The sequence below is a fragment of the Pleurodeles waltl genome, chromosome 7 (genome assembly GCF_031143425.1).
Source record: "Pleurodeles waltl isolate 20211129_DDA chromosome 7, aPleWal1.hap1.20221129, whole genome shotgun sequence".
Lineage (NCBI taxonomy): Eukaryota > Metazoa > Chordata > Amphibia > Caudata > Salamandridae > Pleurodeles > Pleurodeles waltl.
This window is the reverse complement of record NC_090446.1, coordinates 205,276,375-205,420,553: the sequence shown is the minus strand read 5'-3', so window position 1 is coordinate 205,420,553 and position 144,179 is coordinate 205,276,375. Positions and strand designations below refer to the sequence as shown.

General features: G+C 45.6%; 1 protein-coding gene across 1 annotated transcript; it reads right to left on the bottom strand.

Annotated features, from left to right (window-relative positions):
* Positions 1 to 43,953: 43,953 nt before the first annotated feature.
* ANKRD60 (ankyrin repeat domain 60) lies at positions 43,954 to 115,454 on the bottom strand. Its single transcript, XM_069243583.1, has 4 exons — positions 115,119 to 115,454; positions 82,407 to 82,537; positions 67,332 to 67,497; positions 43,954 to 48,152 (listed from the first exon to the last, which is right to left on the bottom strand). Exons 1-4 carry the CDS (start codon positions 115,372 to 115,374, stop codon positions 47,707 to 47,709), a joined length of 999 nt encoding a protein of 332 aa, XP_069099684.1. The 5' UTR covers positions 115,375 to 115,454; the 3' UTR covers positions 43,954 to 47,706.
* Positions 115,455 to 144,179: the final 28,725 nt, after the last annotated feature.

Below are 144,179 nucleotides of genomic sequence, written 5' to 3'. Positions count from 1 at the left end.
ATCTGAATAATCCTGATTGCCAGTATCCTGAATCCAGAACCAGAATCCAGATATCCTTGAGGCCAGCAGTGCCCGCAGTAAAGAAATCAGAATATGTAGAAGTCCTGATATTTTTCTCCTTCTCTCTCATCCCAATCCCTTTTCCCCTTAGATACTCCTAGGGTTATAGTGTGTCCTACATTGCTACCCACTTAGTTCTCATTGGGATTCAAAAATTATCGTCGCACCTTTGGAGCCACCTGGAGTTCAGGCGAGTTGCTCGCAACATTGAGTCACTTCTTCCTTCAATATCTAAACTCCCCCCAGGTATAAGTTCCTGTCATCAAGAAACTTTGGTTTGTTTCACTGGTGCTAATTCCATGACTCCATTCCTCATTGAAGGATGTGCATGGAGTGCACAGAATCTGCCCACTTGGCCTGCATAGGCATTGCCTAATAAGATGTAATCACTTGACTTCTGGTGTGCTGCACATTTCACAACTGAAATTTTCACAGGTAACTGTAATAATGCTTTCAACAATTGGTCAACTTTGTCACCGTTTTGGATATGTGATCCAGACGAGGTCATAAAACCTCTCTGGGACCACAACTGGCCTAAATCATGAACAACACCAAAACCATTCTGACTATCACCGAAAATGGTTACTTTAAGCTGTTCAGAAGCACAGCATGCTCTAGTAAGAGCCACTAATTCAGTTGCTTAGGCAGAAAAGACTCCTTGAAGCCAAGAAGCTTCTGTCACTCTTGAGACTCTGCAAACTGCATAACCAACTCTCCGAGTTCCATCATCGTCTCTTAAACAGAAGCCATCAATGAAAATGACATAGACATTTTTGTCTAAGAGCGTATCTTGAATATCAGGTCTTGGTTTGGTGAACAGTTCAGTCATATTGAGACAGTCATGTTCCACTTCTTCTTCATGATCATTAACATTTTCAAAAGTACTGGGTAAAAGCATTGCAGGGTTCAACACTGTACAACGTTTGATATTAACATTTGACAAGCCAAGAATCAACTGTTCATAATGCATTAAACAGGCATTGGTTAGGTACTGAGTTTTTGCCCTGGTCAAAAGTACATCAACAGATTGGGGCGCAAAAACATTCGGGGGGTGGCCCATGACAATGCTTTTGCACTGTCCTATGCTGACATTAACAGTAGCAACTGACTTTAAACAGCTGAGCAAAGCAGCAGCTACAGGGTCCAGTATGGCGGAAAAATAATCCACTGGTCTGTTGACCCCTCTGTGAACTGTGTCAAAACAGGAAGTGCACAACCATCTCTTTCATCACAAAACAAAGAAAAACATTTGCTATAATAAGGCAATCCCAGAGCTGGGACTCACCACAGGATTTCTCTCAGCTCAGAGAAGGCTTTCATGCATGTATCATCAAATGGTACTGGATCAGACACATTCTTGTGCGTCAGTTTCAACAACGGTTTGGACAACAGTGAAAAACTTGGGATCCACTTGCGGCAGTAGACAACCATTCCCAGGAACATTCTAACATATCTTTGTGTAACATGTGGATTTATTTGCATGATTGCTGAGATTCTCACTTGGGACACCTTCCTTGCAGCTTTCTCTATGTGGTGACCTATGCATCACACCTCTTTTTGGCAATACTGTAGTTTTTCAGGGGAAACGTTATGGCTGCTCTCTCCTTGGTGCTTCAACAGGGCAATGGTATCTCTTCTACAGGCTTCAAGAAAATTTGATACAACCATCAAATCGTCAATATACTGAACTGGAACTGAATGAAATGTCATGTTAAGGGACTCTAAATTATTTTTCAAAATCCGATTAAAAATAGATGATGACTCCGTATATCCTTGAGGCATACGGCACCATGAATAAATACAGCTTCCAAATTTAAAAGCAAAAGGGAATTGGTTATCTTCATGAAGTGAAATGAAAAGATTGCATGACACAGGTCAATAACAGAAAACTGTTCCGCTTCACAAGGAACCTGGAACAAAATCATGCAGCATTCGGTACCACTGGACAACATGGAACAGCATTCTTGTTCACCTTTCTCAAATCCTGGACTATGCGGTATTTTCCTTTGGGTTTCCGCAGTCCCAAAATAGGGGAATTACAGGGATTTCCCATGATTTCTTTCAGGACACTTTGTTCACCAAAAGTTTCAATTATAGAGGGAATTCCAGTAATTACTTCTGGAGCCATATTTTAGGGCAGTAGCGTTGGAAACTCTTCATTTGGCTTCACTATGATTTTAACTGTCTGAATTCCTCTTATGAGTCCAATATCTTTACCTGAAAAATCTTAAACATTGACCATAACTATCTCCTGCAACTCCTCGGGCAAATCTTTAACTGTCATCATTGGGAACAATGAAATGAGAGGGTACATATGATCAATTGTGCTAGATGTTTCATCATCACTATTTGTCTGAATTGCTATTCCCTTGTGGGTGCAGCTAATGGAACAATTTAGCTTACACAATAGGACACATCCTAAAAACTCAAAGGACTTGAATCGCAAAACCACAAATTGGTGCCATCCTCAAATGACCCTATTTTAACTGGGATATGTTCTATAATGGGATTAATTAACTGCAGATTTGCTACTCCTACCACCTGAACCTTTCTTCCTGACGGACACATTTGGTACTTATTCGGTTCTGACGGTGGAATGTATTGCTATAGTGTCAACCAGAAATGAAACATTGTGTCCCATACATTGATAAATATATACAGACCACGTTGATCTACCTCTAAAGATGTGGCTAACATGCATTCCGCTTCATCAGAACTGTCACGGTTATATGTTTCTGAAACTTCCTCATCACTAAAATCAGTTAATGGGTATTGTGTTACCAACTGATTCACATTTGTGTTTTCTCTCTGATTCATGTTTTGCTGAGGAACCATCACTTTCTGCTGTTGCATAGTAGCTTGAGGAACCTGCGTTTGCAGAGGGACTTGAATCTCATGGGAGACGTGCATCTGTTGTAATCCTGTCAGAACAGTCACATTTTGAATTCAGGGCCTTTTAATTCTCTGATATTGAATTTGCTCACTGTCTACAGTCTGAGCAACACCACCATACTGCACCAAATTATTCACATTACTGCACGGACACTCCCACTTCAAGCGTTCAAAACTGCCACACGAATGACATGGATTCAGTTTCTTCATTGACTGAACATCAACCACATTACCACTCTGATCTATCTGAACACCACATCCTCTACCTCTAAACTGAGAAACGCTGTTAACCCCCTGTCACACACCTTGCATCCCACTAGGGTTCACCATCATTTGCGGACTCTGTGTTCCTGTCTGAGCTGATTTAATTTTCACCATCCATTTCTCCTGCAACGTTTTCTGCTTCAATTGGAATTCATCGCTACAGTACCTAGCATGCTGCCGTACTTCATCAATCGGTTTATTCTGCCAACAAATCAATTGCTGCTGAATCATGTTGCTAATCTCCGGTTTCAATCCTTGCACAAATCTAAACACAAAATGCCTCATTTCTTTCGGCCCAACTATTTTAGACCCACTATGCTATTTCAGAGCATGCAGCAATCTTTCATAAAAAGCTTGAATGGACTCCTTTGTTTCCTGTGCTATCCTGTCAATCTTTTGCCAATGAACATCCTTTTGGGAAACAAAGGGCAGATATACAAGAAACTGGTGCAGTGTGGTGCTGCGCCAAAATTAGCAGCACCGCACCAGTTTTGAAACACAGGGATGAGCTATTTTTACAAGAATACGGTGCACCCCTGCATTTTCCCCCTGCACCAGCGCTAAATTAAGCTGCCTGTGCCAATGCAGGCATCCTTGCACCATAGTGCAAGGGTGTCTGTGTTGAGGGGTACATTTGTTTATGTGCAGGAAAGTGCCCTCTCCTGCACATAAACAATCATCAAGGCAATTTGCTTCTTTTATGTGTGCTGCAGAATGCAGCACACATAGAAAAAGCAAAAAGCAAGGAGGAATAAAAGTATTCCTCCTCGTTGTGCCATGCTAAAGCCAACCCTGGGGTGGTGTTAACTTTTGGTGCTGCCTCAGATGTACGCCTTCTTGTAAATCTGGGGCAGCCTCAAAAGCAATGGGTGTTGCGGTTAAAAGGAGGAGTAAAGCCACAAGAAGTGGTGTTACACTTTCTTGTAAATATGGAGAAGTGGTAAGTGCCACCGGAGAATCGCAAAAAGTGACGCTCCAGTGGCGCTAGGGCCTCGTAAATCTGGCTATGGTTTTTCAGAAACTCAATCACTTTTTAATACCCTTCCATCACCTCTTAAGACAGCACACCTGTTACTGGATCTCTCTGCGGCTCACAAGTTGGCCAATCAACACTCAGCTTGCACTCGAACCACAAACTGACTAGAGCCACAATGTCAAATAATGTATTAAATTCCTCCCACTGACATTTTGAAAGTTTCACAAATTTCTCTACTTATACCACTCCACTGTTTTTTCCCCTCAATCTTGAGTAATCATTTGTGAATGACAATGGAAGTCATTACGAGTTTGGCAGTCCCAGGACCGCTATATTGGCAGCAGTGGTCTTCCCAACAGAACACAGCCAAACAAATGCCAGTACTGCCAGTGCGGACATGCCGCCACGGAGGGCGGTAGGCACCTTCAGGGTACAGGGACCATGTTCCCACCAAACATATTACAAGGCTGCACACCGCCAAGGTTTCCGCCGCGGTCGCACTGCCACGAAAGCCCTAGCGGAAACCAACTCTAAAAAAGGAAACACCCACCTTCTGGAACACAGACCTGACTGGTGCCACCATGGAACATGAAATAGAAGTCCTCCCACTGCTCCTGCTCGCACAATGACTTCGGAACCAGCGATGAAGACAACTGTGAGTACACACACCTACCTGACACTGTAGGGAAAGCTCACACGCACACACAACAAACACATCCGGGATGGCTTGCGACAGTGACACACACATGTAAGCACACACCCATACGTGCACACACCAATACGCACATACACACACCTTACATACACACACGCACACCCATACTGTACACACCAAGGCCCATACTACACACACCACAGTCAACACACACATGCCGTACAGAGACCAACCCCCAGACACAAAGAACCAGCACTAACACAATCACCCACAACAGCACCGATACACACAACATCACACCTGCAACTACACAAATGCTTCAACAAGCAATGTCATTGCACACCTCCACATGACAACACAATCAATCAATCATTCAGGGATTTATGGAGCGCACTACTCACCAGGTAAGGTCTCAAGGCGCTAGGTGGGGGGAGAGCTACTGGTCGAAAAGCCAAGTCATACTAACAACAACACATAACAACACCAGACAACCAATATAAACAATCACACTGCCATACAATGAAGTATACGTCACAACACGCTAAACCTACACACAAACTTATGATATAGCCATCACCAAACACATGGGTGCACACACCACACAACAACCACACAAGGGCACACAACACCACCATAACACATCTCTAGACACACACAACACAATTTTGCAACATACATGCATGTGGCAAACATATCTTACACACATTACACATCAATGACAGCGGTACAAATGGCAGGGCCATACCCAGGCACAACAGCTGGCACAACCAACACACACACGCCCCACACACATAATCCAAAGCCCACAAACACCGTACAGCCACGTTGACAGAAAGGCAGGACAAGTATGTCAACATCAAATCCAACAACATGTTGGGCCAGATGTATTAGGTAAGAAACATATGTCAAAACAAACATATTTACAAGTAAAAGGCCAATGGCCAGTCCAAAGTGCCAAAGGCACAAATGCCACCCTAGAGTGCCCCAACCTGATGCCTGACTGCAAAATGACCTTCAGAGGGTCGGGGAATCAAGGGGACAGGCAGGCACCTCAGGGATTGGTTAAGGGCAGCAGGGGGGGTTTGGGCTTGGGTTTGGGAGGGTGGTCTTTGGGCTTGGGTTTGGGAGGGGGTCCTTGGGCCTGGGCTTGGGACCAGTAGACTTCTTGGCAGGGGGAGGGGCATGGGCACTCGCAGGGTGGCAGGGGAAGATTGGGAGGTGGAAGGGAGGGACGAAGAACGCTTGGGGTATCACGGGGTTGGAGATGAATAGGGAACAAGGGTAACTCGGAGAAGAAATGCTTCTTAGACACATGGGGCTGTCATGGCAAAAGGGTTTGGGAGTGGAGGGAAAGGGAGTGGTTGTAAGATGTATCCGTGTGGATGTCTTGGGTGCAAGTGTGTGCGTGGAATGCTTGTGGGTGCTGGGTGTCTGTTGAGTGAGTGAGTGCGGACGTTTAGGTGTCTTGGGTGGAGGGGGGAGTAGGTGCAAGGAGAAGCCATGCTTGATGGGTGACAGTCTATTGGGGTGGTGTCTGCAGGTACGGTACATGTGCTGTATGTGGCGGTGTTGGTGGTTGTGGTGGGTGTGGATGTGGTGACTGGGATGGATGTCAGCAGGTCTGATATTGTGGTGACTGTGGGTAAGACGGGTGTTTTTGGCTGGATCTGTGAATGATGGTGGTGGCTGCAGGTGTGTCTGGTGTAGTGTCTGTAAAAGAGGGCGTGGTGGGGGTGTCAATGTAGGTAGTGGATGTTGGTGTGTCTGCAGGTGGGTATTGTTTGTGTGCCGTGGGGGGTCTTGTGGTTTTTGTGCCCTTGTCTGTTGAGGTGGATGCATGCCTGTGTGTTTGTGTGCTTTGGATGGGTTTGGGAAGAGGTGTTTGGGATTGGGTAGAGGTAGGTGGAGGGGGACTGTAGACAAAGGGAGACTGGCTGCCATCAGTGAGGAGGCCAGAGTCTGAAAGGATATCTGGGTGTCAGCCAGGTGGACTGTGAATTCCCTCCACAAACGCAATGCTCTGTTGGACCTGAACTGCCAATCCCTGGATGGCATTCACGATGGTGGACTGACCCACAGAGATGGACCTCAGGAGGTCAATACCCTCCTCACCAAGGGCAGAAGGGCTGATTGGGCAGGGGCAGAGGTACCTACGGCAAGGGAGATGCCTACCCTCCTTAGTGAGCGGGCATGGGCAACTGGGTGGGGAGCTACAGGAAGGGAAGTACAAATAAGATGGGTGGTGGACAAAGATGGTGCTGGGGTGGTCCCAGAATGGTCCACCGCCACCAGGGAGTGTTCACTGGAGAGGATTCTGAAGAGGAGGTGTTAGATCCGGGCTCCCCTGTGGCACTCCCCTCACCCTCCGTCCCACTGGGTCCCTCTCTGTTGCTGGTTGCAGCTTCCTGGGACCCATGGGCTGCGGCTTCCCCACTCTCCTGTGCCCCTTCTCCTTCACCTTACGATGTCAATGCACAAAAATAGAGAGGGAGGGACAGCAAGAGAGAGATCGGACGAAAGTGGGTTAACATATAGCTCTCATACACACTGATTAGCAAGTCCAACTCATTCGACAAAACCCTTCTGGCCACTACAGTTACAACACCTGGTCAGACCATGCCCTGTGTAACATATCCATTACATTGAAAACAACTCCACTCACAGACCACACAGCACCTGCCTGTCACATTACATGCCGGACCAAACACTCTGTACAGTGATGCCAATATAGAAATCAACACTGATCTTGCCATTATAAGTCAGACACCAAAATAGTTGACAACGTATATGTAAAATATGAGTCTGTGTTGTAGCCATTTGAATAGTCTGACCCAATCATAGAGCCAGATCAGCAGACAGCAAACACATATATTACAACTGATCTTACTCCTAGTTGCATCTACAAAGGCTCATATATCACATTTAACACATCCATACTCAATCACTGAGTGCAGTGTTACAAACAGACGTACTTCAGGAATACACATATTACATCATGGTCCACTTACCATGCCACAACACATGCAGTTACACCTGTTAGATGGTGCACCATGACAACTTCACCCTCACACACCATTCCAGAAATGACAATACCTGTCACAGAGCCCAGAAAACATACATCTCAGATGGTTAATGTCAGGATGTATTAGGCACACATGGACCAACACTACTTCCTGTACATCACTTACCCAACCCATTATTACATGAGCCAGCCCGGGGAGACTCAATGCAACAATAGATTCACTTCTACATGCCATGTATTATGGAATAGCCAATCTCACCTAATCTGCCACTTCAGCTTGGCCAAGGCAAGCAGAAAAGTCCCAGCTCACCAGATGAGCCCCCAACTTACCATCAGGACATGATGTAGGCAGTAACCCTCCAATGTACCATATCTATAGCTAGGGCATTGTCATACATCCCATATACACACCATGGTGACATATACGAGATTTGTCTAAGGCACTTACCTCCTCTGGTACCATACCATTGGTTTAACGGTTACATCCCCACAAGTATAGCAACTAGGAATGCATGATATCTGCAACCAGACCTCATCAATTGTACATGTATCAGTATCCCAGTTTGCCTAACTTCACATACCCTACAGTCAGCAGATCACCTACATGTGGCAATACAGCTATAAAATCAATAATCCAGTCCCATGAAGGCCATATCTGTTGTGGAACTGTAATGGCAGCCCCACATTCAGTCACTGCCATTATCAGTACATGATCTATTTAGTCCCTATGATAAAACTAGAGTCACACAGTAGCATATACAGGTATGGTACACAGATGGGAGTAGACTGACACCTCAGAGCAACAAATGCAGATGGATGGAGCTAGTCATACTCAATGCTTAGGGTGATCTAATGCTCACATCCATTGCATAGGCAGGATGGTCTCACACATGTGCCTATGTCATTAGACCATCTCCACATTCCGGACATGGAGAGGTCTAGGAATGGGAGTTGTACATCCACTGACAGTAAACCATGCCGACACATCTACTATTTATACTCAGCCAGGGTGCATAATGCCCATTTCCAATAAACACAGGATGTCATTACAACAATGTCACTTTGCCTGCAGTGAGGCACCTAGGGCCATATGTACAAACACATTTTCCCATAGACACAGAATGGGTAAAACCCTTTGATACATCTGGCCCCTAATCCCTATTAAGCCCAGCCAAGTGCCAGGATACAGTTAGTACTCACCTCCTTGTGGCTGTTGTGCTGCCCTCAAACACCCAGCCACCTCTGGGTAGGACTCTGCCAAAATGCAAGCCATTAGGGGGGTCAGGGTCCAATGGGCAGCCCTCCCTTGTTGGGAGGACATCCCCAGCTGGGCCTCTCGGTCTTCTGGGCCCAGCACCTCAGGTCCTCCCACCGCTTTCTGTAATGGGTGCTCCACCGGCTGTGTATCCCCAGGGACGCTAGATCCCTTTCTTCTGATAGGCCTTCACCTGCATGGATGACACAGACAGAAGGAGAAAGTCAGGTACACATGCCTCATTCCAACAGCATTAGACAATACACATCTGACTCACCAAATGCCCACACATGCCCTTCCTCTCAGCTCACACGCCTCAACTCCATCCCCCTGCATGCACCAAAACACATACCCCTATCACACATGACTATGGCACTGGGCTCACCTGTTCCTCTGGTGCCCCATACAGCTGTCCATACAGGGGTAGGACTCCATCCACAAGCTTCACCAGCTCTTCTGGGGTGATGGCTGGAGCCCTATCACCTTCAGGACAGCTCCCAGAGACAGTACACAGCAGCTCACGTCATGGAGTTCTTGCCTGCAAGAGTGTCAGGAGTCAAGTGAGCAAGGCTGCAGAAAATGGTGGTCACAGCCGCTGCATACAGGACCATCACCGCCGGCGGTGATCGTAATTGGCCCCTGTCACCAATAGGCAGCAATGTTAACCAATGAGAAGTTGCATGACGGTTGCGACCACCTACCACCATGAAGACATATGCTGGCAGACTTAGGTCACTTTCAACTGTCCTGTGCAGCAGGCCAGGCGGCTGCCATTTTATGCACATGTCATGCCTTGCTGTCCCTAAATAAGCGCTTCATGCACACTTATGTCCAAACTGTGGGGTAGGCCCATGTTGTACCATCACAGTTTAGATAATACATGTGACATGAATGTAACAGTGATGCTTCTGCATGCCCATAATGGTATGTGTCAGCAGTGCGACGCATGTATACAGTGTTAGGTGTGTGTGATGATAACATGTTCTGCTTACATATGCAAAGTACTTATCACTTAGTACATTTTGTACTCTCTATCCTGGATACCCTGCCAAGAGGAGATTGAAACATGCACCAGTGTACCTGCCACTAGTTGACCTTGCGACCATGGAGGACAAGCATAACATCCAGACCTATTGTCTGAATCGTCAGACCATCATGGATCTATGTGCCCAATTGGAGCCTGATCTATTGCCTGCTATACGCAATCCCTATGCCATTCCTCCCACAGTACAAGCCTTGTCAGTGCTACACTTTCTTGCTACTGGGTCTTTTCAGACTACAGTGGGCTTGCCAGCAGGGATGTCATAGCCCATGTTCAGTCTTGTGTTGAAGGATGTACTGTGTGCTTTATTGAAACACCTGGACAGCTACATCAGGTTTCCCCAACATGCAGTTTTGGCCTATGTGAAGGCAGACTTCTATGATATGGGACACATCCCTTATGTGATAGGGGCCATAGATGGCACACGTATAGCCTTGGTCCCTCCCAGTGCCAATGAACAGGTGTATAGGAACAGGAAGAACTACCACTTGATCAATGTTCAGGTGGTGTGTCTGGCAGACCAGTACATCGTACAGGTGACAGCCAGGTTTTCTGGATCTGTGCATGACTCCTACATTCTGAGGAATAGCAATGTCCCACCCATGATGGCACGACTTCACACAGAGAGGGCTTGGCCCATTGGTATGTATGCAATTGGGTGTGTGTCTCAGTTATGGAACCTGTCATCACATTCTTCCCTGTGGCTGTACCTGTATTGTAGCTGTTCCTACCTTTATGCATACAGGTAGCTCTGGCTATTCTAACCTTCCCTGGCTGTTGACACCAGTAAGGTACCCTGCATGGAATGAGAACTCAGTTTCTGTGAGGCCCACAGCAGGATGAGCCATGTAATTGAAAGGACATTTGGCCTTCTGAAAGACAGGTACAGGTGGAGATGCCCTCCTCTACACTCCTCGAAAGGTATGCTAGATCATAGTTGACTGGTGCATGCTCCACAGTCTTGCCCTGAGACGTTAGATACCATTGGTAGCTGATGATGATGAGCAGCTGGAGCACTGGCTGGTGATGCAGACATGGAAAGTGATGAGGAGGCAGATGAGGATGGTGCAGCTGACTCTAGGACTGAGCTCATCAATCAGTACTTCCAGTAACATACAGGTATGCTGACTGTATTTGCAAGTAATGTATATCCACATTGATGGTGACAATGGTCCTTCTGATTAGAATCACCAGTGGTGTTGTAATGTTTTCATATCCTTATGTGTGTTTTGAGGGGGGAGGGGTGACTGCTTGTATGTAAGGTGCAGACTTTACATGTATCTGGTCTTACATGCACTACAGGTTGCTAGTTTCACATCTCCTATGGACAGACCTGTGTTGATCTATGTGTCCTGCATTCTCCTGTTCTCAAGAAATTCCACCGACTATGTTAGGTCAATCAATGCCTCTGGTACCTATGGCTTGAGGCATTCATGCTCATTAGCCTTTGGTACCGGTTTACAGAATGGAGTTTTGCACATGACAGATGGCAGCTACTATGTAATGTGATGTGTTTCCTGTGACTGGGGATGTAGAAATGTTATCTGTAGTGCCCTGTTTAGGTGGCAATCTACACTCGGCTGGACAACTATGTACTGCATATGTGCTTTGTGTTGCACCATGCCTTCTATGCTGATGTAATTTGCTGTCATGGTCTCTTTTGCAGGTTGGATGAGTGTTTATACTGTAATGTGTGCCTATAATAGTGACTACCTTATATCTGCTCTGGGACATATCTGTTGTGCTGTGCTTCCAGCAGAGGATGCATCCCTCTGTTGTCCATTACACTGCCTGTTGGTTCAGGGGGGCATACCCACATAACATTTTGCATACAAAACATCTGTATTTGTTCAAATAAGACACATGCTGTTGCTGTGATGAATAGTGTTTATTGGGTATACAGGGGAAATGTGAAAATAAAATATATGGTGCATACAGTGACACACAGATGATACGTAGGTGGAATCATCAGAGTAGGTGGCAAAGCTGTAGGTAGCACAGGTCCTGTGTCCAAGGGCAATGGGAAAATGGAGCCATGTAATTGAAAAGTCAACAGGGTCTCAGTGGCACAGAAGGGTGAGAAATCAGTAGAGTTTCACTTCCTGGCAGTGGGTTTGGTCTTGGCCAGATATCTGGATGGACGTCCACGTTTGCGGGGGTCCATCAGCTTCAGAGGGAAGGGTGCCAGAGACATGGGGTTCCCCTGGCAGGGCCTCCATTCCACTAGCTGCGGCAGATGTTGAAGGCTTTGAAGTGATGTGCCTAGTGGAAGGCGACTGCTGGTGGGTGGAGGAAGCACACAGGGTGGTGGTGATGTCCCTGAGCACCCCTGCAATGGAGGCCATGGTGGTATTGTGAGCCTGCCACTGCTGCATGTCCTTCTGATGGTATTCCCTCTGTAGCCTTTGGTTTTCCTCCAAAATTGTAATGATCTGGCCCATCCTGTCCTGGGATTGTTGGTATGCTCCCAGGATTTGGGAGTTGGTTTGCTGGTCAGTTGATTTGGGCATGGTGATGCAGGGAGTGGTAGACTGACCAGGCTTCCTAGATGGGCCAGGTAAGTCTTCAATGTCCAGACATCCAGAGGCATTGTCCTCATTGGGGCCTTTATCCTGATGAGGTATGGCTGTCTCTGGTATCCTCCCCATGGTGGCACGGGTACCTTTGGATGGAGTGAGAGATAGTTTAATGGTGGACATGTGATTGTTATCTCTTTGTCTGAAGCATATAGTGGCTTGACATGATTCCCAGCAATGGCAATGACAGATGCAGCACTTCAAACATTGTTTGTGGATAGTGGATTGTGACATGCGTACCATGCTCCATTGAGGTAGGTGTCAATCAGGCTAGGAAACATTTGCTGGGTGGGTGGGTTCAGGTCCTGTGTGATGGTTTACATGACAGGTGTGCCATGCAAGCTCATGGCAAATCAGGCTTGCTAGCAGTGAGTGGGGTTGGCTGTACATTGTAGTATGGGGTCCAAGTGGGAAGAGGGTATGTTTGTATGCATGGTAGCTTGTCCTGTCTGTGTATTTGGTGAATGGGGTATTACTTCTTACTTTCAAGACCATGATCAGTCAATTTGAGGGTTGTTGATCTGGATTAGTGGCCATTAGGTTTGGTAACAGTGCTGTGGCTGTGTTTAACCTTGTTTGCCATTGTGTAGTGCCCTTGCGTTGCTCTCATTGCCATGTAGTGGTCCTCAGTCGAAGCATACAGTGTAGCTTGTACAATAGTCATATTTGCAAGAGATGTGCTGTGAAGTGCACATTGCAGGTTTTGTTGTTGCTAGGCTGGTGCATTGTGGGAGTCGTAGTGATTGTTAACAGTGCACTTGCTAGGGACTGTGTGGGCATTGGGGCTGGGTGGTGGTGTATCATGCAGGAGAGGGGAACGAGGTGATTAGGTGGGGGGTTTAATGGGAGATAGAGTGATTTGGGAGTGTTTGGGTGGGTTGGAAGCATGCTGGACAGGATGAATGTGTGCCAGGTGAGAGGTAGTTACTTACCAGAGTCCAGTCCTCTGGGTATTCTGGTCAGGCCCTCTGGGTGCAAAATCTCCAAGAGCTTCTACTCCCACGATGTGAACTCTGGGGGAGGAGGTGGGGGCCCACCGCCAGTCTTCTGCATGGCAATCTGGTGGTGTGAATGCACCTTCCTCCTAAGGTTGTTTCCTGATGTCCTCCCTTAAGCGTGGATGGTTGCCTACTGAGTTTACCCTGTTGACAATTCTCTGCCATAACTCCATTTTCCTGGCAATGGAGGTTTGCTGGACCTGTGCTCCAAACAGTTGTGGCCCTACCCTGACAATTTCATCGACCATGATCCTCAAACCATTGTCTGTGAAGCGTGGGTGGTTTTGTTGGGACATGGTGGTGGTTGTGTTGTGGGTGTGGGGTGGGCGTTGTGTGTGCAAGGGTGCAGTGTCGGATTCTTTGTGGGGTGGGGGTGTTTAGTTGTATGTGAAGGTCAGTTGTGGTGTTCATGTGTATTCAGTATGTGTGTATTGTGTTGTTCATGCAGTTGTATGGTGTGTGCTGAGTGAGATGTGTGCCTATTGTGTAAAGGTGGTATCTGTCAATTTTTGCCTGTTCTTGGTGTATGCGATTGTCATTTTAGTTGAAAGGATTGTGGGTTGTGTGGGGGTGTGTTATATAGTGCAGTGAGTAGGTGGGTCTGCTGTGTGTATGTTTGTCAGGTGTGGGGTATTCGAACTGGCCAATGTGGTGTTGTGGTCTGTCTGAAGTTGGTTTGTGAGCACAGCGGTTCGCACCGCCAATTGTTTTCCGCCAACGTAGAACCACTATGGTGATTTGTGTCTCGTAATCTGGTGGGTGGAATTGTGTTGAGCTATGGGTGCCTTTTGGTGGAACCATCTCTTTCCCACCCACCTGTGTCCTGGCAGTGTCACATTTGTGGCTGTTCAGTGGTGGTCTGATTACCGCCAAAATGGCGGTCTTTTGGCAGCCGCCACCGTGGTGGTCTTTCAAAAAGACCGCCAAAGTCGTAATGAGACCCAATAGGACACTTCTGCTCCACAGGGCATGTACATAACCTACACCTGGAATATCACACATTGATAGCATTTTTACACTCTCATCAGCTTAATTTGCTCCAGCTGGAGGCAAATTCTGTTTGCCTTTCGTTTAGTCTCTGTTCTTTGCCCATCCTCCTTCCGCTTATCTAATGCTCTCTATATTAAAATTTTCATAATTAATTCTTTAATGTGCATTCTCACACCAGATGATCTCGTGTTTGCAATGTCTTTGTAACTAAATTCTAATCTGTAACTTCATCTTAAAGGCTTTGTTTTTCTAAATCAACATAATATTTTTTAGCAGGTTGTCCTAATTTATCATAAGTCAGTCCTGCATGCGGTGAAACATCTTTGCACATGAAATGCAATTCATTATCTTTGTATGTGTCCAATCGTTCTAGCTCAAGTGTTTCCTCAATCAATTTATTTCATTTAAAATTAATCTGGACTCATTCAATGCCCTCTCTCTTTCTGGGGTCTCTTTTGTTCTGACACTGTTGTTTCCTGTACCCATTGCTCCCTCTGACTCAAACTGTCTAACCATTTATTTAACTGTTGTGCTGAAAAACCTCGCAAACCCATATTACTCCTCTGTGCCATATTTTGTGGGGTTTTGCAATTTATACTGGCAATCTAGTCTGGTGTGGGCATGTGTGGAATTGGGGTTACCTGCAGACATTTCACATCTACTATAGATCCTGCTTGATTTAACATCTATTTAGAATGTTCCGTTAGTATAGGGGTTAAAGTTGGAACAAACAAAGTTAATTTCTCCATTTCTGAATTAGATGAGTATACCGATTTATGCATTTCACATGGTGACACCCGTGCAGATATGGGATTAGGAGTCTGGAGGTTAATTCCAGAATTACCTGAAGCATACAATGGAACAACTGGACCTATGGTTACAGGGACCGTCAGTGCATCAGGTCCTGTCAAATTTGTCTGACTTTGAGGAATTGACATTCCATCACTTGGACCTGTTAATACTGTACTGAAAGTCTTCCTGATTGATTCCGGGTAATACTTATACCCATAGTTATACTTTTTTTAGCGCCGCATTAGAGTCATTTTTTGGCACAAAAGCGGCGCAAACTTACAAAATACAATGGTATTTTGTAAATTTGCACCACTTTTGCGTCAAAAAGAGGCGCAAATGTGGCGCTAAAAAAGTATAAATATGGGCCTTAGTGTTGGCTGTACTAGAACATACATGGGCATAGTCTGGTTCTGATTAAAACTTTGCACGGGTGCTGTCACATTAGGTGTAGCTTCCATCTGAATCATTTTTGTACTTGGCACTACCTAATTCACAACTGGGCTGGTAACATGCTGTGCTGTACTAACAACAGGAACTGGGCGATAAATTGTGGGCACATATGTCACTGAACTGGCAGGTGTTCTTGGGGCTACCTGAACTGAGCTTTGTGAAACTGGAGCTGTCGGCTCACTTGGGGCTACATTCTGCAATGCTCCCTCAACTGAATGATATGGCGGGACAATTCATTAAAAGCTGATTTATAAAATTGTGTTCTGAGTCACTTTCATGTATAGCTGTCTTTTTACCATTATCTGTGTTGTCCCTGCTCTGTCTTTTTTGTCTGCTTCTTTTTTGTACTCCAATCACTTTCTTCTGTAATTACCAGAAACATTCTCACCCCATCTAATATCTCTATTCTCCACATTTTCTGTTTTTCATCCCATCTTGCTTCTGCTAGTATCTTCTCTGCTCTCCTCATTCTATTCCCAAATTTTTCTGTTTCTTTTTGCCTAGCAACAAGTTCCTAAATAGCAAGAGCTTCAAATTGTGCGGGTCTTGGAGGAGGCTTTACTTCACATAATACTCTCCACAATTTTTATAAAATCCTCAAATTAAAGGTTCCATAACATGAAAAAGCCAATGAACCTTCTTTCTCTGCGATTTTACACTGCAGTTTAATCCAAATGCATGCTATAACTCCTCTGGCCACTTCATATGTTGGTGTTCCCTAGTGGGCTGCCTGTTCACCCCCCCTAACTAGAATAAACATCTCCTCTCAGTGCACGTCATATAGCTTTGAAAACATTCATTTTTGCACTAATTTTCAATCAATAATACGAATTTCAACAAAACCAGGAAGTAAATTAAATCCCACAATTCTTTTCGCAAGCTGTCCTCACTAATAGCAACACAGTATTGTCCACTAAAACATGCACAGCTTTCTCACTAACCAACCTATCCCAGTGCGGTACAACTGACTTCACACTCACTTCACTCAGCAATTTCAATCGCGTCGCAATTGCCGCTTACACAATTACTCACACATACACTAAATGCAAAATATTGCAAGCACTAAAAATAAAAAACCTGTCTGCTCACTACAGGTAGAATCTCAAATACTTTGAAGCTGTACCGGCTACACTTCCGACTGTGTCTTCCACAATTACACAAGTAAGACTTCACCAACAAATCTCACCCTGGTTGATACGGATCTTCCACGTGCACTCAGGAATCATCTATTACCAACCAACAACTCACACTCACTCAAAGAAAACTGCTGTAAATGGCGCCTCATGACCAATACCACACTGCAAACAATAAATTAACCAGGGGTCTTCATACACTTGTGCGCTAAACCTGGGGACTTAGGCCTCGATGAACCTGTCAACAACAACCGCAGAATTTTTTTTAGCACAAAGCACCACAATCACTTCAAGAAGGAAGACTCCACAAACACCTCACAACATCACACTTCACCGCAACCTATAAGCAAAAAGCACCACAAGCGCAAATCCCTACTTATACTACACTGTACACTTGTAACACAAGGCTGGAATTGCATCAACCTCTCAAACTAGCCACAGAACAACTTACAGTGTGAACACTCTTTTGGAACATGCTATCAATTCTTGCACTTTTAACACTAATCAGAATACATGGTTCCCCTCCTCATGGAACAGAACCTTTACTCTGCTACCAGATTTAATGCGTTTTTCTAATCCTTCACAGGATTCAAAAACACTTTCCTGAGGTCGAGGGATCTTTGGACCAAGTGAAGAGTGTGGTTAACCATAAACAATCAATTAAAACCCAACAATAACTTTAAACGCCATAACCAATGTGGCCACAGAAGAAAACGCCAATCAATAAAATGTTCAAAGCTTTATAGCCTGAAAGCCAAAGTCATGTAAATAGTGTGCTAAATCAAATTGTACAGGTAAATAAAAACCATTGGTTGACCAAGTCTACTAAACAAATGTAATCTACTCAACATCAACACCATTAAACATTCAAGAATACAAATGCATATTAATAAAGACACAATTTGAGAAACAGAAACATTCTTAAAATCAGACTGAGAATACATTAGTCAAATCAAATGACAAAGATTTAGAAATCAGGGTTTGGACATAGGCTGTCCCTACTTCTAGCCAAATTAGGAAAAGCATGAATGACAGCGGGCTAACACATGCAAGCAAAAGTAAAAAAAACAAGTAAGACACTAATAATTTGGAAAATCATCTATACCCAGCTAAGTTAAACTAACTCGAAAAATAAAATAGGCAAATGTTAGCATGCTGACTTCTACTAAAAAAATGCAGGTCACGGGAAAATTACATTTGCAATAGAATATACCTCTCCTATGGTCAGCTTTCAATTTAGTTTTGTCAGCAAAGCATGTAGATCATCATCAAAGTCAGTTAGAAGCATCTTCAGGGAAAGTGCAAAACATGGACTGCAAAGGGAAACAATCAGGAAACACCCAAAGAGCAAACGACAGAACAAAACTCTAAGGGGGACTGACTGAAAACGTACAAAGTCCCTCCCTAATTAGAAATACTCCAAACATATTGATTGATCAGTTCGATGAGTCCACATCGTGCAAGAGGGGCAATGTCCAATTAGAATTTGAGCAAAAATCGGATTTGCAACAAGAAAGAGAATTATCAGGTTTGGTACTAAGTCATCCCCTCTTTCTGTGTGAACCCAATAGCCAATAACAATTGTGTACATCACTTGATACATTGCGCATTCATCTCAGGGTGTAAGACGATTTCAACAGTAATCGTGAGAAATTTTCAGTTTAACAGTTTCAACTGCTTTAGCTTTCAGTCCACAGGCCTAAATGTTCCAGAATCAAGGTAATCGGGAAGCAAGTCTTGTACAGTTTACAATGGGGCCCCTTACTATTAATGAGAAACAACCTAATGGAAAAAAATCATGTTAGAGGAAAATAAATCATTCAGCACTTTTACATGACTGCAAAAACAAAGTCTTCTGGCATAGTTATGCTAACACAAAAATACAATGCATTAATATTGGTATTAATAAAACACACATACTATGCAAACTTATAAATTCAGCATTAATAATATATCATCAGAATATGCCAAAATGTTTCATTAATAATTGAAATATTTGTTAAAGCATCACATTAAGTATGAGAGAAAGGTGTATTTATGCTTCTGTGCACATAACCTTATACTAATAAATCATATTAAACATTATAAATCAAATTTGTTTCAGTACAAGCAATTAGTCTAATGTATAAAATATACCTCATCATTAATTGAATCTTGTTAGCGCATTGTTAGTTCTGGTTGGCACATTGTGTCAGCCACAAATAAAACGTGAGCACTTTTAAAATATGTGTCAGTGCAACTTCCTCTACCTTAAGCTTTGTTGACATGTGGGTAAGCAAAAGCATTAATACATTTTTACACTCCAACATAACTGAGAAGGTACATCATCTTTCTGAAGTTCTTAAGCAATCTAGTTAGTATAAATGCTTCTATATACATGTAGGTAGTCTTTTCTGAAGTGTTCATAATCACAACATGCTTGGCAATGCTAATAGAGATAGTTTCAGATCTCTGATTTTCAATCACAGTTCTCATATTCAGTTTGTGGTGTAATCTCAGCAGGATATGTGTAGTCTCCAAGGATATTGGTGCCAATCCATTTTGAGCCTCAGCTTGGACTGTACCATGTCACACTTGGTTTCTCAGGATTCTACTCACCTGGTATTTGTTCATTATTCTGTGTAAATAACGAGAGGCTCTATGTGATACTGTTGCTGGTAGCTGCCTCTGCCTGAGTAGACCTACTGACACGTTGCTGTGCTCTAGTCCATATTACTGGGGGAAAGTGCTATTGGACCCATGAACTTATTCCAAACAAAATATCTGACTCCCATGTGAGCTGCAACTCTCTCATAAAGGTGTGGGGTCTACAGAACTGCAGTTAAAGCATGAAGAGTGAATGGTCTTTTTTGTTTATTGCCCCTTCTCATTAATATGTTGATGCATTCTGCCTTTCTGGGTCATGAACATGGCAGTGCTAGAACGTGGGTGGCGGCGCGGGCCAAATAATTTGCTCCTGTTTGTTAAGGAGTTACCGTAAGTAGATGTATTTACTGCTCTTCCGTGAGTATCTCCATGCTAATGCATGCTGATGGAATACACACGTCAACAGGTGTTCTCGGCCTATGGGCAGAGACTACAATGACCTCTTTTTGCACCTCAAACTTTCCACCTCATCGGTGCAATTTAGGAAAAGTAGTAAATTGTACTTTTTCATAATTAACCTACCATCCTAGACTTCATACCTTCCCTCCGTCATCTCACTGTTTTTTATTTAATTGTAGGCATGCATTTTCCTGAACTGTCATTGTAAACAAACATCCATGTCATACTGATTATTCTCACACATTGGCTATACCTTTTGTCTGTATCTGCTGCTCTGACCTGTTTGCTGTTCTTTATTAACTCCCCCAAAATAAAATACATCATAACTATTAATGTTCACATATTTCTATGCAGCGTTTTTTTGCTTTCCTTTATTTTAATAAAATGTTGGCCTTTTGACTCCATTAATATGTGTAGTCTCAAATAAATATCGAAACTGGATTACTCTGATGTAGTTGAACGTGTTCTCGGTTGTGGCAAGTGCCCTTAACACCAAGGTAACACCTTCTGGGAGGTTAACAAAAGGCACCGTTGACCCCCCTTGGGCAGAGTACAATTATTTGCCCACAACAAAAGGCAAAGTCTATGTGTAAACATGTAGGCTGAGTCTGCAAAAGTGTTGGCTTTTGATTGGTCAGCATGATATGAACTGACCATAGAGGTCACCTAAAATTGATCAGGAACCAGACTAAAACCACTATAAAGCTAGAGAGTGTGGCCAGTGGGTACAATCAATATTGGAAAATCTGCAAACAATTACTGACCTCATCTCAAAAGAAAAGAACATTTTTCAGGTACACTGGAAAGATTAGCCTTCTTTAGTTGTTACGTTGCAAGTGTTCACACAAGCGACCGGTGAAGTGGGAAAAAAAACACCAAATAGCAACTAATGTGGCCATTTCGACAACCAATGATCTTAGGGTATTCTAGCAGCAGAAAAAGTGTGGGAACAAGACAAGGCCACCGGATCATGGCATATACAAGCCAAGATCCAATCATGACCAAAGATCGGCAATTGGACAGACTCAAACCACTTCAGATTTCGATGTAAAGGAACATGTTAGGGTAGTTAAGTCTGAGATTTGGGAGCTACATAGACTTAAAGTTAGCTTACTGCCAAAAGGCAATCTGTCTTGTCTAACAGCTGATAGCATAGGAATTAGACCTCTTCCTTTTAAACTATTTCTAACCACTTCCTCAGCTAATTCTTTCTTGTTAAAAAAGATAAAAAACAGCCTTTTGATTCAACTAAAATTGATGAAGTCACCCCCATTTATTAACATTAAACAGTTGTGATGTAGTAGTATGGATGCCTAGGTTAAGGTGGACAGCTCCAGTCGGAATGTAGATAGGAGAAAGAGTAAAGTTTATTCTGAAATTGGCCAGGACTATTTTGCAGTTCAAGTGCAAGTTAACCCTGTAAAAGTAAAAGGGCCTCAGTTACAACATTTTGACGCAGGGTAGTGCCGCAAGGCATCTTGCTGTGGTGTCCTGCGTCAAAAGGAAAGGGAAGGAATGCCTCTGTTAATGACATATGACACATTCCTGTCCTTTCTGCCTGCACAGGGGCACAAATTGGTACCTAGCACCAGCGCAAGCACTCTTGCACCATGGTGCAAGGGTGTCTGCGTTGTTGGCAAGATTGTTTTTGTGCAGGAAGGGACCCCTTTCAAAAAATGGAGGCGTTTTCCTCTTTCTTTGTGTGCAGCATTCTGCACACACATAGGAAGAGGAAAAAACAAGGAGAAATAAAGTTATTTCTCCTCATTACACTTTTTGATACGATCCCAGGGTTACAGATTCTTGTAAATCTGGAAATCTGCCAAAACCCATGAGTGTTGCGTGGGAAAACCTACTGCAACGCCATTGAACGCCTCCTTGATGAAGTGTAAGGCAAGGCAGTGCTTTGAGCTGCCTTGCCTTACTCTGTACAATGAGTCCATGCAGAGCCATGCAGGGTGCCTTTGTGTCGCCTCATAGTCATGATTGAGAGGCCTGCACCACCGGAGCGTCTAAAAAAGTGACGCTCCGGCCTTGAAAGCCTCTTGTAAATGAGGTCCTCAGTTCCTATTAAAAAATTTCAAAAACTTCAATTATTCATTGATATAATTGATAACATGGACAGAGTCCTGTTGCTTCGACTGATGCTGTGAATAATTTTCTTACAAGGAAAAGGGTTTTTGTTTACCATATTTATAGCGGACCAGTGACAGATATATATACATACATTAATCTTAACATGGAGAAAATAAATTGGATGTTGCTGTACATTAATCTTAATATGAAGAAATAAAATTGAAAGTCAGAATAATAGGCCACAATGTAAAATGAATTATCTACATCTAATTTCCAGAGATGTTTTCCAAGCTCCTGTTTTTGTTCGACAGGGTCAGGGCAGTAGTATCCTCTCCATGCTTCTTCTCGTTAAAGTCTGTGCTCTAAATTGTGTTCCAACTCATATCTGAACACCGAAATTGGATCACAATACAAAGTTTATTCTCTCATTTTAATAGCTTCCTCTTCACCACTTGATCACCTTCAAGCTCTACAGCATGACTTACAAGGCACTTTTATTTAGTCAACTTTTTATCAGGACATAGACTTCTGGCCTCCCTCTTCCATTTTTGCTGAGGTGGGTTTTGCTGTCTTTAGGACTCTGTACACTTTACCACTGCTAAAGTGCATGTGCTCGCTCCTTAAAATATGGTAAGAGTGTGGCTTATAGTGTCAAGATGGTGGTTGCACTCTAAAAGTGCTCCAGACCCCTCGGTCATCCGCTGTCAACCAAGAGCCATTAGGATACCCCTTTCCCCACAAAAAAGCCTCACAATGCCTCAGAGCCTGCCCTAGCAGTGCCCGTTCACGAATATGTGTCAGTGTCCCATCTGTCTTCCAGGCTGTGAAGATCCCAACTCCCTCCCAAAATGGCGCTTGTGCAAGATAACCACTAATGCACTGCTGGGCCTCAGTGTGCAGCGTGACCTGAGGCCCTTCCATTCCGCGTTGACTGGGGCCACCGCCTGAGGATCCCAACCACTGCCTGCCCGGGGAATCACTCCCTGCCTTCCTGAGTTCTCTAAGGGTCCCCACTCGGAGGCCTGCATATACTACAGATGAGGCCCCTGAGGCCCATACAACGGTGGGGGAAAGCAGCAGGACTGGTTGACGGGAGACCGAGCTTCCTGTGGGCCTTGTTCATGGCTGGGAGCCTGCCCCCTCCTCCTCCGGAGATTGTCTGATGTAAGGTGAAGGCTCTGTACCCAAGGGGCGGGGTCCTGCTGATTCCCTTGTCCATGCGTCCTCAAGTCAGCCTCCTGGATACCGGATTGCTTGGACGACAGTGCCCCACCCAGGCGGACTGCATCTGCTGACGAGAACCGCGGGTGATTGCCCGCCTACTGGATGCTGCCCTGAAGATACAGGATCACTACCAGGACTGCAGGTACTTCGGCGCATGCAGCAGGCCCCCTGAGGCTCATACAGACACTGGGCCTGTGGGGGCAGACTTGAGGGGATGCCTTTCTGCTGTCATTTAGTCTTCTGGTAGCTCCCAATCTCATCCTCTCCTTTGCTGCAGTGGCAGTGAGACCTAGATGTCTTGTGGCCCCATGGCCCAGAGGCTGAAGCTAGCTACCCAAAGGACTGCAACTTGCTTGCCAAAAGGCAGTGGTCCAACGTGCCCAGTCTTCTGCACCTAAAACGGTGCACAGCCCACCCGCCTGCTTCTCCTGATCTACACTGCAGTGCACCCCGGTTAGCTCGACGAAAGATAAACAGGTGCTCTCTCCCTACCTATCGACTCCAATGGAACACTGTGTGGCTTGACTACTTGGACAGGGGTTTGGGGTCTCAGGTGCAGAGGACCCAATGCGGTCTTTGTCGCTCCTCTTTGGGAGTATGAGTTCAGACCCTGCCCACAGTAGTTGGAGAAACTGTCACAATGGAGACCTTCACACCCTTCTGTCACTGGCTGCCCGACCCAATGTCTCCCAGTGCCCTGCCTTACGCCCAGCAAGAACATTGGAGAGACACCACCATTAGCTGCATAGCTCCTATCCCTATCATGGTGTCTACCATTGTCAGTAGAATTGGAGTTGCCAGCCGCCTGGGACCTGGTTCGATATCTGAAGATCCTGCTTACCTCCTTAGGTGACGAATATGTCTAATTGTGGCTAGGTCTGTGCTGGCAGGGTGTGCATTCCTCTATGGCCCGCATTTCTATAGCAAGCTGGCTTGGCCCCCTCTGAAAGTTCGCTAAAACACCTTGTCTCCTCACCAACATGGGCAAGGACAGACCCACCTACCCAGCAGCCTCCCAGATCCAAATGGACCAATACACAACAGGCCACGGACACACCCAGTGCGGCACTGCAGCTAAACCCCTGTCATTGGAGGGTGACCTGGCCACAATCCTCCAAGCCATCCACACCTCCCAAGCGCCGTGGAAACCAAGATTGGAGAGGTGCAGGTTGATGTAGCTCTTCTACGTCAAGACCTGCGCAGATCTACAAATAGGATCACCGAAACAGAAATCCGTCTGTCCACAGTGGAAGATGATATCACCAACTTGATATCCTAGGTCTTGCGCCTCCTGTCGCACATGGCAGAACTCCGCCATGCAGAAGATGCTGAAAATCGCTCCAAGTGAAAGAACCTGCACTTTGTGGGAATACCTGAGGGAATGGAAACCCTGCAAAATGCAGAATTCCTCCAAACCTGGAATAAATCATGGATGCCACCGGATCAGCTTTCCCCCTGGTTTGTAATCAAACAAGCACACAGAGCTGTGATCCCTAGGCTGCTTCCGGGGTTGCCACGTAGACCCATAATCACCAACATCCTCACCTTTAAAGAAAGGGACGCAATCTCGAGGGAGGCCTGTTCTTGCCCAGATTTTAGCTGCTGCGATGCTAAGGCGCTCATCTTTCCTGACTACACCAGAGAGGTGCAACTGCAGCGATATTCGTATGCAGTGGTCAAGCAGAATCTCTGGACACTTGGCCTCTCCTACAGGTTTCTATCCTGGGCCGGCTTAGAGTTGTCTTTGCAAACAAGTCCCACTTCTTTGACAGCCCGGATGGCTCAGCGAGGAGCGACTCCTCCACAGGTCAGGTGGCTCCCCCTTCTAGAAACCCGGTTCTCCAAACCGGTCTTGACAGTCACAGCTCCAAAGCCAAAAAGAAATCGCACCTGCTCCCGTAGAGGATGTGGCGCAAAAAGATGGAACTCACTTTTTTTCGTCCTCTCATCTGCAGGATCCGCCGCCGTCCACAACGCATTCATCCCTACCTACCACCACAAATGACTCAGGAGTCAAGATGACCTCCGAGCTGAGGCCTACACGCCTCCCACTGAGCAGATGGGGGACACCAACCTGTCGCAGAGCCCCAAGATATAACCTATCAGCTTCCTGACTCCCAACAATGACAAGACTATGTACCTTGTCACTCACTGTAAGTTTCATTTCCTGATGGCTGCCTTTGATCCTATGCAATGGAGGGGTTCACCATTCCGTTCGCGGTTCCAAGTTGTGCTGTACCTTAGTTAATAGTTTGTAGGCGACAGATGGTTCTGGGGTGGAAGTATGGAGTGTGGAGGTTGTTGGGGGGTTGGGATTGCATAAAGTTATGTTTTTTTTATTGGGGGGGGTCTGACTTTTTGTACTTTTGTTTTACACCAAACTCAGACACACCTATGTTGCAACACCTACAGTATAACCCGGATACATGGTTATTCAACACACATACAAAATGAATGCCCTGGTGGCCTTCCCTGCAGGGTCAGGTACCTCTTGTACTCTTTGCTCAAGCAACATGTACCTACACAAAATGGGGTCCTTAAGGTTGTTGCCTTAGAACTTTAATGGGCTACTGGACCTTGTGAAGCATACCACGGTCCTGAGATATGCGCACCAATTTCTCCCAGATTACCTTATGCTTCAGAAGACCCACCTGATGAGGAACCATTGTCCGTTCCTGGTACGCCAGGGCTACAATAGAGTCTTCAACTCTGGCTATGGCAGAGGTATCTGAGGAGTGGCAATCCAACTATGTCCCTTCCTGGCATGTCGCTCCTTCCCTATGCCTGTCACTCACAAAATGAGGGACCTTCAGAGTCATTTTATCGCCCTTACTGGGACGAACCATCAACTTTGTTTGTATATATGTGTCTTTTACAGCTCTGGATGCCCTTATCGGGGACCTCTCCAAAGTCCTGCTGTCCCTTCTTGAGGGGCTGACAGTGGTTGGAGATGACTTCAATGCAGTTCCTGTACAGCCCTTCCCCCATCTCTCGCTGGGCCGGTGCTTGTCGTCGGTCAGACTGGACCTCCATTCTCAGTCTTTGTGTTACTATCCGGGGCTATAACAGGGGTCAAATTCAAGAAATGGAACAAGGTCGCTCCCAACATATCACTCAGTTGTAGATCCAGCGCTTAGAGATAAGCCTTATTGCTGTCCCCCCAAGGAGAAGTGCCCCGACAATTGGACCTAGTAGGTGAGGAGATCCGTCTCCTGTCACTAGAGGCTATGAAATAATTGTGACAAGCCTTGACGGTCAGGGTTTACGGGTGGGGAGACAAGAACAATAAGCTGTTGTATTGGCTGACCTCCCAACCACAGGCAAACATAATCATACCCGAAATCACAGACATGCATGGTCATACCTATCGCACCCTTTGGGATATTGCACAAACATTTGCTGATTACTACAGCTGCTTAAATGCGGCACCTATCAAACTTGAGCCTTAGCACATTCATGCATCCTTACCAATGCGGTTTTATGCAGGCCCGGAGCACGCGGCACTGCCTCAGGTGACTTCATGTTGCCTTGGCTCATCGTCACCTGCTTCCCCCCCACTTAGCCTTTCTTCTCATCAAAAGACACAATGGGCTGGTTCTACCTGGAACGTGTGCTGCTCAGGGCTGGCTTTGTACCACTGTTTTTGCGGATCCGTCTATGCGCCCTATGCTAATCCCTCTGTGGGTCCAACACTAACGGCGTGATCTCCAAAGTATTCCCTATCAAGCAGCGTACACGTCAGGGCTGTATTCTATCTCCCCTCCTTTTCAGATTAGCGATCATGAGGCCTTCTCCACTGTAATGCCCAGGTGTGGGGGTGGAAATGGGATGATGGACATGAGGACCGAATTGCGCTTTACACAGATGATGTCCTCTACCTGGCAAACTCTGGAATGAGTGACCCCCAATGACTTCAGATCCTTCAGTTGTTAAGGGAAGCCTTGGTTCTACACCTTAACCTGGCTAAGTCAGTTCAGGTGCCGCTGGCCCCTGCTCTGGACTGTGTCGCTTGGCAGACTGATACCCCGTGTGCTGCCTCAGTTTCTGCTATCTAAGTGTCTGGGTAGCACGCTATCCTGATCCCTTAACCTCGGACCCCTAGCATGGTAAACCAGAGATTAACTCAATAAATAGCAGTCTCTTCCGATGAACATGATAGGTAGAATTGCCCTTTGTAAATTGATGGTTCTGCTACGGTTCCTCTACATTTTCCAGAATCTCTTACCTCGTCACTGATTCCGAGATCTAGACAAATCAGCATCCTCCTTCCTCTGGCACAACTCTAGTTTCCGCCTAGCCCTAACCACTGCCAATGCATACTTTATGATGGAGGTCCAGGGATGACCAATCTTTACCTCTACCACCTAGCCTCACTCTTGGTGGTCAACAACTGGTTTCGTGGGAGATGGCCTGAACAACCTCCCAGTTGGAGCTAACGTCCCTGGGGTTCCCCCAGATTATGGCTTTGCTTTACGGATCCCTGACTCCTACTGCTACCCCTGTGGTGTTTAGAGTGGTCTTCCTCACCCGGAGGCCTGTGCTCTGACATACTAAATGGGAGACTTAACTCACGCACCAAACCCCCTTATGGCATAGCACATGGCTGTGTGCTGTGGCAGCGCTGGAGGGTTTTGGGAGATTGGGATAGCACAACTGGGCGACATGGTCCAGAACCCACATACACTCCATCCAGGACCTTCAAGACAACTATGCACTCACCTCCTCACAATTTTATAAATACTTGGAATTGCAGCACACTCTTCAGACCCATATGACATGCACCATCTCTCTCCCTGAATACAGCGCCCTAGAGGCCCAGCTTCTAATGGACAAATTGGGCAGGGGAGTCATCTCTCAAATCTAAGGCACCCTAATTATCAATGCTCCCGGCTTACTAGATCACCTTAGGACCCGTTGGGAGGGATGGTTGGGACCCCATGAAGATGACAATTGGTGAGATGCTATGATGGTACCTCAAGTCATCACGATTTCTTCTAGGTTGCGCCTGGTCCAGACCTACTATCTCTACTGTGCCTACCTCATGCAAACCAGGCTACATCGTGCAGACGTCCTCCCTGATTCTGCCTGTCCCTGCTGTTTGCATGCCCCTGACTCCTAACAAATGGTATGGCTGTGCTCTGTGATTTAGAGATACTGGTCTGCTATGGTAAGAGAGTTGACAGATGTGCTAGGTCGAGAGGTGCTCCTTTCGCCTTTGATGCTGCTGCTTGGAGTCCTGAAGGGCTCCGGGGGCTCGAGAGCAGACCGGGAGCTCTTGGGAATGGCTACCATGGGTGCTAAGCATAACATTGCAGCCTGATGGAAAAATCCTACTCCTCCCAAGTGGTTGCAAGGGTGGTGGAGTGTAGACTGGTGTGCCCAGCAAGACAAGCCCAGGGATGTCGTTTGAAGTATGAACGCATATGGGGGGGAAATGGCTTGCTCAGATGGAATGAGCCTCATACCTCACTGTATTTTGTATCTATGTCTCTTCTCTGGGTAGTTGCCCTACAGGATCTTACACATCTGTTCTGTGTTTTACCTGCTATGTACGCTGCTATATCATCTGAGTATAGTATTGTGCTAAAACTAAAAAGAAATTGTTTATAAAACATAATATGGTAATATTGGCTTATTCCCAATCAGCATATTGAATTTACCTACAAGTCCTGAGCGAAGTGGTACTACATATACACAGGAATTGTAAATTAAATGCCACTAGTGGGCCTGCAGCACGTATTGTGCCAGCTTCTTAAGTAGCTACTTAAACAAGTCTCAAGCCTGCTACTGCTGCTTATGTTTGCAGTTTTAAACTGCTGTGGCAAAATAAACCTTTTCCAGGCTCAAATCTTCCCTTTTGATACATATTAGTCACCACTAGGATAGGCCCTAAAAAGCCCACGGGCAGGGTGCAATGTTTTATAAAAGTAGGACATGTAATTTTAAGTTTTACATGTTCTGGGAGCGAAAAACTCTTACATTTGTTTTCGACTACTTTAAGGCCTGCTACTTCCATAGGATAACATTGGAGTTACCTTATTACACTTAATATGCTATAACTTCCAAATGGGGTCAGATAAACAGTTCCTGTTTGGGTGGTGTAATTGGAATTGTAATGACAAATCCTCTTTTATGGTGAAGTAGAAGGTTTGGTTACAATCTTGAAAATGGCACTTTTAGAAAGTTCCAAAATAACAGCTGAAGGACAGAATGCTAAACAATGTCAAACACTCACCTCCAGTCAGAGATCTGGGCCTAAATCCATCATTTTATGCCCACCATGCCACCCCAGTTTGGACCCAGCCCTATGCAACTCAGTCTTGACCCTGCTCCCCATGGAAACAATCCAGTCTGAACTGCCAGGCCAGGTCCTCCCTGGACTAGAAACAAGCATCCTGGGGCCAGTTTTGGGGTATCCGCCCTCATCAGCCAGGCCAGCTTGAATCCAGTGCCACAGTGAGCCCAGGACCCACGTTCGGTGCTGGACTAAGAAGGTATCTCTTTCAGCTGGACTGACCTTATTTCTGGTAGTTTGAGATATATATATATATATATATATATATAGCTATTGGGGGATACATTATCATATATATATATATATATATATATATATATATATATGATAATGTATCCCCCAATAGCTATTGCAAGTCACCGAGGACATCTATGACCATGTACAGAAGTTTAAAATCAGTATGTGTACAAGCAACGTTTCTTCCAGCACTTCCTCCTGGGACATGTGAGTACACTGCAAGACCTCATGTCTGTCTGATCCGGTGTACAGCAGGAAGGTGAAACTGAGATTGGCAGCAGTAGATACCGCCTCAGGAGCAACAGTGGAGGTTTTGCTCAATGTCTGCCTCTCTCTGTTGACAGGGTACCTGTCTGTGCAGACTCTCCATGTTGAAAGGCTGCATAAGATAAATGGGTGGCATGGAAACCTCTCATCTGCCTTGCATGCCTGTTCGGCTGTGACCAGCAGCGGCTCCTTATCGGATGCCTCAGGGCACAGCCCCCGGTCTCCTGAAGAGTTTCTGCACATTTTTTAATTTAGCAGTTGATCATTAAAACACAAGTTTCATGTTTTCATGAACAGTGCTGGTATGCCCTCTCTCCTCTTTTCTAGGATCCTAATGACAGGAGAAGGAAGAGGGGCTAAAAAGGCTGAGGTGTAATCCATCTACAGAGTGTTGTTTCAAAATAAAACACTCTGTGGATGGATTTCTCGATTGTGCATGTATGAGAGAAATTGTTCAACTACAGTCCCCTCAAACAGGCACAATCCATTTTATTTAGCAGACGTATTGGGCATGCCTCAGGCTGCACAGTACATCTGCTAAAATTGTACACAAGTGCATACCTGAAGCCAGTGAAAAGTAGCCGGGATGGGATCACCGGTACATCCCATCTTCTTATATGGCTTTGTGTCCAGTTCTAGTATATCTGCTAAAATTGCACACAAGTGCATACCTGAAGCCAATGAAAAGTAGCAGGGCTGGGATCACCAGCACCATCCCATCTTCTTATATGGCTGTGCTTCCAGTCCTATCAAGAAGCTGGCAGAGGGATTGAGGAGGATCTTCCCCTTTTCAAACCAGCCCTTGCAGCTCCTCTTGGCTCCTAGTTAGGAATCCTTGCTTGCTGGTTCCAATGATCCGCACCAGATTCCTGATCTGCTGCTGCCATGGAGCCTCCGAGTAGCCAGATTACTAAGCAAGGTAAGTAAATAAAATGTTATTTCTTTGTGCTTGTGTGTATGCATTGTGAGTGATTGAAAGTGAATGGGGTTGAGTAAAGGTGTGAGTGTGTTTCGTGAACATCTGAGTTTGAAAGTGTGTATGAATAAGTGAAAGTGAGAACGAGGGGGTGAGTGAAGGAGCGTGAGTGTGTTAGAACGAGTGATTGGAGGTTGTGAGAGATAGTGGAAGTGAGTCAGGGGTGTAGCTATCAATGGTGCAGCAGGTGCAGTTGTACCAGAGTCAGTGAGTGTGTGTATGTGTATTAGTAAGTGAGAATGAGAATTGATGAGTATAAGTAAGTTGGTCTGTGAATCACAGTGCGTGAGAGAGAGAGTATGAGTGAGAAAGAGTAAGTGAGAGAATGTGAGTTAGAATGACTGAGTAGAAAAGAGTAAATGTGACAGGGAATGAGTATGATTGAGGCAAATTTTGAAAAAAGATAGGTTGAACTCCTGGCCACTATTACACCCTACCACTTTCAAAGATCACTAGCCACCACTGGCTGGGACTTTACCAGACAATTGTAATACATAATTAAAGATGGATAGTGATATTTGCGTATGCATTCTGGTGTCAGAGCATGCTTGTAATAGGAAAGTAATCGTAAAATGGTAATACGGTCATAGTGTCTACCCCAAATTTAATCCCTATAGATTTCGTGATCTGGATGTGTAGACTATATTTGCTTTCGAACACCTTTCAGATATCAGCATTACCACATCTGATCCTCCTTGTAAGGTGATCATAATGCCCAAGACACTATGGGGGTCATTACGACCCTGGCGGAACAAGTCCGCCAGGGCCGTGGGACGCGGTGGCACCGCAGACAGGCTGGCGGTGCCCCGCGGGGCATTCTGACCGCGGCGGCTCAGCCGCGGTCAGAGAAGGGAAACCGGCGGTCTCCCGCCGGTTTCCCGCTGCCCCAAAGGAATCCTCCAAGCCGGCGCAGCATGCTGCGCCGGCATGGGGATTCCGACTCCCCCTCCCGCCATCCAGTTCCTGGCGGTTCTCCCGCCGGGAACCGGATGGCGGGAGGGGGAGTCGCGGGGCCCCTGGGGGCCCCTGCCGTGCCCATGCCTATGGCATGGGCACGGCAGGGGCCCCCGTAAGAGGGCCCCTAAAAGTATTTCAGTGTCTGCAAAGCAGACACTGAAATACGCGACGGGTGCAACTGCACCCGTCGCACCTTCCCACTCCGCCGGCTCTATTACGAGCCGGCGTCATCGTGGGAAGGGAGTTTTCCCCTGGGCTGGCGGGCGGTCTTGTGAAGACCGCCCGCCAGCCCAGGGGAAAACTCGGAATACCCTCCGCGGTCTTACGACCGCGGAGCGGTATTTCGGAGGGGGGAAGCCTGGCGGGCGGCCTCCGCCGCCCGCCAGGCTCGGAATGAGGGCCTATCTCCCCTGACATCTGTGACTCCTTTTATTGCACGCTACACCATACCCTATATTCTATCTATGACACAGCAAATGAAATCCAGGAAAGCAGCCAACTCCAAGTAGGACACTAAGGCTCTCATTATGAGTTTGGCAGGCGGCAGAGGCTGCCCGCCAAACTCATACTGCCACCTGACTGCCAGTGCGGCCAGAACACCACCAGCCCTATTACAAGTTCACTGCAGGGCCGGCAGGCAAAAACAGCGTTTCCACTCGCCAGTCCTGTGGTGAACAGGGCCTTAGCAATGTGGCGGCTCAGCGGGTGCAGCAGCACCCATCACGCTTTCCACTGCCCGTAATTCGGGCAGTGGAAAGCGTGGCGGGGCTGTCCATGGGGGCCCCAGCACTGCCCATGTCAACAGTCATGCAAAGGATGGTGGATTTGGGGAGTCGTAATCCCCAGGGAGCGCTGCATGCAGCGCTACCCTGAAGGAATACTACTGGCGAGACCGCCAGGCTATCAACTGGTGGCAACCTGGCAGTGTCGGTGGTCGGACCGTGGCGGCTCTGCCACGGTCTTAATGTGGCGGTCGGACTACCACGACTACAGCAGTCTGGCTGCAACCACGATTCTGGCGGTCTTAGGACCGCCAGACTCGTAATGAGGTCCTAAATGTTTTATACATGTACTATTAATATGTTGTAAATCAGTCTTATCTGTTGCACTCACACATCTATATCCTTTTATCTCACCCTTGAAGACCTTTTTCCAAAACATGCACCCTGAAGCCAAAGCAAGACTGATTCGTAGTTTTTTGTTTTATCGTTTAATTTTACTACCACTCTTGTCTGCAACCTGCTTTCAAAACAAACAGTCTAATTGTGACATGCTCTGAAGCATCATACAGTTTTTGATCCACACATATACATATTTAATGTTAACTCAATCCTTCCAGCCTTACTTCTTCGACATCTACATCTCTGTACATCACTCTGAGAGATGGAGACAGGCAGTCAGAAAGCAATAGAACCCCTTCTACAACTATATTAGTTCAACCATTTTTTGCCATGCTGTACAAAAGTGCGAATGCTGTACAGCATGGCTGAAAGTTAAAAAAAAACAGAACCTTCAAGACCGATTTGACTCTGTCCATTTTTTTTTATGAGGCAGGTCTGAGGGTAAATCAATGTGAATGGGGCAAAAGGGTTAGAGGGAGCAAGCAACAATGTGGAACAGGATGGAAGGGGGGGAGACAACAACACAACAAAGCACTGCAGCTTAAGTTAAAAAAAACAACCTAATAATACAGTTAAAAATGCAATATAATGCTGCCAGTGCTGTCCACATCATAGTGCTTTTTTTGTAATGGTGGTTGGGATTGAGTCAACACAGAGGGCCGGAGGGGCAAGCAAGAGCGAAAGAAGGGTGGCTCAGCAGCAAGGACATACCTTTACAGGGGTATTTGGGGTGTGACAACTCCCAAATAAACAAATGGTTTCATTGTTGGATCTGGGAACCCTGAGTCGGTTCCAGTTTATCTCTGTCAGTTTTTCTTGTCATCCTCATTTCACTATGAGGTATTAAATTGTTCTTTGTGTGGGCCAGGAACGTAAATATATTTAGGTCTAGATTTACATAGAATTTGGTAGGAGTTGCATCATTATTTTAATGCAGTACCGATGTAAGATCCTTTTTGGCAATTTGCATACCCACAAAAAATGTGTGTGGCTTTGTAAGAAAAGGTAGTGCAGCACATTGTGCTGCCTTGTGTTACTTGCATCAGGTAGGCATTGCATGGGTGGTGCATGGACTTTCTCATGTATCCACCTATGGATTTTGATTCAAACCCTTATTTACAAAGCGTTGTAGACATGGGTTTGCACCAAAATGGTGAACTTGACTGAGGATTTATAACCAGGAGAAATATCTTTATTATCTTAGTTATTTCCTCATTATTTCCCTTTGCATGTTTGCTGCATTATGCAGCACACATGCAAAGAGGAAAGATTATAAGACTGACACCCTTGCACTATGGGGTGAGGGTGCCTACATTGGTGTTAAGACACCCAAAGTGCACCAGCCCATAGATAGGGCAGAATTGTGCCATTTTTTGCAAAGATGTGTGGCAGTTCTGCCCTCTTCAGAACACAATGCAGCAACCTTGCTTGTAGCGCTGCTGCACTGTTGCACAGCATCTCCCTAAATATGCCCCTTAGTGACTGTTTTAACAAAAAATGGCAAATCTGTGCCCATAGAAGTACTACTTGGATGGATCCAAAATTACTACATTTTAGAATTCACAAACATTGGCAGTAGTACGCTTGGAACGCTACCTATCAGGTTTAAAGGCATACTACTGACAATCACACACACAAAGCTGATGGGACAAATGCTTACAAATAGTTTAGCTACTTTGCATTCTCTAGTGGAAGCTTTCAAATCACTGTTTTTCGCCCATTTTGCCACTTTAGACAGAGGGACTGGTTTAGGATTTAACAGATGAAGTTAAGGCAGACAGGGTGGTGGAGGACTTTACTGCCTTTATTCTGCCGTCCAAATTTAGAGATACCTACCAGCTCAATGGACAGCTCGCAGGAACCGCCGTCATGGCAGTTCCTGTAAGTGTAGTCAAAGTTTAATGGGTGTCTTTGCCAAACATGACAGCTGGCTGTCAAATATTTTCAAAGTTTTTTATTTTTCAAGAACAAACTCCCAAATTTAGAGTTTGTTTTTAAAAAAAAAAACGAATGATCCCCCACACCAGGTATCCCCCATGAGGTGGTACTAAATTTCTTATTTTGTAACAAAAAAGTGGAAAAAAAGCCATCTGAACGTCCATTTTAAATAGGGCGGGCAGTCTGATGGCTTACTGCCGATGACATCTACTTTGTCGGCTGTCAGAGAAAGTTTTACAATGACAAAGTAAATTTTGCTCCTTCAGCATGAAGTTTGGGGTCTTCTCAACACAATATCTGTCAGGCGGACTGTGAGTATTGCGGACAGGGTTCTCAGTCGCCGCTGCAACAGAGTACCTGTTCATCAAACTCTAAATCAGCCCCACCCCAACCTTGTTCACTTCACACATTCACCCTGTGGTCCACTGCTTTTTTAATTGGACAATGTGAGATTCCCACCCTTCTAATCACGCTAAGCTACTCCTCTGTTCTTTGCCGATAACAGAATTAAGGAAATTGTAACTTTTGAAAACTCTTTATTTAAAAATCGGTAATAATTATCTCTTCCCTGTTGAAAGATAGTAACACAAGAACAGCAAGAATACAACTCCATGCTACAGCACCACTTTGAATAAAATAAACTCTTTATTTAAAAAATAGGTCATAATTATCTTTTCCCTGTTGAAAGTTAGTAACACAAGAACAGCAAGAATACAACTGCATGCTTCAGCACCACTTAGAATAAAACAAACTGCAGTGTTAAAAGCAGGTCACGTCGTAGGATAAACAATAAAATTGGAGCACCGCCCTGCAGGAGACAGGAAACAGCCAAGACCACCACAACATGATAAAAGGTCACATTCATTACATGAAAAAAAAGTCTCAAGTCAAAAGAAATCTGGTGGGGAGGTAAGTCGCTTGCAGGTGGAGTATTAAACAGAATGGACTGTTGAGAGCTGCGAGATTATTGAAGAGATGTGCTTGACTGTGTGAATGAAGTTACTGAGAGGTCGATACCCTGTACCCCTCTGGTGTGTTTGCTGGATGGCTTTCCCTGCCCGCATAAGCATACATTTTCTACACGATTTGTTGACTTACCCTTGGAGTTAGCAAGGAGGGAAATTACTATGCCCCAGAAAGCAGCTTCCACTCCTCAACTACATAACTGCTTTGGTACAATGGGCGGAATGTGAGGGCAGAGTACTGTTTCAGGAAGTGAGGAGAGGGTGTTGCACTATTGAGAAGGCCAGGGCTTGAGAAGCCATGTTGGTTGGCCTGAAGGGGTCCGCTGCTGACTCCCCTGACAGTTTCATATCACTTGCTGTAAGTGCTGGGGCTGGGGAAGTTAGAACGCTATGTCTCGAGTTAGGAGGTGATATGGCTAGTAAACCTGATGGAACTGTGTTGCATGGTGTGTTACCACTTTTAGGTGTTAACTGGTCAATTAAGGAAATCGGGGATGGTTAGGATGCGGGAGCAAGGGTGGTGGGGAGAAGGGTGGCTGGCAATATGGTTGGGAATTTTTTATGTTATAAACGAAGACGCAGTTGGCCTGACTTGTATTGAGACTTGCCTGAATGTTGGTTAACTCAACGAGTGGTAATTGATCTGTTTTACTGAGGATGAATAAATACAATAAGAATTCGCTTTAAAAAAAGTAATAAATCAAATAATATCTATAGGCCAACACTGTATTTCACATCTTTTTTAAGCTTGTGACATTAACTCTAAATCAATTTTTTTACATTAAAGAATTAGCTTCTAAACAGTGCTACTAATTTGAACTCTGAAAAAATCCTGGCAATTTTTTTACCGATGATCAAATGTGTACTAAATGTATACGGAAGTGTGTGGCATTACCTAAGGATTTAAACAAACCATGTCCGTGAAAAGTACACTAAGTCCAGAAGTTTAGTGTCAAAAGATTATTTCCACTGTAAACAACATGTAACAACTCACAATATATATATATATATATATATATATATATATATATATATATATATATATACTTTTTGTAGTTTTATATATAGTGCAAACTCGACTTGAAGGTATTGGAGCGCTTTGCTTGAGCACTACTTACATTACACAAGATGTACAGCACAGAGCTGAAAAACTGTCATGTTATTCCAGTTTTTAAAGAAAGGCAACTTTGCTTTTGGGGTTAAAAAACAGGAATAGCACAATGCTAGATTCAGTGACGTAGAGGTTAAATGAATCAACCACACATAAAGAGCAGTGCTGGGACGAACAATCTGTAAATCTTGCAGAAATACTGAGAAGAGGATGTAAATGAAGGCACCAGTTCTCCACGCATGCTGGTCTCAGCTCCATGACTTTCCCAGTAGATAATGGATTCAAGGATAGAGGGCAAAAGGCTATCTGAAGTTTATGTATTTTTCTCTGAACCCATAGGGCATGGTTGCAAGGCATGCTTTGTGGTCACTGAGGGAGGGAAGCTAGGCAACTTTGGCAGTCCAGAAATTACTGTGTGCTTATGTACTAGTCACATTGTCAAAAGCCACACTTAGACCTGTGTCACCCTATTTCTCCAGTGTCTCTCACTACTAAAGTTCCTAAAAGTGACAAGAACTCTTGGCTTTCTTCCATCTTAAACTCAGTTTACTTCTTGATTCTTCTAAAGTGGGTTTATTGCCCTGTTGTGGCACTTCATCTATCCTGAATGTCATGGTGGATGCTCTGCGTATGACTCTACATAAGGGATTAAACTTGGCCTTCATCTTTGTGGATCTGTCCTTGGCCCAGATCACTGTCTCACATCCCATCTTGCTAGGCCATCATGTGAAGTCTGGAGTGGGAGGCAATGCATTAGCTTAGCTGATCTCTTTTGGTCACACTGCTAGCAGCCAGTTATCTCCCCTCCTTTTCAACCCAGGGTCAGAGTGATAACTTTGGACTTCTTCAATGCCAACTGCCCAGATAATGTGACAATAGAAATAATTTCCTACTCTTAGATTTGATCCAAAGATTCTAGCACAGTTCGTAAACATTTGTTGTATGTTACCAAAGAAAGAGATGGTTCCCCATGAACAGCTACGAAAGGGAAGAAGCAATACGTTTTGCTAGATCCTTTCTGTGGTCAAAATGTCCTCCAGTGTACTAGAGAGACATAAAAATGCAAGAGTTGCACTACTTATAATATATGGTAGACTGCAATAAACCTAGAACCCAAATAAACACTTTTAACCAGCAGCGTCTCCTCCGCTATGTCATTTCAGCATTGGCCGCAGGTACCTTTTTATTTTTTTATTTCATTTTTTTACTTTAATGTTTTTGTTCCCCCCTTCACATACCCTCTGCCCCTTTAAAGTGCAGCGAGCAGCAACCGCTGTTAACCATACAGCAACAGCTATCCAATGCTAAGAGAAGACCAGCAACGACTGTTGACCAATGGATTTATCTTCTTGGAGGAACAAGCAGAGATGGTACTCTAAGAAAGCACCTGGGACAGCATGTGGAATTATCAAAAATCTGATCAAATTTAGAGAAACAGAGAAGCTTGATTTAAGTATAAATGGCACACCAAAACCACACCAGAATCCCCTGTACAGTATATAATGTACATATTCAAATATGATTAAAAGCCCAGAAAGGTGTGACATATTTTGGGCCAATGTTACAAGGCCCCCGCACCTCCTTGTGCCACACTAGCATCATTTTCTTTTTACGTTAATAAAGGAGGCCATTTCCCCACTCCATATATGCTTGCATTGCACCACTTTGTAACCCCTTGGGCCACATTATACCTGCGGCAGGTATAATGTTTGCAAGGGGAGTCCCCACTGAGGGAGACCGCAAAAAAATGGCGCAGTGAAATCTACAAGATTTTACTGCAACATTTTATCTGTCATTTTTTATGCATGCTCAGGCAGGTGTTAAAGTGACAGGCCCATTGTTACCTATGGGCCTTCCTAGTGCTTTGCTGCACTAGCAGAGGAATGGAATTTAATAAAATATCTGCTTGTCCATGGCTCAGGTTGCTTCTTAAATCTACTTGTCGTTTAAAAAAGATCTACTTGTCCTTTGGTGCGTGTAGTGCGGCAACAAGTTATGGTAGCAATCTAATTATTTAGGAGCTCTGATAATAGCCTCTCTGATAATACCAGGGCTACTACTATAGTAGGACTTCAATACTTGCAATTTTTATCCCTACTATAGCAATGTCCTTATTTTGCCACCTTTCCGCAGATCTACATCCTGGAGCTGGAGAAAGCAGTAAGCAATAGTTCCAGGGCTTGAATGCCTTTGAGTCTGCAAACCTACTAACTTGCATGTTTTAAGGATTTTCACCAGCTCTTCTCTAATTCTCTAAAAGTGGTTGGAGGAAAAGTGAACTTCTAAACGCTCAATACATTTTCACATGAGCAAATCTACACATGAATATTTGCTCATAGTAAAATACAACTTACAAATATTTTTCTAGGAGTACGATTTCCTGGTCTACTTCTGTAAGTTCTTGTGAATTCATGAAAGCCACTATACCATTGTTGCAATTTTGTGACTTTCTTTACAAATTGGGCCCTTAATTAGGTCTGGCGTTAACAAAGACATTTCGTTTTTATTAAACTTCTATTTCTCTCTCGATCTATCAGCTGGCTTTACTGTGAGTGATTGCATTCCGCTCTTCCCCAAGAAGCATATTGGCGCACAAAGTAGTTTTGTTCAGTTGCATAATCTACTGTGGCAATCAGTGGTGTAACAAAACGGGAGGGGACCCCCTGCAAAGAACATGGAGCCCCCTGCACACCAGACTCAGGGCAGGTGTTGTGCTGATGGGGCCCTTAGTTATGTCACTGGTGCCAATATGTGCATTTTGAGACCAAAGCCTTTTTTTTTGCCAGTGTTTGTTACAATTGTGAGGGCCTGGCAGCTCCCACAACAATAAAGTGTTACAAAAGCCATGTCAAAAAAAGATGTGCATTGACAAAACCAAAAGATTCACAAAAAATGTCGGATAAGTTGGCTATGCCAGTGCTTGCTTTTTTAATGCTTCCCATAATCTTGTTGAAAATGGTTACAACTGATTTTCCATAAGGAATATTTTGGGTAAATACTAGCATGCATCAACACTTTTTACTAAATGACGCTTTAAAGAAGTAGCACCTAAAACTTCACAGTAGCAAAACCTTTTTTTTCCTACATGCATTTTTTTCAGGAACATTTTATTTTGAAAGCAAAGAATCATCACTCTTGCTTACAGGCTTCTGCAGACATTTGCATCTAATCAGAGAGCCTTTTGGGAGCATTATACTTGGCCTCAAATTGTTAAACTTTTCAAACGTGTATACTTATTAGGGGCGAGCGCAAAGCGCTCCGTCCCTCTTCTCATCGCTCTTTAGGGGGATTTTAACCACGCCCATGTTACGTCAATCACTTTCAGTGGTTCGTGGACTTGCCCTTTAAAATCCGCTTGTTTTCATTCGTGGAAGGCATGCATACGTCATACCTTTTCTGGTGTTTAGCCCTTCTCAAGAGCACCGGTAAACTACTGGAAACATACGGGGCTCCATGTTTTCCGTATAGTTTCTGGACTACTTTTTCCTCTTTATTTCGCAGCGCGATCGCGCTCGCTTTTTTTTTTTTCATTTAATGTGCCAAGAAAAGTCCAGTTAGGAGAGTACAACGCTAATAGTTCTAACTCAGTGTAATGTGAGACCTGTTGCATTGCAAATGCTTGTTTTTTTACTGGAGCCACTGTCAGTAGTGCAGTGTGTCATTCAGATAAAGATTACACACGGTTCCATATAGAAAAATGGGTTTCTTTCAGATAGAACGCTTGGTCCGTAGATGAGAACCAGAGCTGTTCCTTCTGTTTGTGTATATATTTAGATCAGAGTTGATTTTTTAGCCTGGACTCCCCCGATGTGGCCCTACCATTAATTTTTGGAGGGTAAGCAATGTGGATGTTGCCTAATTGGCCTCGCACTCGTTGTTGCTTGGATAATATGTTTTTATCACTTGGCACTTGAGTGATTTTGCACTTCAATCTGGGTTTGCATAATGTAGTCTAGTGTAAATTATTTTCTGTATATGAACTATGTTATAGTAATGATGGTTTCTTTCTTTCTTCTTTAAATTTTTTTAGGTTTTGATTTATATCTGGGGAAATTCCCACCATCCATAGGATTAGGTATGTTACTAGGTCCTGATGAATCGCATAAGTTAATTTTCCAGACATTAGCGAGAAACATGTTGACCCATTACATAGAGTAACACAGGGGACCCTGTGTGCTCCGTCTCTTATATGCCATTGTTCTCTAAGAGACATTATTTGTACTATACCGATGCGTATTTTTATGGGGTTTGTGGTCATTATCCCACTAATTCCCCCTATTCTGGTTTTTAATCTTGTCAGAGGTATAAGCACGAGTATTAAAATTATTATCAGTTACCTCTAGGCATTTTTAATCTCTTTATTTACCAATCCTTCATTTACCTGTTTTTGACCGGCTATACTTGATTCACAAAAGATCACTGGCAAAGAGCCCCCTTGTGGGGCCCGTCAGGCATTGCAGCGCCGGCCTGACGAGGAGCTGGCCCTATGATGAAGCATGTCACCGGATGGTGAGTGAGGGCTCTTGCTTCGAACAGCTCTGGTTCCCATCTACGGACCAAGCGTTCTATCTGAAAGAAACCCATTTTTCTATATGGAACCGTGTGTAATCTTTATCTGAATGACTGTCTAGTGGGAACTTTACACACGGGACCAGGAGTTAGACTCCGAATATCCCATTTCCCTGCCCCGCCACTGTTGTTTTTTCGAGTAGTGCAGTGTGACCTTAAAATGTTTATTTACAGCGCTCATCCTTATAATGAAGGCCTTTCATTAATGAACCATAAATACAAGTTCGAACAACATTAACATATGGGCACACATATTACCCAACTGCAGACAGTTCCCTTCTCTATAAGCTAGCTGCCAAAGGGTTTGTGCTGCAGGGGGTTGGGCCTACTTGTCCCAAGGTCAAAATAAACACGAAAACTTGTTGTTCTTGACCCCAAACAATATGTGTTGGGCAATAGGAATTCCACATCTGCTAATACAGCAAAGTGTGCCACAATAGCATCATATTATGATGCTATTGTAAAAACAAGCCCAAAGTGCACCATATTGTAAATAGGTGGGGCAGGGGCGGTGCATGAAAAGTGGCACATCAGGACCGATTCACCACTTTCTTGTAGCTCTGGACCACTGTTTTACCTCAGAAGTCACACTTGCATATCCATGTAGTCACACTGGTGAGCGCACACTGAATATTGTGTGAACAAATTGTGCATGCTCGGACTAAGAAACATGCAGCCTTCATTCGTAGAACGTAATACAAGGTACGTTCCGCTGAAGAGAGGCTTGCTGCTGTGCGGTTTACATATATGAACAATGGAAATGTGCATGCATCTCTGCTTAATAACTGTCTCATAAATAAAGGTAAATCTCCAGACCCTCCGTTTCACCAGCAAGTCTTGCCCAGGTGTATGCTACTTGCCACCGATGTCCCATAGAGGACACACTGTGACTCTTCAAGATGTCACCTCAGCTGAATATTGCCAAACAATTACAGCTACATTTAGTCAAGGTTGACTAGCAGTTCGTGTTGAGATCCCTCAGATTGTCACCAGCACTAAGACTGCGCCAGTGTAGAAAAGTGCAGTACAGAAGAGACAAATTAAAGTAAGTGTGTGTTTAACATGGACCTCTGTAAGCTCCCAGCCTCCAACAGTGGACTCCTCTGCATATAACTCAATGGATTTCCTGTGTCGAAGCAGTGTTCCAAGATATCACAGTCACGCTAGGCTTGGCAGTTGTGAATTCCCTTATCTCACTGCCAAACGTGTGAATAGTGTCCCCATTCATTTTCAAACTCAGTTCTGTCATTTGAGTCCGGAAGCTTCTCAAAACATGGCTTGTCTGCCATACTCTAACCTGTTGATTCCAGCGCTCAGCTAGCTTTTTCCAACCTTTCACTTACACTGGCATTCTGGTTGGGATCACTGTCATGCTATGCACATCTTATATAATCGAACATATCATAGCACTCTGACCCCAAAAACGCTGTGTGGGCAGAGGTGCGTGCATAATAAGTACTTTCATTAAAGTGAGTTATATATTCAACAATTTTGCTGGTTACACCTCACATAGAAACCACAAAAGTTGGGAATTACAGCTCCTCAAAGAAATTAGAAGGCAAGTAAAACCTGTCAGTCCACTGAACCAATGCCCACAAAAATATTCCATGGAGACTGAAGTTTGCACTATCATGGCTTGTAAAGTCATACTCTCAGCAAGTTTATAAATGTAGCGACTGATTGGCATTAGAGTTAGTTTGCCAGTGCCCGGGAGATATGTGTCAGCAGTGCCACCGGGTTGGAGCTGGTGTCATCATGCATACCCAATTAATGTGTCCTTGTGTTTAGGTTTGTGTGTGTGTGTGTGTGAATGAAGTATCTGAGTGAGCTCATGACAATAATCTTCCAGAGTAATAGTTCTTAACCTTTTGACCTCTGTGGGCGGCACTTAATCACTATTGGAAGCCGGGACTCAGGACCTAGCAATTTCTTTAATTTGAACCTCAAAAGAAAAACACAAGTACAGAAACAAACATCAAACAAATAAATTATGAAAAAATGATTTAATTTACAAACAAAAAATATAGAAAAATTGAAACTTTAAATTTAATAGAAAAGTTGGGGCTTTTCAAAATGTGGTTTAGCTCAAAAAGGCAAAGCAATATGCTAGACTCTAGTATATAACTTTGTTTTTATTTGCTCCCAATGCATCCTCTCTTTCTGCTGGCGGATATCAGTGCTTCAGTTGTTGGTGTATATCTGTGCTGGCCCCACAAATCAAGGTAACTTAATTTTTTGCCTTCAGTTTCAACTTCATTCACATTTACAGAATGTATTAAAAAATCAATTTTGCTTTGTCATGTGTACGAACTTTAGTAATATGCTAATATTTTTTAATTGTGTGAGCAGTCACTGAGTGTGTATCGTCGACCCCTAGGGGTGAGGTGAGAGATGGACTTGTTTATTATCGAATAAATGAAGACTCAACAGGATCCTCACATTAAGCAGCATTGATATAAGGTGTGTTTCTTTCCTCTAAAATGGACTGCACATTTAGTAGGCAGGACAGAATGAGTGAGAGGATGAATCCTTTAAAAAGGTGACCATGTTGGATCAATGTGTTAATCCCTTTGTGTGCACTGACTTACGGGGAGGAGAATTAATAACAAAAAATGAGTTCCTTCAAAGAGTCAGTTAAAGTAACACTAATCTCATCATCATCATCACTGCTTAATTGACTAAAGCAAAGAAACTGACTTAGGAACTGAATGTACTTACAAAACACTAAGGGCAGATTTACGAGGAACTGGTGCAGCGCAGAGCTGTGTCAAATTTGGTAGCGCCTGAGTCAGTTCTGAAAAGGAGGGATGCGCCATATTTACAAATATACGGCGCAGCCTCGTGTTTCCCTAGCTCTGGCACTAAATTTAGCTGCCAGCGTCAATTCAGGCATCTTTGCACCAAAGTGCAAGGGTGTTGGCGTTAAAGGGAATTATTATTTATGTGAGGGAAGGGGCACCTTCCTGCACATAAACAATCATTCATGGTGTTTTGCTCTTTCTATGTGTGCTGCAGAATGCAGCATACATGAAAAAAGCCAAAATGCGGAGAAATAAAAGCATGGCGTTACTTTTTGGCACTGCCTCAGATTTACGATTGCTAGTAAATCTGGGGCAGCATCAAAAGCAATGGGAGTTGCATGGAAACGCCCACAGCAACACCCATTGCACACCCGTCTGCCGCAGAAAACTGCGTCGGAGGGGCCCATATTTACAAGGCAGTGTTAAGCCAGAAAAAGTGGCTTAGGACCACCTTGTAAATATGGCGCAGTGCACAGTGCCACCGGAGTGTCACAAAACAAGATGCTCCGGTGGTGCTAGGGGATTGTAAATAAGCCACTAAGAGGGCCGAGATTGATATGATAGATGGGATATTCACTTAAACTGAGCTAAAGGATGGACAGTCAGGGAAGCCTGTCATTACAAGAGTCTGAAAAAGATTAGGGACTCTATTTAGGACTTGAAAGACAGGATACCCCGTCACAAACATGAAGGTTGCACCGGCCTGCATATTACAAGAGGATTATAGTCTAAGGCAGTTGTGATACAGTGGACGGGATATCCGCCACATTTCGAGGAGTTATTCCATCAACGTATTTATGCCCTAGATGTAATAGCTCAAACTGGTTCAGCATCATTTAAACTAATTTTTTACATATGAGGTTATCAAGTAAACCTGATGAGTGACAGGGAGGAATGTTTACATTTGCATATATATAATGTGCAAAGGAGCTTTGCGGGTTGTGTATAACACGGATTCTTATTATTAACTTGGGGATCATACAATGGATTTCCTAGCAGAAAGAATTCTGAGATGTTAACAAATGTACTCTCTCAAGCAACCATGTTAATTTTTAAACCAGAAGCAATGCAAATGTGCATAAGTATATGTAACAGAGGCATTGCTTTGCCTTCTAAATATGTTAATACACGCAGAATTCCAGTTTTGCATAAATAAACAGAATGATTTACTCAAAGAATGTAGTGGACAGCAGTTTATCCGGAGTTATTGCTCACACATAGAAAGAGTTTAGAAGGTTTTGATTAAACGTTTCAATGTGGACAGATGTTTAAATACTGATCGGATACTGAGAAAATAATACAATAAAATAAAATTACATAGCTGTAGAAACAGAGAGAGATCAGCAGGCACACTGGTACTTGTCATCAGAAACTCTACAGAGTTCTCAGGGCCATTCCTGCTCTTGCATTATCATTACACTAGACAAAGAAAATATGCATTTCAGGTGGTTTAAAAAAAAAAAAAAATTACAACCAACCACATCTCCATCTACATGTTGCTTATAATCTAAGACCAAAAGGAAAGTTATTTAGATCCATCTGAGCAGATTGGAGGTGGATGGTAAAATCAGGATGAGGGAGGGAGACAGGGATAAATACCTCTGCAGCATTTAAAATGCAGCCCTCACCTGTAAGTACAAACTTCTTGCAATAGTTTTGCTATAAAATACATACCAATTTTAAGATGAGCATCCGTTGAGGTTCAAAAACTAGTAATTGAAGTTGGATGTGAGACTTGTTGCTGGTTGGTTGCTGGTAGTAACATTCCCTATGATAAACAGCCCTCTTCACAGTTTGACTAATGAATATTTATCATTCTAGTGTCTCACCAGGCGGCGCTTTAAGATTCAGACATGAAGGTTAAATCAGACGTTTAAAAACAGATGTAAAATGCTCGGGACTCTTCAAAGGCCTGACTTCACTGTGAATATGAAAATAATTTAAAGTGGGAAATAACTACCTACAAAATGGGTCTACATATAGATTTTTGAAATCATTATCTCCACCTTTTTCCTTCCTGTTGGTATTCGTTTTCACTGAAGACCGCACAAAAAACGTCTCAATAACCACATTATGGCTGCTAACAGGCATCTAAAAAGTGCCCAGCATGTGGGTAGCTGGGGTTTCTGATGTCTACGAGTGCTATATGGCCTACACTAGGGCTATGTATGTGAATCATTCTTACTGACAATTTGCTTTCCCTGATTCAAGTGCCCTAAAACAGTGCTCCCAGGAGGAGAGGCAGCTTGGGTGGGGTGGGGTGGGGCGACAGCTTTATGAGTAGTCATAGACCATCCTAATGGAGAGCAACAAAACAGGTAGCCCAACTTTCACTCAACTTTTGGAACCAAAAGTAGTATCTGAAAAAGGTCAAACATGCTTCTTTTCACAATTTGGTATGGCATGTGCGGTGCTGTGGGCATGTTCTGAGATTAGTGTGCTATAGAACACAGCATTAGAGCACTAGAGCAAGCCACAAGAGAGGGAGTGAACAGGAGTGGACAGAAAGATACACAGCTGTAAAGTAGTCCCTGGAGCAATTCAATGAAAGCACTCGAATTGAGGCAGAAAGTTACACCCAAACAGCGAATAGAATTAGGTTAGATATGAGTAGTCCACAGAACTGAGCCATGGCATGATTGACAAAATCTCAAGCCAATCCTTTAAAGCCAAGGCCCTTAGACTTGCTCCAGTGAAGAGAAGAATTCATCCTGGGAGAGGCATTATCTACATGCACCTATTAGCAATTCGCTGTTGAGTGGTTTACCATAGATGTTTCCAGGATTCCAGCCAACTTCATGCACCTCTGTTGCTTTGAGTTTTGGTCATGGTCTCCAGCGTTTGGAAGGATTCAACTGATAGTGAAAGTTTCACCCCTCTATTCGATCTGCACCATTTGTTGCTGCAGTAATGCAAGAGTATTGTCTTAAGCTACAAAAACTCAATTGCTTAAACCTACTGCAGATCTGCTCCTCTTTTGTATCTATATATACAGTGTGAAATTTGACTCAAAGACGTGCTAACAGGGCACCTGGTTAGGTCGCTTCTTGAATGCTTCTGAGGGATAAGATGTGGTACACTGGTTTTTGGAAGCACTAAAACTCGTGCCTTGAAATTCTCCCTTTTTAAGAAGATTTGCCATATAGCGCTTGGCATGTGTGCCTGACCTCCAGGTTTTCAGTTTGGAGTCAAACTTCTGATGTGCAAAAAGTTCAGATTCATCGAGGTGCATCTTCACTTTGACACCCGCTGCTCTTTGCCGCCACTGGAAAAGAAACAATCTTCGTTCACTTGTTTTGTGGCCCCAGATATGTGCAAGGTCCAGAGCTGTCCGCCCCTTTCCATCCGCATCACTGATCTGCGCACCATGGGCAAGGAGCTCCTCCAAGCAGTCTGATTTCCCCATGGAAGCAGCAACGTGGAGAGCACTTGTGCCAAGCTGTGTCTTTGCACAAACATCTGCACCTGCAAAATGATAATACACAATTACATAAGTGTGGTAACCACAGAGAGGGGCAAGTTAATCGGTGTATTTTAGCCAGTGTGTGTCTCTGGCAACACCCCTTGCACAAATGGTGACAGGCTCATGACAGCTACTATGATTATGTAATCAGAGGCTCATCATTCAGGGAGCATAGGACCTTAATATCAGTGCAGACCTAAATTACGATACCTGTGTAAACAGGAGTTTGTGCAGAAAGCAAAGTTAACAGTAATGTGGTAATTGCTGCACACAAATAGATCCCCACATACACATACAATGTTTCCTGGTAAACTTGGTCAGTTTTATGCTGCAAAAATGTACGTGAGACAACATGGTGGTAAATTCCCATACATCAGAATATAGGCTCAGCATGCAACTATTTTTTTGTAATTCACAATTGTCAGCTAGGATTTTTTTTTAATATATTTTTATTTATTACTTGGAATACAGTACAAACGAATTATCTCGGCATTAGCCACTCCCAAAATTTAATGCAGTGAATACCAGGTCCTTTGCATCAAGGCCACCACGCGACTTAATCCAAAATTGTCAATTTAAAAATTCTCATTGTGCAAACCCATTCACGAGGCACTTATTTCGCCAATTTCCCCACTCCTAAGATATGAGGCAATAAAGCGACAGTGCAAAAATATTAATAAAAGTATAGCCAGCCAGATAGCAGCAGGCTTAAACCTAAAAGGCGACAAACTGGCTGATAGCAGTGCGAGACACATGATTAACGTTCTTAATCCTAGTGCCCCGAGTTGTCCTAATCACATATTATTGATTTTTTCCGACTCAATATATAAATAAGCAATTCAACAAACAATAAATGAGATAAACTGAACAATAAAATGACACTGCAGTAACAGTTTCAGCATCTGATCAACAATTAGTAAAGTGAAGTGCCTGGTGGGACTCATAGCCCCCCATTGCACAGCATATGGCCGGAATTAAGTGGCAGTGCAAAACATGACACATTTTAGGGCAATCCAGGGGCCCTCAATTAAAGATAAACAGTGCCCTGAAAGCCAACGTTTCCCAAATGATTAATAATATAAAGTGACTGTGCAAGTAAAGTGGCAGTGTATGACATAATGCAAAATATAATGGAATCAAAAGACCATTGATTAATGAATGACAGTGCCCTAAAAGGCAGTGCCCCCCCGTGGACTGATAGTATAAAGTGAATGTGCAGAAACTAATAAAAGGGACTTTTTTCCTTTTCAAATGAATGAAAAAAAGTGACAATGCAAATGGCTGCATACAGCAACCCAGCAACTGACCAACAGGAAGCGTGCAAATGCAATAACCATATATATCTAAAATATACAAAAATGTCAAAGAATCTATACAAGAAATCTTTATCAGTTTTCAAACACCTCGTCTTGCACATCTTCCCCAGAAAATAGCCCCCAAATTATTTTATAACTATGTAAATAAATTTCCTCATTTTCTTTAACCATTTCTCAAATGTAGGTTTCATTGGAGATTTCCAGAAACTAGTGATAATGGAGCGAGCCACCAGGATAGAAATATAGGTAAATTGGCCACCCTGTACCTCGACCTGCGATGGAATAGCAAGGCCACACAGAATGGTACTGGGTGCAGGTTTGACCTCGTAGCCCACTTTGAATGAGATGTATTAAAAAATCTGCAGACAAAACTTAAAACAGCTGCACAGTTCATAAACAAATGACCCACAAAATTTCACTCCTTTACATCTGGAACATTCTATTGAGCCTAGCTGGGGTACAATAGAGCATGCAAGCATTAAAAAACATCATCTTATGAACATTTGCCCCCTGCAACAGCGTGAATCCCTACTCAAAGTACTTAGACCAGCTCTCGACATTGATCTCAATCTGTGTACATTCCCGCCATTTAATCCAGATTTTAGGGGAGGGGGGCAGAGGACTTGTCCGGGCGAAGCTCCCTATACCGTAATAGTCCGGAAAATCAACAAGGCCTTACACCTGACTTTCTTTGGCATCTTGGGATCGTGGATAACACCTTGGCAAGTTGGCGATCTTGCATCGATCTAACATATATATCACCAGAGAGTTATCGAACTGAGATTCCTGCATGGAGAACTGACACAGATATAAGGCTATGAATGTAAAGTAATACGTCCTAAGATAGGGAAGAGCGAAACTTCCCTCTGTCTCAGGCAGTTGGAGTGTTTTCAAGCTAGCCCTGGGGATTTATTGCCCTGTATGAATGATGGAAAAACTTCTCTCTCGCTTATGAAAGAAGCCTTCCGTTAACTTGCAGGAAGCATGCATTAAAAGAAACAATATAAGTGATAAAACCAACATCCTTATAAGCAATATCAGCCCGATCATAGAAATAGGGAGTGATTTACAGAGAGCGAATAGGGAGCAGATCTTAGTCAACAGGGGGCAACATTTAAACAGTAACTGTCCGAGACAAAATCTGAATAAAATACTTATAATCTGTGTTTAAGAGTGTCCCGGGCCTACACAAAGATGTGGGTAATTCATCCTTGCCTTGCTTGAAAACATTTACTAAAAAGCTTTTCTTAAATGAGGGTGGATTAGAGCCCCTAGCTAGGATAGAACTGAACAAATCAGCAAAAGGCGCAGCTAATAAAGTGCAGAAGTGTTTGTAAAACGTGGCCCCAATCCCATCTACCCTGGGGCCTGGGACCCAGAAACCTCCCTTATAACCCCTAGCTGGGGTGATTGGTCGTATCAGCAGACCCGCAGCCTCACTGCTTAACTCTGGAAGATGTACCTTCTGTGAAAACGTACCCGCCAGGGCGAGGTCCCAGATGCCAATATCTGATTTGTCTTTCCATGATCCCTTTCTATCTCTTTCGTGCCAGGATCCCTTAAACCAGTAATTAAGTTTCCATTATCTTTTTTTTCTTTGGCCTTCCGCGCCAGGAAATGACCCATTTTCTCCCCCTTTTCATACACCTAAAAATTGTAAGGTCATCAGTGCTCTAGAAAGAAATCCTTCAGAGCTCCTCCCTTTTCCAGCCATAAATGAAGGGAGACGGCTTTGTGGGAGCTATCCCATATGCCTCATCAGCCTCTCCTTGCAATTTCTACTGCCTTTCTTTGTCTTTCTTCCTTTGAAAGGCCAATGGAAAGATCATAGCCCCCTGAATGGTGGCTTTAAAAGCTTCCCAAACAATGGCACCTTCTGCTGTACTGGCATGGATTCGAAAAAGCTCTGCGGAAAGAGACCGGGAAAATAAGTCCTGGGTCAGCAGTGGCTTATCTATAACCCATCTCCCCAGTGCTCTAGAGCGAAATCTAGACAATCTTAATACAATCATCCAGTGGTCCAAAAATGACCCAACGTGATAATGAGAAGAAATATTTGAGATGGTTAAGGGGACTAAAAAAGTCTATCCTTGAAGCAGATTGATACTTTTTTTGAGGAGCAATAATAAATTCTGGTTGTGGGACTTGACTCATGCCAAACATTTTGGACCCCTAACCTAGAGCGCATATCTAAAAAGACCCTCTCTATGTTGTGCTTATGCTGCCCCCAATTTGGATTAGAGGAATCCACCCCTGGTGCTGGAAGACAATTAAAAATCATCCCATATAATAGGCACCCTGGGAAGTTTACATAGTTCCCACAGCAATCAATGGAAAGGGTTGATAATATCAGATATTGGCCCGTAAAAGGAGACACTGTTGTATCTTGTGTTGGAAACCACTGCTTCCTGTGAGCTGAATGTGCACAGGAAAAAAACACTCTAGCTAACCCTGGGGTACCGGAGTTTATTGCCCTGCTTCCCTCGAACAAAATGTGTCTCTTGTACGAGTATGACAGAGGAATCATATTGCAATAGACTCCAAAAAACTGGATCTTTTTAGTCTATTATTGAACCCAATCACGTTGTGCCAAACTATAACAAAATCTGTTCCCTTATTATCCATCTGCATAACTTTTTACCGCCCTGATAAACCTTTCTCTACTCGGCCATATGGATGTATCCAGGCTCTGCCCAACTACTGTACCCCAGCAGGGTTTTTTTAGCCCCTTTGATGCAATATCAGTACCTTGTATCACTAAACGTGCCCCCTCCAACAGCAATGCAAAGCACTGAAACAAACCACCATTTCCAGAAGCCCCAACCCTGTGGTCCTCACCAACCCCTCCCTACCCTCACGTCTTGGCCCCACTCTCCACAAAGTGGGGAGAAGAAAGAAGAAACAGAAGAAAGTGCCAGTGCTGCAGTCAACCTTTAGATTTTAAAAAAGACTGCTCAACATTAGACTCAGATTTGAATTCATGTATACAATCGAAGTGATGGCAATAATGATTTATCCATAACATAGCTGCCAAAACATGCTCCCTCCCCCAACTAGTTATACTTGCTAATCTTTCACCATAGCTCCCATATTAGGGTGCTCTAAAATACTGCCAAATGACTAAAAGCCTCTCCACCCTCCCTGCTCTCTGCATATACTTCCTCGAAATTTTTAGTTCTCAGCATTTTAGTCCACCAGTTTTGAAGCTTTGGAACTCAATGAGTCCTCCAATTTTACAATATTAAGGATCGAGCTATTGTAAATGAGATTGCAATAAAGTGCTGCTCGTATTTACTTAATTCTTGTGCCTTTTTATAAATCTCAAATAACAATAGGTTAGCCTCAACTTCAATCTCAGAATTTAGACTTCTATTTATTACCATAACTAGTTACTGCCAAAATTGAATCAATTTGGGGCAGTCAAAAAAATTATTAAGCCAGTTCTCCTTTCCCTCCCGATGATAATGAAAACATTGGAATGATACTGAAGAGAACATTTTATGTAAGGCCTCAGGAGTGTAATATGCCATCCATCGGGACAAAGATTACATCCTTTTGTAGAATGCTGCTCTTAAGTATTTATGCCCTATGTCAGCAATTAGCTACCAATGTTCTTTTGTGATCCTGCATTGTGTTTGCTCAAAGATTTTTTTCCCTAAAATCAATAATCAATTTGTGAGCTGACTGCTCACCTAGCAGTCTATACCAATTACCAGTGCCTATTAGTTTACTCCTTATTAGAGCCCTTCAAAGCAGGCTTTTTTGTAAACTAGCTTATGGTATATTAGTTTTAAGAAAATGAATAATCTGTCCAAAACTCAAGAAGAGCCTAGTGCCCTGACCCCCTAGATGTAATATGATCTCATCCCATGTCATATAGTTATCTCTCACTATGGAGTCACTCAGCTCTCTGAAGCTTTTGGTATTCCACAATCCTATCACTGAACTAGGAGCCAGATGTAGGAAACTTTTGCGAGTCGCAAATGGCCCGAATCGCAATTTGCGACCCCGCAAAATTGGAAATGGGATGCAAAAATCCAATTTCCGACTCGCAAAATGCGACGCGAGCCATTACCGACTCGCAAAAATAGCGATCCCATTTTGCGATCCGCTAATAGGAAGTCGCAATTTGCGAGTTGCAAACCAAATGCAATAGCCACTCGCAAATTGCGACTAGTCGCAAAAAGCCCATTTTTCACTTCCAATTTACCACTAACTCAGAGCAGGTGGTAACCAGAACCAAAGTATAAAAGGAGACCCAGAAGGCACCTAGGTTACTCAAGATGGTGGAGATATATGTGATAGGAATGAGGAGGAGAGCCCACGCCGCCCAGCAGAGGAGGAGGAGGAGCCAGAGACAGGAGAAGATATACAGAACCAGGCAGACACTTTTCCAACAAACTGAGGAGAAGATTTATGATAAATATAGACTCAGCAGTGCAGCAATACTGGATTTAATAGAATTACTCAATCCACAGCTACAACGCCAGACTTTGCGCGGCTGCGCCATCCCTACGCATGTGCAAGTGCTTTGCTCACTGCACCTCTTGACGTTGGGTAGCTATCAGGGGGTCATTGCCGTGGCAGGTGGGGTATCCCAAAGTTCACACTCACGGTTCTTCAGGGCATTCCTAGATGCCTTACTCACACACATGTCCAGATACATATACCTACCCAGGAATGAGGCAGAAATCAACAGCACCAAGTTGGAATTCTACAGGATTGCCAACTTCCCTCATGTAATAGGGTGTGTAGACGGGACACATATACAAATATGCCCTCCTGCAAACCTGGAATACCTGTTCTGCAATAGGAAGTGTACCCACTCACTGAACATCCAGGTGGTATGTGACGCCCATTATGTTATCACTGACATGGTTGCCAAATTCCCAGGGAGTACACATGACTCCTACATTTTCAGGCACAGTGGGATACACCAACGCCTAGAACGTGGGGAGTTTGGAGACGGATACCTACTAGGTATAGCTGAATACACCTTGCAGACATATACACAGGTCAATGTGGAACCCATCTATGCCCAGCTAACATTGTACATTTTGTGCCACACAGGTGACAGTGCATATGCACTTCGACCATGGATACTTACCCCAAACTTAACACCCAGCAATGAGACAGAGAGGCGATACAACAGTGCACATAGGAGGACCAGAAATATCATAGAACGGACCTTTGGACTGCTGAAAGCAAGATTCAGATGCCTCCACAGAAGTGGAGGTGCCCTCCAGTATACCCCAATAACAGCTTTTAAGATCGTTGCATCATGCGCTATACTGCACAACATTGCCACCAGACGTGGGCTACCTCTCACCCCTGAAGACCCTGATTCGCAGGATGAAGAGCAAGAGCTACCACATCGCCATCATGGGGATAGAAGCATCGCAAATCAAGGCAGACTGAGACGGGAACACATTGCAAACCAATACTTTGGAAGATACGTGCTAACTGTCACCACACTCACTAATGTCACACACAAAGAGTCCAGGTGTGAAGTGGAACAAGTGATTTAATTTGTGCAACCAAAAAAACTATATACATTGACAACAGTTCAGGGGCTGTAACAGTCCACCTGGCATGAGGACACATTGACCTCATGTGCCCCAACCCCAGGACAGTGTGGAGCTCATATCCTATGCCGGCCTCGGCCAGCATGGCTGGTACCAGGGGTGTCAGCAGTGCCCTGCCTTGGCCTTCCACTGCGCAACACCCTGGTGTCCCTGGCAGAGACACTGCTGATGCTGGAGCCCTCCTCGCTGTCTTGCGGCGTGTCAGCCACGCCCCTGGCCACCTGCCGTGCCTCCATTATATCAACAGCGTGGCTGAGACGGCCCAGTCCACGTGCCACATCACTGGCAAAGTGGCCCATGTCAACTTGGAGGCTGACCGTGCGCCTAGAAAGGCCAGTTGTGTTCACAGCCAGCATGACTATGGATGCAGACATCCGGTCCAGCCGTTTAAGTAGCTGCCTGTCACGATGCCTTGCACCCTCTCTCTCAGTTATGAGTTCGGCCACAAGTTGTCTCATGGAGAGTGCAAGTTCGCCCACATGTGTGTTCGGTTGTTGCAACTCCGTGTGTACAAGCTGCATACTACTTCTTTGGTTTCGCTCCATGCGCTGCATTGCCCCTGAAATTCTCCTAATCTCCTGTGTTTGCAGGCGCTGACCCCGTAGGAGTGCGGCCTAAGCACGTGACATGGAGGCGTCCCCTGACTCTGCCTGCGGCTCTGGTGGTACATTTACACGTCGCCTGCGATGCAGTGGAGACTCCGTGTCTTCTACAGTGGCACTGTGGCTGGGACCAGATGCTGGATCACACACCAGTATGGCAACTGGTGTATCATGAGGGGACTGAGTGTTGGTGGTGCAGGTCTCAGGGGTGGTTGGTCCTGATTCATCTGTTGGCTGGTCGCTGACCAGTGGCCCCTGGATGCTTTGGGTGGTGGGGGTGTCTTGTGGGAGACCTGTGGGACATAGGGAACACACTGTCAGTATCTACTATCTGTTATCAACTTCCTAATAAACTGTTGCCTATCATCTGCCTACTCGACTACATTGCCCATAATGCACCATTCTGGTTTTTCCTACTCTGAAATGGAGCTATTTTGGTTATGCATGCTACTGTGTACAAGGTGGGTGGGGGTATGGCATAATTGGGTGTACATGCATGTCTCATGATACTCACCGGTTGATGGTCCTGGCTCTGATGTATCTAGCTCTCCCATCTCGCACACTGCCTCTGGCTCAAGGGTATCCTCAACTCTTTCCTCCAGGGGTGTGGGTGGTGGTATTGTGGACGGTCCCCCTCCAGTGCCCCTCATCTCACGGAGCCGCTCTGCCACCCTCTCCTTGGTCCCGGAACGCAGGTCATACCACTGTTTTTTTAACTCATCGATGCTCCGGTGGCTGACACCCAGGGAGTTCACCTTGTCTTGGATGTCCGTCCAGATTCTTCTCTTCTCCACCTCTGGCACGGTGAGGGCTGCCCTCCCAAAAAGTTGGTCATGGTGCTGGCAACACTCCTCTGTCAGCACCTCCAGCTCTTTCTCTGCAAATTTAAGTTTGCGCTTCCTTGGTGTCTCAGCCATGGTAGCTGCTGTTCTCTCTGTTTGCAGTTCTGCTGTTAAAATGGGTGTGGTCCTCCCTCCTCCCAGGTGTATTTGTAAACTTCCTGGCTGTGATGTCATCATCATAAGCCAGGAAGTGTTTTCCAGAGTGTTCTGCAGCACCCACATTCAATTTGCAGCACAGTCGCAATTTGCGACACCCACTCGCAAATTGCGTGTTCGTTTTTAGCGCGATCGCAAACAGCGGACTCGCAATCTGCGGTGCGACTTCATTTGCGAGTCGCAAATTGAAATTGCATTTTCTTCTTGGATACCATTTAGCGAGTCGGAAATTGCGAGTCACAACGACTCGCAATTTCCGACTTGCTAAATTTTTCCTACCTACATCTGGCCCTAGATAACTTAAGCCCAAAAATACTGCACTCCTGTAATTCAAGGAAGCTATACCCTACTGGTATTTGACGAGTTTTAAGAAAAAGCTCAATCCTATACCTTAGCTCATGGATGAACTTATTCCGAATTTCTTTGGCAGTTTTGCTGTTTTTATAAAAGCTAGGAGATTTATTGCTGACTCGCAAATCATCTTATCTAACAAGACAAATTACAGCATTTCTTTACAATCAAGCAAATATGCTAACATGTCCTGCAATGCTGCCTGACAATATATTTGAAAATTAGAGAGTGCTAAGTCACCTTTAGATTTATCAAGTTGTAAAACTGAATATTTCACCCTCGGGGCACCAAAGAGTCTAGCTCCTGAGAATATGAGCTACTGACTCTTATGGGGACATTATTGAACAAAAAAAGACACAATTGCAATATGGACATCTGGATTCGAGATACCCACCCTACCACAGTCAACGGGAGAACCGACCACCATTCCAAAAGTGATTGTGTTTTTTTTATAATCCTTACATAGTTTAACTGAAACAGCTGATCACAGTTTTTGTGGCAAATATTCTCAGAAATCTAATTGGCTGGAGTGAACTAGCTTGCTGTTTTAAACAGGCAGGGAGATTCTCCACTACAGCGTTAAATAGAAGAACTTCAGTCTTACTTTCTTTTATCTTGTACCCTCTTATGTTAGTAAACTCCTTGATTAAATTCAACACTCCTTGTATATTACTGTGATACGGTTTCAAATACAATGTAATTTCGAATGTGCATATTTTTATTTTAGGCATGCCTGCTATAGGTGGAAGAATCTTCTTCATGCTTTGAATTTTACGAGCCAGTGGCTCGATAAAAGAAAGCAAATAAAATAGGAGAGAGGGGGCAACCCTGCCGAGTCCCTTTCCTAAATGTAATCTAGCCTCTAACTTTTGAATGAATAACAATTCTGCCCTGTGATCCTTGACATAGAGCCATGATCATTGTTATAAACTGCCGAGGGAATCCAAATTGACATAGATATATAGCAGAGCATCCCAACTGACTAGATCAAAAGCTTTCTCTGTGTCCATCATTATTACTATTGCAGGAGTTCCAATGTATTTCACATCATTAGTATGTAGGCCACAAAACCACTCTGGTCCTTATGTGTTAATAGCTGAGCGGCAGAGATAATCCTGGCTGCCCAAACATTAGTTAATATTTTATAGTCTGCATTTAACAGATTAATTGGGCAATATGAGTTGACCTTTAACTCGCTCTTATCCATTTCTAAAAAGCTGACTATTGTTGATTCTTTTAATGTTAACGGTATCTCTTCATCTGCTAGTATCACGTTAAATAATTCCACTAGAAAAGGCAGCAATTCCTCTGAGAAAATTTGATAAAACTCTGAAAGGAAGCAATCATTCCCACAGGCCTTTGCACTTGGCCTTTTCACGAGAGACTCCTTGAACTCAGAGGGAGTTATCTTAGACAATATAGCCTCCTGATCAGTTGACAACAACCTAGGTAGGACAATGGAGCTATGGTAATGCTCAACCTGAGACAATGTGAGTGAATAATTATTCTCATATATTCTGCTATACTGCTGCATAAATACCTGTGCGGCAGCCTCTTCCTGGAGAACTAGCACATTGATCTCAGGATCCTCAATTTGTCTAATTACTTGTTTGTCCTGTTTTAATCGTGTGGCCAAGGTTAGATGTCTTCCTATTTGTTGGTTTTTCTTGTACATCTGTTGTTGATATGCCCTAGAGCTATTTATTTCCGACAATATGAAAAAATCTTTAGGATTTTTTTTTTTAGTCCTTTCTACCTCTCGTCTCGTGAGATCAAGGCGCCCTACTCTAATGTAGGCTTCTGTAGCCCGATCGACTAACAATTGAAATTCCTTAATTCGAACCTCCTGTTGCTTATTCTGGCAAGCTTTGTATGAAATAATTTAACCTCAGGCCGTAACTTTGAAAGCCTCCCATACTACAGAAAGAGATGCTGTACTCCTGTTCAACTGAAAGAATTCTCTTATTAATTCCTTCACCCTTAACACCCACTCCTATTCAGCTGCCATCTGGTCCTCTCCTTGATACCAATGTCCAACTCAATCGATACCGTGATTACTGAGTTATGTGAAAAAGCACTTGCCCAAATATGTGAGCATCACCTCTTCAATGCATGAGACAAAAAGAAAAAATCCAGTCAAGAAGCTGTTTTGTAGCATTGAGAATAGCAACTATATTTGGACACAGCAGGGTGATCTTCCCGCCAAGGATCTGTTAATTGAAAATCGGCTTCTATTGTATTAATGATTTTCTTGGTTTTAGATTTAAGTTTTCTTTTCCACCGATTCGAAGTATTAATGGAGAGATCCTGAATGTGATTAAAGTCTCCTCCAAAGCAATATTGTGTAGCTGTATTAATGACTCAACCGCATCAGTGATAGGTCCATAATAATTCACTAAATTTACTGGGATTCCTTGGGCCAATGCTTTTATCCAAAGTCACATTCCTTTGGCATCTCTAAGCACCTCTTTTATATCCTAATCAATTCCGTTGATCGGGTGCGCTCCATTGACGCGTCCTGACCTGGAACTCCACGGAGATGGAGGTTCAGGGGAAGGGGCAGGGCCCCAGAGCGATCAGCGGTGAGTCATGCGGGACACTCCCTTTCTGCTCCCGAGCTCAATACTATTCCCAAAATCTCCACATGCGAAGGCCTACATTTAGAACTTGACGGCAGCATCAAACATTTACCTATGTGGAGAGAGGACCAATTAATACATAGAATCTGAAATGAGGATGTTCCCTTTATTGTTTTTATCTTGGCAATCTCTGGAGGTTCATTTGTGGAAATAGAAACAATGTAGAAAAGAGGTTGAGGGTTCTGTCTCCATAAACATTATGAATATAATTTCCAAAAAAAGATACTTCAGTATTCTGCCCCCTTTTCACTGTGTTGACGTAATTAAATTGCATTGTGGTCCTGCACAAGGGGACTCGATAATTAATCCTTTTTCACACTGAAATGTGCGTTGACCGACATTTGAGGGATTCCAGTTCACAACATTGCAGCAGCTAAAAATCTAAATTGTTTTTCTGTTGTATGGTGTCTTGCATGTGTAGAATAGCTGGAATGGGATATGAATGGTGAGTATGAGAGGGAATGTGTTTGTATGTGAGTAGGAGTAAACAGAGAGGAGGGAGATGAATTTGTATTTTTTCATGATTGATTCATTGTAGTATGTAATTTGTTGTATTTATTGTATATTTTTGCTTGTAAATAATTTTATATAAAGAATAGAAAAAGTATTTACTGAAACTTTGTGAGATATTTGAGTAACAGTATTATTGATTTTCATGGATAAATTCATGCTATTATAAACAAAGTTAATAAATTATGATTTGTAAATGAATTTCTGTATGACAAGTTTGCTTATTGGAGGATCAGAACTGATAGCAACTGGTTAAGTATATAGGAAGACAATTCAAGTCTAGTGGGACTTTATACTTTGTTAGCTTGTCTTCTCCACCTGGTCCAGGACATACATTCATATTAGGAGGGTGGCCTTTCTCTTCATGTGATGATGGTATATGTGCCATATGTATTCTGTGCACAATAATCGGAGGAGTTTTACCACCCAATCCTAACACTTTTCTCAGTTACCCACTCCTTTTCATAGGACTCTCTCTATTCCTTACTGTAAATTACCCAGGAGACCCTGTTTCAAGATAGCAGGACCAAACTGCCACCAGGAAGGCCTGCCTCTAGCTGTTTGTCCACTCTCTACCTGAGAGGGACCAAACTGGTTTTCCATCCTACTGTGGCTGGAGCCTAACCTTCTAGGAGAGGACTGCGCATGAATATAAGGCAATCTCCTTGATATCTCCAAGTCAAATAAGGCAGTACTGAAGGTGCCTTTGTACTGTCAACAGTTCCTATCTACTAATAGGTAACTAGTCCCTGCTAAGTGAGCAATAGTTAACACCCATTGACCTTCACTGGGCCTAGAGACAAGTCATTGTCCTCTGAGCCAGAAGTAATACCTCACCCAGACATAGATGTGTCTTTTAGCTGTCAGAGTGTCATAGGTGGCCAACCTGTTTTTCCTCCCTAGTGTGACTGGGGATGGGCTGCCTAAGAGTGTATTGGGAATAACCAGGAGAGCTCTCTAGCATCTCCAAGTCAAAAGATGTAGCCCTAAGTTTCCCTTTCTGCTCTGTCAACTGTTCCTTTCCACTCATAGACAGCTAATACTTGTAATAGGTCTCCCAGTCAAAGATGTCATACACATGGTGGTGCAATACACACTGCAGTCCACATATGACATCTATCTTTCCACCAATTACAACAGATAGGGAAGATAAATAGGCCAAAAAGAGAGTTCCACTCTACAGGACAACATTTAGAGGGGAAGCACAGGTCAATTACTTCTGTTTAACAGGGAGTAAGTGCACTGAGCCTTAAAGCCAGAAAAAATAGGGCCCAGAAAAAAGGGAAACATGTAGGGTGACCATACAGAAAAGACAAATTTGCAACACTCATGCTTTGGGAAATGGTGGTAAATATTCAGGTCAATTTGGAATAAAAGCCTGAGCAGGAGAAGGTAACAGCTGCAAAGATTACATATGTGTGTTATCTCTAAAAGTTACTAGTAGAAGAATGTTACCTGGCTAGATTAGCCACTAATCCTTGTATGTGGTTCCACCCCCTTAGCCACTAAGAAGCTGCTCCTGATTGGTAACAGCTTCCCAAGGGAGAAGGGGTGAGGCTCTGTCCTTTTACGAGGGATGAGATGAACTCCAAGACTGTCAAGCCCTCAAACATAGTATTGCTAAGAGATAAGACTACCTCTTAGGAGTCTACAAAACCTGGACTAAATGTGCCCCCTCAAGGGTATTATCACATTGTTGTATACCCCTTAAAATTATGTGTTGTTCCTGGTGCATTTGTATTGTCTACTTTCTTTTTCAAAACAATCACGCTTTTTGGTGCTTTGCAATCCTGGTATCTTCTTAGAACACAAAAGCACTCACACTTCCTTCCTGATAAGAAGGAGTGAGCAGCCTCAGAAATTGAAGGTAAGTGCTACAGAAGCTAACAGCTACGGAGATTGCTTTGCAAAAGTCAGACACAGGGTCTAGGTTTTGAGATCCTTGTAAAATTAGGCGCCAGACACAGAATGTGTGGCGTTTCCATAACAATGGTGGTTGTCTCTATACCAATGTCAATAACATGACAACATGTGGAATTTATGTATATTTCTACTGAAATCCAAATCGAATGGAACTTTGGCTGAGATCATCAGAGTTTATTTCAGGTACCTATCCTTCTTAAGGGCTACATCTCTTACTTAGTGAGTACCTTCAATTGGTCCTCGCGTTCCACCTTCTTATAATCAGCCTCCTTTAGTGCTGAATATCCCATGAACAACTGTATACTCTTATGTCTACGGCTATGAATAAATGCAGCAGTCTGTGGTGATTTATCACTCTCCCCATCCTCTCTCCCAAGCACTGGTTTTCAGTAATACAGTTAAGTTCCCATGTACATTTTCATGTAACATGGGTAAAACTTTTCTGTTTGCGATGCTTTAAAAATAAACACAAATAAAATACCAATACGTGCACAAAAGAAGACTTGAAATTTCCCTTAGCTGGCATGCAATTAAAGATCCTTAAACTGCTCTGAAACAAGATTTTGCCCAAAGACACATGAAGGCTCCATATTTGCCGTAGCCACAATCCTGAAGTCTAAGTATCATGAGTGAATTACAGTAATTTATATTGCTCCATCAAATCACATCTATATAAGGACTATACCAAAACCTTAATAGCTAAAGACTACTTTTTGCAAGGAAATGTGACTTCAAATACGAAAAGGGGAATGAACCGACTTAAAAGAATAAAAAATGACAGTCTTCCCCAAGAATTTGGAGTTAAGCGATTTAAGAGCCAGCATGCAGATTCTATTCTTATAAAGGACATTTGAGCACCAAGGCTAACAATGTCACCCAAAGTAAAATGGTTTAGGATACCACAATCTGGAAAACAGCAAGTGAGGAACGAATTAGCTAAGGTAATGCACAGTAAGTTAATGCCCTGGGCAGAACTGAGCCGAAGGATGTGCAGGGTTGTTGGCCCTCTAAGGAAGCCCTATTATACACAGTCAAAGGCTATCTCCAACAGGGGTTGGCTGCCCAGAGGTTGGTGACCAGAGGCTAAGCCTGCATCCAACCGCTGCTATCCTTTTATTTATTACTGCAGGAGTCTATCTGTTGGGAATGTAAGATAATACATGTTTGGCAAACAAAAACATGATTTTCTGCCATGCAAGGCAAGGGCTGACAACCCTGGAGGATAAGCTCAGGCCCTAAAGCCAATTCCCATTAAGCTGACTTTTAAAATATATGCACTCAAACATCTCTGTTATCTGTTAATTCTGTATAGAAAAATGAAGTGGGAATTAAAGACAGGTAGGAGACCTAAAATTAAAAAAACAGGGCCTGAACTTCTTATTGTCGTTGCCTGTCTGTTGCCATCATAAGATGTTGCGATGGTCACCCACTGAAATATGACATCCACAATGTCTGCAATACATTGCTGTATATTGGAAACAAACTTAGACTTTATCAAGACTATTTGTGACATGGATGACTTCTCCTATTCACTGCATCCTTCACACTTTTTATCTTGTAAAGTAGTCCTGTACTTGGTTTTGAGATGCCTGATCAATTCAGAAGAGCAAAGCTATATATGGCTCTTGTGCCGATATTTAGAGTTTGGGTACCTAATAGGTGGCACATCTCACATTCAGCTTCTTCTTGCTGCCCAGAATTGAAAATGAAATCCATAAAATAGATTCTGAAAGGACATTTTCTTTCTCCTGTACTCGCTCTCCCACAATCTCCTCTCCCACAACCTTCACATCATTCATGCTCATCAGTGTCAACAGGAATTGCTGAGATATTGGCAGGCCATTTTCTGAAGAGACCATGTTGTAACAAGTTGTAAATCCAATGGAAAAGTGAAAATAATGGGAACAAGTTATGTAGATTTGTAAAGCACACTATCACCCAGGAGGGTATCTTGGCGCTAAGCAGCTGAGAGTCTAGCTACACCAAGAGCATAGTGGGGATACTTGAAAAGCCAGATCTTCAGCTTCTTGCGGAATTCAAGAAGTCAGGTGAAGGCTCTTATGTATAGTGGCAGGTCATTCCATGCTTTAGGAGTGATGTAGAAGGCTCGACAGTTGGATCTGGTTTTCCACATGTGTGAGATTTAGGCAAGTAGGAGTCCGGATAAGCAGTGGTGTATGGAAGGTTTGTGAAAGCAGATGTGATTGTTGAGGGATTCCAGTCCAGTGTTATGTAGTGCTTTGAAAGTGTTGATAAGAAGTTTGAATTGTGCTTGTTTGTGAATGGGGAGCCAGTGGAGCTCTTTCATGTGTAGTGTGAGTGGCTTGGGAGGTTGAGAGTGAGTCTTGCCACAAAATTCTGAATGGTCTGCAGCCTTCTTGTGAGCTTTTTGTTGATACCGGCAAACAGGGTGTTCCTATAGTCCACCATGCTTGTAGCCTGGATCTGCTTGACACTCTTCCGGGTGCTGATTGGGGGCTTTTTGAAAATCTTCCTCAGCACCCTTAGGCACTGACTTAGGCAGTCTTATTGTTGATGATGATCCCAAGGTTCATGGCATGGGTGGTGGTGGTGGGTGGTGATGTGCTCTTCCCAAAGATCATAATTTCACTCTTGTTGGTGTTTAGGTTAGCTGGTTGGCCATTATCCATTGGGCGATTTCAGTTTTGCATGCATTGAACTTGATCCAGGTACTGGGCATCTTGTCCTTGAGGGACAGAATGAGCTGCATGTCATCGGTGTATGTTGATGTTGTGAAAGCAGATAATGTTGGCTAGAGGAATCATGTATACACTGCAGAGGGGCAGGCTATGGAATGATCCTTGCATAACTCCGCAGATGAGATTGCAGGTGTCCAAGGTGTATACTGCCAGGGTGGTTGACTGGATCTCTCCAGTGAGAAAGAAGCAGATCCATCGAAGCACATATCCAAGTGACATAGAATCCGCCAACAGTAAAATGACTCAGAAGGAAAGAGGTAAGAAATGATGAGGTCAGCACCAGTTTGTTATGAAAGCAAGGCAGTCTTCTGCAAGTTTCATACATTTCATGGAAATCAAAAGGCAATGTTGTATATTCAAAATGTCGTCCCAAATTTGTGAAAATTTGAATTTTACAAGACAACCAACAAGCTCAGGGGCATAACTTTCAGGGGGTCTTTGAGGTGTGACACTTCCAAATAAATGCATTGTTGGCTTGGTAGTTAGGTCTGGAAGCCCTGAGTCAGGTCTACTATCTCAGTGTCCGTTTTTCTTGGGTCCTAAACCAACAATGAAAGAGAATACAGTGACATTTGATGTAAACAGTGAAGAGACACACAGAGATAAAGATACACATCTGCTGACTGAAATTCCAAACCAGCAACCTAAAATCAATACCGGCTTCCCTGCTTGACGGAATTGCATGATCCTAGGCAAATATTTTATTTCACAGAGCCTCCTTTTTCTTTAATATAACATATGTGTGAACTTTTAAATACTAGAATTCAGAATGTGCGCTGTACAAGCACCTCTTATGTTTGATTCAAGGACTATGATGTTGCTCCTTCTATTTTAAGAATCAAGGCCACAGTTATGGTCAGATTTACTTTTCTTTCACTCAAAGCAATGCAGAAAAGGCAGCTTACACCTCTGCGTTGCTTGAAAGGGAGAAAAAAGAAATGCACCACATCTACTGGAATATACGACAGAACACCACATGCTGGAACCACTCATGCCTGAACAACGCGGCCGAAACAACGACTGCATTGTTAACACTAATGCCTTTACCACAAATGCCTTAACAACGTTTTTTTGCTCTAAAGGCACATCTGGTAAAGGCATGTGTGGAACAGCATGCATGGTTCCAGCATGTGACCCCCGACCCACCACCCCTCCCCTAAAACAATCCTAACACTACCCCCACCTCGCCCCAAAAACAATCCTACCCCGACCCCCTTCCCCTAAAACCAATCCTACACCGACCCGCCCCTAAAAACAATCCTACCCTGATGTCCCACCCTGCCCCTAAAAACTCAATATTACCCCGACCCCCACCCGCCCCAAAAACCTGAAATTACCCTGACCCCCACCCTGCCCCTAAAACCTTCAACTGCCCCTACCCGCCCCTAAAACCAACAACTGCCCGACCCGCCCCTAAAAAGTAAAATTACTCTGACCCCCACCCCTAAAACTACCGCGACCCCCCCACCCTGCCCCTAAAAACTAAAACTACCCCCACCCGCACCTAGAACTTAAACTATCCCGACCCCCCACCCCTGCCCCTAAAAACGTAATTACCCCACCACTGAAAATACCGCGACCCCGCAACCTAAAACTACCCCAACCCCCACCCCACCCCTTAAACTTAAATTACCCCCACCTAAAACAACCCCGACCCCCCACCCCTGCCCCTAAAACCAAAAACTACCCGGACCCCCCACCCCGGCCCTAAAAACTAAAATTACCCCGACCCCCCAACCCTGGCCCTAAAACTACCTCGACCCCACCACCCCCGCCCCATAAAACTAAAAACTACAAAACCCACACCCCGAAAACAAAAATTACCCGGAACCCCCAGCGTGCTCCTAAAACCTAAAACTACCCCAATTCCCCACCCCTGCCCCTAAAAACTACAAAACCCCCACCCGCCCGAAAACTCAAACGACCCCGAACCCCCACCCCGCCCCTAAAACTACCCCAACCCCCCACCCCTGCCCCTAAAAACTAAAATTACCCTGACCCCCCACCCCTAAAAAACGCAAACTACCTCAACCCCCCACCCCGTCCTTAAAAACTAAAACTACCACCAACTCGCCCCTAAAACTACCCCCACCCCGCCCCTAAAACTACCCCCCAACCTGACCCCCAGCCCCACTTACCTGACCACGTCCTCTCCCGATCCAGAGTCTGTTTTCCTCTGCCTTAACCACGCATGTTCGTTGTTCAAGAGATGTGTGGTTAAGGCAGAGAAAAACAGAGTTGTTGTTCACAAAAGCGTTGTTCCCCATTCGTGGACAACGCACCTCGTTGTTTAGGAGTCGTGGTTTAGGCTCTTTTCCTATCTACTGAGATATGGAGCACTTCCGCTCTCTTTCAGTGCTGGCACACTGTGTGCTGCCCTCTTACGGGCAGGAATGTTTTTGTGCAGGAAGAGATATAAAACGTTCTAAAAGATCTTCAATGAAAGCACTATCAACATGTAAGAAATTCATAAAAAGGATTTAATAAAAGAGCCATCCTGGAGGCAGAAGTGCTTCTGAAGGAGGAATTCATCTTACCATGTTCTAGAAGAAATTTTACAATTTGCAGATGACCTCGGTGAGCCGCAACATACAAAGCCACAAAGGCTCTTCGTGCAATCCAGGCTAACCTCTGGTTCTGGGTCAAACGTTCGGAGTTTGGAGTATTGTATTTGGAATCTTTAGTAACCCCCAAACGTTGTAGCTGGAAAAGACAAAAAATATTGAATTAGGATATGCATAATAATTTAGGTCTGAAATTCAACAATGCCTATAATGACAATTATAATATACATTTATTTTACAATCTGAATTTGTGTTGCTATTAAATCTAGAAATAAGGCAAATGTATAGGATACCTACCTAAAGAGTCCGTGATTTGGTGAATCGTGGCCAGCCTCCCACTCCACTCCAAAAGAAATATCTCACAATGATCCAATGGGGGATGCCACACCGCCAAAGGTTATTTGGCTAATGTTACCGGAACCTGTGCTCATTGTGGTGGGTGAAAATGCAGCTCAAGCGCTGCCAAAATCTAGTCATTCTGGGTTAACTGGGGGTACCCCATGAAGCACTAAGGGGGCATTGCATCTGGCACTGCACACCCACACTTGGGCGAGGAAGTTCATTCATATTAGTCAGGACAGGTTTTGTCAATTTCATTCGAGGTCTAGGAACTACTTGTAGCCCTAATATATTCTCCTGTATGATGCTTCGGGAAAGTAAATAAAGGGCTACTGATGTTCCAAATTTAAATCAAAATTAAGTTGGTTATCAGTAATAAATCATGATTCATCTGAACCCCTAGATTGCTTAACTCATCTTTCCATTAAACTTACTCTTCCCTCTATATATATAGCGGTTACACTAGTGATAAAATCATGATACATTTATGATACACATATAATTGAGCACTCTTTTTAGAGAGTGCAGTCATTTGTATGTGCTCAATTACCACTGCCGCAGTGCCCCTTTTCTAGGATAATCTTCAGAAAGAGGAGACCAACTCTTTGAACTTCATTTTGAAACATGTAACAGATGCATAACATTTTTACATTAATTTACATGAACAATTAGATAACTCATTATTTATTTGTAGTTGCCTAGATTACGTATCTACCTAAGCATATTCCCAATCTCATATACGGATAGCTGAGTGCCTAACCCCTCAGGGTTTAAAAGTGCTAAGCATTTTTAGAAAAAGACTGTGGACAAGAGAATGCTAAGTAAGGAACAAAGAAGTTTCACCATGCCCTACATTAAAATGAAAACAGTTTACTGTGGGCAATTTAAGCAGGTAGCTCGAGAAAGTTCTCCTTCCAGACGTCCATCAACTGACCATCGTTTCTGATTCCATGTCAATAGACCTATTGTGCAAGCTCACTGACCCAATTATTATTCAACAACTTTTTTTTGTTGTTTCTAATTCAAAAGGATGATTCTTTTTTGCCAACGTAAGCCCAATGATGATCATTGTCATTGGTCATTTTTAGGACTTGCCTGCTACAGTGCTTGCACTAGCGAGTGAGTTCTCACTTGTGAGAGATGTTTTATTACAAGGGATTGAAGCCCAACCAATGCTTACCATTCTAGGGCTCATTGTCACTCTTATTTGCTTCTTTGGAACTGTCTGGCACGTGCCGGCTTCCCTTCCTTTTCCATCACGTGGAGCATGGACCAAGTACTGATTACTTCATCCTGAATATGGACCTTCCTCTGCTGCCACTGTGATTGAGATACTATTTTGCTTTTTATTGTTGTGTTGTTTCTTCGCTCCCACCAACTTGTCCGAGTTGCTTCTTCCCTCCCATCTCCCACCCTCCCGTTGTCTATGTTGCTTCTTCCCTCTCACCACCCATTCTCCTGCTGTCCATGATGCTTCTTTCCTCCCAGCTGGCCGCACCATAGCTCTTTTTTTCTAACATTTAGTTGTGTAACACATCAGCTATGCTGCTGTGCAACATTGCTAAGAGGCATTGGAAAGCCAATAGCTCTTGCATAGGTGAGACCTATTGGTTTGTCAATGCTTGATTAACAATGTGTAAGTCACATGTATAAACAAGAATGACCAAAGGCTGGGTGGGGCGTGGCTGGCCATGACAAAATGGTGGGCGCAAAATAGGACAGATCCGGCCCGAACCACAATTCATCGGCATCAGACCGTCTCCTGATGCTAGGCTGCTCGTAAAACACAGCCAACGAAGAGTGTGCAGCCTCAAGTCCCCAGGGACATCTATACAGCCCCAGAGATCCGCAGAGGACTGAGACAGGCTGTCTTGGTCCCTGCGGTGTGGAGACCTACAAGAGAGGGCCAGACGGAAGCCTAGACTGGCATTCGGGGGGCTTGTGTGGTGCTTGTCGCCGCGGCGGGCCCTCTATGCAGCCATTGAAAGGCTCTCCTCCTGCCTCAGCATTGCAGTCTGGACGACCTGTCTCTGTTCAGGACAAAGCAATGCAGCCAGCCATGTTGATCTCGAGGCTGGGTCGCTGATTGCGCTGCCTGGTGGAACGGCCCCGGACTGGTGCGAGGAGAGTGCCGCTGGTGACTTTGCATGCCCGGCACCTCTTGATACAGAGACCTTGTCGGGCCATCCAGTTACCGGCACACAATTTCCCTGGGGTGGCATACCATTGAAATAGACTACTAAAGTTAAGTCCAGTGTGTGAGAAGGTACTGGTCGAGCACACTTCCTCCCTGCACCCCGATGGCAGCAATGAGGGTGGGGAGACCTCTAGTGCAGGGAGGTTGACTTGTTCATCCCATCACCCCTGCTTGACTTTTCACCAAATACTGACCTTGCCTTATGGACCTGGGCCTTACTGGCAGCGGTGCTGCAAAAGTAGCAAAATTGAGAGTGTGGCGTGGGGGCGCACATCAATACGCTAAAGGGAGAACCTAATCACTGGCTGTACCACTTGCCTTCTAAGCCTCTTCATTGAGATACTTTGGGGGAGGCTGGACTGCTCGTGCCCCTCCCCTGGAAGTAGGCCTTTGTATGGCCTTGGATTCTTCGGCGAGGTGGGTCTGGTGATGGTGCTTCACCTACCCTGACAACACTAAATAACTGCGGGAACCTGATCTGATTGGTGGAGACCCCTTAACAGGATGGTACCCTCAAGGAACCTCATTCCATGCTGGCTAGGATTGAGGACTGCATGTGTCCCTCTCCCCATCTACCGTCTTGGAAGTTGAAAGAGGTGAGGCAGGTCCCACATGTCGAGGAGTGCTGTCATACAATGCCTTGTAGAAATTATGAGAACCGAACGGACACCGAGATCTGTGACAGGCCATCCCATAAAACCTACCAACTATTTTGTAAATTGCGCATTACAGACATAATTTGCACTTGAGCAGAGACTCTATCTGTCACTAATGCCCTTTACCTCCTGCAAGTATTGCCCTGGTGGTCAGAAGTGATCCTTGCACAAGGGGTTTCCGTCACTGTTCTCCTCTTACGCTTCTTTTTGGCCTATGCAAATATACAGCCAAATTTCCTTGTGCGTTTGGGCTATGGGGAAGTGCGGGACAGATGACACAATCCCTGGATCATCAGGAAGCACTGTCCTCAGGGCAGAGAACACAGGAGAGTGGAGACTCCACTGGTAGATAAATTGGATAAAATCTTTGCAGCCATTGCGGACACTACACAGGACTTGCACTCCTGTGTCGATGCCATAGCAATCGAGGTGGCCTGTTGCATCAGGACCTTGAAAAGTTGTTGGGAACAGTCACTTAGATGGAGAGCACCCTCTAGGAGTTGCAATCCACAATCAAGGACCTAGAAACCCAAGTCCACATATAGGTGACCAGAGTCCAGGAGTTGGAAGATTGAGCAGAGGATGCAGAAGGACTTTCCCTTTGCAACAATCTCCGGGTTGTCTGCTTACCTGAGGGAGCGGAAGGCCAGGAAACCATTTTTTGAGAAATGGTTGGCCCAGGTGATAGCCCCGGTGTCTCTATCTGCACATTACCAAGTGGAGCAGTCACAGAGAGTACCAAAGCATAGTATGCCCGTTGGATCGCCCCCCAAGACCGGTGGTGATTCGCCTGTTAAACTTCAGGGACACGGAAACCATCCTGAGAACTGTCAGCGCTGCAGACCCTATTCAATATGATAATGCACATATTTTTCTCTTCCTGGATTACACACTAAGGGTGGGTGTAGCATCGGAGGGCCTCCTTCTTGGCAGTCAACAAATGTCTGAGACAGGTAGGACTTACCTACTCCCTGTTGTTCCCAGCGAAATTGAAAGTTATAGCCAACCAGACCAATTACTTTTTCACAGTGCCCACTGATGCATGGGTCTGGGTGGAACAGCGCTGTTATAAATTCTCTGCCCCGGCCACTCCATCACAGCAACCCACCATGGAGGGGAAACGTAAAGAGGTAGATGGCAAAACTGAAAGGGTAAGGTGCTGCGTGCGGGTGGCGCTCCCTCCCCGGCACAGGCACGTGACCAGCAACAATGCACTTTGATGGCAGTGTCGCATCTAGCAAAAGAACAACACTCCCCCCCTTCACCTCGGCTTACTGAGGACTCGCAATTAGTCTCTATTGCTTCGTTCAGCAGCAGCTATTCACTGGTCCTGCTGAGCGTAAAACCACAAACTGCAAATGTATTGGTTTAAATGCTAATTTTTTTTAGTATTGCAACATGCATGCTTGTGTGATCTTCACTGCTACCGCTCCCCTAGAAAGACCATTTATCCACTCATGAACGTTGGCATACATTTCATAATTCCTTCTGTGTTGAAAACCCGGGTCGCGGAGCCCTAGAAAAGCACGACTGTCTGGATTGTTTTACACCTCTATCCTCCTTTTTGGGAGGCTGCATGTTGGTTCATGACAGTGGTCACCAGTCCCCTGCACCAAACAACTTTCCTATCTGGTTAGCCGGGGACCGCTTTATGAGGCCCCGCTAAAAAAGGTCCCACGGTATGGGTCTGTTTGTTCAGTGTTTGGGTACTGGTTGCCTTTGCGCCCTCCCTGGGAAGGGAGTTGGAAATTATGTTAATCTTGGGGGTTTTTTCTGTTTGCAGGTCATACATTACACGCACTCATGGCTCTGAGTTGTGTCTGTACCATCACTCCGCTAATGCGCCATGCCTAGTTTACATGTACTAACCTGAGATGTGCAGGGAATGTGGACAGCATATGGCGTAGCACCCATATCCCATTTCTCCAGGAGACGCACATGGCTGGTGGAGAGGATGCTCGACTACAAAAAAAGATGGTGTGGGCAGTGGTACTGCACCACATACCCAGGTTTTGCTTGGGCCATTAATCTGGATACGCCCTGACATTCCCTTCAAATGCACTACTACAGAAATAGATCTCAAGGGTAGGTCTGTGTTTATTGAGGGACAGTTTGATGGTCGCCCCCGTCTCAATGGGCAGTATTTATGCACCAAATGTAGGCCAACAAGCCTTTCTGGCCCGTTTATCTGTTAATCTCATGACTGGGAACATATCCTGTGTCTCATTGGTGGTGACTTAAATAACATACTGGACCCAGTTCTTGATCGCTCCTATCCCCTCCCTGCCAAACATCACCCGCGACCTTCCCCCTTCAGGGTGACGGCAGCAGGTCTCACCGATGGCTTGCTGATTGGTCTCTAAAGGACAGCTGAAGCACACTATACCCAGATGTAAAAGATTGCTCCTACTAGTCCCCGTCCCATGACCTATATGTCAGATTGGACCATAATCTCTTCCACCCAACTATACATGCGGGGGTAAAGACTGGGGAATACCTTGGGTGGACCTTTACAGACCATAACTGGTTACAGTTGCATATAGACTGCGGAACCCCTCGTCCCCCGTCCCAACATGGCGATTCCAGCCAAAGTTGTTGGAGGATGACGCGTTTCGGGTCTCGACCAGGGAAATGCTGACTTAATACATGGCAGAGAATTGGGGTACAGCAACGTCTAGGACCAGAGAATGGGAGGCACTTAAAGCAGTCCTTCGAGGGCACCATATCAATGGTGCGGTGGGGATACGGGCTGATGTGCACAGAGAACAAACCTCCCTGGAGCAGTCCCTTGGCATGCTAGAAGCTGAATCTCGTGCAGTCCCAGAGAGCCGCCGCGCACTTGCAGACAACTGGGAATGGCACACTCAATTAGTTGATCAACTGAGATGTTTTGAATTCTGGGCCTACCAGCCAAAAATGCATGCTGATGGAGACACATTTGGTCAACTTCTGGCCTGGCTGCTCCGTAGCGCGCCAATTACACTGATTTGACAGTCCCCAACTTGCACTGTCACTAGTCAGACAACCACGCCACCTTTACCTCACATTATAAGGCACTCTATGACCCGCCCGCTGTCGACGAAACTGATAACATATGGGCCTTCCTGGAAAATCAGATGTCTCGCAAAGAACTGCAACTGCCTCTAATGGATCAGGAACTCCTGGCATCCATTAGAGGCTCAGCTACGGGGAAAACTCCTTGCCTAGATGGCCTCCCAATAGAATTTTGAAAGGCACAGGAAGATATTCTGGTGCATAAATTACTGGAGATATATCAGGTAGCATTGGAGGAAGGCAGATTACCACCTACTCTTTTCTAATCTCTTATAGTCTCTCTGCTGATACCTGATAAGGGCACACTCAAGGTGACATTCTACCATCTGCCTGTCCATGTTAGGCACGGATTACAAAATCCCCAGTAAGACCATTGCTGGCAGTCTCCTGGAACCTATGCCATGCCCATTGCACACTCTCAAAAAGGTTTTATCCCCAATTGCTCCTCGACCCTAAATATTCGTAGTCTATATAGAGTACCCCAATCGCCATACGCTGCTTATTTGGTGCTCGATTTAGAGTGCGCATTTGATACAGTAGACTGGGCCTATATGTTTGCTGTGTTTTTAAGGTTTGGCATCCTGGCGCACTTGCTGCGTCTTATCATAACATACTGGGGGACATGTGAAAAGTGCTCCTTCTCTCTCCCCTGTTACAGTATATGTTGCCATTGCCCTTTGGTGCCTAGGCTAATACACTTCATTGGGTAATCTCATCCTCCTACTGGGCATGAGATTACACATACGCACACGCAGCTGAGTCTAGACTGATAGCTTGGACTTTCACAACTGGTGCCGAACAATTTTTTCTACAGGTTATATGTGACGACCTTGTTTGATTGTATATGTATGTAGCATTACACGTTTAAACTACTGTTTGGCATTACTATAAAAACTGAATCAATGTCTCCTGTCCAGAAAAAAAGGATACTGTTTAGTATATATAGACCCGCAGGAGTGTATACTTTGATGTTGATGATATAATGATGCTCTCACAACTGAAACGTGATCTGTACCACTCCTGAATAAAAACAATACCAATTGGTTCACAAAAAAAGAGATAGACCAAGGCTGGGGTAGCAATATGGGGCAGCCCATAATAAACCTCTTTCTATCCTCATTCTCTTTTCACCATAAATTGACATTTTGCTATTCCTACAAAATATGCTACGAATGCATCATGTCTCAAACAACTGGGAGTCTATTTGATCTTTAATGTATAGCAATATAATTGTAAAGCACTTTTTACTGTTGGTGCTGAAAGCTATTTTGTTTTGATGTCCAACATAATGTTGCTCAGTTTATAAATATGTAGTGAATAGAACGCTGTGAGAACAGCTGAGATTCACACCTATGAGCACAAAACAAAACACAGCCCCCAGTAGGGAATGTATTTGTATCTTGAGCAACAAAACTGTCTTGTTTGAACACTTCTTTTAGCATACATCTGAGTGTGTCCTTACAGATGTGTAAATTGCAAATCTGGATTTAATATTATGAAGCTGTTGAGGGTTTTTTGTTCAAACACTCAATTTTCTTATAAAATGCAAGATCAAACGCTTTCATCCAGGGTTTGATGCGTAACACAACGCAATTGTGCTTTGATTATTCTTTTGTAGGGAGTTACTGATTGCTTACTTAATGTGAAATGATATTGAAATTATTTGAGTAGGTGGCATGGATTTGTCCTTAAGAACTAGTAGCTCTTGATTATGACTGCTGGCTCTCTAGCAGCTTTACTCTTGCACTGGCGATGCTGTTGAGCACTGGCTCAGATGGTTGTGTAAGATAAACTAGCAACTACAAATATATTGTGGTATACACATATTGTGGTCAAAACACTGACCACAAAATATCGACTTCACATATAAATAATGCAAAGTACATAAATACTGACTACCAAAATATTGTAATCCAAAATGTCGACATTATAATAGTAAGTACATGTATGTCATTGTCAACATTATCCACAAACACGAGCAGTAGTATGACTGGTGTCATTAACTGACCTTCTCTAGTCCTTAAACAAAACTCAAGTATGTCCAGCAATATATGTCTGCATTCACACTCTATGCTTGCCCAATGCAATTGTGGAAAGAGCATATCCTTTGTTTGCTTGACCCTGAGGTGCCTGGCTAAGGCGAGCTCATGTGCCAGTGTTAGTGAGAATTTCCTGTGGCAATCTATCACTACCACCACTGGTGTGCACCATGTTCAAGATTGGAACGACTGAGAAATAACAGTATCCACTCTAGGAAGTCTAAGGTGCACCCAGCTACTTCAACATTGCGCTTGCATATGTACCCACACCAGAGCACCGCACTGTTGCCACGTCAGAGCCTCGGTTCTGTGATACATCATGTACCTTAGAGAGGTCTTTCTTATTAAGACATTGATGCCTCAGAGGCCACAGCAGGTGGGGAGGGTAGCTGTGAGGCTCCCACTGTAGTCTCTGTAGAAGCACAACACACCTATATTTTGGGCTCGCCTGGTGGAGCATCCATGTCCAGTATACAAGTGCGGATGCATGTTTCTACATACTAGAGCAAGAGTCTTAGGGTCTTTGGGGCATATATCCACCGATACATGACCACCATAGTGGGTCCACCAACAGGATCCAGACTAACAATGAACACCAGCTTGGTAATCTAGACCCATGGGGACTTTTCTTGATATTCCTGCAGAGGGGCTTCTCCTCACAGCCTGTGATCCTAAAGAAGTGGTTGAGGGGCTGTGGGTATGGAGCTTCTGGTGATCATCCTGTCCAGTGACCTGTCCTATTTATTCTCTTTATTGACCACCCAACGATCAGCAGTCAAAGCTAGCTGCTTTGGTTCTGCAATATGGTTGCTGGCAAGTATGGCTGTCTGCAGATACCTGTATTTAACTCAATGTCATGGCCCATTGTAGGTGGTGCCAATTGTCTTCAGAAAGACATTAGAAAATTACTTTAGGAAAACTAAAAGTCAGTCCACTGCATTGGAGCCAGTGAGGCAAGCAACACTCAGCTTACTTCAGATTTTCCAGATAGGTTCCCAATTAACAGGTCAACGATTTATCGACCTTGGTGTTCCTTTGTAAACGCACCCCATGATGTTTGTGCCCTCATTCAACTACCATCTCCTTCAGCTAAACTGACTTCCAAATAGTGAGAAAGCAGAAGTTACCTAACTGTGAGGGGGATGTGGGGGGGGGGGGGGGGGTGACACTAAGCCACTGATGTGGGCTCTGACCACCTGTGTTTGTGTGGTTTGTAGCCCTAATTTTAGGTTCCCACCTACTACCCTATTTAAGGCTGGAATTATTATTTCTACTGGCTCTTGAACCAAGCTTATTCGGATTATCTCCTCATCTGTGGATGTTGACACACATATGTAGCAGGATCTTCTGTAGTTCGGGGAAAGGAATCAAAAGAGATATGTCACATACACCCCTTTGGGCCACTTAGATCAAGGAGCCTGGGCTACAGCCAACCACATGCTGACCCTCCTAGTCCTTCTGGGTTTGCATTGTACTCTCTGGAGGAAGTTTTGGTACCTGACGGTGAGCTCTTCCCCCGACCTAGAGAAAAGGTCACCTTGATGTAGACAGTAGCTCCTTTAGAGTAGGTGTTTGCAGAAACAATAATCTGTGCCACAATGCCAACTGTTAGCCAAGAGACGTATTACAGTACACTGGCTGTAGAGTGCTGGTCCTATATTTGAGATGCAGAGGCGTGCTATGTGAGAGCACATAATTCGGACCCTTAATGATAAGAGGTTAAATGATGATGTAAATGATTATGTATGTTAGACCAGCAGCTCTTGAAGTGGTTTCCCCTGCCATTGTGGCTTCTGACCTCCTGATTTTGATACTGTCCTGAATTTAGTTTTTCGCTGGTTTTAGGGCTCTGGGCACTTTACCAATGCTGACCAGTGCTAAAGTGCAAGTGCTCTCTGTTTAAGTTGTATCGGTAACTGGTTTACCCACGGTTGCCATATTATTAGATCTACTAGTAAGTCCATAATAAAGTGCAGTATGTGCGCCCAGGGCCTGTAACTCAAATGCTACGAGGGCACTGGCAGCACTGATTGGGCCACACACATGAGTAGCCCTGTAAACATGTCTCAGACGTGCCACTGCAGTGTCTCTGTGTGCAGCTTTTACTGCTAGTTCCACCAGACAAGTGCACCCACTTGCCAGGCCCAAACCTTCTCTTTTACTACATGCAAGTCACTCCCCCCTAAGATAGGCCCAAGGCAGCCCCATGGGCAGGGTGCAGTGTATTTTAAAGGTAGGACATAAACTGGTGTGTTTTATATGTCCTGATGGTGAAATACTACTAAATTAGTTGTTCACTATTGAAAGGGCTATCTCTCCCATAGGGTAACATGGGGCTTGCCTTGAAATATCTTTTAAGTGTAATTTCCCCTTGAGATCAGATAGAGATATGGAGTTTGGGGACTCTGAACTCACAATTTGAAAATGCATTTTTGGTGAAGTTATCTTTTAAAGTACAAGTTTGAAAATGCCACTCTTAGAAAGTGGGAATTTTCTTGCTTAACCATTCTCTGCCTCTACCTGTCTGTGGAATACACGTCCGGGTCAGGATGGCAGTTGGGCTGTGTTGTGAATTCACTCTAGACAGTCACACAATGGGAGCAGAGATGTGCCCTGCGCATCCTGATTGGTCTTCCTGGGCTAGAGTGGTGGAAGGAGCTGACACTTGCACCCAAATAAGGATGTGCCTGTCCTTACACAAAGCAATCTCCAACCCCCTGGAGTGTGTCTAGGGTCAGGGCAGTAAAGCAGGATAATGTGAACTACTTGTGCACTACAAAGACATTCCTTTGAAGTTTGCCTACTTCAAAGGCAGAAATGAGTATATGTATTGGACCTCTGGGACAACAACTTTAATACACTTCTGGAATGAGAACATTCTGCCAAGAAGAAGAGTTACATACCATAGGAGGGACTGACCCTCTGCCTGTTGCTTTGTTGTGCTGGGCAGCTGCTTACTGCTTCTGTCCTGGGAGTGAGAGGTCTGGACTTTGCTCTGTACATCCAACTTTCCAATGCTCTCCAAGGGCGTGAACTGAGATTGCCTCCTGTTAGAAGTCTCAGCAACATCAAAGACTTGCCAAGTGGTGCCAACTCCAGGCCCTGGGCCCTTGGAACTGTAAGCTTGTGACCTTAGGAAGAAAATCCATTGACTGACTCGTTGCAGCAGAAAAATTGCTGCAGCGTTTGCTCCAAGGCTGAAAAATTGACGGAGCACCTGTCCTGCGGCTGCAGAATCAACACAGAGCCTGTTTCACTGCGGCTTCAATTTTTCTTTGACCCCCCACCGCAGTAAGGAACCGAGGCTTTGTCCCCGAAAATCAGCGCATCGCCTTTCCTGCAAGGAAAGACTCGACACATCACCTCTCCTGCCAGTAAGGAACCAATGCATCGCCTCTCCTGTGAGGAAAGAATCGATGCATCAACTCTCCTGCCAGTAAGGAACCAACGCATTGCTTTTCTTTTCTGGGCCTCACCTCCCCTGCAGCCTGCATTGTGTTTGTTTTTGACAAAGGTACTTTATACTAAAAAGATACAACCATTGATTCCTATGGATCAAGATTCATTGAAACCTTTTAAAAGTGATATCTTTGCTTGTGTGTGGAATTTTTGTCATTTTGGTCTTGTTTCATTCTGATAAATACTGGATATTTTTGTAAACAGGTGTGGAGTCCTTTTGTAGTGTTTTCACTGTGTTACTGTATGTGTGTGTGCAAATACTTTACACATTGCCTCTGAGATAAGCCTGACTGCTTGTGCAAAGCTACCAAGGGGGTGAGCATGGGTTATCTTAGCTGTGTGACTCCCTTACCCTGACTAGAGTGAGGGTCTGTATGCGGACTGGGTGCAAACCACTGCCGACTAGAGATCCCATTTCTAAATATGTAGATTAGAAGTAACCCACTACTGATCGAAACAACTCTTGATGCTATTCTGTTTTTGTTTACTGATTTTTTTCTGTTTCATGTTAAAGGCATGTCAGGCTGATGGTATTCACTTTCTTTTCCTACCTGCCTGACATTCCCCTATTCCAATGTTGAGCAAACCCCTGTTTGCACTCTGGGTATAATCAGAACAGACCTATTTCACAAAAGACCTGAGCTACTGCTCACTAAGCCCGCCAAGATTCAATTACCCACTTCCCAGAGGATGGCAATATACTTCACTCACACCCTATTCCACACACTCAGCCATTATCACTCATAGTCTGTAACACTCAGTCACATGTAGTGGGCATGGCATGCCTGGGTTTATCTGTGTGTAAAGAAAGGAGATGATGTAGTGACATGATGTGTCTGCGTATGCATGTGCTGAGTCTGCATGCTGTACAAAGCTGAGTGTGAATGGTGTGATAGTGTAATGATGCATGAAAGTACTGAGTGAATTCTAGGGTTGGGGACTTCTGGGGAGAGGATGGAGCCCTCGAAGGACCTATAAGGCTATGGCTGTAACCTAAGAACCAAACATAAAATAAAGACCTGACCGTCCATCAAAATGGCTCACGTTTGTTTTTCTTGAAAACTCTGCCGTCCTACTACCAGTCTCGCTGGTCGCAAACGGGGCGGGGCAGCGCACGAGGGGGGAGCCACATTACATTATATTAAAAAATGTTTACAAAAATACACTTACATTCTCCGCCACTGTGCCATAAAAAAAAACACTTACCTTCTCCGCCGCTGTGCCACGCCGTGCTGCTCCGCTGCTTCGTCACTGGCGTTGCAGGCACAGGCTCCAATCCTGCCCAGCGGCCAATACTGACGCTGCTTTGCCCAGCCAGGGTGCTCCCAGGCAGACTGGGAGCCTGTGCAGACTCTTTCCAGCCTGGCAACTGTGTTGCTGGGCTGGAGAGAGTCTACTGCGCATGTGTGTTTGGCCGGCCGAGATGGCCGGCCAAACACACATGCGCCATGAGGGAGTGCTCTGTGCACTACCCTCAAGTGCTCCTCTCCCCAATGCCCCACCCCTTTTCAAGAAAGCGACATTAAACGCAGTCTATAATCGTTTTCTTGAAAGGTTTTGCAGCTGCTGGAGGGAGGGTGATGCTCCTCCGCCCTAATGGAGGAGCCGGCCCTGCCCACTACAACACGCCCACTCAAGCCCCATTCAAAACCACAATGTAAAATACAAATATGGAGGCAGAAATAAATCAGGCTGGTAAACTACTATGTCTCACACGAGTCACTGGTTGTCACAACTGTTTCACGATTTCTCATTATTTTGTTTTACTGCCGCATGCCGAGAGTCATAAAGTAACTCAAAAGAAGCCAACAAGGCACTATTGTGGCGATACCTAAAATGTCAACAAATGTTGAAAGTAGTAGCACTTGGAATCTGCATACAATGGATACCTTTGGCAGGGTCGCCCCAGTAATGTCAATAATAATTAGCGGAAGGGTACATCAATGGGAAGTAAATAAAGAGATGTTAGGGCTGGGGCCATTTGAAAAAAACCCTTGCCCAGTCTGGAAGTACAAGTGTCCTAACTAACGTCTTTTTTGTGTCAGAAGGGTGGGAATTTCACTGAGGCATGGTTCCACCGTTGCACGTGCAGGGAACCAGACCAACGGCAAGAGGCAGGGACATGCTACAACGTTCCTAGCTGAAGTGTGGCCACATCCGCGAATACCAGGGAGCATGACAGGTAAAAAGTGCACACAAACCCCTGCTCCAAACTGCCCTAATTTATTGTTTTCTCTAGTTCACATTTCACCTGTTCCGGTTTGGAAGCTCTGTGCAATATACTGCGACACAATAGTAAAAGATGTTGTGACTAATAATTTCAATAGTAACTCACGTTCATAAATAAATTCACAGAGAGCATGTACGTTCATACTAAGGCCAAGAGTATATAAACTGTGAACATGTGTAGAAAAAATAGCACTTATTCAAAGATTGCAGGATTCTAAACAGAACATGCATCAGAAGGTTACTAGAGATGGGCAAAACATCGCAAATCGCAAAACAGAAAAAGTAATTCACCCTATTCTCTCAGAATGCCTGTGGAACAAATTTGCCCGTAAAAACTGCCCACATTTCCTCCACAGGATAACCATCGAAATTGGTAGATTTCTGGCATTTTTTGCAGTTCCTGTGGTTCTCCCTGGAAAGTAAAACTTGGTCCAGAATGAATCACATGTACAGTAAAGGGCATGAACTGCCCACTACCTGGGTAGTCAGTTTTTCATCCATGTCAGGCAGAAGCAGATCGTCAAAATGTAATGGATTTACACTGCGATCCACTCTGCTTACAGCAGAATGAAAAAAATGCCCAGGCCTACAGAATATAAAGTGGCAGTAATTGCCCTAAAAGTCTTAGCAAGAATCTTAACAAGTCCATTACTATGTAACAAGCTAGAAAGAAAGAAACAGCCAAGTGCACGAAGATTGTCACAATGGGCATGGTCATGGTGGGGCTTTGAACGTTATGACATTAATCTATGAGAGCGGATCAACAAGAGAGAACAACATGTCAAGGTCAACAATGACAGGATTGCTATAGCAGAGAGCTGAAACTTCATTCAAACAGGTAAAGACATACAGAAAAGGTGCACAGAAGTGCAGCTGCATAGACAAGAGAAAAGGATATAGGTGTGATGTAAAGCTTCAGGGATCGGTAGCAGTCACCCTTCACAATACTAGCACAAATACAATTTTCAAAGGTAGTGTACGCCTTAGAAATAAGGTCATTCATCATTCATCCATCCATCCTTTGCTGTATCTTCACTTTGGTAAGTAATGACCATTTTTAATATGTAATAATCACCTTCATGATGTCCCCTTCGGCAGCAGCTTGGACCAGATCCTTCCATCCATCCTGAGACCAAAGGCGCAGAGTAATAGTACCACCGGGAACAATATCATTGAACTTGAACGTGGACTCATTTGGCATGTCTCCTAGAGAAGAGAAGGTAAAGAGTATTTAGACCTGACATGGAATACACAGCAAGATTACCTTCTTGATGACTGGGCACAATATTTAAACATGTATCTCAGAATTTGATTTGCATCTCATTAAACGCTGCTTTTAGAGATGAGGCACTAAGAAAAACCAAAAACTATTATGTGGAATGCTTCGATTAATCTCAGCCACTATTAATTACTAAGGCTAGTTCTCAGTCCACCATTTTTGCCCATCATGCACCTTTGACAGGAAACAGTCTACCACAACATAGCTCTGGTCCTGCAGGAACAGTAACAGTGCAAACTGAGTTGCCGAATTGCAAGTTCAGGTCACCTATGAATGGGAACACAAGCAACTCCAGACCAGATTCAGCCTAGTTAGGCCTCATCCATTAGATGCAGCTTGTGTCCTAGGGCATAGCGATTGCAGGGCCCATGTCTGGGCATACACCTTGCACCTAGGGCATCACACCGAGGCTTGGGTGGAACTCTTTAATTGATCTCCGCCACTGATCATCACATGAGGCACAACCCAGTCCGTCATTTTATGCCCACCATACTGTCTCGGACAGGTGTCTGCAAAATCCAAATGAGTGTTGGTCCTGCTCTTTGAAGAGCAGTCCAGCTATTAATACCAGACCAGGTCCTCCCTGAGCAGGAACAGAAGCAATTCCAGACTGAGATTAATTTAAGAAGTCCTTCCATCAACTTTATTGATGTACTACTGATGAGGCACTACTGTTTTGCTATTATAGCTACCCTCTTACCCTCTCAAACTTTAATATCTAACGTGTTTTTTTCACCAGGGAAGACATCATACCCATCATTAGTCTCATTTTACTGTGTCCCCTTAAGACTTGTTTTTTCTCTAGGACTGTGCCCACAGTACAGCAACAGGTGCATGCAACCTATGACATCCATTAATATGATACCTTACCACCCACTGATTGAGGTAGATTCACCAAAATGTGACCAGTAGCTGACGTCTCGTCACCTACACAATGAAATGATGGTACTGTTAATTCTGTAACCCACAGCCTCATATTTGCCTGTGAAAGGCTAGAGTAACGGCAAGGAATTACAACTACAAAACTTAAAAATTACTTTTAGATCCTGCTTACTTTGATTTCATGCCACAGACGTATTCAACAAAGACACCAGGAGCAAGGCCAGCGGCAGTAGTATCAACTAGCAGGCAGGGGTTGCGTCTTCCCACCTGATAGATGTCTGTGCTGCAACCGAGGTAAGTGAAATTTAGTGGTAGCCCTGTTGGTGTTATGATGATAGCAGCCCTATGCTTTATGCCACGTATGTAGAAACCAAAGAAAAAAGAGCTTTAGATCTTACTAATAAACTGTCAACTTTTTATTCTGACATGCAAAACCTCATAGCTGTGAAAGATGTCACGCCTCAAGGTCCCATTGATAAAAACGCAGAGGGAGCTCTTAGGAAAAATCCTCTCAAGGAGCAATTTTGCCTATAGAGACAGGCTTGGGTTTTTAGTGCATCGCGGTCCTTTAATAACAACTTTCTAGTGAGAGTATTATTCTGGCCTTTAGGAAATCATGGAGTGCAAGCACCATCATATTCGGAGAGTCAAGCCAAAAGTTGTGTAGCTGCAAGAAGACATCCACTCGTGAGAAAGCGGAAGGAAGAGTTAAGTGGGCTGCCAAGGATTAGAAAAAGGTAGAGCATTTTCTAGTTCTTATGATCTCTAAAACTACTTTTGTGGGGCAAACACAATCATTTCCTCTAAACTGTGCTTAAAGGAGCAGAGTCCATGGTCTGCCAAGGTTTGACCTACAGGAGGACTTTGGTAGCAAAGGCTTCAAAGACAGGAAACACCTTTTCAGAAGGAGAACGATATGTACAAGACAGAGTTCTACTTTCACAAGCAGCTGACTCAACCTTTCCAAAGTAGGATAGGGGGATATTTCAAGGAAAGATCCGAGCAAGTAGAACACTCTACAAGAACATCCTGCATTTCGGACAAAGTCCCAGAGCTTCAACTATACTAGGACAACACACGAGGCAGGGAATCTGGTCAAGGGGAGATCAGAATTTTTTGGGCAATTTTAGAGAGATCAAGTCGGGACTGTTCAGTGGTTGACATTATAAGGAAGCATACAAGATCAAATTCTACATTCTCATCTTCGAGAACATTCGTCTTCCCATCCTAGAAATGTCAGAGCAAAACAAAATAAAAAAACGAGAAGGTATCCAACTACATTACTTCATGCTTCACCAAGAATGGCGATTCACACTTTTTCTGTTCTAGTCAGTCTTGTAGTAAAATTAATTTACCATTTTTTGTGATAGATTTCAAAATGGATACACTCGAGATAACGATCCCCATGTTTGTACCAGACAAGATTCTAACCCACTTGGATTTCCAGGATGGTTATTCTTCAAGTTCCATTTCCCCGTGAACATCAAGATTTGTTCTACTTCCCAATCCTAGGGATCCACTTCCAGATAACAGTGGTTTCATTTGGACTAAAGTTCACACCAAGCACCCACACTCATCTAAATATTATCTCCATTGGTCAGAATTCCCATGAATTACAAGTGATTTGTTCACAGGTACTTCAGCAAGTGGCTAGTCGTGCCTCAAAGATGGAAAGAGTTATCCAAATGGTCTGCCGATAACAGACAAATATGGTTCCTTACTAAGCTGAATTCTCTCTTTTGCCAATACTTCTGGTCTCAGCACCATCACTGAGGAATCACTGCACAGACAGGTAACATCCTTGTCTAACAACTGCCAGAAAACAAGCCTTGTCTTTAAGGTCTGCAGGGCAAAGGCAACTTTGCGAATCAACCCCTGAAAAAAACCTCTTATTAGTGACAGTAAGTTCAGGATGTTTGCTACTTTTGATTACATGGGAGTAGGGATCTCTAAGCATTCATCTTGGAAGAAACGAGTGGACAAACCTACAGTGCCACGTACACAACATGATCAGGCTCTTGTACATTTTAAGAACTGGTTTCATATGCATTGTTTGGCAATTGCTAATTAAAGTGTAAAAATCCAGAGCTGAGACATCTGATGTGTATGGTGCAGTATTATCGAGATCCACCGCTGGCGAGTGCAAACAATTTCCTGAGTGGTCTAGTGAACTTGGGTCCAGATACCCCTTTTATACAGCTGAGACTGCAGCAGGAAGATTGATCAACTGTGAATATCTTACAGTTGGGACCATTCTTAGACTGCATATGATTGTGGGCCACCAAACATGGTGTTTTCTATGGAAACTATGTAAAGAATGTTATGTCCTCTACCGGTTAGCTGATTATTCCATAGTTAAAGCAGGGTTAAAGTTTCTTTGCATACTAAGTTTCAAGTAAATATGAGAAAGGCCAAAATCACCGATGAATGCTGCTACTGTGGATGTAAAGAAATATAAGTTAAGCCCCCTCAGCCCCTTAACCATATTTATTGTGGTCCAAAATCTACAATCCATGGGGCATCGAAAGAATTCACTGCAACAGTTCATGATAAGATAGCAAAATATAATTTAATTGGGAGACTTTTCAGAACCACATTAGGAGAGATCAGAGCGACCTATAACAAGGAAGAATTCAATCTGAGCTGATTAGTAGGTAGGATCTCTTTTGACGTTTCAATGGCCCTGTAGATTGATGCCCTTAAAATCCAATGTTACCAAACAGAATCCTCTGTACGAGCAACAAACTTGTCCTTTGATTAGTACCTACCACACAAATGTAGTAAGGAATGACTATCACTAAAGCTATAACAAATAACGAAGTGTAATACGTGTCTGCTTCTTAATATTGATAAGGGTGATAAGTGTCTACTTCCTCATCCAGACACATGCCATTGAACCCCCAGGCAGCCACCACTAAGCTGCGGCCGGCTAAGCCTGGAATTTCCATGCCATTGTTTCTGAAAGGAACACCACCCCCTGGTCTGTCTTGGTCAGATCTGGTATGTATCGCAAAACTTCCAACTACCCCAGGTAGGAATACTCAGGGTCAGTAAAATAAAAAAACACATTTGCCTGAATTCTCAGACGCTCTTACTATTGCCATCTGTTGATGCACGAGCAGCCTCTTGTTGCAGTAGATGTGAGTAAGTCAACCCCCTCCCTTCCGCCTCTCCTTCCATTGCTCATGCTCCTTTTATTCGAAAGATAAAATAAAGGTAGAAAAAAGTGATACAAGATTCTGATCAACCAAAGGATTTTAACAGGTGCACTGATGATCCACCTCCTTATACATTATATAATGATTAAAAATGAAAAAGACTCTGAGCAATGTCTTATCCAAGAAAACCATCTTGAATAGCAAACATTATGCTTGCAAATTCGATTGTTTTTGCTTTAGGTACATCTCCTTAAGAAATAAATGTGGTCCGGTAATAGCCATGGAACATCCTTATATGACAGCATTTTCAAGGTGACGGTCGCTTATTTCATCTTCTTTTGGTCATTTTAAACCACAGTGACTTAAACTTCTGTTTTTAACTTAGCAGTACCCGCTCTGCCATTTTGCTGCTCGAGTTTCATCGTCACCCTTTGATGCACAGTTTCCTACACTTAGATATATCTTGAGAAGTTGAAAAGTGAATTAAAATGTATGAAAAAGATAACCCTCACGGGGAGAGGGATGAATGGATTGTTATTACTATAAGGTGCACTTCAGCTGTTTTATATTTTTTATTTTGAATACCCTAAAATGTGAATGCTGCATTCCTGTGTTATATATTGTGTGCTCATTTAAAATCCAATGTGATAATTCATAATGTGATAATGTTTTATATGTTGTTAAGGCGAATGCCCACACAATCTATAAAAAAAAAAAAAAACACTCACACAGAAATAACTACATACAGGCACTTTTTCAACATTGAGGGATTACACGTTCCCACAGTCTAGCATACATGGTACTCAGAATCAGGTTCTTGGCTATTGATTTTCAGAGGTGTTTTCCATCATCTCAGATCTACAGCTTGCCTCAAGAGCTTTGCTGGGCTATGCAGGGATTCTGGCTCCCCATCCATACCTATGGATGAGGTGTGTTATGTTTGAAACGACTTCCCAAATAACCTTTCTTTAGGGGGTGGAAGCTCTGTGCTGGTGTCTCAAGGTCATGTCTTCTATCTTTCTTTAATCGCCATGGTACTGCAGGCTATTACGAATGTGTTAACTAGCTAACAGGGCATACATGTTCTGAATTCTATTTCTCCAGCTGGCAGTGGCACAAGAACAGGTCTTCTGGCGACCCAGATGTCTCCCAACTTAGCACTCTTACCAAATCAGGTTTATATTTAGATATGCTTATTGGTAAGAACAGTGAGGCAGTAGGCTTACAACAGCTGTTCTACCCGAGGAGATATCCTTGGGCCATATGTACAAACACATTTTCCCATAGACACAAAATGGGTAAAACCCTTTGCTACATCTGGCCCCTTGTTCTGCCTCTCTGCACTCATATAATGACTACTCAACTCAAGGCTTGGCTCCCAAAAGAAATGTTATGCTGTGGGACTTCAAAGAGTTCCCAGTCTCCGATTTCTGTAGGTGGAATTTGGTATGACCTTAGTGATATCCTTGTTGCTGGTTTAGTGAGCTGTCATTAGGGCTTTTTGAGATCCAGCGGGAAGGAGTGGGCTTTAGTGTTCTTAGGTGTATCTTATGTTTATTCCAGCAACAAGTATTGGAATGGCAACAGTTAAGGGAGCACAGTAACAAACTCTTGCATGTGGAAAACTCAACTTACACTACTCTGATTTAACACTTGGCTTCGCCATTCTCCCACTTGGCTGTAAATGCAGAAACTGCTTTTGATAACAGTGTTTCAATCTGGCCTAGGGGATCATTAAAACGCCAAGAATGATAAGTCAGGGAGAAATTCAGTGTACACATTCTAGTATGAGAACCGTAGAAGTATGAAGATTAGTTGAAATTATAAAAACCTTTTAGTTTGAAGAGAATACTTGTTGCCAATTATTGATGATCACACAAACATTATTATTCCAAAGATAATGATGTGCTTCCAACATACGAGAAGCAAGGTCAGCTCCTCACTTATGGCAAAATGTCTCTAAGTATAACCTAATAAAGGGTCTAAATTGCTTGAAGACGACGTTTTGAGCAAAAGCCACTGAGTCATAATAGGGCATCATAGGCAATCCTACCTGCAGCCATATCAGCCTTAAGAGGGAGCAGTGGGGCCATGGAGGAGCCCTGCTAACCAGATTAGAAATTCATTTTCAATTGGCTCCAGCATGATACCATTAGTGGTATTCCGAGACCTTGGCTGTCTGTCACAGACTGGTATCTGCTCCTTCATTAAGACAGTACATTTCAAATTGTTTGTTATACATCATTTCTGCAGATCCACAGTGGGCAGCAGGGCCATCTTAGTGGCAGTCTGCACTCTCTGGAACTCACTTCAGGAATTCTTTCATTTTTTAATGATCATCCAGTAAAAAGCAGCTACTTTAAGATCTGACTTTCCCTTCTCCAGCTCATCTTTTCTTGAAGTTTGGGCCCTTGGTACAATGCCAAAAGACCTTTCACTGTAATGATCAAATTCGTAAATTCATAAGGTATTATAGATTGAAAATTCAAACAAAGTTATTTTGTATGGCATTGCCCAAAAAAAGGGATTATAGATCCAATCGATGTAATGCTTTTCTCTTAAAGTAAATGGGCCAATGGGTTGCCCACAATTCTTTACTCCATTTCTTATCAGTGGAAATTAAATGCACGTATTACAGTTAAACAATTTAATGAGTCTATGAACAGCCCTTATTGCTTAAAATGCAATGCACACCAGGCACTCTTTGCATAGTAACAATATGTCAGTATCGGCTGGGAGCAAGTTGCAACCTTATACAATGACAGGACATGATGCTCATATCAAGGAGCTGTAGCTCAGATTAAGGAGTTGTGAAAGGGGAAGGTGTCTTCGAGGATGTTCAGTGCAACACAATAGTGTATTTCCCTGCTCCCTGCATACTGCCAAAGGGAACATTAATCAAGCCTTATTTTGTAACAATGGGCCAGGCGTACGAAAATGCAATTTTGCATTTCTTAAATAGCTACTTCAAAGAAATCGTTATGTACAAAGATACCAATTTCCTAACAGCGATTCATACAAAGTAGGAATCGCTATTAGGAAATCGGTTTTAAGAAATCCCATTGCATTTTAGTCTATGGGCCGGTTTTGCATTTCCTAAACAGCAATTTCTTATTAAGAAATCTCTGTTTAGGAAATGCAAAACCAGGGAAAGCAATGGGGAAAGGACCCCCCCTTGGTGCACCCCAAAAATAGGGGTGCACCTGTAGAGCACACATATGCCTAAGGGGCATGTGTGTGCACTATTGCAATTTAAAAAACACACCTTGGGGTGAGTTTTTTTTTTCTTGCACCCGGTTACCACCAACTTGAAGTCGGTGGTAATTGCATCTCCCAAATGCCCAAATCCCATTTTGAAATGTACAGTACATCAGAATAGGAAATGCAAATAGGAAATCCCTATTTGCATTTCCTATTCTGTGAATCGCAAATTGCGATCTCTACAGGGTAGAAATCGCAATTTGCGATTCCTTAAAGGACTCTGTACATTAGAAAAAGCCAGTTTGCATTTCTTAACCACTTGAAATACCGATTTGGACTGTTAAGAAATGCATACAGGCTTCGTACATCTGGCCCTTAGTGACAGCATAACCAGAGGGCTCCTATGGTGACCACCACCTTCCGAGTAATCCTTTCCTGAACTTTCCTGTGATCGCCTAATACATTGCGGGTGTGGTAGTCTTCTCTTGATTTAATTGGATACTTAGAATATTCCACCTGAAACCAATGATGATTAGGTGGAAAGTTCAGGACTGGAGACAGTGTCATAAAGACCTGCAGTGAGGGGGGTCTTTCCACAAGAATATATATATATATATATATATATATATATATATATATATATATATATATATATATATATATATATATATATATCTCCCTAACCTCCCTTCTCTCTTCCTCCCCCCGCCCCCGGGTGCTTTGTAGGATGGAGCAGACTAGGACTGGGTATAGTAGGCTAGGGAAAGGAGAAGGGTCAGTGACTTGGTAAGGAAGGCTCTATGAGCTTTATGTGCAGCAGGGTGGGATCATCCCCTCAAGCCTGGTGTCTTGGGCTAGGCTTGGGTAGGGATGATGCAACGTCGTGTGCAGCTTCAGGTGGGGTACTAGCTGCCATTGTGGCCTGCTTGCCGCCTTGGGGATGGTCTAGGGGGAGGGAGGGTGTGGAATAAAAAACCATCATGCTGCCTATGGCAGCACTGAGGAGGACCCCGCAGAGCAGACATGGATTACAGGCTTCAGCTGGGGAGGTGGAGACTGGGGAAACGGAGAGTGCGGCCATGTGGTGATACGGAGGCAGTGGGGTATTTTTCAGCAGTGGTCGTGCCAACCACGCTGATGCAGGGAGGCACGCATGTATAGCGGGGAATGCCTTGGGGGGACAATTGGCACATGGTCAGGCGGCAGGGACAGCCGGTACCCAAGGGACATGAAAAAAGAAGAGGAGAATCTCTGGGCGGGGAGAAGAGCATAGGCAGTGGCATTATGAGACATGTAGTCTCGGTGGTGGGTGGCGAAGGGCGGGCACAAAGGCCGGTGGGGCTGGGACTGGGCCAGACATCAAAGTGGAAGGGGGTTGATCTGGAAGCCAAGATACAGAAGCAATGATACCTTCTGAAGGAACCTAGGAGAGATGGGAGCAGTTGTACTAGGGAAGGGCGGCCTTGTGGAAACAGGGCCACTTACATAAAAAGGTCAAAGACATGCAGGATGTGCTGGGAGCAAGGGCATAGGACCAGGGAACGCCAGGGCAGGTGGGGGCAGTGGCTCTGAGTGCTGGACATGGAGGATGAACGAGCAGGGACAGCAGGAGCTGGTGCAGCCATGGGGCCAATCATGAAAGAGGCTTTGCAGGTCAGTGCATCCTGGAGAGAGTGGCAGCAACAATGCCAATGAGTGAGATTGGTGAAAGGCTGGTGACGCCAACGGTGTAGAAAGCAGCCGTAGAACGCTAGTCTGAAGAGATGCAAAGGTCTTCGGGGGGCCTCCCTACGCCATTAGCTCAGGCACAAGTGGCACACACATTGCTGACCAGTATGAATGAACAGGAGTTGCCTATGAAAAGGGGTACTATGAATGCATGACCGGGTGCACATGACTGGGACACCTATGGTGCGGATGAGTTGGTGTTGGATTACGAGGAGGGTAGTGATAAACAGGAGGAAGGCGAGGTGAGAGATGATGATGGTGCAGGCACATGGTTGCAGCAGGAGCCGAAGGACGGTGAGGGTGTCCTATACATGAAGGGTGATGTTGGTGTTTTTCAGAGGTTAAGATTGGACTACAGAGGCACCAAAGGTAAGCAGCCCGGAAGTTCCGGGGGACACCACAAGGAGACGGGCAACGGTGACAGATTGCCTATAGGTACAGAGGAATGGTAGTCAGTATAGAACAGAGGGGACATGGTAGTGGGCAGGAGGAGCTGCAAGCCTGTTGCTGTGGGAAACGGGGCCATTGACAGCATAGTAGAAAAAGACTGGGAGACACGGTCAGCTCATCTGATGGCTCAGAAGAGTGGGAAGGCAAGCAATAAAGAAAATCTAGGTGAGGTTACAGGTGCCAATAAATCAGTGGCAGCCAAAGAGGGGGAAGAGAACAAGGGTGAGGCTCGGTATAGGACGAAGCACCCATATAGGAGTTTGGCGATGCCACGGGGTCCCATATATCTGAAAAGACGAAAAACAGGATTGGGAAGCACAAGTATGTGTTTTTTTTCAAATTACTACAAAGGGGCATTTAGCCTAAGGGGGGCTAAAAGGACGAGTTCTGAGAACTGGCCCGTCGGCCCAGGGAGCTCATAATCATGGAAAACTGGATGTCAGGATTTTGAATATACACCAGTATTTATTGTGAAAAGCATTTACACAGAGGGATAGCACTGCTGAAACACATGGCTATTATCCGGAAAGCACAGATGCATTTTGGGGACTATATCAGCCTCAATCCGGACAAACCATGGGGAGATGTGGACTCAGAACTGTGGTTGCAATGTATGTCTTCCACCAAACTGCCAGCTACTACTCACAAGGCAAGTGTCCTCCCCATCACTTAGCAGCCTTTCAAGTACAGGGAATGTTCACAAAGGTCCAGGACCCAACGTGAAGGCATGCTGGCACTTTAATAAAGGTTTATGCTCGAGACAGTTGTGCAAATGCAAGCATAAGTACTTCATGTGAGGGGAGACATTGCATTACACAATGTTTCACCCTGGCCAGCCCTGCGGAGCAATGGTAGGAGCAACGAGGGAGGGGACAGTAGACCCCAGCTGGTCACAAGGGCTGCTCTACCAGTTAGGATGAGGAAACTGTTCCAATGTCTACATGCATACCCGGACAGGGAGATAGCTTTGAGACTGCAATGGGGCTTTACAGAGGGCTTTGTTTGGGATACCAAGGGCCATCTGGATGCAGGTGGGTGGATAACTTGCAATCGGCAGAGGCCTTGCCAAATGTTGTGGCAGCTAAACTGAAAATGGAGATTGAGGAGGAGAGAATCGTGGGCCCCTTCTATGACTGGGCCATGCCAGAATTGATTACCTAGCGCCTAGGTGTGGTTCCCCAAGAAAACAGAAGGGGGTTTCAGAATGATACATCACTTAGTCTGTCTGAAGGGGGTTTGGTGAACTATTTAATTGCAACTGAGGACATGAAGGTAGTTTACCCTCCTGTAGATGATGCTTTGAGGCTGCTGTACCAGTGTGAGACAGGGAGGAGTTTGCCAAATGTGACATCAAATCCACTTTTCAGCTCCTGTCTATACACCGGGCGGGCTTCTCCTTGTTGAGTATGCAATTTGGTGGGCCAATGTATGTGGACAGAGTTCTGCCAATGGGATGTGCCATAACTTGTGCAGTGTTTGAGACATTTAGCAGTTTTTTGCACTGAATTGTTTTGAAAGAGAAGTCGTATAAAGAGGTGTCTCTTTATTTGGATGATTTCTTATTGTTGGCAGGAGGAACACTAGTGAGTGCCTAAGGGAGCAGCAGCAGTTTGAGTACTTGTCGAAGGAAGTAGGTGTCCCTTCAGCCCTAGAGAAAACTGAAGGCCTGAGTATGGTTCTGACATTTTTGGGCTTTGAACTGGGTACACAGGAGTTGTTGGCAAGGTTGCCATATGGCAAAGTTCGGGACATATGACAATTTTAAGATGCTACGGACAGGGTTCTGCTGATGGGCTGTACCACATCTTGTGCACTGTTTGAGGTGTTTAGCACTTTTCTGCAGTGGGTTTTTTCAAAGAGGAGCGGCCATAGGGAGATGTCTCATTATTTCAATGATTTCTTGTTTGTTGGCAGGAGGAAGCGTCTAAAGGAGTTACAGCAGTTTGAGAACTTGCCAAGAGAAGTAGGTGTCACTTTAGCCCCGGAGAAAACTGAAGACCCAACTACGGTTCTGACATTTTTGGGCATTGAACTGGATTCACAGGAGCTGGTGGCAAGGGTGCTGCTAGGCAAAGTCCGGGAAATACAGCAATTTTTTAGATGGAGGATTTTGTTTGAGATATTTGGAATTTAGAAAGTTACATAAGCTGTTGGGTTTCCTGAATTTTGCATGTAAGGTGGTAAGAGGTGGCAGGACTTTTTCAGAAGGCTCAGCATGGCTATATCTGGGGTGATTTTGCCCCATTCATTGACTGTACAAGCTGATCTATGTATCTGGAGGACGTTTTTGAAGTATTTCAATAGGGTATCTATGTTGTTTCTAGGAGACAACACGATTTGGCAGGTGCAAATCTTTTTAGATGCGGCTTGAACTCATGATTTGGGCCTTTTGTGGGAAGGGAGGTGGAGTGCTGAGAAATGGCCTGAACATTGATTGAGTCAAGGGAGAAACATTTTTGGATTTTTTTCCGCTGGTCATAGCACTGGTGTTGTGGGATGTGGAGCTCGACAAAAGGACAGTGATATGTAATGTGGACAACATGACAGTTGTGGAACTGGTGAACAAGCAGAAGGCCGTGACCTTCGGTTGCTGCGATTGTTGCGGCATTTTATGTTGCATTTCTTACAGATGAACACGGTTTTCAGGGCGAAGCATATGCCGGGGTGAACATTGATATAGAAGACTCCTTATCTCATTCACAGTGGCAAAGATTTTTTATTCTGGCAAAGGGAGAGGAGGACAGGAAGACGCAGCTCACACAAGACATTTGGGCATAGTGAAGTAAGAGTGATTGACCTGGTGGAGAGATCATTAGCGGAGTCGACAAGAAGTTATCAGCGAGCATGGAGGAAAGTTAAGAGTTCTGAGTGAATTTCACAGAGGGAGGCACTTCAGGAGTGTGGAACAGAGAATGGAGTCATCAGTTTAATTTTGTATTTAACTGGAAAAAGGTTATCTCCCACAACCTCAGCAAGCAAACTGGCTGGTCTTTTCCTTTTATGGCAAGTTGAACTGGGGGCATTGATCCAGCGCAAGGTGAGATACTGAGGGTGAGGTAAGGAGCATGGCTTGGGTTCAACGATGAGGGAGCCCATGGCATTTGTTTTGTTGCAAAGCATTTTGAAGGTGTTGTTGGTTTGTTATAACGATCTTTTGGAAGTTACTATTTTCAGACAAGGAATGCTGTGGATGGTTTTTGGCACAATTAGGGTTTCAGAGTTACTTGGATCAGCAAGAAATTCAGGATTACTGCATGACAAAGTGTGTCTGGAATAGAGGCAGTCAAGGATCTGGTTGAGGAGCTCGAAGACAGATCATGCAGTGAACAGCAGTTGGGTGTGTCTCCAGGAAGGGGGTAGGAAGGACATGTGCCTGATGAGGGAGTGGAGGAATTTTCAGTCGTGGCCAGGTCACAGCCAGGAAAATATATTTAGCCATAAGAGATGGAAGAGGGTTGCGACTTTCCATTTGCTGGCAGTGTTCAGCATGGTGTTATGAAAAGCAGGGGTGGACCCGGGCAGGCTCGGTATGCATTTATTTAGGATTGGTTCGGACACGGCTACGGCACAGCTGGGGGTGGGACTGGGGCCAGATCCGGAGGATAGGTAGATGGGAATCTAGATGCTGTGAGCACTCCATGAGGAAGTAGATGTATCTTAGTTGACTTTTAGGGAGGGCGTGGTGCGTGACCACCTACTAATGCCTTGTTTTTCACCGTAGAGTGTGTGAGCGGCCCCTGGAGGAGTAAGTTGCTGACATGGATAGTGGGACATTCTTTTGAGCACAGGGCAGCTAAGTATGTTGATCAGCAGTTTTATGAGTGGAGCCTTGGACCACCCAGGAGTAGGCATGAGGTAATACAGGGGCTTGGGGACGAGCGGGATGCCATGGGGCAACCTACTGCCTTTTTTTGCGAGTCTGGTTCCTCAGAGAGATTGCCCTTATACACTTGAGCACAAGGAGCTCAGGTATGGGGACTTCAGGAGGTGAAAGGCTGGTACACCTTGAGAATTGTTTGCAGAACAAGAGGTTTTGCTAGGATTCTGATGTATTGAAGAAGTTGACGTTATGTTAAAGTTATATTGAAGTTAACAAGCAGTACCACAAACATTTCCTAATAAAGTGGCCTTTTACCCCTCACGATGGGTATGGTGGGTGATTAGTTCATGATGAAGGGACCTGGAGAGAGCGACAGGCAAAGCCAGTCTCCCAGAGAGATACTTCGTGGGATGAAGCAGACCAGGACAGAGGATAGGCAAGGGAGAGAGGAAGAAGCGGGTGTTAGGGAAAGATATTTAAGGAACAGGAAGGTCAGGTGTCAGCCTCTTGCTGACTCCTTCACCATTGGCTGACAGGGAAAGCTTCAAACCGAGCCACCCACCCACCGTGATTATTCAAGGAGTAGGAGTGGAGGCTTTTACTTATGCCACAGTAGGATTATGGATCAGTGCATATGGTAGTTTGGAAGCATGAAGAATAAGATGCGGGCGTATCCACCCCTCAAGGGGGAGGAGTGGGACGAGGGAGGGGAAGACTGTTTGGGGTTTTAGAACAGGACAAAGAACCTTCGTTGGAGGATATATCTGGTAGAGACTGGGGGAATGTAAAGAGGACGCTGAAAGAAACGTGAAGGAATTAGTTTGGGGTATGAGGACTTGGGGTAAGGTTGATATATGTTGAGAAGTGTTTGGGGGTGAAAGGGGTTTTGTCAGGATTTTGATTTATTTAGGTTGACGTTATGTTAAAAGTGGTAATCAAATTAGCAACCAGTACTACAAACCTGTCCTAATAAAGTGGCCTTTTACGCTTCTTGATGAGTATGGTGTGTGACTATTTCACAATAAAGGGAAACCTCATTGTTAGACCTAACTGCAGTAGGATGGCCTTCCCCCAAACTTTCTGCATACCTTCTCCACTTTTGTGACCTAATTTTTGCTGGCTTTAGGACTCTGGCCACTTTACCACTACTAACCAGTGCTAAAGTGCTTGTGCTCTCTCCTTAAAACATTGTCATATTGGCTTATCCCCAATTGACATATTTATTTTACTTATAAGTCTCAAGTAAACTGCACTACATTAACCCAGGGCCTGTAAATTAAAATATTACTTGTGGGCCTGCAGCACTGATTGTGCCATCCACGTAAGTAGCCATTGAACCCTGTCTCGGTCTGCCATTTTAGAGCCTATGTGTGCAGTTTTGAACTACCATGTGGACCTGGAAAAGTAATCCTTTTGCCAGGCCCAAACCTTTGATTTTATATATGTCACCCTAAGGTAGGCCCTGAACAACCCAGAGGGCAGGTGCAATGTATTTAAAAGGCAGGACATGTACTTTAAAATTTTACAAAGGTTTAGCTTTGGGTTAGCGTTACTTTTTTAACACTAAACCTTTTTGGGGATTCACAAACCAACGCAAATTGGTATTTGCGTTGGTTTGTGTGGAAAAGTATCACAAAGCAGAGCAAAGTGCTGCTTTGCATTACTTGGCATCAATGTGGCGTTACAAGGATGGTACATGGGCGTTCCCATGCTACCACCTATGTTTTGTGACGCTAAATCTAATTTACTAACATCAGTGGACAGAGTTTAGCATAAAAAATTAACGCCTTTTGAAAGCAGGCACTAAACTGAGAAATATGCACTGTGCAGCACACATACAAAGTAGGAAAAGATTTTTCACTTGTCTAGGCATAGTATTTTGTACAAGAAGGGTAACCTTCCTGTACAAAACCTATTGTAGACTCAGGCACACACACTAGCACTATGCGCTAAGGTGTGTGCCTGGCGCACAGCAGCTGAAATCAGTGCCTGTGCTAGGGAGAGAGGAGGAGAGAGCCATTTCAATATGAATATGACTCTCTCCTACTCCCTGCCTGTCACGCAATACAGCGCAGCATCTTTAGCTGCTGCACTGTGTTCCATGACACCAATCAGAATCTGGGCTTGTGTTTCTTTAAAATGCCATTGGCTATATGTGAACCACAGGGAGATGTGGCCTAGTGGCTAATGGTGACGACTTTGGAATATGGAGAACATAGTTTGAATCCTGTTCTCGGCTCAACATTCCCATACATGCCAACATTTTAGAAGAAGTAAGTGGGAGATTTAAAAGAATAATCAGGAGAAAGTATTTCCCCCATTGACTTCTATTAAAGGAGAGGCAGTGTCAGGAGCCAGGCAGCCAAAATAATGCAATTTTTTGCTTCAAAAATCATATGTCTCCTGCATTAATCGGGTCTGTTGGAATGTATGTGTAGGAAGTTGGCTCTGTGTATACTATCTCAAAGTGAGAGATAGTGTGCACAGAGTCCAAGGGTTCCCCTTAGGGGTTGATAGTGGCAAAATTAGATAATACTAATGTTCTATTTTGTGGTAGTGTGGTCGAGCAGTAGGCTTATCAGAGGGTAGTGTTAAGCATTTGTTGTACACACACAGGCAATAAATGAGAACACACACTCAAAGACTTAACTCCAGGTCAATAGGTTTTTATATAAAAAAAATATGATTTTACTAATTTATTTTAGAGCCACAAGATTCAGGATTCAAGTAAGTACATAAATTGTAAGGTACTTGGCATAGGTAAATATGGAACTTTGAATTAAAACAGTAATGTACACAGTTTTGGCAAAAATGGCAATAAGCTATTTTAAAAGTGGACACTGTGCAAAAATCATCAGCTCCTGGGCGAGGTAAGTACAAGTTAGATTATCAGGTAAGTAAAGCACTTACAAGCTCAGTCTCCAGGGCATAGGCAGCCCACCGTTGGGGGTTCAAGTTAACCTCAAACACCCAGCACCAGTAACAGAGGGCCAATCAGGTGCAGAGGTCAAAGTGGGGCCTAAATAACATAAGCGCCTATAGAGACTAGAGGTGCTCTGGTTCCAGTCTGTTAGCAAGTAAGTACCTGCGTCCTCGGGTAGCAGAACAGGAGGGTTTTGTAGAGCACTGGGGGGGGTCACAAACAGGCACACAAAATACACCCTCAGCAGCACAGGGGAGGCCGGGTGCAGTGCATGAAGTAGGTTTCGGGTTTTAGGTTGAAATCAATGGAGAGACCCGGGGGTCACTCTGGCAATGCAGGAAGGGCACAGGGGGGCTTCTCGGGCCAGCCACCGACTGGGCAACGATGAGGGCGACCTGCTGGTCACTCCTGCACCGGTAGTTGGTTTCTCTCGAGCCTGGGGGCTGCGGGTGCAGTGCTTCTTCCAGGCGTCGGGTTCTTTGTTACCAGGCAGTCGCGGTCAGGGGGAGCCTCTGGATCCTCTCTGCAGGCGTCACTGTGGGGTTGCAGGGAGGTCGTCTCAGGGAGTCCACGTCGTTGGAGTCGCCTGGGGATCCTCTCTGCAGTGTTGGTTCTTCTGGACACAAGCCGGGGGTGTCCGGTGCAGTGTTGGGGACTCACGCTTCCAGAGTGAGGCTGGAGTCCCTTTAAAGATGGTTTCTTTGTTGCTGTTTGAACAGAGCCGCTGTCCACAGGAGTTTCTTGGTCCTTTGGTTGCAGGGCAGTCCTCTGAGTCCTCAGAGGTTGCTGCTCCCGCTGGATGCATCGCTGTGCAGGGTCTTTGAGTCTGGGGACAGGCCGGTAGGCTGGAGCCTAGTCAGTTGTCGTCTCCGTCGCCTCTGCGGTGCTTTCAGGTCAGCAGTCCATCTTCTTGTAAGTCATAAGGAATCTGAAGTCCTGGGTTCAGGGTCACCCCTAAATACTGAATTTAGGAGAGTGTTAGGGCTGGGGTGCAGTAGCCAATGGCTACTGTCCCTGAGGGTGGCTACACCCTCCTTGTACCTCCTCCCTTTGGGGATAGGGGCACATCCCTATTCCTATTGGGCTAAATCCTCCTAAGCAAGATGGAGGATTTTCCAAGGAGGGGGTCACTTCAGCTCTGGTCACTTTAGGGGTGGAGCTGGCTGAGGGGGTGACTCCTCCTTGTTTTTCTCATTATCTCCCCGGACTTGCCGCCAAAAGTGGGGGCTGTGTCTGGGGGGTGGGCATCTTCACTAGCTGGAGTGCCCTGGTGTAGGAGGCTGGCCTGGCTTGTAGTGAGTACCAAGGGGTACTTACACCTTGCACCAGGTCCAGGTATCCCTTATTAGTGTAGAGGGGTGTCTAGCAGCTTAGGCTGATAGAAAATGGTAGCTTAGCAGAGCAGCTTAGGCTGAACTAGGAGACGAGTGAAGCTCCTACAGTACCACTAGTGTCATATGCACAATATCATAAGAAAACACAATACACAGATATACTAAAAATAAAGGTACTTTATTTTTATGACAATATGCCAAAGTATCTCAGTGAGTACCCTCAGTATGAGGATAGCAAATATACACAAGATATATGTACACAATACCAAAATTATGCAGTAATAGCAATAGAAAACAGTGCAAGCAATGTATAGTCACAATAGAATGCAATGGGAGCACATAGGGATAGGGGCAACACAAACCATATACTCTAGAAGTGGAATACGAACCACGAATGGACCCCAAACCTATGTGAGCTCGTAGAGGGTCGCTGGGACTGTAAGAAAACAGTGAGGGTTAGAAATATAGCCCACCCCAAGACCCTGAAAAGTGGGTGCAAAGTGCACCTAAGTTCCCCAGAGAGCACAGAAGTCGTGATAGGGGAATTCTGCAAGAAAGACCAACACCAGCAATGCAACAACAATGGATTTCCAGACGAGTACCTGTGGAACAAGGGGACCAAGTCCAAAAGTCACGATCAAGTCGGGAGTGGGCAGATGCCCAGGAAATGCCAGCTGTGGGTGCAAAGAAGCTGCCACCGGATGGTAGAAGCTGTGGATTCTGCAAGGGCTAGAAACTTCCCCTTTGGAGGATGAATGTCCCACGTCGTGAAGAGTCGTGCAGAGGTGTTTTCGTGCAGAAAGACCGCAAACAAGCCTTGCTAGCTGCAAGGATCGCGGTTAGGGTTTTTGGATGCTGCTGTGGCCCAGGAGGGACCAGGATGTCGCCAATTGCGTGAGGAGACGGAGGGGGCGTCCAGCAAGACAAAGAGCCCACTCAGAAGCAAGCAGCACCCGCAGAAGTGCCGGAACAGGCACTACGAAGTGGAGTGAACCGGAGCTCACCCGAAGTCACAAAGGAAGGTCCCACGACGCCGGAGGACAACTCAGGAGGTCGTGCACTGCAGGTTAGAGTGCCGGGGACCCAGGCTTGGCTGTGCACAAAGGAAATCATGGAAGAGTGCACAGGAGCCGGAGCAGCTGCAAAACACGTGGTTCCCAGCAATGCAGTCTAGCGTGGGGAGGCAAGGACTTACCTCCACCAAACTTGGACTGAAGAGTCACTGGACTGTGGGAGTCACTTGGACAGAGTGGCTGAGTTCAAGGGACCTCGCTCGTCGTGCTGAGAGGAGACCCAGAGGACCAGTGAAGCAGTTCTTTGGTGCCTGCGGTTGCAGGGGGAAGATTCCGTCGACCCACAGGAGATTTCTTCGGAGCTTCTAGTGCAGAGAGGAGGCAGACTACCCCCACAGCATGCACCACCAGGAAAACAGTCGGGAAGGCAGCAGGATCAGCGTTACAAGGTCGCAGTAGTCGTCTTTGCTACTTTGTTGCAGTTTTGCAGGCTTCCAGCGCGGTCAGCAGTCGATTCCTTGGCAGAAGGTGAAGAGAGAGATGCAGAGGAACGCTGATGAGCTCTTGCATTTGTTATCTAAAGAATTCCCCAAAGCAGAGACCCTAAATAGCCAGAAAAGGAGGTTTGGCTACTTAGGAGAGAGGATAGGCTAGCAACACCTGGAGGAGCCTATCAGAAGGAGTCTCTGATGTCACCTGCTGGCCCTGGCCACTCAGAGCAGTCCAGTGTGGCAGCAGGACCTCTGTTTCCAAGATGGCAGAGGTCTGGAGCACACTGGAGGAGCTCTGGGCACCTCCCAGGGGAGGTGTAGGTCAGGGGAGTGGTCACTCCCCTTTCCTTTGTCCAGTTTCGTGCCAGAGCAGGGCTGGGGGATCCCTGAACCGGTGTAGACTGGCTTATGCAGAAATGGGCACCATCTGTGCCCATGAAAGCATTTCCAGAGGCTGGGGGAGGCTACTCCTCCCCAGCCCTAACACCTTTTTCCAAAGGGAGAGGGTGTAACACCCTCTCTCTGAGGAAGTCCTTTGTTCTGCCTTCCTGGGCCAAGCCTGGCGGGACCCCAGGAGGGCAGAAACCTGTCTGAGGGGTTGGCAGCAGCAGCAGCTGCAGTGAAACCCCTGAAAAGGCAGGTTTGGCAGTACCCGGGTCTGTGCTAGAGACCCGGGGAATCATGGGATTGTCTCCCCAATACCAGGATGGCATTGGGGGGGCAATTCCATGATCTTAGACATGTTACATGGCCATGTTCGGAGTTACCATGGTGAAGCTACACATAGGTATTGACCTATGTGTAGTGCACGCCTGTAATGGTGTCCCCGCACTCACAAAGTCTGGGGAATTTGCCCTGAACAATGTGGGAGCACCTTGGCTAGTGCCAGGGTGCCCACACACTAAGTAACTTAGCACCCAACCTTTACCAGGTAAAGGTTAGACATATAGGTGACTTATAAGTTACTTAAGTGCAGTGGTAAATGGCTGTGAAATAACGTGGACGTTATTTCACTCAGGCTGCAGTGGCAGGCCTGTGTAAGAATTGTCAGAGCTCCCTATGGGTGGCAAAAGAAATGCTGCAGCCCATAGGGATCTCCTGGAATCCCAATACCCTGGGTACCTCAGTACCATATACTAGGTAATTATAAGGGTGTTTCAGTATGCCAATGTAAATTGGTCACTAGCCTGTTAGTGACAATCGGGAAAGAAATGAGAGAGCATAACCACTGAGGTTCTGATTAGCAGAGCCTCAGTGAGACAGTTAGTCATAACACAGGTAACACATACAGGGCACACTTATGAGCACTGGGGCCCTGGCTGGCAGGGTCCCAGTGACACATACAACTAAAACAACATATATACAGTGAAATATGGGGGTAACATGCCAGGCAAGATGGTACTTTCCTACACAACCCCCCCCCCCCCCCCCCCCACGAAGGACAATAAGACTAGCCATGACCTGATGAGTCTTCATTGTCTAAGTGGAAATATCTGGAGAGTCCATCTGCATTGGAGTGGGTACTCCCAGGTCTATGTTCCACTGTATAATCCATTCCCTGTAGGGATATGGACCACTTCAACAATTTAGGATTTTCACCTTTCATTTGTTTTAGCCAAAGTAGAGGTTTGTGGTCTGTCTGAACAATGAAGTGAGTGCCAAACAGGTATGGCCTCAACTTCTTCAGTGCCCAGACCACAGCAAAGGCCTCCCTCTCTATGGCAGACCAACGCTTTTCTCTAGGGGTCAACCTCCTGCTGATAAAAGCAACAGGTTGATCCTGGCCCTCAGAATTAAGTTGTGATAAGACTGCCCCTACCCCTAATTCAGATGCATCAGTTTGGACAATGAATTTTTTGGAGTAACAGGGGCTTTTCAGGACAGGTGCAGAGCACATGGCCTGCTTCAGCTCCTCAAAAGCTTTCTGACAGCTAGCTGTCCACAGTACCTTTTTAGGCATTTTCTTAGATGTGAGATCATTAAGAGGGGCTGCTATGGAGCCATAGTTCTTTATGAACCTCCTGTAATACCCAGTGAGGACTAAGAAGGCTCTCACCTGGGTCTGAGTTGTAGGGGGAACCCAATCTATAATAGTTTGGATTGTCCCCTGAAGTGGTGCAATCTGTTCTCCACCTACCAGGTGTCCGAGATAAACCACTTTGCCCTGCCCTATCTGGCACTTTGAAGCCTTGATAGTGAGGCCTGCCTTTTGCAGGGCCTCTAAAACTTTCCACAGGTGGAGCTAAAGACAGCTATATCATCTAGATATGCTGCACTAAAAGCCTCCAACCCTTGCAGGACTGTATTCACCAACCTTTGAAAAGTGACAGGTGCATTTTCAACCCAAAAGGCATTACTGTGAATTGGTAGTGCCCTCCAATGGTTGAAAATGCAGTTTTTGCATCCTCTGATAACTTGATCTGCCAATACCCTGCAGTCAAATCAAAGGTGCTTAGATACTTGGCAGATGCCAGTGTATCTATTAGCTCATCTGCCCTGGGTATAGGGTGAGCATCAGTTTTGGTTACCTGGTTGAGACCTCTATAGTCTACACAAAACCGCATTTCCTTCTTTCCATCTTTGGAATGAGGTTTTGGTACAAGTACCACAGGAGAGGCCCATGGACTTTCAGAGTGCTCAACCACTCCCAGTTCAAGCATTTTCTGAACCTCTTGTTTTATGCAGTCTCTGACATGGTCAGGCTGCCTATAGATCTTACTTTTGACAGGCAAGCTGTATCCAGTATCTATAGTGTGCTCACACCAAGAAGTGGTGCCTGGCACAGTAGAAAAGAGTTCAGAAAACTGACCCAGTAGGTTTATGCAGTGGTCTTTCTGCTCAGCAGTAAGACAATCTGCCAAAACTACACCTTCCACTAGAGCATCTTGTTCTGTGGAAGAGAAGAGATCAGGGAGAGGGTCACTCTCTTCTTCCTGTCCTTCATCTGTTGCCATGAGCAGGGTGAGATCAGCCCTGTCATAGTAGGGTTTTAGGCGATTGACATGGAGCACCCTAAGGGAACTCCTGGCAGTGCCCAAGTCAACCAAGTAGGTGACTTCTCCCTTTTTCTCAACAATAATGTGGGGTCCACTCCATTTGTCTTGGAGTGTTCTTGGGGCCACAGGCTCCAAGACCCACACTTTCTGCCCTGGTTGGTACAGAATCAGAACAGCCTTCTGGTCATGCCATTGCTTTTGGAGCTCTTGTCTGGCCTGAAGGTTTTTACTGGCCTTTTTCATATACTCAGCCATTCTGGATCTTAGGCCAAGTACATAGTCCACTATGTCTTGCTTAGGAGCTTTTAAAGGTTGTTCCCAGCCCTCCTTAACAAGTGTTAGAGGACCTCTTACAGGGTGTCCAAATAGGAGTTCAAAGGTGCTGAAGCCCACTCCTTTTTGGGGTACCTCCCTGTAAGCAAAAAGGAGGCAAGGTAACAGGACATCCCATCTCCTGCGGAGTTTTTCAGGGAGTCCCATTATCATTCCTTTGAGAGTTTTATTAAACCTCTCAACCAGTCCATTTGTTTGTGGATGATAGGGTGTGGTGAACTTGTATGTAACACCACATTCCTTCCACATGGCCTTTAAGTAAGCAGACATGAAATTGCTTCCCCTGTCTGATACCACCTCTTTTGGGAAGCCCACCCTGGAAAAGATTCCCAGGAGGGCCTTTGCCACTGCAGGAGCTGTAGTGGTCCTTATAGGAATTGCTTCAGGATATCTGGTGGCATGGTCCACTACCACCAAAATAAACCTATTGCCTGAAGCAGTAGGAGGGTCAAGGGGGCCAACTATGTCAACCCCTACCCTTTCAAAGGGAACCCCAACCACAGGCAGTGGAATAAGGGGTGCCTTTGGAGTGCCACCTGTTTTGCCACTGGCTTGACAGGTTTCACAGGACTTACAAAATTCTTTTGTGTCCTCTGACATCCTAGGTCAATGAAACAAGGGGACAAGCCTGTCCCAAGTTTTCATTTGCCCTGAATGTCCAGCTAAGGGAATGTCGTGGGCTAGAGTTAGGAGGAACTCTCTGTATTGCTGAGGAATCACCAATCTCCTGGCAGCTCCAGGTTTTGGATCCCTTGCTTCAGTATACAAGAGGTTGTCCTCCCAGTAAACTCTGTGAGAGTCACTGACATCCCCATTTGCTTGTTTGACAGCTTGCTGTCTGAGACCCTCTAGTGTGGGACAGGTATGCTGTGCCACACTCAGCTCCTCCCTGGCAGGCCCCCCTTCACCCAAAAGCTCAGCAGTGTCTGCTTCCAGCTTCTCTGGTGTAGGTTCTGCACAGGGTGGAAATTCTTCTTCCTCAGAAGTTGAATCCACTTTAGAGGGAGGGATAGTAGGTAGTGTTTTACCTTTACTAACCCTAGCTTGAGGGAGCACTTGGTCCATTCTTCCAGGATCCAAGTCACCCTGTCCTTTTTGCTTTTTGCCCTGAGCCCTTGTCAAAGCAAAAATATGCCCAGGAATGCCCAGCATTGCTGCATGAGCCTCCAACTCCACATCTGACCAAGCTGATGTCTCTAAATCGTTCCCTAGTAGACAGTCTACAGGTAAATCTGAGGCAACCACAACTTTCTTTGGACCAGTACCCCCCCCCCCCAGTTGAGATTTACAACAGCCATGGGGTGGCTAAGTGTGTTGTTATGAGCATCAGTCACTTGGTACTGGTGACCAAGTAGGTGTTGTTCAGGGTGGACCAGTTTCTCTATTACCATGGTAACACTGGCACCTGTGTCCCTGTAGGCCTGAACCTCAACACCATTTATTAGGGGCAGTTGCTTGTACTTATCCATATTAAGGGGACAAGCAACCAAGGTGGCCAAATCAATGGCACCTTCAGAGACTAACACAGCCTCTGTGGTCTCCCTAACAAGACCAACCCCAACTAAATTACCAAAAGTGAGCCCAGCTACTCCCTTGGATTGGCTATTAGAAGGTTTGCTCCCACCACCACTGCTATTACTAGGGGCACTAGGTGTAGCAGTAGGGGTTGTGGTAGTGGGAGGCTTGGTGCTTTTCTTTGGACAACTGGGATCTGTTGTCCAATGGCCTTTTATTTTACATAATTAGCACCATGGTTTCTTTTCTTTGTTTTGATTTGAAGAGGATTTGGGCCCACCACCCCCACCAGAGTGTTTTTGTGGGCCTGATGAAGACTCATTTTTAGATTTGTCCCCACCATTGTCAGAAGACTTACCATCCTTCTTCTTGCCATCCTTGTCACCCCCTGTATGAACTTTTCTGTTCAGCCTTGTTCTGACCCATTTGTCTGCCTTCTTTCCCAATTCTTGGGGAGAGGTCAGATCAGAGTCTACCAGGTACTGGTGTAACAAATCAGACACACAATTATTAAGTATATGCTCTCTCAGGATTAAGTTATACAGGCTGTCATAGTCAGAAACGTTACTGCCATGTAACCACCCCTCCAAGGCCTTCACTGAATGGTCAACAAAGTCTACCCAGTCTTGTGAAGACTCCTTTTTGGTTTCTCTGAACTTGATCCTGTACTGTTCAGTGGTTAAGCCATAACCATCTAGGAGTGCATTCTTAATAACTGTAAAATTATTGGCATCACTTTCTTTAATAGTAAGGAGCCTATCCCTACCCTTTCCACTGAAAGATAGCCATAGGATAGCAGCCCACTGCCTTTGAGTGACCTCCTGTACAACACAGGCCCTCTCAAGTGCAGCAAACCACTTGTTAATGTCATCCCCCTCCTTGTAAGGGGGAACTATCTTGTGCAGATTCCTAGAATCATGCTCTTTTACAGGATGACTATTGGGAATACTGCTGCTGCCACCATGGGGTCCAAACCCCAACCTCTGTCTTTCTTTTTCTAAGTCAAATGCTTGTCTATCTAAATCCAGCTGTTGCTTCTTGAGCTTCAGCCTGGATTCTTCCACTCAATCTATTGAGCTCCCTTTCTAACACTCTGTCTTCAGGGAGGGTGGGTTGGGCATGCCTTGACACAGAAGAATGGTGTGAATGAACAGAGGGAGACCTGTCCCTAACAGATGGCACTCTAACACTCTGGCCTACAGACGTAACACTCCTACTGTGATGGGAACTCACATTAGTACCAGCCATGCTAGGTGGCTTGCTAGGGGGCAGGCTGGGAAGGTTCCCTTCTAACACTCTTACTTGGGGATTCCCAGAATCAGAGTGTGAACCATCAGCTAATTTCTCTACAGATGTGCCAACTAAGGTCTTATCCTGTTCAATGAGCATATTAACTAACAGTTCTCTTGAGGGATTCTTCCCTACCCCTAAACCTCTTTCAATGCAGAGACTCCTTGCTCCTTTCCAGCTAAGGTGATCATATGCAAGTTTAGTCAGATCAACAGTTTGACCTGTACCAGACATTATAGAAAAGGTTTAAGGGACAGAAAAAGAAAGAAAAAGTTTCAGATTTTTTTAAAGAACAGAAAAAAAAACTTTTTTAACAACTTTTTGAAAGTTTTTAGAGGTACTTTTCAGCACTTAGCAAAGGAGTAAGAGAAGAAAAGCAAAACTTTTTGATTAGGTGTACATACACTGAACTTGTTTTGTATATTTTTCTCTTATGAAAAGTACAAAATGACAAAGTGGTAAGTAGTTGCAAGTACTTATCCTACCGCTGCACAACCAATGTAGGAGGCTGGCCTGGCTTGTAGTGAGTACCAAGGGGTACTTACACCTTGCACCAGGTCCACGTATCCCTTATTAGTGTAGAGGGGTGTCTAGCAGCTTAGGCTGATAGAAAATGGTAGCTTAGCAGAGCAGCTTAGGCTGAACTAGGAGACGAGTGAAGCTCCTACAGTACCACTAGTGTCATATGCACAATATCATAAGAAAACACAATACACAGATATACTAAAAATAAAGGTACTTTATTTTTATGACAATATGCCAAAGTATCTCAGTGAGTACCCTCAGTATGAGGATAGCAAATATACACAAGATATATGTACACAATACCAAAATTATGCAGTAATAGCAATAGAAAACAGTGCAATCAATGTATAGTCACAATAGAATGCAATGGGAGTACATAAGGATAGGGGCAACACAAACCATATGCTCTAGAAGTGGAATGCGAACCACGAATGGACCCCAAACCTATGTGAGCTCGTAGAGGGTCGCTGGGACTGTAAGAAAACAGTGAGGGTTAGAAAAATAGCCCACCCCAAGACCCTGAAAAGTGGGTGCAAAGTGCACCTAAGTTCCCCAGAGAGCAAAGAAGTCGTGATAGGGGAATTCTGCAAAAAAGACCAACACCAGCAATGCAACAAAAATGGATTGCCAGACGAGAGTACCTGTGGAACAAGGGGACCAAGTTCAAAAGTCACGATTAAGTCGGGAGTGGGCAGATGCCCAGGAAATGCCAGCTATGGGTGCAAAGAAGCTGCCACCGGATGGTAGAAGCTGTGGATTCTGCAAGAACGACAAGGGCTAGAAACTTCCCCTTTGGAGGATGGATGTCCCACGTCGTGAAGAGTCGTGCAGAGGTGTTTTCATGCAGAAAGACCGCAAACAAGCCTTGCTAGCTGCAAAGGTCGCGGTTAGGGTTTTTGGATGCTGCTGTGGCCCAGGAGGGACCAGGATGTCGCCAATTGCGTGAGGAGACAGAGGGGGCGTCCAGCAAGACAAAGAGCCCGCTCAGAAGCAAGCAGCACCCACAGAAGTGCCGGAACAGGCACTACGAAGTGGAGTGAACCGGAGCTCACCCGAAGTCACAAAGGAAGGTCCCACGACGCCGGAGGACAACTCAGGAGGTCGTGCACTGCAGGTTAGAGTGCCGGGGACCCAGGCTTGGCTGTGCACAAAGGAAATCCTGGAAGAGTGCACAGGAGCCGGAGCAGCTGCAAAACACGCGGTTCCCAGCAATGCAGTCTAGCGTGGGGAGGCAAGGACTTACCTCCACCAAACTTGGACTGAAGAGTCACTGGACTGTGGGAGTCACTTGGACAGAGTTGCTGAGTTCAAGGGACCTTGCTCGTCGTGCTGAGAGGAGACCCAGAGGACCGGTGAAGCAGTTCTTTGGTGCTTGCGGTTGCAGGGGGAAGATTCCGTCGACCCACTGGAGATTTCTTCGGAGCTTCTAGTGCAGAGAGGAGGCAGACTACCCCCACAGCATGCACCACCAGGAAAACAGTTGAGAAGGCAGCAGGATCAGCGTTACAAGGTCGCAGTAGTCGTCTTTGCTACTTTGTTGCAGTTTTGCAGGCTTCCAGCACGGTCAGCAGTCGATTCCTTGGCAGAAGGTGAAGAGAAAGATGCAGAGGAACTCTGATGAGCTCTTGCATTCGTTATCTAAAGAATTCCCCAAAGCAGAGACCCTAAATAGCCAGGAAAGGAGGTTTGGCTACTTAGGAGAGAGGCTAGGCTAGCAACACCTGGAGGAGCCTATCAGAAGGAGTCTCTGATATCACATGCTGGCCCTGGCCACTCAGAGTAGTCCAGTGTGCCAGCAGCACCTCTGTTTCCAAGATGGCAGAGGTCTGGAGCACACTGGAGGAGCTCTGGGCACCTCCCAGGGGAGGTGTAGGTCAGGGGAGTGGTCACTCCCCTTTCCTTTGTCCAGTTTCGCGCCAGAGCAGGGCTGGGGGATCCCTGAACCGGTGTAGACTGGCTTATGCAGAAATGGGCACCATCTGTGCCCATAAAAGCATTTCCAGAGGCTGGGGGAGGCTACTCCTCCCCAGCCCTAACACCTTTTTCCAAAGGGAGAGGGTGTAACACCCTCTCTCTGAGGAAGTCCTTTGTTCTGCCTTCCTGGGCCAAGCCTGGCTGGACCCCAGGAGGGCAGAAACCTGTCTGAGGGGTTGGCAGCAGCAGCAGCTGCAGTGAAACCCCTGAAAAGGCAGGTTTGGCAGTACCTGGGTCTGTGCTAGAGACCCGGGGAATCATGGGATTGTCTCCCCAATAACAGGATGGCATTGGGGGGGCAATTCCATGATCTTAGACATGTTACATGGCCATGTTCGGAGTTACCATGGTGAAGCTACACATAGGTATTGACCTATGTGTAGTGCACGCCTGTAATGGTGTCCCCGCACTCACAAAGTCTGGGGAATTGGCCCTGAACAATGTGGGAGCACCTTGGCTAGTGCCAGGGTGCCCACACACTAAGTAACTTAGCACCCAACCTTTACCAGGTAAAGGTTAGACATATAGGTGACTTATAAGTTACTTAAGTGCAGTGGTAAATGGCTGTGAAATAACGTGGACGTTATTTCACTCAGGCTGCAGTGGCAGGCCTGTGTAAGAATTGTCAGAGCTCCCTATGGGTGGCAAAAGAAATGCTGCAGCCCATAGGGATCTCCTGGAACCCCAACACCCTGGGTACCTCAGTACCATATACTAGGGAATTATAAGGGTGTTCCAGTATGCCAATGTAAATTGGTAAAATTGGTCACTAGCCTGTTAGTGACAATTTGGAAAGAAATGAGAGAGCATAACCACTGAGGTTCTGATTAGCAGAGCCTCAGTGAGACAGTTAGTCATAACACAGGTAACACATACAGGGCACACTTATGAGCACTGGGGCCCTGGCTGGCAGGGTCCCAGTGACACATACAACTAAAACAACATGTATACAGTGAAATATGGGGGTAACATGTCAGGCAAGATGGTACTTTCCTACACCTGGGGCATTGTAACATGAAGCCTGAGCCTTTGAGGCTCACTGCTAGGTGTTACAGTTCCTGCAGGGGGGAGGTGTGAAGCAACTCCACCCAGTGCAGGCTTTGTTTCTGGCCTCAGAGAGCACAGAGGGTCTCACCCCAGGAGATCGGAAACATGTCCCTCAGGGGCAGGCTGACACAGACCAGTCAGTCCTGCACTGAAGGATTGGGTAAAATACAGGGGGCATCGCAAACCACAGCACCGAGACCGCCCTCATCGCCTGCACAGACGACATCAGGACCAGAGTGGAAAAGGGCGAGACTGTCGCCCTCATCCTCCTAGACCTCTCTGCAGCATTCGACACTGTATGCCACCAAACCCTCTGCGCACGCCTTTTTGACGCCAGAATTTGACACAAGGCCCTGGACTGGCTCACCTCCTTCCTCGCCGAAAGAACCCAAAGAGTTCGCCTCCCTCATTTCCGGTCACCAGCCACCAAGATCATCTGCGGGGTCCCCCAAGGATCCTCCCTCAGCCCCACCATCTTCAACATCCACATGGCCCCACTCGCCAACATCCTCCGCCCCCACGGAATCACCATCATCTCATACGCAGATGAAACCCAGCTCATCATCTCCCTCACCAGGAACCCAGCCACCGCCAAGATAAACCTATACGCCGCACTCCTCGACATCGCCAAATGGATGACAGCAAGCCACCTCAAACTAAACTCAAACAAAACAGAAATCATCATCTTCGGCCCCAACAAGACAGCATGGATGACTCTTGGTGGCCCACCACCCTCGGACCACACCCAACACCCACCACCCATGCATGCAACCTTGGCTTCGTTCTAGACTCATCTCTCTCCATGACCCAGCAAATCAACGCCATATCATCCTCCTGCTTCAACACCCTTTGCATGCTACGGAAGACTTTCAAACGGATTCCTTTAGAAACAAGGAGAACAGTCACCCACACCCTCATCAGCAGCAGACTGGACTATGGCAACGCCCTCTACGCAGGGACCACAGCCAAGCTTCAAAGAAAACTCCAGCAAATTCAGAACGCAGCCGCACGTCTCATCCTCAACCTCCCTCGCCACAAATACATATCCACCCACCTCAGATCCCTACACTGGCTATCCATCAACAAAAGGATCATTTTCAAAGTCCTCGTCCACGCTCACAAAGCCCTCCACGACACGGACCGGCCTACCTCAACAAACGAGTAAACTTCCACATACCAACTCGACAGCTCCGCTCCACCGACCTCGCCCTCGCTACAGTCCCCTGCATCCAACGCACCACCACCGGCGGCAGACCCTTCTCCCACCTCGCCGCCAAGACCTGGAACTCCCTCCCCACCAACCTATGCAAGACACAGGACCTCCTAACCTTCAGCCTTCAGAAAGCACCTCAAACATGGCTTTTTGAGCAGTAACCGGCAACCCCCCACCCCAACAGCACCTTGAGACCCTAACGGGTGAGTAGTGTGCTTAAGAAATTATTTGATTGATTGATTGAAAGATGCCCTCTGTGTGCATTTTGTAATAAATCCAGCACTGGCATCAGTGTGGGTTTATTATTCTGAGAAGTTTGATACTAAACTTCCCAATATTCAGTGTAGCCATTATGAACAGTGGAGTTTGTTTTGACGAACTCCCAGACCCTATACTTAATATGGCCACACTCTACTTACAATGTATAAGAATGGAATTAGACACCGTGGGGCATATTGCTCATGCAGCTATGTCCTCATCTGTGGTAAAGTGCACCCTGCCTTAGGGCTTTAAGGCCAGCTAGAGGGGTGACTTACATACGCCACAGGCAGTATTTTGTGTGTATGGCATCCTGAGGAGAATGCCATGTCGACTTTGCCTTTTTTCCCCCACCAACACACACAATGGCAGTATGCATGTGTTAGGTGAGGGGTCCCTTAGGGTGGCACAACACATGCTGCAGCCCTTAGGGACCTTTCCTGGACACAGGGCCCTTAGTACCACTGGTACCTTTTACAAGGGACTTATCTGTGTACCAGGGGTGTGCCAATTGTGGAAACAATTGTATATTTTTAGTGAAAGAACACTGGTGTTGGAGCCTGGTTAGCAGGGTCCCAGCACCCTCTCAGTCAAGTCAGCATCAATATCGGGCAAAAGAGTGGTAGGGGTAAGTGCAACAAAGAGCCATTTTCCTACAGTATGTATTACCACATTCCAGGCAAATCACATAGGGGCAAAATTAAGGAATGTGGTGCTGCACCCAGTGCAGCGCCACTTTCCTTGCGCCCCCTACAGCCACCATGTTTGCGCCGTATTTAAAAAATGCCGCACCATGACGCAGGGTAGGGGGGCAATCGCGTCATTTTTCCTACGCAATTGATGTACTCTGCAGGAGTGGCGCCAAATTTTTATTATAAATAATGGTATGCCCCCTTTTTATGCCTGCTCTGAGCCAGCCTTAAAAGTGCCAAAAAATGCCCCAAGGAAAGCTCTTATATTTCCTTGCGCCATTTTTTCGGCCCTCCTAACGGGGGAAACACCTCCCTTGCATACAATATGCTTGGCGTAGGCATAAAGTGGCACAAGGGTTTACAAAGTGGCACAATGCATGCAGTGCGCCACTTTGTAAATATGGTGCAGGGAAAATGCCACCTTAGCACCGCCTTAGCGTCTAAATAATTACGCTATGGCGCACTAAAGTGGCGCTAGGGGCTCTTAAATATGCCCTTAATTTCTTTGTGCTAAAAACGTATAAGTTTAGCACTGGTGTAGTGATATAATACCCTTGGGCCACGTAAAAATAAATATATGTTCGAAACACAGTCCACAAGTTTTGCAATGTATGAAATGTGTTTAGCGTTACTCTGTTCTTGCGCTGTTGGGATATACTAACAGGTGTTAGCTTGAAAAGCCAGGGGCCGTTAACTATCTTTTAACTGCAAGCATATAAATAATGAAGGGTACACAGAAATACTTAAGCACAAAATTCCACTCCTTTGCTGTGCCACTCATTTCTGTAGGATGATCGTGTTTACTATGTGCTTTGCTTCTGTTTAGAACATGTCAATTATTGAGCGTTGCCTCAATGGAACGTACAAAGTCAGTAAAACAAGAATTGCTTATTGTGCAAAATATTTACTGAGAAGTAAGACCTGGGATCCACAGAAGTACTTTTTGTACAAGTCGACAGTGTCCAGAATAGCTAAGACATAGGAATGACGTACTGTGAAAAGTGATTTAGTGCGCAGAGTACCTTAAGCCTCAGTGGATACCGAGCGCTCATTTGCGCAGTTTACGACACATATAAGTTACCCACGGCTAGGTCGGAAGTTCTGCGAATCTTTGTCCTAATTTACGAACAGTTACAGTATGCATGCAGGAGGACGATGTACAGTACACCTTTGCAAATAAACATAATGTGCACATGGTCACTCTATGGAGAGGACTCGTGGAGATCTCTGAATGTTGCCAGGTATGGCATAGTATGGTGTGGAGTGTTTATATAGCGCTTACTATCCCTGGAGGCGCTGAAGGCGTGTTCGGAGCGAACAGCTCATCCATTCCTTTTCTATTACAATTTAGAACATGTAAGCCTACAGTTACAAAGGGGAAAACGCTTGTACATCACCAGAACGCCAAGAATGAAGGTAAGCAGTAAGCCAGATATGCTCCTGTCCAAGCGCACAAAACAAAATAGGAACTCTGCTGGAAATGGCTTGGCGGGAACTGCTGACACTTAAAATGCTCACTTTACAGAGCACTAAGGTTTTGAAATCCCCTTCGAAATCGTTGGGAATACTCTTGAAAAATCTCATAACTACTACCGAAGTTCACACCCCTCTGACACTACGAAATACAAATTCTACAATACCATCCGCCACCCACCCAAATCCCACCTTCGTCCAGGTAGTTGAGCCTCTGAAGCTCGGCCGGGACACCGGCCACGAACTCTAACTGCTCCTTCAGCTCCCGGAGCCGGGTCTGGGGACTACATCCGGAGACAGAGAACAGCTCCCCGGTGGCTTCTAGGCGCACGGAGACGGTGTACTGCCGCCCTCCGTGGGAGGAGGCCAGCTTGGGAAGCCCCTGGAGCCTGGTGCCCGTCGCCAGAGCCCTGCTAGGGGAGGATGAGAGGCCGAAGGGGCGCGCCATTGCCAAACCAGAAGCCTGGCTTCTCAGCGCATCCGCCCGGTCCGGTGTCTTTGGGAGTATTACAGACGCGTCGCTAGGTGACCGGGGCCATAAGTCCTCCTCCCGACACAGAGGAAGGCATTAGCACCGTAAACACCTTCCCAAAAGAGGGAACAAGCACAAACTGCGGCGGGGGACATCTTGGGTTGGTTCGCAGCGGCTCGAAAATTCAAAATACGGTCCAGATATGAGACTTTGCCCCCCTTGTTGCGTCTATTAGACAGACGTCGCGTGCGTTTACAGGGTTGTAGTAAGTTCCGTAATTATTATATTATTGCAAATATTGCCTATACGCCGTTGCATGCCCTGACTTGCAACGTCAGACGCGTAGGCCACCGCACAGGCCAGCTATCCTCGCGGGGAAGTTCGTGGTTGGAACAGTGGTGTATATGTTGTTTTATTGTTTTCGTGTACTCGTATTATAATTTTACTTTACGCTACTATTCCAACCCAAGAGGCACTGACGGAAATAATGAAACCAGTAAAGAGTGTAAGTAAGGTCTAAGGGTTAAAGAAAAATCAGAATTAAAAACACAAGAGTAGTGGGTAGATGTAGAAACATTGACAAATCCAATAGGAATGGCTATTTTATAAGTGAAAGTAGTGCTTATTGGCAAGTCTGTTGTGCAAGTCAGTGAACATGAGAATGAGTCAACAGTTGGCTGGTAAGTCAGTGAGTACATACATGGATGAGTGATTGACTGCAAACAAAACAAGCATTGGCATTGATCTGGTCTATACAAGAACTGTTGGCTTGCCAATGGGTTTTTCCATGTTGTACACTAGTGTGGCTGCTGTTAAACGTTAGTGGTGTGGAGTGTCATAGAGTGGAGTAGGGGAGTAGTGTTGTACAGTGGATTTGTTAGAGTAGAGCAGAGTAGAGAAGTACAGTGTCATAGAGGGGAGTAGAGTTCAGTGATGGAGTGTCAGAGTGAAGTGGTGTAGAGGGGAGTGGAGTGAAGTGGATTGAGGTAGTCTGATGGATTGAAGTAGAGTGGGGTGGATTAGATTGGATTAGAATAGACTGGGGTGGATTGGAGTGGGTGGACTGGACGGGGTGGGGTGGATTGGAGTGATGTTGATTAAAATGGGGTGAGTTGGATTGCAGTGGGGTGGAATGAAGTGGGGTAGATTAGATTGAATTGGTGTGTGTGGATGGAATTGGAGTAATAGAACTGGATTGGGGAGGGTGGATTGAATTGGAATGGGGTGAGGGAGTGGGGTGCCGTAGAGAGGGGTGGATTAGGTGGGACTGGAGTGGGGTGGATTAGACAGAACTGGAGTTGATTGGATTGGACGAGAGGGGGTGAATTAGATTTATTTGAGTGGAGTGAATTGCACTAGAGAAGTGGATTGGACTAGAGTGGTGTGGATTAGATTGGGGAGGATTGGAGTATGGTGGGCTGGATGGATTGGCTTGGGGTTGACTGGAGTGGGGTGGATTAGATTGGTTTAGAGTGGATTGGATTGGAGTGCGGCGGATTGAAGTGGAGTGGGGTAGGAGGGAAGTGAGGTGGATTGGATTGGGGTGGGTGGTGTCAACTCTAGACAGTTTTCCTCTTTCTGCCCTCAGAAATAATCACAGCCTTTCATCTTGGGTTCACAGGATTGACTTTATTTCACAGCCAGGAGCCTCACTGTAATGCTGCAAAGTCACGTACAAGGGAGAGTCTCAAAGATCATCTGGCTGTGTCCAATACTTATACACTTTAACAGGCATTGAATATAGTAGCTGATGCATACATTACAACCCAGCAAGCAGATCTGTTAGACATGATGTGATTTCTTTCTCAGCCTCTATCTTTTATGTAATTGACGCCCTACACTTCCTGGGCTGGGGGTATTCTGCCGCTTCTAGATAAGATAACCAGTTCTGTTTCTTGGAACTGTTTGTGTTCTTTCTCTGCCTACGCCTTGTAAATAATCTATGTACTGAAACTCAGGGCATAGCACATACTTTATATGTTTGTTTTGTGCACGCTTGTTTGGTTGAGTGGCACAAAATAGGGTCTCTTCACAAGATGGAGTTAAGGTTCTGTTTCCTATCTCCACAGTGGACTGGATGCAGTGAATTGGATTGGAGTGGGGTGCATTGAAATGTGGTGGATTTGATTAGGCTGGGGTGGAATGGAGTGGGGTGAATTGGATTGGTGTGGAGCAGTGCTTAATTTGTAAAGAAAAACGTGCCGGTGCCCAAAACTCTCCTCTTAAACTTGCGGCTACTGCTATTAAATGTGCAAACACGGAATACTGAGGCAGCATAACCCTAAAAATATCTCAGGCATCTTCAATCCATTTAAAGCCACTCCCTGCCCCCCCAGCTCACTCTTGCAGCTTTCTGCTTTCTCCCATTGTGACACTTTTTCATTTTTCTCTTCCTCCGTCTTTCCCATATGTGTCTTTTGTTTGCAGTAAATGCTTGAGGCAGAAAAATAAGTGTAAGTGCCGGCCCTCAAAAATAAGGGCCAGTGCTCCCTACCTGGACACAACAAGCACAAATTAAGCACTGGTGTTGAGTGGATCAGATTGGATTGGTGTGGGGTGGACCTTTTGGAGTGGGGTGCATTTTTTGACTGGGTTGGATTTGAGTGGGGTGGGTTGGATTTGAGTGGGGTGGGTTGGACTGGAGTGAGCTGGGTTGATGTGGTTTGGAGTGGGGTGGATTGGACTGGAGAGGGGTGGAGTGAATTAAGGTGAATTGGATTGAAGTGGGATGGATTGGAGTTTGGTGGACTGGGTTGCAGTGGATTGGATTGGGGTGTATTGAACTGGAATATACTGGAATGGATTTGAGTGGGTGGATTGGGTTGGACTCAGTAGGATTTGAATGCAGTGGATTGGAGTGGGGCAGATTGTTTTGAATTGGAGTGGGGCAGATTGGAGTGGGGCGATTTAGAGTGGGTGGAATGGTGCAAGGATTGGAGTGGTCCAGATTGTTTTAAATTGGAATGATACAGATTGGAGTGGGGCAGTTTGTTTTGGACTGGTGTGGGGCAGATAGTTTGGAGTGGAGCAGATTGTTTTGGATTGGAGTGGCGTGGATTGGAGCAGGCAGATTGTTTTGGATTGGGGAGGGGCAGATTGTTTTGGATTGGAGTGTGGTAGATTTTTTGGATTGGATTAGGGAAGAATTGTTTTGGATTGGGCAGTTTCTGTATACATTGGAGTGGGGTAGATTGTTTTAAATTGGAGTGGGACAGATTGTTTTGGATTGGCGTGGGGCAGATTGTTTCGGATTACAGTGGGACATATTGGAGTGAGTCAGATTGTTTTAAATTGGAGTGGGGAATGTTGTTTTGGATTGTAGTGAGGCAGATTGTAGTGAGGCAGATGATTTTGGATTGGAGTGAGGCAGATGATTTTGGATTGGAGTCGGGTACATTGGAGGCAGATTGTTTTGGATTAGAGTGGGGCAATTCCTTTTAGATTTCAGTTGGGCAGATTGTTTTGGATTAGAGTGGGGCAGATTGGTTTGGATTGGAGTGGGGCAGACTGTTTTGGATTGCAGTGGGGCAGATTGTTTGGGATTGCAGTGGGGCAGATTCTTTTGGACTGGAGTGGGGCGGGTTGTTTTTTTATTGGAGCAGGGCCAATTGTTTTCGATTGGATTGGGGCAGATTGGAATGGGGAAGATGGGGTAGATTGGAGTGGGGTGGGTTGGAAGGATTGGAGTGTTTTAGATTGGGGTGGATTGGAGTGAGTGGTTGGTTTTGGATTGGATTGGTCTGTGATCAGTTGGTTTGAGTGGGGTTGATTGGATGGAGGGGGACAGATTGGTGTGGGGTGAGGTGGGCTGGATTGGATTGGAGTGGGGTGGGGTGAATTTGTGTGTGCAGCACAATTATATGCTAAAGCATAATTTAGGAAATTAGACATAAGATAGAAGCAATGTTGCTTTGCAATATTTAGTACAAGATAACTGTCATCTTTTGATAACAGTGCCTACGAGCAAAAACAAAAATACATGAGTGCAAAGAGAGAAAAGAAGACTTGGCAAAATAAAATAAAAGAGTTAACTATAGAAAATAAAACTTTGCAATTTTGTTTGTTCTGCTGGGCACATTTTTGCCAGTCACACGCTTTTTGTTTGCAGGGCCCTAGAAGTTAACAAAAAGTACCTTAATCACCATGGGAGCAGAGGACCAGCACTTATTAAGTTGAGTCAATCAGTGCTTGGTCCCTGCTCCACAGACAGGAACAGAAATGATGCTTGGCCTGCAGTGACCAATTAGGAGGCTATAAAGAAGAGTGCCAGGCAAGCCAACAAATTGTGAGCAATGGGCAGGGCTCCATGTCCTTTTTAGGCTAGAAGAACAGTGATTCAAGCCCAAATTCTTTCCTGCCTCGATTATGGCAATTCACAGTACATGGGCAGCCCGCTGACAGTTTCCACAAGGTTACAAATTATTCAGAACTCAGCCGTATGAATACTGCTGGGTATTCCAAAATCACAATCAACAAACGCACAGCCTCAAAGGTATGCATTGGTTACACATAAATAGCAGAATACAATTTAAGGCTCTCTGTATGGTCACGTAGGTTCTCATTATCCTAATGAGTCTACTGGATTTGGGTGGCAGAATCACCTGAATTGTAGGGTACTGAGTACAATTCCACACCATGTGACACCTGTCGGTCCAATCCTGGTTTTTCTAGCCAACTAACAGTGCCTCATCGCCACCCGAGAGCCGGGATGATTGTGGCAACCGGGCGCATGACTGAGAGGACTTCTCAGGGGAATCGTGATAGATCAGATCTCATCCTTTTCTCTCAGTTACATTAGTCTCACAATACAAAGTCAAAAAGAAGCAAAGTATAATTCAATAAGGTTTATTGAAGTAACTGCAACTTAGATAAAATGGCATGTATTGCAATAGCTTGGATGATAAAACACACTAGAAGCAAAATTGTGACAAGAGTGAAACACAAAAACAGTCCCACCATACTGTCACTAGGAACAATATATATATATATATATATATATATATATATATATGTATCCTACCTAAGATATGTTAGAGCACGGAGTATTGCAGTGACAGAAGTTCTAGTTTGTCTTATGATTATTTGTCTACATTTATTTAGAAGATTTAGCTACACAATTACTATTCTGTATCTTTACAGTAAGATTTTGTGATTTGTTTGCATTAACCCGAGTGTTAATTTGTAATAAAACCGTTTAACTTTATTTCTGTTTTGGGTCCTTATTGTCTGAGCAAATTGGTTACACTGTAAATTAAATGTTGATTGATTGTTACCTGATTCCGTAGTTAAACCCTTGCAAAGTTTCAAAAATCACCGACCTCAGAAATCGAGCGTACTTTATAATCCATCATAAGCAAATGTATTACAAAGAGGTTTGGTACAGGTACAAAAGAATTACTGCTGTTATCCAAGGGCAAGAATTACAATGAGGATGGGCACCGTTATCTCAAGAATTACCACCATTCCACATGTTTAGATCTGATCCAATAATCAGTCATTCTCAGTGCATGTTTACATTTGACCATTGCTCAATGTGCATTAGTGCACATTGATATTTGTACCATCACTCTTTAATCTTGAATGCTTGCACAGATTTGTTCTCAGACATACTGAGTGCCAGCTCAGAATTACACCATCACTTGGAAATCTTGGCTGCACAGCTGCATTTTTGCCATTATTAATTAATCCTTACTGCATATTCAGATTTGCACCATTACCTACTAATTCTATGTATTTTCAAACTTGATCCATTTCTCAGTATTCTTTAGTACATGTTCAGATTTACACCATTTTTAAGACTCCGAGTATGCTCATATTTGCATGTTTTGTTATGTTATGTTATCAGTGGTTTTATAGCTTGCTAAACACCAGTGAGGACATTCAGGCACTCTGTAGCAGTTGTGTGTGGCAGGTCTGAGGGGCTTCATTAAAAAGCCAGGTCTTCAGCTTCTTGCAAAATTCAAGAAGATAGGAGGAGGGTCTGATATATTGTGGAGTGTCATGCCAGGCTTTAGGGGCCAGGTAGGAGAAGGCGCAGCACCTTGCTCTACTTTTGTGTATGTGTGGGTTGTGGGCTAGTGAGAGTCCGGCAGAGCTGAGGCTCTGGAAGGTTGGTGGAAGTGAATGGTACTGTTCTGATAGGCAGAGTATGTGTTGTGAAGTGCTTTGTAGGTGTAAGTGAGGAACTTGAAGTGTGTCTGTTTGTGTATTAGGAGCAAGTGGGGTTTCCTAAGGTAAGGTGTGATGTGGGCTTGGAGTGCAAGGTTAAGCACAAATCTGGCTGCTGCATTTTGAACGATCTGCAGTCTTCTTGTGAGCAGGTTGGTTATCCCTGCATACAGGGTGATCCCATAGTTTAGTCTGCAGGTAATGAGAGCTTGGGTAAATATTTTCCTGGTTTGTCTGGTAGCCAATTGAAGATTTGGGGTTGTAGATTTTTTCAACTTCAATATTTATTACTGATTCTCTTGCCTGTGTCCTCTGCAGTTGTGAATATAACCTAATTCGGGCAAAATAGGGCATTGTTTTTTTGATCGCTTTTGTCTGTGTCCCATTTTTATAACAGGACAGGGATGGGCAAAAGAAAAGCTCTAGATAGCCGACCAATGCCTTCACAACCTGTTCAAGGCCCGTCAATTGATAAGATGATTCAAAGGGCACTTGGAGTGTTCACTAACGATATAGAATTGACTGAGCGTTGCCTTACTCTCCAGTCAGGTTGGTCGACTGTGGGGAATAGCCCCCCATCGCATGCACTCTTTCCCAGGCTGAGACACCATTGTCAGAAGATCCTGCACGATTAGGAATCAATGGTGTATTAGTCCCTAATCCTGGAGGAGCTGGCACTAACCCTTCAAGGAAACAAAATGGGCGGTCAAAGAGAGCAAGGCCAGCAACTCCACAAGCTAGCATAGCTCCTACAGCAAAAGTGAATAATTTAATTGATTCTGTTGGGACCCTGAGTGAGGACTGCCCTGGCGATGTTTGCTCAATTAAACCAAAGTGGATTGATCAAGTCATTACAGCTAGTATGGATAATTTTAAGGGTTTGCTTAGAGCAGAAATTAGTCCCTTAATGGCCCACCTTGTTGCCATAGAAAGTAAGTTGGCTTCAGTAGGGGAGTCAGGGGCTCAGTTAATTATGGGCAAAAATATCAAAGTTGTTCTTACAGCTGAACGTAGCCCATTGGCTGCATAACCTGATTCCATAGAGAAGGATTTTTACTGCTTAACGGGTGCAGGTGTCAGTTCTGCAGTTGGAAATACAATAGGTGTTAACAACACCGGGGCTGGTAATGGAGTCACTGATATAGATTTGGTTGGGGAATTACAACCATCTGCCAGTATTGTGGCAGCGAATTCTAATCGGTCAGCATGAGCCACCTTACTAAATGATCCCAGCCCAATTACCACTTCAGCAGGTTTGGCAGCTTCTCCCCCCTCATTCTCCCACCAGAGCCTTCCGAATTGAAAAAAACTCAGGGTACATATTAGGAGATCCTCGCCCAGGGAAAATATGGGTTCTAGAGATGGACACAGGTTACCAAGAATCAATTTACCTCCAACGTCATGGCCATATGTTGCAATCTTAAGTAGAGTACCTAAGCTCAGTGTTAACCAGAAGGAGTCCTATGATATCCTTTGGATTGGCTGGTTAAGCAAAGAGATTTCCCCCTATCACAAGCACGAAGGGGCATATTTACTATTGTCTTGCGCCTAATTTTTGTTTACACATATTTGGTGCAAAACTAACTCCATAATTATAATTTGGCGCTAGACCCATCTAGCACCACATTTATGGCGTTAAAATCATTTTTTGGATATGGAAACCTACTTTGCGTCAATGAGATGCAAAGTAGGTGATCCCGCCCAAATAATGGCTCTATGGCCTTAGCGCCATATTTATTCCCCGTGCTAAAATCATGCACAGGAGGGAGGAGGGGTAAAAAAAAATGGTGCAAAGCTTGCTTTTCACCATTTTTTAACACCTGGGTCAGGACTGGCGTTAGGGGATCTGTGGGCATATTTCCACACTGGAGTATTTTTATAGACCCGTGACAAATCCATCAACAAACAGCCCGTACCAGCACCAGTGTCCTATTCCAGTTCAAGATTGTTCTCCTGTATTGAGGGGGGCTGACTTATATGCAATCCCCACCTATAATACGTTTGAGACGCTAGATTGGCTCCTTAGAACCAACCAGCATTGTGCCCATGCACACCCTGAGTCTACGGGGAGGGATTAACTAATTCCTTGTAGTTGCTTTGTCTGTTCTATTTTGACATCTCTTCCAGTACTATCTGAATCCACTGGGACACAATTTTCCTGTGGTCCTGAGCCGAGCTATCTACCTTATGATAGTTCTGGAGTAGTGCCTGAGTCGCCTCAGGCTCCATATTTTTTATTAATCTCCTGGAATGTGGCAGGATTGGGTCCTAAATTGGTGGACCCAGAAGGGTATGATTTTATTGAGTAATTTAACATCTTCCTTTTTCAGGAGACTTGGGCCAAACAACTCCTGTTTATCGCAGGATTCATAAATTTCTGTAAAGCTGTGGCCTCTTTAGTTGCGGGAAGACCATCTGGGTGGCTATATGTAAAAACATTTATGGCTGCCTAGCCTCAGTAGGTGAGGGTGGACTCTCCAGATTTGCTCTGCGTCTGTCTTAACATACCCAGTAATTGGTCATTATATATATATATATATATATATATATATAAAGGTTTACTCTAGATCTGTTGGCATGAAAAATGAGTCAGCGGTCTTGGATATTTTGAATCTCTATCTTTCTCAAATCCCTTCCTCTGCAATAAAGGTGATAGGGGATGACAAATTGTCAATACGAGCCGTTAATCATGGACAACCAGCTCTTTCTTCTGGAAGAAGACAGCAATAGGGGGTCCCGGCAACTGGTTGTGCACCTATTAAATAATGGACAACAGTGGCCCTCCAAATAAATGCCCGCATTCTTAATCTGGACTGTGCCCCTGTAATGGTAGGATATCCTCTGACCCCCATGGTGCCCACATGTATAATAGTATTTACCATACTAGTCTGATAGATTATATGATGTTAGATATCAGACTGTGGATTAATTTAGTCGATATGGCAGTCATCCCCGACATGATAGTAATCATAATGCTTTATCCCTGTCATTGATAAACGTTAACAAAAAAAGCACCATTCACAACGATGGTCATTATGATATCATGTTGGTTGTTTCAAGTAACAGGCGTACAATTAAATGGAGTAATGAGCAGTGCTCGCAGGAGTCAATTGCATGGATTAACTGCTTGTTAGCCAGTTCACTGGCCCTGTCCATATGTGCCAAGGAAACTTTGGAGTTGGCAACAGAAATAAGTGTGCAATTGCTTGACAAAGTTAAAGACAGGTACTTTTATAAAGAGGTCAGGCAAGACAAAGGAGAGAGGCGTCCTTGGTTCTGGTTTCATTTTAACAGCAGAAAGGCCAAATGTAAATTGATAAAGGCGTTAAAAACTCAAAATAGATAAGTGTTTCACTAGGGCGCAGTATAAAAAAAGCTATACTGGAAGAGAAAAAAGATGGGGAAAGGGAAGTGGAAGGGACTCTTTGAGGCAGCAAGAGCAAAAGACTCACATTGGTGTTTTTGGAATATAGTGCCATTTGGAAATCGGAATGGCCAAAGTATTATTGAGTGGAATATTACAGTTTGTGATTAGGTAGCACACTTTTTGTCCCTCTACGATGATACAGGTGTTACAAATACCCCTAGCTGCTGAGGGTTTATTTGAATCCCTGAGCATGATTGGCAGTGATGGTGGTAGGTATGAGAGAGGGTACTGACCAACTGATCATTGGACACCCACAGGTTAAGGACCATTGTGAAATTACTGCTCAGGAATTGACTTAGGCCACAGGAAGCACTGTCCCTAATAAAGCCCTTGGCCTTGATAAAATTCAGAGAGATTTGTTTATGGGTGAACCAGGAGCTTGGAGCGCCCTTCTTTCTATTGTATTTACTGCTAATATGAAGGGGGCGCCATTCCCGTTTACGTAGGCTGGGGCGGAAATTATTCCCATCTATAAAAAAGGCCAACAGGACTCTCCCTCAAACTACTGACCAATAAGCCTGATCGATAGTTCTCAAAAACTCTTTAGTAAAGTAATTTTAGCCAGACTGCAAGAGTGGATGACTGATAATGACGTTTTAACACCCCAGCAAGCCGATTTTAGGGAATCCATAAGCACTATCAACCAGGTTTTTTAGACTCCAGTTGTTCTATTGGAAAACTGTCACTCTAGGTAAACGCAGACTATGGTGGTCATTACAAGATTGGCGGTAAAAGCCGCTTACCGCCGTGCAGAAGACCGCCAACATACCGCCGCGGTCGCGGAATTCCGCCACAGCTATTATGACCCACATCTCGAAATCCGACAAAATTCAGTCACCCACACAAGTCCGCCACACCAAAGGTCAGTGATAAACTGACAAAACCAAAACCTCCACCGTCACGCCAACAGAAATACGCCCACGCTATCACGACCCACAAATCCACGCAGCGGTATTCCATTGGCGGTACACACCGCCGCACTCAAAATACACACACACATACAAAACACCGCCACATTGGACAATTCGAAATACACACACCTGATACACATACACACACCACTCCCACACACCCATTACAATATAAAACACACACCCACATCACCCACAAACCCCTACGACCAAAATTACAGAGAGAAGGGCAGAGAGAGACACCAGCATCCACAAACTACCATCCATAGGCACTCAACACCATCACCCACACAACTTCCACGCACAAAACACCACACACCACTACATATCACCACACTTATCACCAAACACACTACCCCACACATCACCTACACCACCCCATGGCACGGCAAAGACACCTCAGGTTCTTGGAGGAGGAGCTCAGGGTCATGGTGGAGGAAATCGTCCGGGTAGAGCCACAGCTATTTGGAGCACAGGTGCAGCACACCTCAATTGCAAGGAAGATGGAGCTATGGCAAAGAATAGTCGACAGGGTCAACGCAGTGGGACAACACCCAAGAAATCGGGATGACATCAGGAAGAGGTGGAACGACCTACAGGGATGGTGCATTCCGTGGTCTCCAGACACCACCTGGCGGTTCAGCGGACTGGTGACGGACCCCCACCTCCTCCCCCACAACTAACAACATGGGAGGAGCAGGTCTTGGCGATTCTGCATCCTCAGGGCCTCGCAGGAGTAGCAGGAGGAATGGACTCTGGTAAGTCAAACCTTTAACTACCATATCCCCCACCCTACCTGCATGCTATCACAGACCCCCACCCTCGCCCCCTCCCCTATCACTCCAACTCCTCACAAATGTACTAATATCACAAACCACCCATCCCAACACCAAGCCCTGCATGCAACACCAACGCATGGACACCCATCACTAAATCATGCCCACTGCACATACCCATACACCCCTCTAAACCATCATCACACAAGATCCCACATAGGATTGCAAGCACTGGGGTACACGGTCACCCACCCATTGCCCACCATGACACACACAGATGCAATAATTATGCCTTTACACCCCTGCAGTACCACTACCCAACGTCACCAGGGAGGGTCCAGACATCTCCACCCCACCCACAGAAGAGGCCCACAGTGATGACAGCAGCTCTGTCCAACTGGATCCAGATGACCAGCCCGGACCATCGTGGGCCTAAGGACAGTCGGTTCCCCTCACACAGGCACTGGCCACCACAGACCTTCCACCCTCTGGTAACACCAGCACAGCACCCACCCAGCGGGCCCATACCTCCGTCCCCAGGACACGTCAATCAGCAGTGTGTCCACCACTACAGGGAACCCAGGATAACCCACCACCCCAACAACAACAGGGACCTGGGGGCAGTGGTAGTGGTAGTGGGCACACGGTCCAGGGGACGGAGGCCCAGGAACACAGGGGAACTGGGAGGGCTGCTGTGCGACAGGGGGCGGACAGGCCAAGGAAACCCACTCTCCACAAGGCCCTCTCCTCCATCATGGGAGCCTACCACAACTCCCAGGAGACGATGGCAACGGTCCTGGCCAAGTTTCAGGAGACCCAGCGCATGCAGGAGGAACAGTATTTGGGGTTCAGGGAGGAACTCAGAACCATCAGCTCCGTCCTGGGCACCATCGTAGGGGTGCTGAAGGAAATACTCAACACCAGGAGGGACACTGTGGCACTCCAAGGGGCCCCTGACACTAGCATGGACGATGAACTGCCCACCACCTCCGCCGGCGCTAGTGGACAGGAGGCACCACCACAGGACCACCACACCAGCACCCCCCCTGCAGATGGAGAACCACCCCGCAAGCGGTCCCTGAGATCCAGGAACAAGACAGAGCACGATGCCAAGACCCCGCCAAGAAATGAGACCACCCTGATTGTCAACCCACTGTGTCACCCTGTCCATATTGGAACTGCCCCAGCTCCACTTCCTATGCCCATATGGGCAATGCACCTATGAGACAAATAGACTGAACTCTACCATGGACGCTCCTCCGCCATCAACCCTCACCATTTAACTTCCCCCTCCAATATTTTGTATGTAAATAAACACACCTAAAGCACCAAAAGATCTGGAGTCTGTCTGTGATTTAGAAATAGTGTATTTGCAATTACAGTGACAAAAGGTCCAGGAAATAGTAATGTCAACATACCTATGTCACACAGCTCTAGTGCATGAGGAATCTAAGCAGATGACACACGTTGGAAACCACACCTGTGAAACTGTAAGGGAAAGTGACAACTCAGTGACCATACACTGGGTGAAATCGACAGACAGGATAGAGGTAGAAGTGTAAAAGTTCTTGTAGTAGGCAGGAATGTATTCTCACCTGTGTTTCACTGGAAATATTGCTGGATGACTGCCTGTTGTCAATGTCTTCTTCCTCTGCTTCCTCCTCATCACTGTCCACAGGCTCCACAGCTGCCACAACACCGCCATCTGGACCATCCTCCTGCAGAAAAGGCACCTGTTGCCGCAAAGCCAAGTTGTGAAGCATACAGCAGGCCATGATGATCTGACACACCTTCTTTGGTGAGTAGAATAGGGGTCCACCTGTCATATGGAGGCACCTAAACCTGGCCTTCAGGAGGCCGAAGGTGCGTTCGATCACCCTCCTAGTCCGCCCATGGGCCTCATTGTAGCGTTCCTCTGCCCTGGTCCTGGGATTCCTCACTGGGGTCAGTAGCCATGACATGTTGGGGTAACCAGACGCCCCTAATAGCCACACCCGGTGCCTCTGGTGTTGACCCATCACATAAGGGATGCTGCTATTCCGCATGATGTAGGCATCATGCACTGAGCCAGGGAACATGGCATTCACATGGGAGATGTACTGGTCTACCAAACATACCATCTGTACATTCATGGAATGATAACTCTTCCGGTTCCTGTACACCTGTTCACTCCTGTGGGGGGGGGCCAAAGCCACATGGGTCCCATCAATGGCACCTATGATGTTGGGGATATGTCCCATGGCATAGAAGTCACCTTTCAATGTAGGCAAGTCCTCCACCTGAGGGAAAACGATGTAGCTCCGCATGTTTTTCAGCAGGGCAGACAACACTCTGGACAACACGTTGGAAAACATAGGCTGGGACATCCCTGATGCCATGGCCACAGTTGTTTGAAAAGACCCACTTGCGAGGAAATGGAGCACTGATAGCACCTGCACTTGAGGGGGGATTCCAGTGGGATGGCGGATTGCTGACATCAGGTCAGGCTCCAACTTTGGACACAGTACCTGAATTGTGGCACGGTCAAACCTGTAGGTGATGATCAAATTTCTTTCCTCCATTGTCGACAGGTCCACCAGCGGTCGGTACACCGGAGGATTCCGCCATCTCCTCACATGTCCCAGCTGACGGTGCCTATGAAGGACAACAGCGAGCACAGAGTCAAACAACTCAGAGGTATGTACCCACAGTCTACACAGAACACCAGTCATACACAAAATCTGGACTGTATGTGTGTTGAGAGTAGGCCTAGGTATGTGTGACGCAGTTGGTAATTAGGCCATGTGGGCCCCTGAAATGGCGGCTGCCTGACCTCTAAAGCTGGACAATGGGATGTGAGGTAACTGCGCTGGCATTGTACACCGTCGCGGTAGGCGGTCGAAGACCGCGGCGCAATGCTGCATTGGTTAACATTGGACCCTATGGGTCCCAGGAGCCAATGACTATGTACGCCGGCGGTGATGGTATGCACCGCCGCGGACGTGACCGCCATTTTCTAACTGTTTAATCACTCGATACCTGATCTTCGACAGGAGAGGACCTACACTGCAAGTGCTGCTGTGACCTCGGTCTGGAAGAGACAATGGCTCGAGTGTCTGGGGAAAGGGCCCCTGCCTTCACTGCAGAGGAGTTGGAGAAGCTCGTCGACGGGGTCCTCCCCCAGTACACGCTACTCTACGGTCCTCCAGACCAACAGGTAAGTACACAGGGAGCATGTTGTATGGGCTATGCCTGTGTGGAGAGTGCTGGTTGTGAGAAGGAAGGGGGCTGCATGCATGAAAGACTGTGAATGCATGTGCCACATGGCAAGGGTAGGGATGTGGGCCACTCACTTTGACGGTGCAGTTGGTAATGACTTCTCTTCTTCCCCTGTACATTTCATGTAGGTCAGCGCCCACCAGAAGAAGGATATTTGGTGTGCCATCGCCAAGGACGTCTGGACCCTGGGGGTCCACCACAGACGGAGCACCCACTGCCGTAAAAGATGGGAGGACATTCGCCGCTGGAGCAAGAAGACAGCGGAGGCTCAGCTGGGGATGGCCTCCCAACGTGGGAGGGGTGCCTGTCGAACCATGACCCCCCTGATGGTCCGGATCCTGGCGGTGGCCTACCCTGAGTTGGATGGGCGCTTGAGGGCAGCCCAGCAGACACAAGGGGGTGAGTACACCATCATTCAGCTGACTTTGCGCGCAGTGAAGGTGTCTGGGTGGTGGAGGAGGGCTGTGGGTTCCCCTAGGCCAGGACGAATTCCGTAGGCTAGGCCCATTCGTAAGGCATGGCCCTGTGGCCCCCTACCCCACCTCTGTAGAGTGCCAAGTACAGCTATTCATGCACCTGTGTCATCTGTGTGTGCAGATGTCGTCCATATCCTTGTAGTACATTTCCCAGGAATTGCACTGTAGAGCCCAACAGCGCGACGTAGTGCAGGGGGCTGCTGTGTCTGTATTGTCCGCCAACAGTAGCGGTAAGCCATGCACTCAACCGGTCTTTCTTCTGTTCCCCCCCCCCTTTTTTTTGCGGTCTCCCTGTTCTGTTTGCATTAGCATCATCATGCGGAGGTACAGTGGCACCGGAGCACGAGGAAGCTGCATCCCACATGGACATGGAAGCCCACACTACGGACTCTGAATACACCAGTAGGACGCGAGGGGAGCACCATGGCGGTCACAGGATCTGCAACCAGCGACACGGACTCGTCCTCCGATGGGAGCTCCCTTGTGGTAGCGGCAACATCTGTGCCCCCCACTTCAACAGGTACAGCTGCCACCCCCCCTACCAGCACCGCCCTCCCAGCAGCCCCTCAGCGTGTGCCCCGTGCCTGCTCACCCAGGAGCGTGGGCATCACCTTCGCCCCAGGCACCTCAGCATCTGCCCCTGTCACCTCTGCTGCCCTCAGTGAGGAGGCCATTGACCTCCTCAGGTCACTCACTGTTGGGCAGTCTACCATTTTGAATGCCATCCAGGGTGTAGAGAGGGAGTTGCAACACACAAATGCATTCCTGGAGGGCATTCATTCTGGTCAGGCTTCCCTTCATCGAACCGTTCAAACTCTGGCCTCAGCACTGATGGCAGCCATTGTCCCGGTGTCTAGCCTCCCCCCTCCAACTTCCTCCACCCAGACCCAATCCCCTGTACCTCTGCATATCCCAAGCACACCATCAGACCAGCCTGCACACACCTCACCACACAAGGGAAGCTCAGGTAAACATAAGCACCACACATCCCACAGGCACTCACGCATCACACACATACAGACACACCAACATCCACTGCCTCCACTGTGTCCCCCTCCTCCTCGTCTCCCTCCTCCCTCCCAGTCTACACTCACACCTGCATGCACTACCACTACAGCCACTACGTCCTGCACCAGTGCACCCACCACCACACCCCGCTCACGTGCACTCACCACCCCCACTACCATTTACACGTCCCCCCCTGTGTCCTCTCCCAGTGTGTCTGTGACGCCCCCTCCGAAGATACACAAACGCAGGCACACACCCACCCAACAGCCATCTACCTCACAACAGCCTCCAGCGCATGCACCTGCTCCCAAATCCACAAAAGCTACACCTCCTACAACCACCACCTCTTCCTCCACTCCCAAACCCCCTCCAGCTACCCGTCCCAGTGTGTCCAAACAACTTTTCCTGTCCCCCCCTTAACCTATTTCCCACCACCCCCACCCGTCCAACTCATAGGTCCCATACTAGCACCTCAGCCAAAAAATCTCCGGGACCAGTGGTGCCTGTTGTTACAGGTATGTGGAGTGCACCGGTCACCAGGCCAGCCAGTGTGGCACGGACCCACAGCACAGCCAGTCCCCCCCTGTGAAGCACCAGAAGTTGGACAGTGTCCGGCAGGAGAAGGGGAAGACTCCAGCCAGCTAAGCCGCTCACAGGGGTCCCGGGGGGAGTGTGGACTCAGCTGTGACTCCTCCCAAGGTGGGGAAGGGGCAGAAGAAACCTGCAAAGTCTGGGAGGAGCAGCACAGCAGAGAAGACCGCCATCATCCCCGCTGGCCAGGAGGCCACTGCCAGCCCCATTGTCACTGCCCAGGAGGCCACTGCCAGCCCCATCGTCACTGCCCAGGAGGCCACTGCCAGCCCCATCGTCGCTGCCCAGGAGGCCTCCGCCAGCCCCATCGTCAGTGCCCAGGAGGCCACCGCCAGCCCCAGCCCCATCGTCGCTGCCCAGGAGGCCATCGACAGCCCCATCGTCCCTGCCCAGGAGGCCACCGCCAGCCCCATCGTCACTGCCCAGGAGGCCACCGCCAGCCCCATCGTCACGGCCCAGGAGGCCACCGCCAGCCCCATCGTCGCTGCCCAGGAGGCCACCGCCAGCCCCATCGTCGCTGCCCAGGAGGGCCCCGCAACCCACAGCCCAGCTGCCCAGGAGTGCCCCGCAAGCCACAGCCCAGCTGCCCAGGAGGGCCCCGCAAGCCACAGCCCAGCTGCCCAGGCGGGCCCCGCAAGCCACAGCCCAGCTGACCCTTGAAGGACCGCCAGCCACAGCCCAGCTGGGCAATGACGGACCGCCAGGGCAAGGACCACTGAACAGGGAAAAGACCGCCATGGCAAGGACCGCTGAAAAGGGCAAGGAACGCTGAACAGGGCAAAGACCGCCATGGCAAGCACCGCTGAACAGGTCAGAAACTGCCAACTCAAGCACCTCTGAACAGGGCAAGGACCGCTGAACAGGGCAAAGACCACCATGGCAAGCACCGCTGAACAGGTCAGAAACTGGCAACTCAAGCACCGCTGAACAGGGCAAGGACCGCTGAACAGGGCAAAGACCGCCATGGCAAGCACCGCTAGCCCATTTGCGGCAGGGGCAGTGACGCAACTGGGACCGTCACAGGGTGAGTGCTGCACTCAGGGCACCAGTCACCCTCCAGAACCAGTGGAGACATGCATCCACTTGAGAGACTGTGGCTTTGCACTCCCCAGGATGGTACAGTGGGCAAACCAACCACTGTAGAGATTTGAGAGACTGTGGCTTTGCACTCCCCAGGATGGTACAGTGGGCAAACCAACCACTGTAGAGACTTGAGAGACTGTGGCTTTGCACTCCCCAGGATGGTACAGTGGGCAAACCAACCACTGTAGAGACTTGAGACTGTGGCTTTGCACTCCCCAGGATGGTACAGTGGGCAAACCAACCACTGTAGAGACTGTGGCTTTGCACTCCCCAGGATGGTACAGTGGGCAACCCACCCACTGTAGAGTCTTGAGAGACTGTGGCTTTGCACTCCCCAGGATACATCAATGGGCATGGAGGCCCCTCGTGGATCTGGCGTCGTGCACTCATCCGGCTGAGGTGCCCCCCATTCCCTTCCCCCTGAGGTGCCTGTTGTATTTCTATCTGATGCCCCTGCAGTGTTCTCTCCGTCATGTTTGGGTATCTTGTGTGGGCCTCGCCCATGCATTTTGGGCCCAGTGGTCCACGGACTATGAATGGTGCAAAACCTGCACTACTAATCGTGGTGTATATTTTGTTTATAGTGTATATATACATGTATATTTTTGCTTACTGAATTTTGATATATTAAAATAGTTACACTAATTTCCTTTTGTCTTTACATTCTTCCAGGGGGTTTGGGGGGTGTTACTGTAATGTATAGATAAGCATTGGTGTGTGTGTTGTAGTGGGTGAGGGGGTGGGGGTTGGGGTGTTGAGTGTGTGTGTCCCTGTTTTTTGCCTCCCCCCCCTCCCCTATGTCGTAGGTGCAGTACTCACCGTGGTCTTCGCCGCCGGCGTTGGTGCTCCTCGTAGAAGAGCAGGAAGACTAGCGCTGAGATAATATGAAGTTTCGGCTCCATGCTGTCCTCCTTCCTTGTGGAGTGTGTAGAGGTGAGCGTTTTCCCTTCGAAATGCCTGTTTCCGCCGTGTTTTTATCTGCGGTGAATCCGCCCTGGAAAAGGTGTCGGATTGGCCTGTCATAATAGTGTGGGCGGTACATTGTCTCCCACCTGTCTGTTGGCGGTGACCGCCGCGCTGTTTGTCTGTACCGCCGTGGCAGACGGAATGTTAAAGTGGCCGTCTTTGTTGGCGGTTTCCGCCACGGTCCTAATTGCAAAAACAATTCCGCCGGCCTGTTGGCGGTCTTACTGCTGCTTTAACACCGTGTGCCAGGGTTGTAATGACTGCCTATATGTTGTTCTTGTGGACTTTGGTCGGCTTTTGACCTAGTCCCTAGGAAGATCATGTGGAGGGCTTTGGCCAAAATGGGGATCCCAGTTTATTTATTTAATATTATAGGGAGGTTACATACCGGGAACTATACCCAAGTGAGATGTTGTATCTTAAGGGACTAAACGGACCCCAAATGTAGTGGATAGAGGGGGTATGGCAGGGTGTGTACTCGCACTGACATTATTTTCATTGTATGTTAATGGCCTTGTTGAATTTCTTGAATCTTGTGATAATGATGTCCCCAAGTTGGCTAATCAGAGAGTGCCTGCACTTATGTTTCCAGATGACACTTTGTTACTCTCTGAAAGTCCAGTGGGTCTTCAGAGGTTGTTGGATCGATTTGAGCTTTCCTGTAAAGAAAGGGGCCCTGAGATTAATGTAAATAAGACAAAATACATGATTTTGAGGGAGAATATTTGGAACGAGAGCCAACCGCCAATGGCTAGGCAACTGTATTTGCAATGGAGGAATGGTACTCTACCAATTGGACAATTTACTGCCAACTGGACAAAAATTAAAAATTATCAAGCTTCTCAATGCATATATTGGGGCGTCCATAAAGAGACTAAAGAGCATGTCTTGTTCTTCTGCCCGCTCTACCCAGATAGTAGAAGAAAATAGCTTGTTCTGCTTTGTCGGAACCTAGGAGTTAAGGGGCTGGCAGCTGCAGTTAGGATATTGAAGTACAATGTAAGCCTCCTAACTGTGTTTAGGGTCAGTAGGTATTTGTTAGGTATGTGGAGAACCTGACAAAGTTCGAGAGCTGATATCACCATTAATGGAGCGAAAATGGGAACAGTAATACGAACATGACAATCCCTGCTTGAAAATGATTTTGACTTTAAATTGATTTTAGCTATTCAATGGTTTGTGGGGAGTTATTATATTTTAGTTTATTATGTGTTAGCTTATGGTTTTAGATTTTTAGTTATATCATGTATTAGGATGTCTGTTATATTTTTTATTGTTTTAATGTTTGTGCTTTTATGGCTAACAGTCGTAATGAAGCTTTTTTTGACTGACTTACTGCACCCAAAAAATTGCTTTGTGTATCCCCTAAAAGATCAGATAGCCTGTAAGGGTCTCCAAAAACATCTGTGGTTAGCAATGAGCAGAATGGCAATGACCAGACATTTCCATAACTACAGTGTTATGAAAAGTGCATGTACAGGACTTGCACGGGAGGAGCGTGCAGAGTTGTGGGGTAGAGGTGGGGGCATCGGGAGCGGACTGCAGTTATAGTTACTGTTTTTATGATTATAATGTTGTACATTGTGTTAATGCTGGGTCTTAGCTGCTGTACTGTGCTTTGGAAGGCAAATGCCTGTCAAGGTGATACTCTGGATTATTATATGCCTTGAAACTTTGAGCACCCCGGAATCGCAAGCACACAATAGATCCTAGACTTGATACACCATTCCATTGGCACTGGAGGACATTTTTATTGCCAATTAAATGTACAATACTCTGTAAGTTAACATGATGAATCAAATATGGGGGTAACATGAGTTATGCTTCCGGCTGTTTCATGCTGTTGTAATGTACGCACATTATGCTTGCTTTCAAGTCTGAAATGAAATAAAATAAAAAGATTCATGAAAAAAGAATGTAGAAAGTGTAGAAAAACAAGCATAGATTAGACTTCAGATCACAGAGGGTGAAGAGAATCTTAGTGATACAGCAGGGCATTTTTCTGAAGTAGGCCAGACAAGCAAGGCAAAGGAACTTAAACCCTCTCATGTTTGCATAAAACAGGGATGTTTTGGCAACTTTGTAATTCTGGAACCTTGTTGGCCCTATCTAGCTATCTGTATTGATCTATATGTTAATGTGTTAAACGTCTGTGTTCTTCCTCAATAATTCTAAGACTTTGTTTGGGGCATACTATTAACTCTGGGCTTGTGGTGGATCCTATTCAGTTTTCAAGGGAATCAGGAGTTTAGCTTAGCCTTCTGACTTGCAGGCCTCTGCCCCTGTCACCCAGTGACATTTAACATACTTAGCCTGCTCTGTTTTAGCACATTTATTTAATTATTTCTTCCAAGATGGCTATTATGTTTATAGTTAGGAAGATTGATAGAAATGGGGTCTTTGGTTGTCAGTCAGGTTACCCCCTTGCCCAAGCAAGGACCCTCACTCTAGTCAGGGTAAAGGAGAATCACCCTCAGTTAAATCCTACTCACCCCCTTGGTAGCTTTGTACGAACAGGCAGGCTTACCTTCAGAAGCAATGTGTAAAGTATTTGTACCAAAACACACAGTAACCCTGTGAAAACACTACAAAATGACAACACTGGTTTAGAAAAAGAAGTAATATTTATCTAAACAAAACAAGACCAAAATGACAAAAAATCCAACATACACAAGTCAAGATATGAATTTTAAAAAGAATAAGAGTCTTAAATTTTTAGAAAACAGTGAGAACGCTGTTAGCACACAAAAGTGCCTGGGTAGCATCAAAATAAAGCTGCACGGGCGAATGAGCATCAGAAAAGGCCAGCGATGTGTAGATTTCTCACTCGCAAGTGAGAAAGTGCATTGTTCCTCCTTCGGTCAGGTCAGCTTGTGTAATTTCTTCTCTCCCGCAAGAGAGCGATGCGTCGCTCCCGGACAGGAGCCTCGGGTCTGGACAGGCTTTACATTGTTTTACCGTGCCCAGTGATGTTGCATTGACATCCGGTCACACTGTGTCAAGAAACCGCGCTGCGTGGGGGCTTGCGTTGTTAACAGCAGCCGTTGCGGGTGCTGCGCATTGTTTCTCCAGCCGCGTTGCTTTGATCTCCCAGCTGTAATGCAGGTGGAGCATCGATTTTAGCTGTGAGGCCGGCGGCACGTCGTTTATCAGCCGCGAGGTAGGTGGTGCTTCAAAACTTTCCCCGCGCGGCGGTCTGTGTGTGGATTTCTGTCCTTTTCCACCAGCTTCACCTTCCAAGGGCACAGAGACAGGTTAGGGCACCACTTGGCAGGGCAGGACTCTGAACAGAAAGTCCAGGTGCTGGCAGAGAGAAGTCTTTGATGTCCATGAAACTTCAACAACAGGAATCAAGCTCAGTTCAAGCCTTTGGAGATTCTTCAGCAGTGGGAAGTCATACAAAAGGCAGTCTTTGTCCTCTCTCAGGTAGAAGCAGCTACTGCAGGCTAACCCAGCAAAGCACAGTCACAGGCAAAGGGGCAGTACTCCTTCTCCAGCTTCCAGATCTTCTCCTTGGAAGAGGTTCCTCTGGGTTCCAGGAGTAATCTGATTTTCAGGGGATTTGGGTGCTCTTCTTATACCCCTTTCTGCCTTCTTCAAAGAGAAGTCTCTGTTGTTTTCAAGATTGTGTCTTGCCCAGGCCAGGCCCCAGACACACACCAGGGGGTTGGAGACTGCATTGTGTGAGGGCAGGCACAGCCCTTTCAGGTATAAGTGAACACACCTCACCTCCCCTCCCCTGAGCCCTGAGATGGCCCATCAGGATATGCAGGCTACACCCCAGCTGCCTTTGTGTCACTGTCTAGAGGAGAGGTTCAAACAGCTCAACTGTCAAAACTGACCCAGACAGGGAATCCACAAACAAGCAGAGACACAGAATGGCTTAAGCAATAAAATGCCTACTTTCTCAAAGTGGCATTTTCAAACACACAATCTAAAAACCCACTTCACTAAAAGATGTATTTTTAAATTGTGAGTTCAGAGATCCCAAACGCCATGTTTATCTGCTCCCAAAGGGAATCTGCACTTTTTAAAGGCAGCCACTGTGTTAACCTATGAGAGAGATAGGCCTTGCAACAGTGAAAAACGAATGTAGTAGTATTTCACTGTCAGGACATGTAAAACACATAAGTACATGTCCCACCTTTAACATACACTGCACCCTGTCCATGGGGCTACCTAGGGCCTAACTTAGGGGTGCCTTACATGTATAAAACGGGAAGGTTTAGGCCTGGCAAGTGGGTACACTTGCCAAGTTGAATTGGCAGTTTAAAACTGCACTCACAGACACTGCAGTGACAGGTCTGAGCCATGTTTACAGGGCTACTAATGTGGGTGGCACAACCAGTGCTGCAGGCCCACTAGTAGTATTTGACTCACAGGCCCTGGGCACCTCTAGTGCACTTTACTAGGGATTTACTAGTAAATCAAATATGCCAACCACGGATAATCCAATGTACACATATAATTTATACAGGGAACACTTAACACTTTAGCACTGGTCACCAGTGGTACAGTGTCCAGAGCAAACAAAACAGCAAAATAAGTTAGGGGAGACCATGCCAATGATGCCAAGTCCAACAAAGATGTTTTAGTTTCATGTTATCAGTGCCACTCTGCAAAGGCGTCACTATGAGCGTCAAAGATAAATGAGATACGTAGGTATTCATATCATGTACTTTCCCACTTTTGAGTGACAGTAACATAATGTACCTTTTCAGGGAATTGTTTATATAATTGACCCCCCAAGCATGCCTTCTTATCTATTGTTTTGGAACATACCTGCGTCAGGGGTCCTACAAGATCTGTATAAATACATTTCACATAGACAAGATTAGCAGAGGGATTCCTACTAGATGCAATTGATGCTATCTATTCTACATGTCGCCCTGATGCAGACCCAGCCTTTGTGTCTCCACGAAGTCTGATCTAGAGACCTCATTCCAAAGTAACAAGGGTTTGGGGGGGCTTTTCTCATGGACATGGTACTGGCAGATTAGGTTTAACTCACCAAGCTCTCTTTAGGTTAGAGATTAGGTTAATCATGCTGGAGTATTAGGATTCACTTCACATCTATTTTACATCTTAAGTTATTGCAAGATGGTGGGGGTATTTGTATTCATGACTCTTGTTTTCACAATTCTGTTTCTTACATTGTTCACTATCCTAATCATTGCAGCCCATGCAATTTACAGCAGTCTTGTTAATAAAACCTATTGAAAACTTGACTGCATCTCCTTCATTGCCTATGTGTGTGACTGAGACTTGTTGCTCATGTGAGAAAAGGGTGATCTCCATTTCACCACGACTTCCTGAGATGTCGCATTCTTGAGTCCATTCGTAAAGGCTGCTACAAATCACCTTTTAATAGTTGGGTTTTTGGTGAGGTGCTGTTTGTGAGCCGAGAGGGTTGGGCCAACATTTGCAACTTGTAGCCTAATCGCCTACATGCAAAAGTGCTGTCATCCCTAAACCAGCAGTCTTGTTCTAGAGTTCAACTATGACAGGCTGTTACATCCAGCTTGAGAGTATAGAGTTATCAGGAGATGGTTTGGCAAGAGCTGCATCAAGGGTGATCTAATGTGGTCTTTGGGAATGTGCTGTTTCAGCATACAAGACTGCAACTTCATCGAGCTTGAAGGCTTTGTAATATTTTTGAAGATTTGGGCATTTCACACCTCCAGTTTCCTCAGGCCTTTAAATTTTTAGGATTATTGCTGGTGCTGCAATGGCTATGACTCATGCTATTGATATCTAATGAGTTTCCTTTCACTGCGTAAGTCGAAATATTAGCTACATAAATATTGTTCTACTACAATATTGTGGCAAAATATTGTGGTACCATGAGACTGTGGACAAAATATCTAGTAACAAAATATTCAGCAGACTACCCCATATAGCAGGCTTCAAATGGAACGTGAGTGTCACAAAGGTATTGCTGATTAAATAGAGGAAGCAGTGAACAATATACCGTACAATGCTTCTAATAAGGCAACCTGTCAGCATCCAGGAATACCACTAAGAAAACCCACAATGCAATGAAAACGTTGCACAAAAATGTAATTTTACTACAGTTAGACATGATCCTTTTTTGAGAATCTTTTCACATTTTCTAATTAGACTGGTGAAGAGGCGGGCCAACCCACCTACACCCTCAGGCCACCTACGATGAGGTATAAACTGTAGAGCTGCCAGCCTTGTTTTTCGTCTGGCGGGGCTCTTCTCGTATGTTAGAGAGGAGCTGCAGCAAGGTATGGCCTGTGTATGTAGGGCCTACGCTGACGAGACTATGATAGGAGTCCTGGCCCCAAGTACTCACCTCTCTGGGTTTGGGGGTGAGTGAGCGCATATTCCAATGATACAACAGTGAAGGACTGGGGCGGATACCAACGGCCTATAGGAGAACAAGGAGGGGATCTCCAGAGGAGATCGGAGGGAAAATCCAGCGCAGGAATACGGCAGGAAAGCAAAGTCGAGCCGGCTACTGAGGAGCACTGAGCGCCCACTGGTGGCCACCTGCCACCGCCACCAGTGAAGAGAGGCCCTTCACATCCCATTGAGGCCCTGTCTGCACCCATAATAAGTTGCCTGAGGGAAGTAGAGGAATTAACAGGGAGTCCTCACTGGAGAGCTCTCCTGCCAAGCCTAACTGCCCGATGTGATAGCTCAGACAGGAGTCTTTGAACACAGACCGCTCCATTGGAAATGGTGCAGCGCAGGGAATAAGGACTTTGTTCATGTCGTCAGCGGAGAGTCTCCAAGGAGGCCACTCTCCCTTCCTTCATGTTGCTCTTGCTGCACCTCAGAAGCCGTCACTGAATCGAGTACCCTCATAAAAAGTGGCATTGTACGGGGCAGCACAGCACCCGCGTCCGGCCAAAGAGGGCGCCAGAGTACAGGGATCTCAGCATGACCTTGCAGCTGTCATCCCAGCCAGTGAGAACTCAGGCCCAGTAATTAGGTGCTCCTAAGCCACCTGTAACCCGGCGGACAACGGCAGGCAGGAAAATAAAGAGAACCTGCAGAAAAGATTCAGACGCACTTACCTGTTATTAGGGACATACCATCAACCCCCCAAGTGTGTTGTTTGCAACGCTCAGCAACACTCAATCAATCAATCAATCAAGGATTTATAGAGCGCACTAATCACCCGTTAGGGTCTCAAGGCGCTGGTGGGTGGGGAGCTACTGGTCATAGAGCCATGTCTTGAGGCGTTTCCTGAATGTCAAGAGGTCTTGGGTCTGGCGAAGGTGGAGCGGTAGGGAGTTCCAGGTCTTGGCGGCTAGGTGAGAGAAGGATCTTCCTCCGGCAGTGGTGCGGCGGATGGAGGCGCAGGCGAGGCTGGCAGAGCGAAGATTGCGGGTGGGGGTGTGGAAGGTGAGTCTGTCGTTGAGGTAGGCTGGGCCTGTGTTGTGGAGGGCCTTGTGTGCGTGGATGAGGAGTTTGAAGGTGATCCTCTTTGACACTGGTAGCCAGTGAAGGTCTCTGAGGTGGGGGGAAATGTGCTCACAGCGTGGGATGTCCAGAATGAGGCGGGCAGATGCCTTCTGGATTCTTTGCAGTTTTGTTAGGAGTTTGGTTGTTATTCCTGCATATAGGGCGTTTCCGTAGTCCAATCGGCTGCTGACCAGGGCGTGGGTGACAGTTTTCCTGGTTTCAACAGGAATCCACTTGAAGATTTTGCGGAGCATGCGGAGAGTGTTGTAGCAGGAAGAGGAGATGGCATTGACCTGCTGAGTCATGCTGAGTGTGGAGTCCAAGATGAAGCCTAGGTTGCGTGCGTGGGTGGTGGGTAAAGTCGCTGTTCCTAGGGAGGTGGGCCACCAGGAGTCATTCCAAGTTGAGGGGTTGGTGCCAAAGATGAGGATTTCTGTCTTGTCTGTGTGTAACTTGAGGTGGTTTGATTCCATCCAGCTGGCGATGGCGTGAAGTCCATTGTGGAGGTTGTTCTTTGCAGTTGTAGGGTCTTTCGTGAGGGAGAGGATGAGCTGAGTGTCGTCTGCGTAGGAAACTATGTTGATGAGGTGGGTTCGTGCGATGTTGGCGAGGGGGGCCATGTAAACGTTAAAGAGCGTGGGGCTGAGCGAAGATCCTTGGGGAACTCCACAGATGATTCTGGAAGCTTCTGACAGGAACGGTGGGAGGCGGACTCTCTGGGTTCTGCCTGAGAGAAATGACGAGATCCAGTTGAGTGCCTTGTCGCGGATTACAGCGTTGTGTAGGCGTGTGCGGAGCGTGTGATGACATACCGTGTCGAAAGCTGCAGAGAGGTCCAGGAGGATGAGTGCTGCTGTTTCTCCTTCGTCGAGCTTGGTCCTAATGTCGTCTGTGGCAGCAATGAGTGCAGTCTCAGTGCTGTGGTTTCTGCGGAATCCAGATTGGGAGGTGTTGAGTACCTTGCTGTCTTCCAGGAACCGGGATAGTTGGCCGTTTACAATTTTTTCGATGACCTTGGCTGGGAAGAGGAGGAGGGAGATTGGCCGGTAGTTCTTGGGGTCGTCTGGGTCTGCCTTTGGTTTCTTTAGCAGGGCGTTGATTTCTGCGTGCTTCCATCTTTCTGGGAAGGTGGATGACTCGAAGGAGCTGTTGATGGTTTTGCAGAGGAGGGGGGCGATGATGATGTTTGCCTTATTGAAGATATGGTGTGGGCAGGGGTCCGATGGTGATCCGGAGTGGATGGAGGCCATGGTGGTGGCGGTGTCCTCTATGTTGACCGGGGTCCAGGTGTGGACGAGGTGGGTGTTGCTTGGAGCGTTGGGTTCTTGGGTGTTTGTAGTCAGCTGGTGGGTCTGGGGTTTGAAGCTATTGTGGATTTCTTCTATCTTTCGATGGAAGTGGGTTGCCAGTGAGTTGCAGAACTCCTGTGATGGCAGGGGTTCGTTGGAGCAGGTCCTGGGGGTGGAGAGCTCATTGACGATGCCGAAGAGCTCTTTACTGTTGTGAGCGTTGATGCGGTTTTTGAAGTGGGTCCTTTTGGTGGTGCGGATCAGTTGGTGATGTTTGCGTAGGGCATCCTTGAAAGCAATGTGGTTGGAGTTGGTAGGGTCAAGGTGCCAGGTTTTTTCCATTCTGCGATATAGCCGTTTGGATTCCTGTAGTTCTGGGGTGAACCAGCTGGCCTTGATTCTGTGGGAGGTGTTTGAGGTTTTTTTGAGCGGTGCGAGGGTGTTGGCGCAATCTTCTATCCAGCGATGCAGGTTGGTAGTGGCTATGTTGGGGTCTGGGGTCCCATGGGGTGGGGTCCAGTCGAGAGTGGAGATCAGTTGATCCGTTGATATTTTGCTCCAGTTGCGTCGGGGGGGTTGTGTGCAGTGGTGGTGAGTGACTGGTTTTTGGTAGGAGAAGTGGATGCAGCGGTGGTCTGTCCAACTGAGTTCTGTGGTGTGGCTGAAAGAGAAGTGGTTGCTGGCTGAGAAGATGGGGTCGAGTGTGTAGCCTGCGGAGTGGGTGGGTGTAGTGACGAGTTGCTTGAGGCCGAAGTTGGCGAGGTTCTTGATTAGGTTGGTGGTGTTGATATCGTTGTTATTTTCTAGGTCGAAGTTTAGGTCACCAAGGAGGATGTAGTCTGTTGAGACGAGGGCTTGGGAGCTGATGGCATCGGCGATGTCATCACAGAACTGCGGTCTGGGTCCAGGGGGTCTGTAGACCAGTGTTCCTCTGAGTGTGTTGTTGGCGTTGATGTGGATATTGAAGTGGAGGTGCTCAGCAGAGTTGACGGTGTTGTGGGAGTTGGTGGAGACTCTTATGGTGTTTTTGTGGACTAAGGAGATTCCTCCTCCTGGTCTGTTGATTCGGTCTCTTCTGGTGATCTTGTAGTTTTCTGGTATGGCTATGGCTATGTCTGGTTCTGAGGCCGAATTCATCCATGTTTCGGTGAGGAATACGACGTCGGGCGAGTATGTGGTCAGGAGGTCCCAGAGCTCAATTGCATGTTTGTGGACAGAGCAGGTGTTAAGTAGGATGCATCTTAGGCGGTTGTCTGTTTTGATTTGGAGGTTGGAGGTTAGGTTGCAGGTGAAATTGCAGGCTTTGCAGGAGGAGGGTTTTTTGGTGCACGTCGGTGTGGACTGGAAGCAGATGTAGGAGCGTCCTGGATTAAGGGCGTGGAGTTCGTTGG

What these genes read in the sequence shown, in the direction of transcription:
- ANKRD60 (XM_069243583.1), bottom strand. Translation starts at nt 115,374, where the DNA reads ATGGCGCGCCCCTTCGGCCTCTCATCCTCCCCTAGCAGGGCTCTGGCG. An exon ending in CCGAAGGGGACATCATGAAG is followed by an intron (nt 67,498 to 82,406) that starts GTGATTATTACA and finishes TGTCTTTTCCAG; the next exon opens with CTACAACGTTTGGGGGTTAC. An exon ending in AAAATTTCTTCTAGAACATG is followed by an intron (nt 48,153 to 67,331) that starts GTAAGATGAATT and finishes ATCATTTTGCAG; the next exon opens with GTGCAGATGTTTGTGCAAAG.